The sequence below is a fragment of the Bos javanicus genome, chromosome 11 (assembly GCF_032452875.1).
Source record: "Bos javanicus breed banteng chromosome 11, ARS-OSU_banteng_1.0, whole genome shotgun sequence".
NCBI classification, from domain to species: domain Eukaryota; kingdom Metazoa; phylum Chordata; class Mammalia; order Artiodactyla; family Bovidae; genus Bos; species Bos javanicus.
Genome location: NC_083878.1, coordinates 29,021,377 through 29,165,555, shown reverse-complemented (window position 1 = coordinate 29,165,555; position 144,179 = coordinate 29,021,377). Strand labels below are relative to the sequence as shown.

General features: G+C 41.3%; 2 protein-coding genes and 1 long non-coding RNA gene across 7 annotated transcripts; all 3 read right to left on the bottom strand.

Annotated features, from left to right (window-relative positions):
• Nucleotides 1-569: 569 nt before the first annotated feature.
• Nucleotides 570-1,412, bottom strand: LOC133256975 (large ribosomal subunit protein eL39-like). Its single transcript, XM_061432271.1, has one exon. The coding sequence runs from the start codon at nt 1,339-1,341 to the stop codon at nt 1,186-1,188; it is 156 nt and encodes a 51-aa protein (XP_061288255.1). The 5' UTR covers nt 1,342-1,412; the 3' UTR covers nt 570-1,185.
• Nucleotides 1,413-29,718: 28,306 nt separating this feature from the next.
• On the bottom strand, nt 29,719-37,806 carry LOC133256974 (uncharacterized). The gene is made up of 2 exons (XR_009739356.1): nt 35,556-37,806; nt 29,719-31,623 (listed from the first exon to the last, which is right to left on the bottom strand). It is a non-coding gene; the product is annotated as an uncharacterized LOC133256974 (long non-coding RNA).
• Nucleotides 37,807-62,018: 24,212 nt separating this feature from the next.
• Nucleotides 62,019-127,961, bottom strand: SOCS5 (suppressor of cytokine signaling 5). 5 transcript variants are annotated; one of them, XM_061432266.1, is made up of 2 exons: nt 127,874-127,961; nt 62,019-66,185 (listed from the first exon to the last, which is right to left on the bottom strand). In XM_061432266.1, the coding sequence occupies exon 2, from the start codon at nt 66,171-66,173 to the stop codon at nt 64,563-64,565; it is 1,611 nt and encodes a 536-aa protein (XP_061288250.1). In that variant the 5' UTR covers nt 66,174-66,185; nt 127,874-127,961; the 3' UTR covers nt 62,019-64,562. The 5 variants fall into 5 exon arrangements, with proteins under 5 accessions (XP_061288250.1, XP_061288251.1, XP_061288254.1 ...); XM_061432267.1 differs by having other exon boundaries at nt 127,824-127,912; XM_061432270.1 differs by lacking the exon at nt 127,874-127,961 and adding an exon at nt 127,538-127,626.
• Between the last annotated feature and the right edge of the window lie 16,218 nt (nt 127,962-144,179).

The following is a 144,179-nucleotide window of genomic DNA, read 5'->3' as shown; positions in this document are numbered from 1 at the left end:
TTTTTAGTCCAATCCATCCCTGTCCTGTGGGCACCCTGGGCCTGGGCTTCACTTCACAGTGAAGGCATTCACACAGAATGGAGGCATTCATGAGGATGCAGCTTGGGTCTGGGTTCCAAAACATTGTGATCATCTTGCCATCCGGCAGCCAGGGATTGTTCCAAAGAGGCTCACCACAGCCTAGAGAGCCATAAGTGTAGTGACATCAGAAGCATGACTGGTTTTCTGGATGACAAAAGTAGCCATGATTAATGGAAAAGTTATGTCATGTTTTTAAAAAAGTTAAATGTGGCAAGGTATCAGGCCTGATGGAAGTATCGCCCATTGAGCTCATGTTGGTATATATGTGTGTGTGTGAGGGGGGAGGGTTGTTTCCATGTGTTTGAACTGGTAAAGCTCTTCTATAAAAAATTTTTTGGAGTAGTACAATGTTATATTAGTTTCAGTGTACAGCAAAGTGATTCAGTCCTATGTATACATATATTCATTCTTTTTCTTTTTTTTTTTTCCTGGTAGGTAAACTTGAATTTATTAAATGCCAAAACATTTGATTTTTTCAACCATTTAAAAATGCACAACTTTAGTTCACAGACCATACAAAAGCAGGCGGGAGACCAGTTTGCCAAACCCTGGTTCACATCATACAATAGCATATAAACATGCTTTTTATGGGACTTTCCTGGCAGCCAAGCGGGTTCAATCCCTGGTTGGGGAACTAAGATCCTACATGTCTTGTGACAAGCGTCCCTCCCCGCACGGTTTATTTTAAAAAGGTGCTGCCTTCAGGTACAAGGATGACACATACATGTACTTCCTATAACAGTAGGTATAAGAGCTGCTAGTTATAGGGAACAATAAGACAACAAAATTTTTAAAAGCCAGTTCCTAATTTACTAGCTGTACTTCTAAGTACTTGGTAGCTAGAGAACATTTCTATCATTGGACAGGCCCATGTCCTAACTGACAGGAGTATTTATTCAGTACGTCATCACAAACCATATAATACAATAACAGTTCCAACGTTTCATATTTATTACTGAGTCTCAGACTGATAGTGAGGAAATAACATCAGGAGCCAAGCATTACAGTAGTGATGTTCTCATTGTGATTTGGCTGCTTAAAAAAGTGGTCTTAACATGTGTGCCACACATGTTAAGACCACTTCTTATAGACCCAGCTTGCTTCTTATAGACCCAGCTTGGTTCTTCTCCAATGTCTTCTCTTGGAGTTGTACCTGATTGTATTGCCAGTTTTCATTTGAATCCATTGAGGAATGGGACGATTCTGCTTTTGTTTCTTGGCCAGGAATCGCTTGATCCTGAAAGTCTTATGAGAAGACATGGTGAGGAGAGAACTCAACCGCACATAGGATGGCGGAGAAGAGAAAAGAGCTCATTCTTTTTCTGATTCTTTACCCATCTAAATTATTATAGAATATTGAGTTCCCTATGCTATATAGTCGGAGAAGGCAATGGCACCCCACTCCAGTACTCTTGCCTGGAAAATCATGGATGGAGGAGCCTGGTAGGCTGCAGTCCATGGGGTCGCAAAGAGTCGGACATGACTGAGCGAGTTCACTTTGACTTTTTACTTTCATGCATTGGAGAAGGAAATGGCAACCCACTCCAGTGTTCTTGCCTGGAGAATCCCAGGGACGGGGGAGCCTGGTAGGCTGCCATCTCTGGGGTCACACAGAGTCGGACACGACTGAAGCGACTTAGCAGCAGCAGCAGCAGCAGCAGCATGCTATATAGTAGGTCCTTGTTTGTTATCTGTTTTATATATAGTAATGAGTATATGGTAATATCAAGCTCCTAATTTATCCCTCCCTGCTCCTGACATTTCCCCTTTGGCACCCAACCGATTTGTTTTTGAAATCTGTGAGTCTGTGGTAAAGCTCTTGTGGTATGTACCTGTTTGTATCTGTAATGACGATTGTAAGCCAGGGTTTTCATGGCAGACCCAACAATTAACTAGTTTTTCTCCCTGGTGACTATTTTAGATATGTTTAATAAAGCATTTTTTCCCCATTCCTCCTGGGTTGAGACCATTGTCAGAAGTTCTACTAGGAGTATTATGGCTTTTGACATTGTATTACTACATTTTTTCTTTCAGACCCAGCAAAGAAGATGTTTATCAGGGTGAGGGGATTCTGAAAAGTGGCAGAATAAGAGCATGATTGTCAGAAATGCCAGGTTGACTAGACCAAGCCACCTTGGCCACATGAAGTCACTTACTGGTTCTCTTGAATAGGTATCTGTCTTCCACGGGCTCACAGGAGTAAGGCTCCTCTGGTTGCTATTGGGACTTACACAGATTTTATTCTAGACAGACGTACCCAACTAGTGACTCTCATAGCTTGACAGCAGTTGGATTGCTTAGTTACGCTTGACACGGTCCCTTCCATCGTGGCTGTAGCTGGTCCTCAGGGGGCCCTTCCTTCCAAGTTTTTAGTAGGACAAAGTTCCCTGACTGGATGGAGACCTCGGCCTTTTTCTTTCGTAGGGGTGGGAGCAGCACTTTGTTTCTGTACTCTTGGAGGGCCCTTTGAGCTTGGCTTAAGCTGAACAGTATGGGCATCCAATTTGGGGGCTTCCTCATCAAACAAGAGATCTGAAGGAAAAAAGGGCCTCCCATCGGTCATGTCCAACAGGCTAAGTTTCAGAATTTCCTCTGGGGCCATCCTAGTCCTTAGAAGGACTACAGGGAGGAGGGAGACCCAGGTTTCTGAAGCCTTTTGATATAGTTTAGCGAGTGTTCTTTGTAGAACATGACTTGCTGTTTCAGCCTTGCCACCTCCAGGAAGAGTGGAGGCGGTAGTTAATACCCAGAACGGAGGCAGCTTGTTGGGTCACCTTGGCAGTGAAGGGATGTCCGTCATCACTCTGTAGACTTTTTGGTAACCTGAATTTCGAAATTATCTCTTTAAACAGAAATTTGGATACTTTTATTGCCTTTTCAGTTCTAGCAGGGAAAGCTTCTAACTATCCTATAAAGGTGTCTATGAATACCAATAGGTATTCCCATTTGGGAGTACCATTCTCGTTCCCATTTGAGGGCATTTGGGTCAAGTCTGTTCACCAGTCTTCCCTTGGATAGGTTCCTTGATGTTGTATGGGCTGAGTTAGGGGTGGAGGTATGGGGTGGCTTTCTGGGTTATTTTGGCACAAAGCTTGCAAGCCCATGACATTTTTAACAGTTTGGGACAGTCCCTTACCTAGGAACACAGTTCGAATAGGAAGTCCCACCCTAAGTGGGAGAATTCTTGGACGTCCTTATTTTCCATTGCTGGGGCCCCAGGAATGAGAAGCTTGTTATCTTTTGTCGGCCACCCTGAGGGGTTTCTTTCCAGTCCCCTATATTTAGCCCCCTCAGTTTCTTCAGGTGTATAAGATGGCATCACTGGGAAGGATGGATTGTCAGGTCTGAGAGCTGAAGTTTGTAGGACTGGGTGTTCTTGGCTGCAGCCTTAGAGGCCTTGTTGGCCAGGGCATTTCTCCTTCAAAGGAGGTGTGGCCCCTTTGGTGATGACGCCTGCCATGAATGACTGCAGCCTCCTCTGGAGGCAGACCTCTTTTAGGAGTTCTAGAATTTGTGCCTGGTGTTTAATAGAGACACAAATTCTTTGGCTGTCAGTAGTCCCCTTTCTTCCCATATGGCAGCAATGGGTGCGTAGCACTAGGAAACCATACTTGAAATCAGTATTTATATTGATTCTTAATCCTATTCCTAGTTGGAGTGCTCTGGTCAAGGTAATTGACTCAGCCGTTTGGGCAGAAATGTAAGAGGGTAGAGCTCAAAAATCGTCTGCAGGCTGACTATGACATACATAGCCAGCCTTTCTAAAAACTGCTTCCATCAGTAAACCATTCGGCATAGGGACTGGTCAGGGGCTCACTGTTGAGATCAGGCCTAGTGAGTAAACTTGTTCAATAGTCTCCATGCAGGAGTGAATAAGGACTTGGGGTGGGGCTCTGGCATTAGAGTTGCTGGGTTCCAGACTTGGCAAACCTTGAGTGTTTGATGCCTGTGGGACTAAGAGGGCTTGGTTTATATATTTATTTATGAAGCAAAGTTGTTTTACAATGTTGTGCTAGTTTCTGGTATATAGCAAAGTGATTTAGCTGTACATATATATTCTTTTTCATTTTCTTTTCCATTATGATTTATTATAAGATATTGAATATAGTTCCTTGTGCTATTCAGTAGAACCCTGTTGTTCTATTTTATATATCATAGTTTGTATCTGCTAATCCCAAACTTCTAGTTTATTCCCAACCCCCCACCCCCTGCCTTTCCCCTTTGGTAACTGTGAGTGAGTCTGTTGTGAGTCTGTTTCTGTTTTATAACTAAGTTTATTTGTATCATATTTTAGATTCCACATATAAACCATATTGTATGATGTTTGTCTTTCTCTGACTTACTTAATATGACAATTTCTAGGTCCATCCATGTTGTTGCAAATGGCATTATTTCATCCTTTTGTATGACCAAGTATTATTCCATCACACACACACACACACACACACACACACACACACACGTCTTCTTTATCTATTCATCTGTCAATGGACATTTAGGTTGCTTCCATGTCTTAACTATTATAAATAGTGCTGCTGTGAACATTGGGATGCATGTATGTTTTCAAAATTGAGTATTCCAGGAGTGGAACTGCTGGATCATATGGCAACACTATGCTTAGGTTTTAAAGGAACCATCATACTGTTTTCACAGTGACTGCACCAACTTACATTTCCACCAACAGTGGAGAAGAGTTCTTTTCTCTCCACACCCTCTCCAGCATTTATTACTGTAGACTTTTTAATGATTGTTATTCTGATTCATGTGAGGTGATAACCTCATTGTAGTTTTGATTTGCAGGAGGACTTGGTATTTAGCCCCTGTGTTGGGTTTCCCAAGCTTAGTAAAAAACCCTTTACCCTCTCTGTGAGAGACAGAAGTAGAGGATTCACTGGTGGCTCAGATGGTAAAGAGTCTGCCTGCAATGCGGGAGATCTGAGTTCAATCCCTGGGTTGGGAGGACCCCCTGGAGAAGGAAATGGCAACCCACTCCAGTATTCTTACCTTTAAAGAACCCATGAGTGAAAGAGTCTGGTGGGCCACAGTCCATAGAGTTGCAAAGAGCTGGACACAACTGAGTGACTTCACTTGGTATTTAAGCAGTCACCACCGGTGCCCTTTTGCTTCTAGGACTCCTTGTGCCTGGTGAGGGGTTAGGACTTCAGTGATTGTTCCAGGGAGAACTTACTTACTGGCTGCTTCTACTAGCAGAGCAGCGGCAGTCACTGCTCTAAGACACCCTAGCCATCCAGTGGCCATCTGATCAAGTTTTTTTTGAGAAATAAGCTACTGGTCTAGGGAGGTCCCCCAGTTTTTGAGTGAGGACACCAGGGCTACTCTTGTCTCTCATAGAGTAAGTTTGGGAAATCCAACACAGGGGCTAGGAATGCCTGTTGGCAGTTTTCATCCCAGTTGAGGGGTTTGTGGTCACCTTCTTTTAGAGCCTCATAGAGAGGCTTTGCTAGAAGCCCGAATCCAGGTATCCAGATCCTACAAAATCCTGCCATCCACACAAAGGCCTTCGGTTGCCTCTTTGTCTGGGTCCAGGCGTCGGGGAGAGTTGAGGGTTATAATGGCTTCCTTTTGGTCCTTGGTTACAGTCTCGTTTTCCCAGTGAAAAGTGAAAGTGTTAGTTGCTCAGATGTGTCTGACTTTTTGCGATCCTATGGACTGTAGCCCACCAGGCTCCTCTGTCCATGGGATTCTCCAGGCAAGAATACTTGAGTGGGTAGCCATTTCCTTCTCCAGGGAATTTTCCTGATACAGGGATTGATCCTGGGTCTCCTGTATTGCAGGCAGATTCTTTACTGTCTGAGCCACCAAGGAAGCCCAGAGTTGAGCACATATCTTGGGGACTTAACTTTTTGGGAGGAATCTGAGCCTTGTGAGGAGAGGCTCAATATTTTCGTTCCCCTAGGAAGCTAAGGATCTGAATGATGCTTTTATCTGTCTTCCTTAGTAGGATTAGAAATTAGGGAGTCACTACTGTAGGAGAGACCCATTTACCAGTTGTAATTCTCTTAATTTGTTTGCTAATATATTTCCAAACAGGAGGGAAACCCTGGGGCAGATGAAGTGTTATGAGGGTCTGCATCTGTCCACTCAAAAAGAGATACTGGGAGTCTGGCTGCAGGGGAATGCAAAAGAGGCATCCTTTAGGTCGAGCACTGTAAACTGGTTTGCATTTTCTGGAACTGGGGTGTATGGCATGTGAATTAGGGACTACGGAGTGACCCAGGACCACTGCCTCATTAACTGACCTCAGGTCTTGAACAAACAAACCCGTATTTTCCATTTGCTTTTTTATGGGCAGAACAGGGTATTACACAGAGATCAGCAGGGTCATAACAGCCCATATTTTTAAAACTTGGTTTATTAAAGGCTGGATACCTCATTGGCCCTTGGGCTCAAGGGGTACTGGTTATCCACCAGTGATCAGCATTGGTTTTAATGAAATCTGAGCTAAGGGCAGATTGCTGGGTTTGCCGGGAACCTCCATGTCCAGAGGGGTTTATTTGAGAAATGTAGGGTGGAGAGGAGATCTCCTCTGATTTGTGACTGAGGCACGCTCCCATGGCCACGAGCAATTGTTTCCCTGGTGAGTGCCTTCTCTGAGGGGGTCTCTGAATTGAACTACTGTCTATAATTTAGTGAGCAAATCCCTTCTCAGCAAGGGGGCGGGACACTCAGGCAGGAATAGTAACTGTGTGCAAAGGTAAAACTTCCTAGCAAGCAGCTGGGCGTCGGGGGTGAATTGCTTGGTTTTGGGCCATCCATCCGTCCATCCCCATTACTTTCAGGATGGGGAGGACAAGGGTCCGGGGAGATCAGTCAGCACAGAGTAGGTGGGCCCCATATCTAGTGGGAAAAAAAAAAAAGAAGTAGCTTTTCTACCTCCCACATCAAGGGTTACCTGAGGCTCCTTCAGGGAAATGACCTGGTGTCCTTTGGGTGCCAAGGGGGTCCTGGGCCCCCTAACTCTTCAGTCCTTTTGGTCATCATCGGCTTAGGCAGCCCCAAGCCTCACCCGGACTGGGGGCCCTCTTGCTCCTAGGAGTCCTCTAGTTTACATACCAGGCAGGATTTGGGTGGACATTTCCCATACAGAGGGCATTCGAGCTTCCAGTGGCCCTCCTGGCTGTGTTTAGAACAGGTTCCTTCTCAGTGGGAGAGTGGCTCTGATCCAGATTTTTCAGATCCTGCCCCTGCTGTTGGCTTTTACAAGGGGTTGGGTATAACCCTGGTGGTTCAGGGGCTAGGGCTGCCACCAATAACTGTGCCCTTTGTGGTTTCCCTGAGTGTTCTTCGCTTCCTCAACCCTCTCTCTATTGTTAAATGCTCCAGAGGCTAAGTCCATGAGCGGATTCATGGAGGTCTGGGGTCCCCTAGCTGCTTTCTGTAATTTTCTGCTAATGTCTGGGGCAAATTGATAAAATGAGTGTTAACTAGGACTTACCCTTTGTGGGTGTCAGGATTAATACTGGTATACTTTCTAAAGGCTGGCCCTGTAAGAGGGCTGGATCCTCATCTTTTCCATGTTACTTCCCTGATTTCATCATAATTAACAGGCTTAACAACACATCTTTCATCCCTTCTATGAGGCGAGTCGCCATGTGCTTCTTGGTGTAAGCCCTCTAGCTCTTTGCTGGTAGCCCCAGTGGAGGTCATGGTCAAGGGCTGCATTCTCTCTTGCAAGGTAGATTGTATGTCCTTGATGTGGGGCTGCCAGTTTACCGGCATGTGCCCAGGCTGAAGCAAGGATCCAGCTTTTCTCTTCAAAGGTGAAGCAAGTAGAAAGGAGGATCTGTCAGTCCCCCAGGTAAGTTCTCAAAACATTGTCAGCTTGGTGAATTCTTCCGCGAACCGACTGGGGTCCTCAGAAAGATGTCCAAATTTCTCTTCGCAAGTAGTTAGGTCAACCATAGGAAAAGGGATGTGGACTCATTGTTCCTCCATCACCCGTGGGCACTTTGCCTAAGGGACAGAATTTGGTAGGAGGAGGCTGGTAGGCAGCCTGGCTTCGTGTAGTATTGGCGCTGGTACCGGAGGATACAGGACGGGACTGGAGGGATAAGGCAGTGGGATTTCCAGCAGATCAGATGGGGCACTAGGGGTAGATGATCCGAAAGACGGTCCTCCCTCAGAATTAGGGGGGCATAGGAGTTCCAGTGGCCTCCATAGGAGCCAGTACTTCCCTGGTGGCTCAGACGGTAAAGCGTCTGCCTACAATGTGGGAGACCTGGGTTCGATCCCTGGGTTGGGAAGGTCCCCTGGAGAAGACATGGCACCCCACTCCAGTACTCTTGCCTGGAAAATCCCATGGACGGAGGATCCTGGTAGGCTACACTTCATGGGGTCTCAAAGAGTTGGACGGGACTGAGCGACTTCACTTTCAGGAGTTCCTAGTTGTGGACATGGAAGAGGCAGACCTATAAAGGACCATGGAAAACAGTGGGCTCCTGTTGGGGAAGAAGTCACTTTGGAGGGGTATGAGCCAGGCATACCCATCAGGAGTCTTTTAGATCTGGATCTTGAGGCAGGGTCATGAACATTTGAGCATACAGGACTCCCCTTATTCTCCTTCCTTTTTACAAAACACATCCAGCTGCAAGATGGCATTGTAGTTCAGTAATCCATTTTCTGGCCAGATCTCTTGATCCCCTATTTGGGGCCATGTCGTATTCAAAATAAGATTAATTTATTTTTTCTTAAGCCATCCTGTCTGAATCTGCCACAGTTAGCTAACATGTGTCCTAACAGAGACTCCTTCATAGTGCTTATAATCACTCCCATTTTGGGTTAGGATGTCATGACGAGACAGGGGTCTGAATTTCGGGGATTCTGTAGGAAATGGGCCACTGCCCACTCTTTGGCCTTTTATGGTCCATTTCAGAACCATCATGGCGTTAGGGGGAGTGACTTTTAATATGACCATAAAGGTATGGTGGGCTAAAGGTCAATGACTGAACTATTCTTGAAGCCAGCTTGGTTTCAGCTGGTTCCAGTCAGTCTTGATTATCTTCCAAACAGCCACGCCCCCTCTTCATTTACGTAGCCCTCGTGTCCTGCGCCTTCCCCTCCTGTCTCAGAATCTCTGCAATATAACTCTAGTTTGTGAGTCACCCATCCGGGGTGAGGGGTGCGTACGGGATTTGATTGTATTTCAAGTCCACCCCTCCTGCCCATCTCATTGCAGCTCCTTCCTTATGTCTTTAGCTGTAGATCTTTTCTGATAGGTACCGATCTTTTCCACTGATGACTGTTTTGCAGCTTAGTTGAGATTTTGCTGTGCTTGTGAGAGGATATGAGTGCAGTGTCTTTCTACTCCACCGTCTTGGCCCCAAAAGACTTCACTTCTGAGTTCTGTATCAGATGGGCTCTCTTAGGTTGCCTCCAGGTCTGATGATCAGTGAGTATAGTAATGCCAGAACTGGCCCATCATCAGAATCACTTCGTTACCACCCAGGCTTTGAGCATCAGAATCTAGGGTGTGGAGCTGGAAAGGTGCATTTTTAAGAACCCCTTTCAGGATCAGCATTTGGGAGGGGCTGTTTTGAAACCCTCTGGGCTGCCATGTAGCACTTACACAGCTCCTTCGAGGAACTCACAGAGTCGAGATGTCTCCTGTTAAATTGCACAAAACATTTTCTACCTTGTAGAACCAGTGGGCAAACATTACTGGTACTCAGGGTCTGGCATAGTTTATGTGCTCAAAAAATAGTAGCTGCTGTTCATCTAGTTCCCAGGGGAAACCTTTGCTCTATATCCAGACAGACAGACAGACACTCTTTCTATACTCACCCCTGGGAAGGGCTTGCTGCCTTGGGACCCAGTTCTCCACACATTTCTTTGCATAAATATAGAATTCATGCTCATCCTTTCAGGAACACGTCTATTGTATGGCAGACACTACACTTTAAAAAGTTAGAACACATTTCCAGGAGACAGAATATGTATAATCAGGACTGTCCCCAAAAACAGAGGCTATAGGACCATAGATGAGAACCATAGATAATGATTTCTAAACACATGGATTGTGCATGCATGCTAAGTCGCTTCAGTCGTGTCTGACTCTTTGCAACTCCATGGACTGTAGCCCACCAGACTCCTCTGTCAATGGGATTCTCCAGGCAAGAATACTGGAGGGGTATTGCCATGCCCTCTGAGGTGTTCTTAGAACCCTTTTGCCACCCAGTCAAGGAGGTGGTAAGTTTGTCACTGGTTGCTCTTAAGTCTAGAAACATAATAAACACAAATTTTTAGAGCCATTTGATAATGCCACAGTATTCAAATGTGTGATCATCTTTTTTTCTAGTATTTCAAGTTTGTTGTGTCTTACAAAAGCACTGGTCTGTGACTGATTAGTTTCAAAATTAGTCCTTTACAGAAAACTTCAGAAGCTATGGTCTAATGACTGATAGATGCCACCTTACTTAATCCTCACGGTCTTGGGGTCCTTTCTCTTTTCCTTGTCCCCCCTCCCAGGAACCCAGCACCCTCATGTTTGCCTGCTAAGGTTCAGCCAGAGGAGGGCAGCTCAATCCCTCAGTCTCCTCTCCCACCCCAACCGCGAGGCAGGGGCCAACATTCCTCAGGAAGACCCCAGGGAGAGTGTAGGGGCTCCTGATTTGCCCACAGTATGGGGGTGTGAGACCCTCAGGGCAGATTAACCTGGGGACTGCCATGTTCCTGAGGCCTCAAAGGAGGGAAATTCCCCAGACAACCTCTGCCCTTCATTTGGAATCACGGGTCCATGTCATAGAGTTTTCACTTGCACCCAATCCCAGGACTCTGTGCTGCAGCAATCAGCTAATTGTCACGTTGTATACTGCTAAACATTGAGCCTGTGTTAGCTGCTCTGGGGTGCACCAGATGAAGGTATTTTTGGTAAGCATGTACTCTGATTAACTCATTTAATTTTCACTATGACCTTATGAGATAGATCCTATTTTTACCTTCATTGCACAAGAGACTATCAAGGAGGTTAAGGGACAGGCTTAAAATCATGCAGCTAATAAGTGTGAGGCCTGGAGGCCTTCCCTGCACCCGCCCCCAAGCCGCTGCTCTGTGCCGGGTCCTGAGCTCTTAACACATGTGAGGCTGTGCACATGCCATTGAGGGGCTTGCAGCCTAGTTGGGTCTGAGAGACCCTTGAGAATCCTAGAAGGGTCACACAGACCTGACCTATGGAACCTGGAGGAGAGAGGGAGGCTGGGATGGCGGTGGGGGAGGAGGGTGGATGGGGAGAGGGGAAAACTTTCAGGGAGAGAGGCGGCTGGCTCCCCTGGGTGCTCGCTCACATCCTGTGTCCCTGCCCCTGCCTCCCCAGACATGATCTCACTCCTCAGCCTCATCCCTGGGGCTTCAGAGGAGAGGCTATCATTTCCTCCCACACACCAGAACTTGGGGCCTGAAAGACCCCTCTGCCCTGTCAGGGCAGCCTAGGCTCCCACAGTGACAAGGATGGCTGCCTGTCACTAGCCCATGCTCCCCAGCCCCTCACACAGCAATCCCCCCCTGCCCGGCCCCCCCGACACACACACTTCTCACATTATCTCAGCACTTTTTGTGCTTTTTCCTTCTTTGGGAAGGATACGCATTAGGAATCCCAGAGGGAAGAACCCTGCTGGAAATCTTCCCATCTTCCCACTCCCCTGGTTTCCCCTTTCCATCTCTGATGTTCTGTGCTCTGCAAGTGGGACACAGTACACCAGGCAACTGGCATCAGAAACTCCAAGTCGTATCTGGCTGCCTGAATCTCTCAGGGGCCAGTTATTTAAATTGGGCGTGATCATGAAGATTAAATGAGAAACAGCCATGGACGTTCTTCACCAGCTCTCAGCAGCTCTAACTAGCTTAGCTTCCTTGCCACGCTCGGCTTTTTCCAGTCTTGTCCAAGCTTCAAAACTGGGCTCAAGCCCACTTCCTCCCAGAAGACCTCCTTGACTACACCAGTCTGGACTGAGTCCTTAGCCCAAAGGGGTTATCATCTACACTAGGTGACTTGTCGTGTTTCTGCAGCCCCAGAGTGCCTTATGAACACCAAGTGTCACTCTTCTGACCACGTATTGGGATCACCATGCTGTCCTCGTAGCACCAGACCTAATGCAAGATCATGTTTGCCAAGAGGGTCAGATGGCAGGGATCTCTTAGCCACTCAGGGAGATGGCCTGGAAGAGATTTTTTAAATTCCCTTTATACTGATGAGGATGGTGATGCTGAGAAAGCCCATGAGACCTGGCCAAGGTCACAGGACTGGGTAGTCAATTGCCAAGTCTGGGTTCAAATCCAGGTTCCCACATTCTCATCACTCCCTGGGGGGCGGGGGGCACATTTGCTCAGGGCCCAAATAAAACCAACAAAGGACCAGAAGTGTGTACCCTTGGGGCTTCTATGACTCTTAAGTGGGCTCCTGCCTTTCTTTGCTACCCCTGCTCCCTCCCCCTGGCATCTCCAACCCCTCCCAGAAGCACCCCTAAGCCCTGGCAGACAGCCTGTCCAGGCCTGGGCTGGCAGAGATAGTCCCAACAGAAGGCTATGGGGCACATGGCCGCAGGGGCCCCGGTGGCTGGAACAGGCCCTAGACACTGCATGCGTCCAGATCTGGGTCTGGGTGCAGATCCAGAAGGAGACAGGCAGAGTTTGCTCTTGGCAGGACAGAGAGTCCCAGTTCTGAAGGTCCCCAGGGGCCCGGAGAGGGTTTTAAATAGCCAGGGACAGCCCAATTGTGAGGCCTGCTTTAAATTGATTGAATCATCTTTAATTGTTGGTTGGTGCTGAAATGAAGAATGAGGTATGGCTTTAAATAGGAACCATAAGTGTTTCAGTCACACCCTTAGTGGGAACTGCAAGCTCAGATCTGCTCTCCTATTCAGAGCCGGGAGGCAGTAGAGACGGTGGCCCGCAGCTCAGAAGGTGGGGTCTCACTGATTCAATCAACAAATCCGTCAACCCATCCCTCCATCCATCCTTTTGCCCGAGCTTACTTACTCACATCTGCTCCTTCGTGGCTGTGCCCAGACCCATCTTCCTAGAGTTGACAGACGAAAAGGAGCCCAGGGTCCTGCCTTCGGGGCTGTCTGGCCTTGGAAAGCCATCTGAGTTCTCTGGGACTCCATTGCCACATCTGTAAACCAAAATGAAGCTTGCCCTGCCTGCCTCCTTCAACGAGCTCTGAAAGCTATCATCTGGCCCATTATTGCTTGTGCATCAGCACCTCCCCTACCTGGCCCTGGGCTAAGCTGGGATGTGTGGGGAGCATGTGCCCTCTAGGGCCCAAGGGCTCTCCCCCAGCCACAGGTCACAGCCCACTCAGTGGTGCGTCCTCGGTGTTCTCTGGGCCTGGGCTGGAGTCCCCATCCATCCCTTTTACCTGGGGCCTGCCTGGCAGGCTCACTTGGTTGCACCTTTAACCTCCAGATTTCCCTAACTCCCACCCGGAGCCACGCGGAGCAGTCAGAGAGCCTGAGAAGGCCCACAGAGACAGGGTTCTGACGGTCAGTCTCCTTGGGAGGGTGCAGACACTACCCCCCCACCACCAGCCAGTCCTGGGACAGAATCAGGGACCATCTGGGGCCATTTCCCCATCTCTGAAGAACAGATATGGCCAAGGGCAGATTCCTGGATTTCCCTTTTTGCTTGATGTTAGATTTAGGACTTCGAGGGCCTGAGAGAGAAAGTGACAGGGAGGCAGATTTTAGCTCACCTGGACAACCTTTGAAATGAGGCTTTCTCAGGGAATACCAGAGGAGCTCAGACCAAGCCTGGATGAAGCTTCCACGGAGAGCATTGCAGAAGGCCGCCTCTCAGGCTGGGACAGACAGGGCTGGTATCAGTGCTGGAAGACCACATCCTGGTCCATCTCTGACCTACTGTCTCCGCAGTCTTGAGTCAGCTGCTGCATCTCCCTGAACCACGGGCTCCACTTTTGTGAAAATGCGGAAATAAGGCTTTTCTGAAAAAGAGCAGTATGAGGATTCTGAAATATGAACTAACATGCAAAAGTACTCTTGGCTTGGCCCAGGATCAGTAGTGGATAAATGCTGGTTGAGTGTGAATAGAAGCCAGGTGGGGGCTTGTACCAGGTGATCCCCTGAGGGTCCATGACTTTAATCAGCCTCGGTAGCCAAAGGCCCAGGTGAGGACACTGCCAGATCAAGTGCCCACAGAGTTTATAGGGGCTAGGATAAGAGTCGGAGAAGGCAATGGCACCCCACTCCAGTACTCTTGCCTGGAAAATCCCATGGATGGAGGAGCCTGGTAGGCTGCAGTCCATGGGGTCGCTAAGAGTCAGACACGACTGAGCGACTTCACTTTCACTTTTCACTTTCATGCATTGGAGAAGGAAATGGCAACCCACTCCAGTGTTCTTGCCTGGAGAATCCCAGGGATGGGGGAGCCTCATGGGCTGCCGTCTCTGGGGTCGCACAGAGTCGGACACGACTGATGCCACTTAGCAGCAGGATAAGAGTGGGTAGTTAAATGTTGCACCATGCCTTTAGCTTGACTTCTTTTTGGAGAGGGAGCCCAGAAGGGACTGACAAATCTTAGGATCTATATGAAGTTGAAAGAAAGCTCTTATCTCATTTCTTTCTCCAAGCTGCACGGGATGGCTACTTGCAGAGTAATGGGAACTGAGGGGGTCTGGGCCACATTCTCTGGGTCCTCTTCCCACATAGCCATCCAGAGTGGGAGAGCTGGGCTCTCTTTGTGGTGCCAAAATAAACTTGCATTGTTTCCAGCAACACAAGAGGCCTTGAGTGAAGCTGCTTTTGCCAAACCCTATAAGGAAGAGAGGTGGGGGGATTTGGGGGGAGAGGGGAGGGGAGCCTGGAATGAGAGATTCCCCTCCACCCCTCATCCCTCACCTCCAGCTTTCTCCTGACTTCCAGAGAAGTCTGTGTAGGCAAGCCCAAAAGCAGGTCCCAGAGGGCACTGTGGAAATCTGGGCTTTTAGGGGAAAAAAGAAGGGACAGGAATTCCCATTTGAGTGTCTCCTATGTGCTCAGTACTTTGCTTACAGTCATGCCAGTGGGCTGGGGGTGCACACAGACCTCGGGGCAAGCGCTGATCCTGTCACTTGCTAACTGTGGTCTGGGCAAGCATTACTACCTTCTCTGTGCTTCCGTTTCCTCATGTGAAAGTGAATATGAAGTCGCTCAGTCGTGTCCGACTCTTTGCGACCCCATAGACTGGAGCCCACCAGGCTCCCCTGTCCATGGGATTCTCCGGGCAAGGGCACTGGAGTGGGTTGCCATCTCCGTTTCCTCATAGGAGCTAACAACAATACACTTCAGAGGGTTGTATCAAAGGTTAACTCAGGTAATGTAAAATGCTCAGCCTAGCATAGAGCACAAAAATTACCCTCAATGCATATCAGTTGTCATTACTATCCAATAGTTGCTTTTTATAATAACTTTTATTATTATTATTTTCAGTTCAATACCCAGAGGTGGGTACTGTTACATACTTATTACAGGCATGGGAACTTCAGCTCTGGAGGGTTGAGGCACTTTTTCAGGGTCTGACAGTTAGTGTGTGGCAGGCTTAGGGTTCAGACTCAGGTCTGACCGGCTCCAAGGCTCACAATTTTACCTGCATCTGAGATGAGGCCCTGACTGGGTTTCTTGATGCAGAGGCCAAGCTGCTCTGAGGATGAGGATTTGCAAAGTGGTGAAGTCAGAGCCTCTCGGGCAACAATTTCATGGCCCCACTGTCCCCGAGACTTCATGGACTCAGTCACTGTCCAGCTGGGCCTGGCTGAACACTAAAGCCCACGGATCCCCTTGCCAGGACTCAGGGCCCCTTTATCTCTGGAGCATCCATCTGGAGTGAGTGGCTGCAGCTCAGGCCCTGCTCTGAGCAACATCTACACAATTAGACCCCAGGCCTCCCATTTCTACACGGAGAGCTTGTTGAAGCTGAGCCAAAGCCTCTTGAGATGTAAATTCTAGTTGTCGCTTCCTAGCTGGGTGACTTAGGGCTTGTTACTTGCTCTCTCTGAGCCTCACTTTTCTCCTAATACTGGAGTGATATTCCCTAGCTTTCTATGTCTCTATGAGTGTTACAAGAGATAATGAATCTGACAGTCAATGTTTGTGTTTTGAGACAAGTGGTCCGGGGGACCATGGGATGGTGGGGCTCCAGGCGGGGACCTACTTTTCATCTTTAGATATGGACTCTCTGCATGTCATCCTTAATGAAAAATGAATAACTCATGTGTTCATTTCATTAAATGCTACCCCCACAAAAAGTGTGGACTTATGCAATTCTCCAGACTGTCAACTGGAAGATATCTCAGAATTCCTCGTAAATCAAAAGGTTTCATTTTGCTGCCAAGAGAGTCAACTTTCTGTGCTTTGAGTCAGGCAGGGGAGCGGGGGTTGCTGCTGCTGGGCTGGGATTAGAGTCGGGAGACCCGCCTGCTAATCCAGACTCTGCGAATTATTGATGCGGGACAGGATGGAAGCAGACCGCTTCTGGTCCCCGAGGCCTCAGTTTCTTCCTCTGCAGAATGGGTGGTGTGTGTGTGTTGGGACCACCCTACTAGATGACCATCCTTCTCCTCCTCCAGTTTTAAAATTCTGGAATTTGATCTTTCTTTCTCTCTACTTCTCTGTACTCTCTCCAACCTCCTCCTCACCCTCCTCCTCCCCCTTATCCCATGATCTCTGTCTCTCCTGTCAATCAGGCCAAATCAGCCCAGGGCAGAGACTGTGGAGAAAAAACATCTCTGCGTTCCTGGCAGATGACAATTTTCTAATGCCCCTTATTGCAAAAGCAGCCCTTCTTTAGGGTGAAGAGAAGGGCAGCCAAAATCTGTGTTTCTATTATGGGGTCTAGAAAGGAGGAGCATTTGCTCACAGGGCTGAGGATGGAGACATTTAGAAGTAACAAATGGCCCTTTCTCTGGCTGTGGGTTGGGAAGGGGTCCCAGGCCAACCCAAGGGGGGCTTTGTGGTCACTTGGTGGAGCAGGTTCCAGGCCACCCAGAGGAGCCCAGGGACTGTGTGGGTGGATGGAAAGTGCTTGGGGTGAAGGACCCGGAGGGAATTCAGTCTCCTAAAAACCACAGGCAGAGCTGTCTCTTGGGGAGTGAAGGGAAGGATAGTTAAAATGTTTGGGTTTCTTTATATTGGGTCCAGCCGACTGATGGTGGGAGATATAAATAGGGGACTGGGAAGAGCGCAGGGGTGGGGAAGGAAAGGAGGAGTGAGAGAGAGGGACAAGGACGAGGATGGGGAGAGGCAGAGGGACAAGGAGAACCAAGGAAGGGAAAGCGGAGGGGAGAGAGAGAAGGACAGGAGGGGGGCGGGAGGGAGGCAAGCAGGCAGGAAGGAAGGGAAAAGGAAGGGGAGACGTGAGGAAGGAACCTGCCTCCCTGCACACTGTCCTCTTGAGTGCGGCCTCCAAGACTGAGGCGCACCAAGGAACCAGTCCACACATGGGGAACTTCCCAACAACCTCCTTCCTGGGTCGTCCCTGAGCCCCTTGCTCCATGGTCCTCCCGACAAAGGCGGGTTTCAAACCTTCTTATTGCACAACTCTGCTGCTGCTGCTGCTAAGTCGCTTCAGTCGTGTCCGACTCTTCGCGACCCCATAGACGGCAGCCCACCAGGCTTCCCTGTCCCTGGGATTGTCCAGGCAAGAACACTGGAGTGGGTTGCCATGTCCTTCTCCAATGCATGGAAGTGAAAAGTGAAAGTGAAGTCGCTCAGTCGTGTCCGACTCTTCGCGACCCCATGGACTGCAGCCCACCAGGCTCCTCCGTCCATGGGATTTCCCAGGCAAGAGTGCTGGAGCGGGGTGCCATCGCCTTCTCCGATTGCACAACTCAGGGAGTGCTGTTTACGTAAATATGAAGTGAGTAGTTGCCCTGCAGCTGTGCAAGGAAGTAGCGGGCCCTATGTGGCTGGCAAGTCCTAGCAGCATAAATAGACGGGACATCACTGAACATTCCCAGCACAGCGTGTGTTGTCCCAGTTACTAAATCATTAAGAATGGTTTATACCATACTCCGTTTATACTATACTGTACCAGCGCTTTTACATGTATAAAGCCACTCTATTCATCATGTTTGGCTGTAAAACTCTCTTCGCTAGTTCAAAATATAATCCCCTATTCAGGAAAGACCTGCAGCCAGTAAGCTCTCTGTCCATCCATCTGTCTGTCCAACCAGACATTCCTCTGGAGTGTATCCTTTCAATTATTCAAGGATTTACAGTCTGTTAGGCACTCGGCTTCACTGGGTCAACCATGGAAAATTCTCAGTCCTTGCCCTCAAGGGGCTTACCCTTCACTGGGAAAAGACACATAACTAATCTAGTATATCATTATAAGTGGGGTAATAAAAGTGTCACCAGTTGTTATCTGGGAGAAACAAGACAAACCAATGGTGCCAGGGCAACTGTTATAGGTAACCTGCAATGAGGGCCCCTGGCATCCAGCAGGAGGTGCCCTGCTCTCTGTGCCACTCAAGGGCAGAAGACTTGTTCGGCTAGGGTGCCCTGAGTTCATAACTGGCATCTACATTTTTCTTATTTCCTTTTTTAAAAATGTATAAAATTATTTATAGTTTAAAGAACTATAAAGCAAATACCTTTGTAACCACTCCCAAGGGCAAGAAATAGACTAGAACATCTCCAGTACCTGTGAATTCCCCCTTCCACCTCCTCCTCTTTCAATCAAATCTCCTTCCCTCCTCCCCAGAGGGGTAACACAATCCTGACCTTTCAGTTCATGATTACCTTGCTTACTTTTATGGTTTTACCATCTGTGTATGCACCCTAAAAACACTAGGGATTTCGATGGCCATGTTGGAGTGATCCATAAAGATCCCACAAAGGACTTACTCTCCCTCCTGACAACACATTTCCCCATAACTTTTTTCAGCATCACTTCTAATAGATCCTTCCCACTGCTTTACTCTATCTAGGGTAAACTGTAGGAAATTGCCATTTTGCCTCAGAAAAATGGTTAAATAACAGCAATTTCACATACAGTCATCCCTTGGTATTGACAGGGGATTGGTTCCAGGACCTCCACAGATACCAAAATCCTAAGATGCTCTCTTATATAAAATAGTGCAGTATTTGCAAATAACCTAGGCAATCCTTCTATATATTTTAAATCATCTCTAGATTATGCATAATACCTAATACAGTGTAAATGCTATGTCAATAGTTGTAAATGTAATGTAAGTACTATAAGTAGTTGCTGAAGGATGGCCAATTCAAGTTTTGCTTTTTAGAACTTTCTGGAATTTTTTCCCCTGAATAGTTTTAATACCCAGTCGGTTGAATCCACCGATGCACAGCAGGCAAGTGCATAAGGCCAACTGTAGTTTGAGCTGGTGGTTGAATCTATTTTTAGGCTGGGTAAATAAGTAACATACTGTATGCATTATTTTTTTTTAATTGAGGTATAAATGACCTTGTGCAGCCCGCCATGCCTCTCTCTTCTTGGACCCATGAGTATAATAAATCCTTTCATTTCGTATGCCTCTCTGAGTGTGATTTCTATGGCCATGTTGGAGTGATCCTTAAAGACCCCACAAAGGAATTAATCCCCGCTTAGAATACATTTCCCCATCACTCTTTTTTCAGCATCATTTTTTTTAATAGTTTGTTCTTTCCAGTGCTCTGTAATCCTACCTCTATCACATATCAAACATCCCTATATGTGTATCTGTTCGTGGGCTCTTTATTCGGCCTCACTGATCTACTGTCTATGTCTGTGCCAATGTCACACTGCCTTAGTCACTACGGCTTTGTAGTCACTCAATCCCTTCACCTTGTTTTTCTTCTCATTGTTGCACTTGTAGATGGTTTTACAATAAACTTGCCAGATTCTACGTGTAAATATGTATTGGGATTTTAATTGAGATGCATCGAATCTATGTATAAACTTGTGAAAATGACCTCTTCATAACACCAGCTCATCCATCTACGAATGTAGAATACCTCTGCATTTCTTAGCACGTCCTTTAAAATATCTCTTAATAAAGCTTAATTGAAGTCCAGCACAAACTCTCAAACTACTTCTGGCCCAAGTTTTGAATCACAATGAATCTTAAAAAAAAGCAACAACCTATCATTGTTTTCTTACATTGTCCCTCATCTCCTTCAAGGTGGGAGAGGAGGACAGTGACTTTCTCCCCCCGTCCAAATGTTGCTTTAAAAATCTAGGTGGACAGTGCCGTGCTATCTTCTCTGGGGTGTCTAACCTGCGTTCAGCTGTTAGGAACACCAGGTATAGCGTAACAACTCACCTGATGATCCCCTTTCATACAGAAACACCTAATATTCTAGTCTACTTTTGTTGAGGCATTGCTTAGTCACTCAGTTGTGTCCAACTCTTTGGGACTCTTTGGGACCCTTTGGACAGTAGCCCACTAGGCTCCTCTGCCCATGGGATTTTCCAGACAAGAATACTGGAGTGGGTTGCCATTTCCTCCTTTAGGGGATCTTCCCAACCCAGGGATCAAACCTGTGTCTCCTGCATTGCAGGCAGATTCTTTAGCCACTGAGCCATCAGGGAAGCCCATATAGCAAAAGGTATTGGGAGAAGTTTTGCAAAGTAAGCAGTGAAGTTCCCACTCCTGTCCTCTGTGGAGGAGAGAGGGCTAGATGTTGAATCAGTTGCTTATGACCAGTGATTTAATTGATCATGTCTATGTGATGAAGCCTCCATTAAAAACTCAGAAGGCCAGGGTTCAGAGAGCTTCTGGTGAGTGAGCACATGCAGATGGGGGAAGGGTGGTGCATCTGGAAAGGGCATGGAAGCTCTGTGTCCTTTCCCCAGACCTTACCCTGTGCATCTCTTCCACCCAGCTATTCCTGAGTTATATTCTTTTATAATAAACCTGTGATCCAGTAGGTTCAAGAAAGCATTGAAAATGGTGTTCATCATGTTGTTCAATATTCTTTGTAAAAGGACCCACAGAATACATTTTTGGGGGGATTTAATACACCATAGTTGGTTTCTCCTGTTGAACTAACATGTTTCTGCAACAGGGTTGACACTCTGAAATTACTTTTCGATGAATTTTCGCATCCTATAAATCTTGTTCTGGGGTTACTTGCCCACTGAAGCAATGTGTGGTGTAGAAGGTAAGAAGAAGACAGAATACTAGCTCAGTATATTCCAATTAGATTTTTGTCTGAGTCATAGCAAAATTCTTGGATGGAATGCAGTCATTGTTAAAAGAAAAGGTTTTCTGAATTCCTTCATCTCTCATTTAACATATCAAGAATTAGGCCTGCCTGACTAGTTTTTAGAAAATGAAGAGAGGAAATCTTGTTTCTTCTCTTTTGATAGATTGTGGAAAGGAGGATGGAGAGATAACAGTTCAGGCCCCAGGGTTTTTCTCTGCCACTTTGCTTATTGCCTCCTCCATTGTCCCTACAATATGTCAGGGTACAATCTGTTGGAGTTTTTAAGGCATCCAGAAAAGTATGAAGGAGACAGCGAGTGTCTGGGCTAGTATTCTATCAGCATCCAGGTGCATGGGGGCCATGACAGGTCCAGAAGTACCCACATGATGCTGTGAATGATGACAGGAGTGGTCAGTAGGGAAGCCTGAGGCAGCACACAAGGAGACACTGGGAGAGCCAGCAGGATGGCGGAGGACAGGCTTGGCCACAGGTCCGAGTGGTCGCTTCGGCAGCTGGTGGGGACCACAGGCTTCGCTGATGCATCCTGGCACAGCACCCTGTAAAGCAAGATGCAGCCCATCCCACCTCAGTGGTCCGTCAGCGCAGGTAGCAGGCTGGTCCATACCCTGGCAGCGGAGAGCAGTGAGGATCCAGGCATGCTCCAGGGACCTTCTCCCGGGATGCCACAGTGATCTCGTCAGAACCATCTGCCACACTGGATTCAGGAGGCAGACAAAACAGTCTCCCAAAGGCTGAGATTCAGTGGAGTCATCCATTACTTAAGACAATTTTAGTTACTAAATCAGATTGGAAATTTATCAAATTGGACAACATTTAGCCATCCCCCCAGCCAACTAGAGGTTGGCTCCCTGGTGGAACTGATAAGAAAGGGTTGACTAGTTACAAAGAAAATAAGAAAACTACAATCACATTGTAAAGTAAAGTACATGTGCCCCACCACACATCCTTTTTATGAAACTGAAAATTATTTATCTCATCATACTCTCTCTTTAGTTTCGGAGTTGACTTGCACATGATATTCAATAACAACAACATACTCCCACATACAAGTTTGGAGTTAGACAGGCTAGGTTTGGGGCTGCAGGATGACTTTTGGGGCACTTTTCTGTTTGTGAGTCCCCTCCTCCACTAAAAATAGTAAAAATTATATTTTACGATTGTATAGAAAGTATAGAGGTATAAAGAAGAATATATGAAGATTGTATATTAAAACATTTCCTTCAACCTAAATTTTTCTTCTTACTGTGATTTTAAAAGAATGTTTTAAACATTTTCACAGGCTCCTAAATATCCCAAGCCCATTGTGCTTGCACCTGCATTTGGTCTGGGCCTGCCTCTTTGCTCTTGCCTTTCTGATCTGTAAAATGGGGTTGTTGGATTAAACGATGATGACATTCAAGAACTTGACACATGGTGATCATCGATGCTGGTTTCTTTTCTTCATTTTCATGGATTTGATTTTCTATTTTACTGATCATGCTGCATGTGGTTTTCATTTTGAGTCACCTTCAAATTCTCTTGGGAAGTAGGTGGAGTATAATTTATAAATAAAAATTCCTTTTCACTGCCTCAGCACTTAGCACAATGCCTGGCTTTATAGTCTTGATCCTTATTTGTTGACTGTGCCGGTAAACAGCTCGCTCCCTTCCCAGCCTCCACCCACCACCCCGTCCCACCCCAGGCCTGAGAGATGCTAAAATCATCCTTCCTTCCTTCCCCCTCGAAATTCTTCTTTCCTTAGTAGTCTGTACTCGGTGGGCTGTTGAAGAGTGGGGAAGCCACCCACTAAACGGCTGACCTTTGAACGAGGTCATCTTTCCATGGCCCCTTAGGGTAGAGGGGCCTCACAACCCTCGCTCCAGCACTGAGGAAGCTCTGCCTCAGAGGACATGAGGAATCTGCTCAAAAAATAACGGGACAGGATGTGAACCCAAGCCTATCTGACCGTGACTTGGTGTGATGTGTTACGCCTTCATGATTTGCAGTTTCCAGACAACTACTTGGAAAAGTAACTAGAACGTCGTACCAGCGCTGAGGGAGAGGTTTTAGACGATTGGATGCTGCTCAAGTCACACCTGTAGGGAAGCACCTAAGCTGCTTTAGGTGTGCGCTCACTCTTGTCATTGTCACCTGGGCCATTCATCACGCTGACAGTTTGCACTGAAACCCCCTTCCTAAATATTAGAGAGGGGTGAGGCCAGAAGTAAGAGGGGATGGTCATGAGTCACCAAGACCGAGATGAGGGTTTTAAATGGTGTGTAGAGGGTACAGACTGAACACCGTTCCTTGCTAGCCAGACTTCGGAGTGCTTACTATCTGCTGGGCATGGGGACATTACGATGGTATCAGAGCATCAGCGAGTGAGTGTGTGAGGCCCTGAGAGCAAACAGCACCTGGCATAAACATCGGCTCTCACAGAACCCAGCACGTGGCACCTCCTGCCCTGCGTGCTGGGGAGATGGGCATGAATAAAACATCCTCCCACTAATTCCAGAGAAGACAAAGCAAAGATTGCCCTGTGATGGGATAAAATCTGCAAGTAAAAACCAAGAAGCATGTTCAAGTTTATTTATGTCCTATTACACAAGCTTCTCCATTCTCCACCCCCACCCCACCCCCTCAATCTGTCACAGTCAGGGATCTGGGGCTCCAAGCATTAAAATGAATTAAACAGATTCATTGGCAAGTTGGGAGTGGAAGGAGGAGAAAAGGAGAAGGTGGAAGAATGAGCTGGAGGGAGATGTTAAAAGGACAGTAGATATGGGAGGTCAGTACATGGACCCCGTGGGGAAAGGACTATAGGTCAGACAAGGACTTGGAAGTTTCCACTGGAACACTCATATTATCCACAATAGTGACAAGGCTCATATTTGTTGAGTGTGTCTGGTACCAGGCAGTGTTCTAAGCCTGTTACACATATTAGCACATTTTTCCTCCGATCACCCTGTGAGATGGCTTTTCTCCCAAACCCTATACTATTGTACTAATGAGAAATCGAGGGCTCAGGGAGAGGCGAGGACTTGACCAGGGGCACTAGCAGCTGAGCCTGCACAGTCCTGCAGCCTATGTACAGCCAGTGACTGAGGGACGGTGCAGTCGGGGAGGCTGTGCGGCACGGCTGTGGCTTCCCTGGGGTTTGGAGCACACACTGTGGGGCAGAGGTCCACGTGTCTGCATCCCACTTACTGTGACCGCGGACCAGTTCCGTGCCCTCTCTGCATCTCAGGTTCCTCTTCTATTAAATTCAGATGACAATGATGGGGGTGATGCTGGCACATCTCATAGGGTGTTGTAAGGATTTAAAGCAATTCTGCACATAAAGCTTTCAGCACAGTGGCCAGCCCAACAAGTACTTAATGATGGCAGGTGACCCCAAGATGAGATGAGGGCTTGCTTCCTAGGATAGCTCTCTGCCAGTCCCTCAAGGGACACCCTGTGGACCCAGTTCTGACTCAGCATCAGTATCCAACCTTCAGTGCTAACACACCCAGGGGCTGGAGGTAATGTGGGGAGGAGGCCTGCCCGTGACCCTCAGTGGCGGCGCAGAAAGGAGTCTGACCCCAAACTGATGGCTCTGCTGGGAAATGAAGGCGGCTGCTCCTGAGCCCCTTGGACACTAGGCCTGTGACTGGCCTTGGGAATACTGGAGGACAAGGGCTGGTCTCCACCTCCTACTGGGCCACAGTCTAGCTAGGGGCCCATGACTCTCCTCTGTGAACCAGTTAGAGGGCCAGGTGGGGTCTTTTAAAAGGGCCCCACAGTCCTGGCTGTCAGAGAGCAGGTGTGGGCAGAGCAGATGTGAAGAGGGCCGAGGACTGCAAGAGGCAGCACGTGTGTGTGAGTGAGTGTGAGTGTGTGTGAGTGAGACGCTGACTCAGACACCCCAAGGGCTAGCGTCAAGTCTTTCCTCCCCACCTCTGGTTGGATGGTGCCTTTGCCTAGACTTGCAGGATTTTCTCTCTCCTTGCCCCCCTTTTGGTGAGGGGTAACTCTGTGGCCACAGGTGAGGCCCAGCCAAGGCCAAGGTCCTCCCCAGAGCTGCTCTGGGCTGGGCTGAATGTGCAGGGCTCATTCTGTGGGACGCCAGTAAACACTCCACTGAGAGAGAAGACCTTTCGGGATGTGTTGGTGTAGATGATCTGTCCCACCTGTCAGAGACGGAGGCCCGGCAACCATCTGCTAGAGTCTTTATTCCCACCCCTCCTCTTTCATTTTTAACCATAGATTTTCACAGTTTGCATTACTTATTTAAATCTGTTATTTAAAAAGACACATGTGTTGCCAAGTAAGGCAATGGCAGCTTTTGCCCATTGAAGCCCGTTCTTTCCATTCTCTGTAGGTGGCCCAGGCCCTACGGGAGACCTTCCTGTGCCAGCTGGGTTTCCTTGACCAGGCTGGATTTAGGACTGTGTCCACCTTGGGCTTCGCACTCTGGCTGGATTTGGGATTCAGGATTTAGGACATGATGCTCGGGGAGTGAGGAGAGGCAGGTGCAGAGCCCAGATTTCAGCCTTGGGGCTTTGTGGTCAGTTCTCCTTGTCGCCTACCATAAAATTTAATGTGATACATATTTAAGACCAAGAAGGGGACCCCGATTTCTTGATTTATACTATGGGGGATGCTGATCCCCACCACAACCCATGGATGATACTGCAGGTTTAAGTGCAATACCCTTCAAGTCACGCTTTACAGCCAGGCCATTGACTCAGCTATTCAGCATCTACTGTGTGCCAGCAACAACTCGGGATAAGAGACAAAGTCCCCAGCCTCACAGAACTGACGTTAGAGGGGAGACACGGGAAAGACAAGGACCACTTGTGTTACGAGGTGTTAAAGGAACAATGGGGGCGCCATGGGCCAAGGAGGGCCCCGGGGTGGGGAGTGACATGGGAGCAGGGACTTGGAGGGTGAGGGCCATTAACAACAGTCCATGCAGAGGGAGAGCTGTGCAGAGGCACAGAGGTGAGAGTTTTACACGTTTTTGTAGCAGGCGAGTAATCTGACCTGGCTGCCCTTGGAGCTCTTAAGAGAAGGAAGGACCAGGTGAAGAAGGAAACAGACAAAACAGGCTCTATCTTGAAAGCAGGACTCCATCTTGAGCCGGACTGTGGACTTTGAGCTATATGCCCAGTACCTATGGAAACGACATACCAACTGGAAAACCAGGCCCCCGGAAGAAAGGGCCCCAGGGCTCATACCTAGACTCTCCCTCGCCTAAAAGAATACCCTAATTATCTGTGTAACAGAGTAGAATCACACATTCTATTATGCTTACTGGGGTATGACCACAGGCCTATTGATAATTGTCCACTGTTAACTACCTAGGCGTAAGGCACAGGAATCAGGAGTTAACTTTGACTGTATCTTTCTTTTCCTTTGTTCAGACTAGTTTCAGGGAATCTGGGGAGGTGGGTTTGGCGTACACTTAGGGTATATAAGGTTTTCACAAAATCTGGTCGGGGTCCTTGGCTCAGAGAAGACTCTGCTTTGGGCCTCCTGGTGTAATAAACTGCACTCTACTATCTGCATTGTCCTTCTGAGTGAGTCTGTTTCCTGGAACGCGTGGCTACAACACAGGCAGTATGCTTCTGCCCATCTGTGCTGAGCAACCTGGAGGGCCTGGCCTCCCTGCTCACCCAGTAACTCCAGGCCCTGCCTGAGGTTGCACCAGCTGGAGTCCCAGAAGTGTTCTGACACCTCCCCCTGCATTCCCACTCCACCCTGGCCTACCCCACCAGGGTGGCAGAGCTCCCCAGCTCAGCCACCTACCTTCCCAGCATCTGTGCTGAGCTCCCTGGCAGCCTCGTCACCCTGCTTTTCTCCACTGGAGCCACGAGGCACCATTCACAGCTCCTGTCCACGCCTTCAGCCTTCACTTCTGTGAGGCTCTTGCCTCTCCACTCTTCTTCCTGGAGACATCTGATGATTCCCAAAGGTCTCTTCAAATGCACTCCTGTCTGCCCCCCAGACATTTTCCTCCCCCATCCCTACAATCCCATTGCTAGTATTTGAGTCTCTCTCCCTAGCTTCCCAGGGGCAAGATCTGAGACACCTTTGTATTTGTATTCCTAGTATCTGAAGCGGAGTATATTATCACTAAGGAAGTTTTGAATGAATCCCTCATGAACCCCTGAGAATAATAATCTCCTTCATTTATTCAGCATTACCAAACCACTTTCAAAACTGCCCCATTTTCTGCCCTCAATACTTTATACAAGTGGGTGGTGACCCACAGAACAGGTAAGGACATGGAGAAATGTTCCATGACTTATTCTCCATCACACATAAATTGGTGGCAGGGCTGCGACATTTGCTTAATGCCGTTAGCCCTGGTCCTGCCATCCTCACCAGCCTCAGAGGACTCACAGCTGGAGCCCTAGAAAACCCAAGTTCCTCAGTAATAATCCTTAAGGTATAAGTTGGAGTGTATACACCTGTTATGACCCAAGCTTTTAATTTATTTTTTACTTTAAAAATTTTTGGCTGCACTGGGTCTTCATTGCTATGCGAGGGCTTTCTCTATTTGTGGCGAGTTGGGGCTTCTCTTCATTACAGCATGTAGGCTTCTCATCGCAGTGGCTTCTCTCGTTGCGGAGCCTGAGCTCTAGGTGCACGGGCTTCAGGAGTTGTGGCACACGGGCTTAATGGCCCTGCAGCACATGGGACCTTCCAAGACCAGGGATTAAACCCATGTCCTCTGTATTGGCAGGTGGATTCCTAACCATTAGACCTCCTAGAGAAGCCCTAGAATTGCATTTTAAGATCTGAAGTAATACAGCCTTTCAGTCATTCATTCAAGAAGCATTTACTGTATTCCAAGTTCTGTATTCTAGGAGACACCGAAGAATTATGTGTCTCGCCTCTACAGCAGTCAGTTATTCAGGGGAAAGGACCCAGAGAAAACAAATGGAGAATGGGGGTCAGGATATGGTAAAAGGCAGCCAGATAAGTGCGGAAGTCTGGAAGGCCCTTGAGGAAGAATGCATGAGGTCATTCCCTGAGGGGAAGAAGAGTGAGGGCAGGGGAAGAGTGGGAATGAGGAACAGGGAAGAGCGGGGGCCGTGGAAGTGGAGGCAGCCCAGGAGCTTTGAAGGGCACCTTCAGGAGACTCGCTTCTGGCGACTTGAGATGGTCTCCCTGGGTGTCTTGTCCATAAGTCAAGCATTTCTTTTCTTCTGTTGCCAGAGACAGTTTTAGGAAAACAAACTCAATCTCTGCCTAGAACGGATGCCTCAGCCCAAGGGATTCTAAAAGAGCAGGATCTGTCTTTCCAACTCCATGTAGCTCAGCTCAGCCCAGTACAACCTGCTCTTCACACTACCTACCTGTCCTAGGTCAGCCCTCCCCTATCTTCAGCTGACTGAGCAAGTGAAGTAGTTGAGAAACAAGCAGAAATTTTCTCTCTCTTCTCTGCACCACTCACAACTCACAACACCCCTTCCCCTTTACTTCACCTACCCCCATCCCAGACCCTCCCAACAGGAACCAAAGGCCCAGCTCCTTTAGTGAACTGGCCCTGGGGGTGGTTGGGGGTTCCCAACACTGGTGGGAGAGCCTCTGGAGGACATAGCTCAGCCTAGAATGTGACTCCTCTTCTTCCCTTACAAACAACCCACAGTGAAATGGGCAGGAGGACAGAAGGGGTCATTGTAGGTACATGCGCCCACCAGACCTGGCCATTGGGGCTGTGCTGGCATGCCAGCGAGGCTGTCAAGTGCCCTAGGTTGGCTTTAAAGGTGCCAGGAGGTTCTACAAAGACCCAGTGCATAAAAGTTTCATGAGAAAGCAGGTCTACCAGGCCCATTCTCTATTACCTCTTTCAGACTCAGGCCTCAGGGCTGGCTGGGTGCCAGGCAGGGATCTACTTCTTTAATTGTATCCCTGGGTAGCACTAATGCATCTCAGCAGCTCTGTAACTTCAAAGACCCGTGGGTCTCTGTGGAGCAGATCACACACAGAGCATCTCTGACTGAGCCCACGGGCCTCATCACAGTTTCCTTGAGCTATTCATGGCTCGTAGAGGCCATTAAGTAAAAGCTCATATGGACCCATAGGGGTCACCACAGGAGCCAGTCACTGATGAAAACATCTATATATTCCAACAGATTTCCTGCGGAAAGTTCCCCATCTCTTTTCATAACTTCTTTCTTTGTTCAGCTTGAACTCAAATCTAATCTACTACAACACAAGCCTGTTCTTTTGGCTTGATCTTTAGAGACAGCCCATTGAGTGAGAAAATCCATACACTGCAGCATTATACTGGGAGTGGGAGAGTGGGGAAAAAAGAGACAAGAGAGGAAATTCCTACAGCCATTCCAAAAAACCAACAAGCAGAATGGTGGTAGATAGAACAATAACCATGATCACTGTCATTTAGTGAGCAATCTCTCTGTATTAGGCACCCTTTATGGAGTTAACAAACCGCCTTTAACCATTTCTACCTTAAAAATAAGACAGCCAGTTATTTTTACTAGCAAAATTGGTTTATTTGGGAATAGCAGAAGAACTGCAATGCAGGACACGCAAGCTATGGCAAACCATGCGCAAGTCTGGAGAAGAAAGGAGAGGAGTGTAACTTTATAGAGATAAAGGAGGAAGTTGAGGGGGGCTTCTTTGAATGAAAGGCCATCCAAGGAAAGTGAGGGGTCAGGATGGTGACAGTTTCTCGTTGGCTGAGTTATCGGACTTTTTCATTGGCAGGGCTGTTATTGGTGAAGAGAAAATCTTACTTCCTTTCAATGGGGTGGTAAGGTAAGCTTCTTTCTGCCCAGAATTGTAAAATAAAATGCAACTGGTGGTTTGCATGTGAAAGATCCCCCTTCAGGACTTCTCAAGTCCATTTAAAATAAGGGTTTCCTATTTTAATTTTCACAGTCATCATGTGTAGACCTCATTATCTGTTCTACAAATGAGGAAACTGGAGCTCAGAGATGAAGTTGCTTGATGTCACAGTAATTGAGGGCAAAGTGCATATCTAGATAGAGGCTTACAATTTCAACCTTATAACATTCATCTGTTTAAAAAACATGTGTGAAGTATCTGCTACATGCCAAGCACTTAATTGGCATTGAGAACATGGACAGATACAAACACAGAGACAAATACCTCTGCCCTATTTCAGAGACATTCACAGAATCACAGCTGCAGTGGAGACATAAGTGATTACGCACAGATGGGTAGAAGAGACCCACAGACACTGAGAGACATGCTCTTGGTCACTCGGGAAATCTAGAGGCAGAACCAGGTGTCCTGTCTCTTGACTTCTCCTTGCTACCCCTCTCATCTTTGGAAGTAAACCTTTACTAGTCAAAAGAACTTCTTGTTCTCTGGATTCCTTGCCCTAGAAGTCCTCCTCCCTGCTTTGGAGGGGTTTTCCTAGCCGAAGACAACTAGATTGGAGAAGGATGTGGCAATCCACTCCAGTATTCTTGTCTGCAGAATCCAGAGGAGCCCAGTGGGCTACAGTCCATGTGGTCGCAGTCAGAGACGACTGAGTGACTAACAGCACCACCACCAGCAAGACCACTAGATTCAAGGCCCAGGGATGCTGGTGTGTCAGCCCCTGGTGTGCAGAGCTGCCCATGTGCCTGCCGCTTACAGAGGGCTGTGCTCCTTGTCCTAGACCTTCCTTTTTTGGAAGGATGTAAATGCATGGCATTAATTTTTCTAATGCATGGTATTTACGAGTTTTTCCCCCTTGGGGCTGCACCATGTTCAGAAATGTGAACATGGCAAGAAGGATGGATACATTTTTAGATCAGTAAGTGCAACCAGATGTGTGGATAGGACTAAAGAAACACAATGAGCTTTTGTGAGGGATGCAGAGCTCTTAGACACAGCCTGGGGAAATGAGTTCATGACACAGCCTGGGGAAATGAGTTCATAGCTGGCACAAAAATTCACAAGTCTAGGTGTTCTCTAAACGAGTACCAGCTTCATGTAGCCCCTGAAAGACTGGAACCCTGTGCTACATTCATTAATCCAGTTCTCATGACAGCAGATAATAGCCAGGGGCTTGACACAAGTCTCTGTTTTACTCCATCACATCCATGAGACTGATGAGGAAACTGGGACTCAGTCTGGCTAAGTAACCTGGCGACAGTTAAATAGAAGGAAGCAGGCAGGGCTGAGATTTCTACCAGGATGGTCGGCCTCCAGAGTCCTTTTTCCTTCAGAACACCACAGTGTCACTTGGGAGCAATTTCTTTCCCCAGGCAGCTGGCTGGCCAGGGGTAGGAGGTCTTTGGTGCTCCAGGATGCTTGGGAGGCTCTGTCCCAGGTGATTCACAATGAGAAACACCTCTTGGCACTGCTGGAGCAGGCAGTGATGATGTTGCAGGAGGAAAAAGTATTATAGTACTCATTCCTGAGGAATTCAAAATCAAAGGTGAGGCAAGACACAGAAGCATCCTTGCACTGTGAAAGACGCATATCAATACACAATAATGCTTAATTCTGGGGAGGCAAAAGATGAATGCTTAGACCTGAACTGTGGCCTAAAGTAACCTGGAAAATGTTCAGGGTGGAGGGATTCAAACTGTGCCTTGAAGGATGGGAGGATTTGGAGAGGCAGAGGGGTGTGAGAAGTGAAAAAGGCTGAAGTTTGTAAACTGGATAAAAAGAGTAGGAACACAGAGAGAAATTAAAGAGGTGAGGTTGGGGAGATGAAAAACAGTATTTATTAATCACCTATTGTGTGCCATGAATGGTGCTGGGTCTTGTATATATTCTCATTGATTTAAATCAACTATATTTGATTTTACTTTACATAATAGAAAATGCATACATTTTAAAAGTGCGTAGCACAGTTCCAATCACCTGTGCAATAATATCAAGCAGTCTGGTGTCCATGAAATTGGACTTCCAGAAAGATGGAAGAGAGGAGTAAACAGAAAAAGTATTTGAAGAAATTATCGCCAAAAATTTTCCCCAAATTTGTTGAGAACTATAAATCTACAGATAGAAATGTCTTACACCATAACAGAATATGATCAAGTTTCTGAAAAACAGTGACAAAAGAACATCTTTAAAGCATCCAGAGAAAAAGACACATTTTGTACAGAGGAACAAAGATAAAACTTGTCACAGATTTATTATAAGAAACAATGCAATCCAGAAGACAGTGGAATGCATCTTAAAGTGTTGAAAATAAAAAGTCAACCCAGAATTTTAAATCTAGCAAAGATGTAATTTAAAAATGAAGGTGAAATGATGACTTTTTCAGACAGACAAAAGATGCAAGCATTTGTTGCCAATAGGCCTGAACTTAAAAAATATTAAAGTTCTTCAGGCAGTAGGAAAATAATGCCAGATGGAAAGTTGGATCAACACAAAGGCCTGGAGAGATCGGGAAATGGTAAATAATGTGGGTAAAAATAAGAGACTTTTTTTACCCTTACTAAAAAAATTTAAAAGACTAATGACTTAAAGCAAAAGAATGTATTGTGGTGTTAATAGCATATACAGCAGTAAAACATATGACAACAGCAGCACAAAGTACAGGAGGGGAGCATAGGAGCATACTGTTGGAAAGTTTTATATGAAGTAGTATAATATTTGAAGATACCCTGTGATACATTAATTATGCATATTTTAAATCCCAGAGCAACTACTGAAAAAATAAGACAAGGTGATATAGTTAGCAAACCAATAGTGGAGGTAAAATGGAATACTAAAAAATGCAAAACTAATGCAAAACAAGACAAAAAGATTAAAAAGAGAACAGAATAAAGGGAGCAAGTAGAAAATGAGCAGCAAGATGGTAGATAGAAACCTGACTCTATCAATAATTACATTAAGTGTAAATGATCTAAACACTTTTTCTTCTTTCAGAAAGAGACCTCCCCACCCACCTTGAGCTGACTCAGGGAAGAGGGATTTAATGCAAGGATCTGTGAGGAAGGGAGGTGACCCCTAGAAAAGAAGCCTTGACCCAGCTGGCTCCCATGGGGCCGGAACTGAGATGGGACACTCCCCGTCCTTCCAGGAACCCACGGCCTCTAGTCGCTGCTGCTGTCTGCTCCATTCTCCCGTCTCTGCCCCTGGCTCCTTTATGCCCTCGTCCGGTGGGTGACCATCTTGGCGATCACCTCCTTCTCTCCCCTTTCTGCACCACAACCATCTGCTTTGGTTTCCATTTCCAGAATGTCAGCAGCCTCTCAGTTTCCCCTACTTACGGCCTGAAGAAGGAATCTTAGTGGATCATTATTTTTTTAACCAGGCCCCAAGTCAGTGGCCTTGGGAAAGGTAACCTGAGGTCAAAGGCCCCCCTGGTCTAGGCAGCTGTACCTGAGATGGGCTGAAAGGCAGGTTCTCATAGGTTTGGGGGTGAAGAGGGAAACAAGATTGGCCTCCCAGCTGATATCTTTTTCCTTAGTGGAAACATAGGAGACAAAAGCTATTCTTTTGAGCATTCAGGGTTGCCCTTCTCATAGTATTCTCCAAAGAGAAGAAAAATGTCATCTCTAAACTCCAGATTAATCCCATGGCAATTGGGATGTTAGAAAATTCACAGAGAAAAAATTTCTGTGTGTTAATATAATGAAAGCAATAATAATAAAGTATGGTCAATTAGCTAGACTCAGACCTTGAAGGTTTGAAAAGAAGCTGAGAGAACAAGACTGGGAGTTGACTGTGGCTCAGATTATGAACTCCTTATTGCCAAATTCAGACTTAAATTGAAGAAAGTAGGGGAAACCACTAGACCGTTCAGGTATGACCTAAATCAAATCCCTTACAATTATACAGTGGAAGTGACAAGTAGAATCAAGGGATTAGATCTGATAGAGTGCCTGAAGAACTATGGATGGAGGTTCGTGACATTGTACAGGAGGCAGTGATGAAGACCATCCCCAAGAAAAAGAAATGCAAAAAGGCAAAATGGTTGTCTGAGGAGGCCTTACAAATAGCTGAGAAAAGAAGGGAATCTAAAGGCAAAGGAGAAAAGGAAAGATATATCCATTTGAATACGGAGTTCCAAAGAATAGCAAGGAGAGATAAGAAAGCCTTCCTCAGTGATCAATGCAAAGAAATAGAGGCAAACAATAGTAAAGACTAGAGATCTCTTCAAGAAAATTAGAGATACCAAGGGAACATTTCATGTAAAGATGGGCTCAATAAAGGACAGAAATGGTATGGACCTAACAGAAGCAGAAGATATTAAAAGGTGGCAAGACTACACAGAAGACCTATACAAAAAAGATCTTCATAACTCAGATAACCATGATGGTGAGATCACTCACCTAGAGCCAGACATCCTGGAATGCAAAGTCATGTGGGCCTTAGGAAGCATCACAATGAACAAAGCTGGGGGAGGTGATGGAATTCCAGTTGAGCTATTTCAAATCTTAAAGGATGATGCTGTGAAAGTGCTGCACTCAATATGCCAGCAAATTTGGAAAACTCAGCAGTGGCCACAGGACTGGAAAACGTCAGTTTTCATTCCAATCCCAAAGAAGGGAAATGCCAAAGAATGTTCAAACTACTGCACAATTGTACTCATTTCACAGGCTAGCAAAGTAATGCTCAAAATTCTCTAAGCCAGGCTTCAACAGTACGTGAACTGTGAACTTCCAGATGATCAAGCTGGACTTAGAAAAGGCAGAGGAACCAGGAATCAAATTGCCAACATCTGCTGGATTATCGGAAAAGCAAGAGAGTTCCAGAAAAACATCTATTTCTGCTTTATTGACTATGCCAAAGCCTTTGACTGTGTGGATCACAAGAAACTGTGGAAAATTGTGAAAGAGATGGGAATACCAGAACACCTGACCTGCCTCCTGAGAAATCTGTATGCAGGTCAAGAAGCAACAGTTAGAACTAGACATGGAACAACAGACTGGTTCCAAATTGGGAAAGGAGTATGTCAAGGCTGTATATTGTCACCCTGCTTATTTAACTTATATGCAGAGTACATCATGAGAAACACTAGGCTGGAAGAAGCACAAACTGAAATCAAGATTGCCAGGAGAAATATCAACAACCTCAGATATGCAGATGACACCACGCTTATGGCAGAAAGCAAAAAAGAACTAGAGAGCCTCTTGATGAATGTGAAAGAGGAAAGTGAAAAGGTGGCTTAAAGCTCAACATTCAGAAAACTAAGGTCATGGCATCCACTGGTCCCATCACTTTATGACAAATAGATAGGGAAACAATGGAAACAGTGACAGATTTTATTTTCTTGCGCTCCAAAATCACTGCAGATGGTGACTGCAGCCATGAAATTAAAAGATGCTTGCTCCTTGGAAGAAAAGCTATGACCAACCGAGATAGCAAATTAAAAAGCGGAGACATTACCTTGTCAACAAAGGTCCATCTAGTCAAAGCTGTGGTTTTTCCAGTAGTGAGAGTCAAAGCTGTGGTTTTTCCAGATGTGAGAGTTGGACTATAAAGAAAGCTGAGTGCCGAAGAATTGATGCTTTTGAACTGTGGTGTTGGAGAAGACTCTTGAGAGTCCCTTGGACAGAGAGGAGATCCAACCAGTCCATCCTAAAGGAGATCAGGCCTGGGTGTTCATTGGAAGGACTGATGGTAAAGCTGAAACTCCAATACCTTGGCCATCTGATGCGAAGAACTGACTCATTGGAAAAGACCCTGATGTTGGGAAAGATTGAAGGTGGGAGGAGAAGGGGATGACAGAGGATGAGATGGTTGGTTGTCATCACTGACTCGATGGACATGAGTTTGAGCAAGCTCCAGTAGTTGGTGAAGGACAGGGAAACCTGGCATGCTGCAGTCCATGGGGTCACAAAGAGTCAGACACAACTGAGCGACTGAACTGAACTGAGAGAACATTAGTTCTCATGTCATCTGTGCCCTCATGGAAAATTAGGCTTAATGGTGTAACATCCATTATTGATTCTTTTATTAAAGATCTTCCTTTTTGTCTGATTCCAGCAGAGGAGTTTCATAGTTTCCTTTGTTAAATCCTCATTTTTCTAGGAAGAAATTGAGACAGTTATAGGAAAATATTGATCAAGACAGGTTGATTCCCTGAAGGTTTCAGCAGAAAGGATATTGATCAATTCCCACACCTGGCCCTCAGTCTGCAAAGCAGGAGAACTCAGGCCACCTCTGGGGTTCTTAGTTCTCCTATCCAGGAGGCAGGCCCCACGCCACGTGGCCAGACCTGGAAGGATTTGGAGTCAGCAGGGATGGGGCAGGGTTCCTGATTCTGGCTCCACCACCAGTCCTGCCAGGAAGGCTTGGAGCTGCTCCTTGACCTGGGACCACCCCTGGGAGGGGCACAGAATTCTGCCAGAGTTTTACATGGTCACAGTACAGCCTATCTCACTGAGGTCAGGAGGGCAGGAAGCCCAGCCCTGTTCTCAGAGCCTCTGAGAGACTGACCCTACTTTATTATTATTACTTTCATCATATTAACACAAAGAATAACAAGTGTTTTCAATATCCTAAGCACATACATGGAAGCTGCAATGTGCCAGAAAAATACAAAACCTACAAAGAGTTGGCTACTTGTCTGTGCTCTGGGAGGCTCAGATGGACTTGAGACTGGTCACCCTTGATCCTGAGCTGGCCCCCGAGTCACCAGGTTGCCCACCCTTGGCAAGGACTGATGGTGATCAAGTGCTAGTGTTCTAGACAAAGTTTGCCATCTGCAGAACCGCTGGCAAGAACTAGGACTCAGAAATCTTGGTAAAGAGCTTTCTGTTAGAAAGTCTAGCCAGTTGCAGTGGGAGCCTGAAAGGACAGGTGTTATATAAGCAGGGTGGCCAGCACTGTCCAGACCTCTGATGTCTGCATTCAGGCACTGGTTCTCCATCCCCAGGGGGACCGCCCTGCCCACGACTGTCATAGCGCTGACTGGGCCCAGTGGAGGGGCCACAGTCACGGGGTCCTGCTGAGCTCCCCGCTCCGTTTGCTGCAGGAGTGAAGCCAGGCTCTGGGAGCTCCCTCCCACTTTGGTAGGTGTTGCCACTTACAGCTGGGTCACACTGGGCACATTAGCCAGCATCTCAGAAATGGAAATTCTAGCCTCTGCCTTTCTGACCTCAAAGGGCTATTTTATCAGCGCAAAATGAAGGAGCTATGTAAATGGCCAGGCGCTGAAAAATGTGATGATGGCACTTGGTGAGATGACATTTAACTTAGAGGACATATTTTACTACCCACAAAAGTCTAGTCTCCTCTAAGGAGTAAGGACAATGGAAATTCCAGAGGAAAAAAATGTAAACCAAGAAATACTGGGCCAATAGCAAACCAGAAAATGGCATTTCCAATTCCAGCCCTTAAAACCCTTGACTGAGTCAAGGGTGACTGCAGCCTCCCTGGCGTCTGCTTGGAGGCCTGTGGGTTCAGTCCCCTTTGCTGGAAGAGTCAGGGTCTCATCCCGATTTCCTCCCTGCCACCCCTAGACTCCCATTGCCCACCCCCGCCCCCCACCACATTACATCCCACACACCCTCCAGAGTAGGCTCATGCCAGACCCCTTACCTGAAACGCCATCCTCTGACCTCATAGTCCCTCCCCATCCCTCCTCGAGCCACTTGAAGGGGTCTCCCAGCTCTTCTTGGCAGATGGTCCAGCACTTTGGGTGCCCCCCAAAGCAGATTCTAGACAAGGATTTAGGTACAAGTTGTTTATTTGGCCTGGAGAATTCCATGGACTGTATAGGCCATGGGGTCGCAAATAGTCTGACAGGACCAAGCGACTTCCACTTTCACTTTGTTTATTTGGAGATGATTCCCAGAAGCATGGAAAAGGCCAGAGGGAAAGAGACAGGGACGGGAGGAGACCACTCAGGGTTACGTCAGGGAGTTCTGGGCCTTGAGCTTGGGCAACTGAGAGGCAATCCTGCTGAGGATCTCCTGAAGTTCAGTGTACAACTCACCTTGAGTCACCCTATGGAGGGCGAGAAGGCTGGAGCAGAGAGGAAGCTAGCGTATCTCTGCCCACTCTGGTTCTTTGTATTTTGAGCCGGTGCCCCTAAAAAAGCATTTACTCCCTCAAACTTTCAGTCTGACCTGTTCACAGGCAAAGAGTGCTCAGCGTTCCAGACAAAACCCTTGGGCGGAGTCTCAGGTGTTTGAGGCAAGAAGTCATCTGCACATTCTGTTCTATGAGCCTGCAAGGAACTTCCCCGTGGTCTGGGGGTCACAGACAGTGCCACAGTGACCAAGGCTCAAAGGTGGGCTCTCGCTGCCTGTGCTGACATCGTCGCTGTTGACTTGAAAGCTGGCCCTGCCCCCAGAGCCAACCCTGAGCAGCTACCCCCACCTCTAAGCCTCACACTCCTCTCCAGTTGTAATGGAGGTACTTGTAGTCACCCTCAAGAATGTTGTAGAGTTTAGGAGGAAACGGATGGGGATACTGGAGGGGACTTTAGAAACATGAATGGTCATGGAGAATACGTAAGTCCCCAACACCTGAAATAAACAGCAAGGTGTCTGCCCATCTCCAGGCTGTCCTCTTCCCCATAGCTGTAAACTCCGCTGCCCAAACCAGACAAATATTTTGAAATGGCATTGTTGTGTGGTTTTGGAGATAAATGACACATGCTGAAATGTATATTGTTCATTTACCACAAGCTGCAGTTACTATTACACTCTTGATCAATCATTATGGAAGTTTTAGTAATAATAAGAACTGGCATGGCAATACTAGCATATTCCTGCTGATTATCCCACCAACATCTTGCCTGCCCGATTCCAAATGTTTTCCTGGCCTCCAGCTCATCTTGTTCCTTCTCTTTTCCCCCTTTCCTACCAGCACATCGTGTACCCTCCCAATAGGAGGCTTTCCTAAGATGTAGTTTCACCTTAACATTTGCTTGCTGGTCAATCAAGAGAGTTTTCTTCATTCTTCTTTTACTGTACTAGATACCAAATGAGCTGCCTTCCTGCCTACTTTGCAGAAACTGCCTCCCATCAACTCGTTTGATAAAAGCAATTGGTCCTGGTAGCTCTTTTATGCACGTATGCATGGTTATGGCTAATTGTTTCAAGGGTAGACAAATTGGGGGTGGCAGAAGATGAGATGGTTAGATGGACATGAGTTTGAGCAAACTCTGGGAGACGGTGAAGGATAGGGAAGCCTGGAGTGCTGTAGTCCAAGGGTTTGCAGAGTCAGACATGACTTCGCAACTGAATAGCTTAGAGTATGGACTTAGCAAGAGAGAAGTCAGACTGTTTCTAGGTGGCTGGGTGTATAACATAAACTCAAGAGCTGGAGAGGAGTCTGAGGCCCATATTTTCCATCCTGCTCCCTGTTCTAAATTGGGGTGCTAGGCCACCGAGGCAGAACTTGCAGAGGGGGTAGAACCAGCATATGTGCTCCACCAGCATAGTCTCCTCTTCTTTACTCTCTGCCCCCAGCAGTCTTGTAGGTTTCAGTTTTCCTTGAACATTTTTTGTTAGATTTATTCCTAAGTATTTGATGTTTCTCATCCTACTAAAAATGGTGTTTAGGTTTAACAGAGTGTTGTGGATTGTTTGGAAACCTGGCAGTCTTGTATCTCTGACTTTTGGGCTACTGGAGGGGTTTGGGCCAAAAAAGAGGAAGCAGGTTCTAATGCTGCCTAATCACCTCTTCTGCTTCATTCCTTTCTGACGATTCGAATTTCATGCCGGTATTATTTACCTTGTTCTGAAAAACTTCCATTAGCATTTCTATGTGCAGGTCTGCTGGTGTCAAATCCTCTTAGTTTTATCTGAAAATTTCCTTATTTGACCTTCATTCTCGGAGGATAGTTTTGCTAGATAGAGAATTCAGGGCTGATAGATTTCCTTTCCTTTCAGCACTTCAGGAAAATTGTTCTACTGTCTCTTGGACTTCATAATTTCTGATAAGAAGTCAGCCATTTATCGAACTGTTCTTTGAATGTAGTACGTTATTCTTTTCTTGCGACCTCAGCAATGTTTACTCTTTGTATTTGGCTTTCAATATTTTGACTATAAAATGTGCCTTAGCACAGCCTGCTTGATGTTCTTTGAATACTTTGAATCTATGGATTTAAGTTTTCAACAAATTCATGAAATTTCCAGTCATTATTTCTTCAAATATTTTTTCTGCCTTATTTTCTTTCTTTTCTCCTTCAACTACATATATTTTTGACTGATATTATCTAAAAGATGTCTGAGGCTTTTGTTTTTTTCAGTTGTTAAACATTATTCTTCATATTGCATTGTTTCTACTGATCTATCTTCAAGTTCACTTACTTTTTTATCTGTTATCTCCATTCTGTTAAATTTATCTAGTAGATTTTGTAAAACTTCAGCCATTATACAGTTTTTATATATTACATATAATTTTTAAGAATATCTTAAAATTTTTTATTTGCTGAAATTTTCTGTCTTCATTGTGAACATTTTCTTTTACTTCATGGAGGATAGTTATGATAGCTTTAAAATTGGTCTGCTAATTCCATATTTCATTCATCTCAGGCTTTTTCCTCAGTGGATATTCTTTCCTCTTGAAAATATGTTCCATTTTCTTGGATCTTTTTATGTTGAGTAATTTTGGACTGTATCCTGGGCATTATGAATTTTAATTTACGGAGACTCAGGATTATGTTATTTTACCCTGATAAACATTCTTTCTTTTCTTTAAAACTTGTTTTCTTTCTTCTTTCTCTTTTCTTTTTAAAGCAGGCAATCATCTTTGTTGAACTCAAACTGCAACGCATCCTTTTTTGGCCACTACCTCCAATCTCAAATCAGTCTGCCCTCAGCAGAGTGGTTTCAGGTTGTTCTGTGTATGTGTGATTCAAAGCCAATAGCAATGTGAACAGACAGAATTGGGGGATCTCTTCTCCAGCTCTCTCTCTTCTGGAGCCCCTTCCAGCAGCTGTGGCTCCCCCATATTTAGTCTTCTGGTTCCCCAGAAAGACAGCAGTTGTTCCATCAGCACTCCACTGTCCTGTGTGCCACAGTGACTGCCTGGCTCTAGTCTAAAATGGCAACTCACTCCGTACAACTCCCCTCCTCCAAGCATGGGCCCCTCACCAGAAGCTGCCTGCTTTTGTTCACTCTCCAGTGCCTTCAGATAGCTGTTTTACTTTAGTTATCACCTGCATTCTGTTGAGAGTTTATGGTTATTATAGAAGCTCATATCCTAGCTGAAACTCGCAGGACAGAGAGCAGCACAGGGTCTTAGGAAACACAGATACTGAGTACAGGGGAGGGAGGAGGCAGGGACCTACACCTGAGCACGTATGTTCCTGCAAGGGGTGCGTCAGGCTCTCTGTTCTGATTCAGCAGGCAATTTTACCATGATGTTTTAAGTAACAGTCTTGTGTGGTATAAATATAACAATTTCACAGTTTTGCAAGCAAATATGTTTGTGCTGGATGAGCTTCTCAGACACATTTTCCCACACCTCCTCTTTTCTTAGTCTAGTCAAAGGCCCCTCTTGGAACCTCCCTGTAGCCCTACTTGACAAGAGTCAAACATTAATCACACCCATGAACCATGTAGATGAGGGAGACCCTACCAACTTCAGCTTCACACAAGGATTCAACCCCAGTTCCCAGGGTTTGCTAACATATTTCATTTTAGTTTACTAAACTAAAGTTTCCATATTATGTCCTGGAAAAGAGTTGAATTATTTCCTTTTAAGCCTCCAGGAGCCATACTTAGCCAGGTGTATGAGCAGGTGGTCTCCTGCCTCAGTCCATTGAGGCTGTTTTAACAAGGTGCCAGAGACTGGATAGCTTATAAACAGCTGAAACGCATTGGTGGTTGTTCTGGTGGAGGCTGGAAGTCTGAGACCAGGGTGCCAGTGTAGTCAGGTAAGGGTCCTTTCTGGCTTGCAGACTTACAGTTGTATCCTCACTAGCACTCAACTCCAATTTCCAGGGTTCACTAACACATCTTACTTGAGTTAACTAAACTAATACTAATATCCTCAGAAGGTGCTAGGGCTCTCTCTGGTGTCTCTTTTATAAGGGCATGAATCCCATTCATGAGGATTCCTCTGTCATCACTTATGCACCACCCAAAGGCCCCACCTCCTAATACCATCATCTTGCAGGTTAGATCTCAACATAGGAACCTGAAGGGGACACACGCATTTAGACCACGGTAACCCCCATATGCCATGACTTGGGGCCATTGAGAGGCCTGCTTCTCCCTCCACCGTATCTCTTCCTGCTAGCCTGCAATTGAATTACCAATGAGTTAGAAAAGAGAGGCATAGTGTTGCCTATCAATGGGAGCCTCCAGTCATTAATTTAGTGACATTTCAGTACTTGTTTATTAGATGCTGGGCATTGTGGTTAGCATATGATTTGTCTGCAAGTCACTCTTTAGACTTCTCCCGTTTGTTGGAGATGCTTTGGCCAGAAGGAAAGAAAATAGGCAAATAACACAAGACCAAAACAATTCTTTCAACAGAGCTGGGTGGGGGATTCAGTGGCAGGAAGCCATTAATTCAACTTTCTATGTGAAACAGTGCCTGAGGCCCAGCGTGTATCAGGCTCTGTAATGGCACTGGTGATGCAAAGGTGAGCTGGATTCTGCTATTGCTCCTCAGGCATCACATTCAAGTGAGGTGTCTGGTGTGAAAAATAAACGGTTTCTAATGCAAAAAGCCTGGTTGTAATGAAGTTATAAACAGAGTAGATGGGTATCCAGGAATAATCAGAGGAAAAAACAGGGAGGCATGGGGCAGGGCTTTGCCAGGCAGATGGGGGTGGCAGGACAGAGGGCAGGGCCAAGTGAGGAGAAAGAGGAACGTGTGCAGAGAGGCAGAGCTGAGAGTGAGCAGTGTGTTCATGGACTGTGAGGATTCCAGAGCCACTAGAGACAGAATGCATGGGTAGGAGGGGGCTCCAGGGCAGTTAGAAAGGTGGCCACTGGTCAGACCACAGAGGGCATGTGTGCCAGCCTGTGGGATCTGGCTTGTATCTTATGGCCCTGGGGAGTCAGTGGAGCAGCGACTGTAGAAGTGATATTGGGGAGCTGTGGTGAGAGTAGCAGGCTGGCAGGAGTCACCAGGCAGGGCAGAGAAGAGACTGGGAAGAAAGATGCCTCTGCTGGGCTTCCAGTCCAGCCCAGGGCTGTCCTCCCACCTGGGCTTCATGAAAGAAACGCTTATTTCTCATGACAAATTTTAGGGCTGCCACAAATGCTTGTTGTTGCTTTATATAAAAAGTCTTGCCTAAAATAAAAATTTAAAACCATAGTTTAATCTGCTTCTCAGGACTCCAAATAACCTATGTGACAACACAGCACAGAACTTGGGACCTGGGATGTTAGGAAAAGAACCACCTTGGGGATCCTCTAGTCCATCACCTTCTTCGGTGAAAGGTTTTTCAGAAAGGGCATGACTTTGTCTGAGTTTCCTGCAAACAGATTGAGTGCAATCAGACCTTGGTCCTCTGCCCTGCACACGAGGCTGAAGGATCTCAGAGTGTGCTACTAAATAGAGGTGTCAGGACTAAGGCTTACACCCCACACTGCTCAGAAAGTGACCTTCAACCTTCCACATGTCATATTTTTGAAGTTACAACTGGAATATTTTTCCTTCTTACTAAGAATTACTCTCAGTTGTTGACTGTGCTCTCGCTCAGCCATGTCTGACTCTTTTGTGACCCCATGGACTGTAGCTCACCAGGCTCCTCTGTCCGTTGGATTTTCCAGGCAAGAATATTGGAGTGGGTTGCCATTTCCTTCTCCAGGGGATCTTCCCAACCCAGGGGTAAACAGATAAAATGCCCCACTGTTTTGAACAAATTATGTATATTTAGTATCTTAATATCTCCAAAATGGGCCAAAATTACACAGGGATTAGTGGGAAAATAAATAATTTTGCCATTATAAAAATTTTTTGGCAACAAACATTTTCATTAGAGGGAAATAATGGCTATATTTAGAATAAATAAACCAACAGGTTGAAAACACAAGTTGCTGATAATTTGTGGGTAGTATACCGTATGAATGGAGAAAGTAATTAAAAAATATATGTATACATAGACATATGTATATATACATAAACATGTACATGTGTAGGAGATGTGGGTTTGATCCCTGGGTCAGGAATATCCCCTGGAGGAGGAAATAGCAACCCACTCCAGTATTCTTGCTGGAAAATCCCATGGACAAAAGAGCCAGGCAGGTTACAGTCCATGAGGCCACAAAGTCAGACACGACTGAGCGACAGAGCACACACACATATGTATACATAAACATATGCATATATATTTATGTACTGATCAGCAAGAGAGAATGTCACAGGTTAGATTTTCCAGAATCAGGTACTGAGGCAGAATTTGGAGTGCAAGAATTCTCACAGGGGATCCCACCTGTGAGAAGGAGAAAGAAGGATGGATCAGAAGTTAAATTGCATTAAGGCCTCAGCCAATGTAGCAGGGAGCTTTGGAGTGAATACTGTCCACAGAGTTGTCTAGAATGGCTATGCTTTTACATCCCTGCCCCTGTCTGTTAATGGGTATAAACAGTCCTGAGAAGGGTATGACCTTGAGCATGGTAGCTTTTTTGCAGAGAAGTGGCTTTTTGCACCTGAAGCTGACCCTAAAGGAACTGACAGTTGGAAGTTGATTGCCAACACTTCCTGTAAATGGATAGCTGGTTCTTTCTAGGATGGAGATCTAAGCAGTGCATCTGGTCTACAACAGACAATGGTGCCCTGATAATCTGGGTCATTAAAAAAAATTTTGTTCTTAGTCTTTATTGAATTTGTTACAATAGTGTTTCCATTCTGTGTTTTGGCTTTTTGGCCCTGAGGTGTGTAGGACCTTAGCTTCCCAGCCAGGACTGAACCTGTACTGCCTGCATTGAAGTCTTAGTCACTGGACCACCAGGGAAGCCCCACTCTGTCATTCTGACAACCCCTTTTGGCTGTGACTCACTCTAGAGTTGCCTCCCCCAGTCCCTTGGTTTACTTAATATTCTCCTTGCTCAACTAAAGGCAATTGGAGGGTAGGAGGGTGAAGAAGAAAGAGCTATTCCAGCCCTTTCTCTTCACCTTTCCAGCTCTGGATGTGGCTGTGTACAAATATTTACAGTCCCGATTACCTCCAACCCCTCAGGACTGGCTCCAGTTTCCAGCTTCAGTGTGTGTGTGTGTGTGTGTGTGTGTGTGTGTGTGTGTGTGTGTTAGTCACTCAGTCATGTCCAACTCTTTGCAACACCATGGATTGTAGCCCACCAGGTTCTTCTGTCCAGGTATTGTCCAGGCAAGAATACTGGAGCAGGTTGCCATTCTTTTCTCCAGGGGATCTTCCTGACCTAGGGATTGAACCTGGGTCTTCTGCATTACAGGCAGATTCTTTACTGTCTGAGCCACCAGAGAAGCCCCAGCTTTAGTACCTTTGTCTGAACCATGGATTCCTTGGAGCAGCTCCTCTATCCATCAGCTTCTCTTTGAAATCCCTAAATCTCTATTTTTATTACTTTATGGCAACATTTAACCATACATCCTTTGTTTCATGCAGTAAGCCTTTGCAAAAATTAATAATTGAGGAGTAGGAATGTGCACTTGTTTTATTCCCTAAAGTGCCTAGTTAGAATTGAGTGCATGATAGGTACTCATGTATTTTGTATTGAATTGGAGGAAATTTAGAAGGAATGTTCAAAATGTAAAGTGATTACGTTTTAACTGTATACGAATGGTTTTAGCTGTTGCAGTTTCTTATTTGAAAGAAAATTAATGATTATGAAGGGATCTGGAGGAATAGCATGTGGGAATTTAAATTCATTAATTTATCAAATAGCAAAAAGTTATTTCTAGCTTCTTTACCAGAACTGACTAGGCTTCCAGAGTCATACTGCAAAGGTGGAAGGAGTTTCTGGATCCAAGTTTGAATCCATGGCTCTTGGACTGTTAACCTTGGGACCCACTGATTATTTCATTTGAGGCATCAGTAAATCCTCGACCTAATTTTAGGATTTTAAAGGTATTTTTCAAATCTCATGGTTTATTCTATACAACTGTGTCAAAATTTGCATTGATGGTGCAAAAGCCATGGTGGGCAAAAATGGTGCCCTTGCATGAATCAAGGCGTTGATACCAAACTGTACCAGGAATGATTGTGTTCTGTACTGCTATGCACCAGCAAAACAAAAAGAGCCAGCTCCACCTAAGAGAGTCCTTGATAAAGCAGTAGAAAGGATTTTTATTCAATTTCAACTCTTAAGTACACATCTTTTTAATATTATGTGTGCCAACAGAGGAAGTGAAAAAAACCATTCTGCTCCCTCTTGAAATAAATGGTTGTTTCCGTGAAAAGTGCTTGTGTGACTGAGTTTCAAGTTGAACTAGCAACTTCTAAATGAAACACCATTTTTATTTGGAAGAATGGCTGACACTGTGGTGACTCAGGTTTCTATCTGGCAGACATTTTCTTGAAAGTGTTACTTCAAGGTAAATAATTGAGACGATTTGTTGCTAATGACAAACTTTGAGTTTTCAATCAAAATTTTGAATATCAAATATTATGTTTCCTAGTTATTTATCAATGAGATTAGGGGTGCTGTTATCAAATGTGATTTTATAATATTGTATATTAAAACACATAAAATATTTGGAAGAACTGCATAATTCAGTGAACTAAGATTTTCCAAATGACCAATGCCTGATGCTGCAAAACTCATTCAAAGTGGAAGACAGACCATTAGTTCATCGATACAGTTGCAGACTCTGCTTTCTAACCAGCCTTTAAGAAACTATCATCTGCTGAGTTTTACTCTAGTATTATTGAGGACTATCCACAATTATGCTGTTAAAATACTCCTATTCCAACTACATATCTATGTAAGGCCAGAGTTTCTTCAAATTCTTTAATCAAAGCAACATATTGCCATAGATTGAGTGGAGATAAGAATATTCAGCTGCCTTCTATTAAGCCAGATATTTAGGAGACTTTCAAAATTAAAACAATTTGGCTCTTCTCACCAATTTCTCCAAAATATGTTATTTTTCAAAAAAATGTTATGTATTTAATGTATGATGAATTTTTAAAAAGAAACAAACCATCTTATGTTTTAATTTGTAAAATGGTAACTATTGATAGATAAATCAGTAAACAAAACTTTTGGGTGGGTCATCAATAATTTTATAGAGTGTAATAAAGTCTTGAGACCAAAAGTTTGGGAACTGCTGCCATAAACTGATGGGAATTTAGGATTTCAGGGAAATGGGCTCAAATGACATGAGGGAGCTGACTGTGGCTCAGACCATGAGCTCCTTATGGCCAAATTCAGACTTAAATTGAAGAAAGTAGGGAAAACCACGAGACCATTCAGGTATGACCTAAATCAAATCCCTTACAATTATGCAGTAGAAGTGAAAAATAGATTTAAGGGACTAGATCTGATAAACAGAGTGCCTGATGAACTATGGACGGAGGTTCGTGACATTGTACAGGAGACAGGGATCAAGACCATCCCCGTGGAAAAGAAATGCAAAAAGCAAAATGGCTGTCTGGGGAGGCCTTACAAATAGATGTGAAAAGAAGAGAAGCAAAAAGCAAAGGAGAAAAGGAAAGATAAAAGCATCTGAATGCAGAGTTCCAAAGAAAAGCAAGGAGAGATAAGAAAGCCTTCCTCAGCGATTATTGCAAAGAAATAGAGGAAAACAACAGAATGGGAAAGACTAGAGATCTCTTAAAAAAAAATTAGAGATACCAAGGGAACATTTAATGCAAAGATGGGCTCAATAAAGGACAGAAATGGTATGGACCTAACAGAAGCAGAAGATATTAAGAAGAGATGGCAAGAATACACAGAAGAACTGTACAAAAAAGATCTTCATGACCCAGATAATCACGATGGTGTGATCACTCACCTAGAGCCAGACATCCTGGAATGTGAAGTCAAGTGGGTCTTAGAAAGCATCACTACGAACAAAGCTAGTGGAGGTGATAGAATTCCAGTTGAGCTATTTCAAATCCTGGAAGATGGTGCTGTGAAAGTGCTGCACTCAATATGCCAGCAAATTTGGAAAACTCAGCAGTGGCCACAGGACTGGAAAAGGTCAGTTTTCATTCCAATCCCAAAGAAAGGCAATGCCAAAGAATGCTCAAACTGCCGCACAATTGCACTCATCTCACACGCTAGTAAAGTAATGCTCCAAATTCTCCAAGCCGGGCTTCAGCAATAAGTGAACCGTGAACTTCCAGATGTTCAAGCTGGTTTTAGAAAAGGCAGAAGAACTAGAGATCAAATTGCCAACATCCGCTGGATCATGGAAAAAGCAAGAGAGTTCCAGAAAAACATCTATTTCTGCTTTATTGACTATGTCAAAGCCTTTGACTATGTGGATCACAAGAAACTGTGGAAAATTGTGAAAGAGATGGAAATACCAGACCACCTGACCTGCCTCTTGAGAAACCTGTATGCAGGTCAGGAAGCAACAGTTAGAACTGGACATGGAACAACAGACTGGTTCCAAGTAGGAAAAGGAGTACATCAAGGCTGTATATTGTCACCCTGCTTATTTAACTTATATGCAGAGTACATCATGAGAAACGCTGGACTGGAAGAAGCACAAGCTGGAATCAAGATTGCCGGGAGAAATATCAATAACCTCAGATATACAGATGACACCACCCTTATGGCAGAAAGGGAAGAGGAACTAAAAAGCCTCTTGATGAAAGTGAAAGAGGAGAGTGAAAAAGTTGGCTTAAAGCTCAACATTCAGAAAACCAAGATCATGGCATCTGGTTCTGTCACTTCATGGGAAATAGATGGGGAAATAGTGGAAACAGTTTCAGACTTTATTTTTTTGGGCTCCAAAATCACTGCAGATGGTGACTGCAGCCATGAAATTAAAAGATGCTTACTCCTTGGAAGGAAAGTTATGACCAACCTAGACAGCATATTAAAAAGCAGAGACATTACTTTGCCAACAAAGGTCCGTCTAGCCAAGGCTATGGTTTTTCCAGTGGTCATGTATGGATGTGAGAGTTGAACTGTGAAGAAAGCTGAGCAATGAAGAATTGATGCTTTTGAACTGTTGTGTTGGAGAAGACTGTTGAGAGTCCCTTGGACTGCAAGGAGATCCAACCAGTCCATTCTAAAAGGAGATCAGCCCTGGGATTTCTTTGGAAGGAATGATGCTAAAGCTGAAACTCCAGTACTTTGGCCACCTCATGCGAAGAGTTGACTCATTGGAAAAGACTCTGATGCTGGGAGGGATTGGGGGCAGGAGGAGAAGGGGACGACAGAGGATGAGATGGCTAGATGGCATCACTGACTCAATGGACGTGAGTCTGAGTGAACTCCAGGAGTTGGTGATGGACAGGGAGGCCTGGTGTGCTGCGATTCGTGGGGTCTCAAAGAGTCGGACATGACTGAGCGACTGAACTGAACTGAATGCATCAGTTAGAAGAAGGAAGTGGTTCTGATTTCAGAAAGAGACAACAGGACACAGACACAAGTAAAAGTCCACACAGCTGCCACTCCCCAATGTCTGGTGGAGACTGGAGCTGAGCTTCTGTGAGGGTGGGGGCTGTATCATTTCTTGAAGGAGTCACTTATTGGACACAGAGACATCTGGTAAGCATGGAGATATTCTTTTTCCAAGATGTGAGGTTGAGAGATCCAGGCAGTTATTATTTTTAAACACTTAAATTTAACCGAAACTTACAAATTAAAATATATTTTGAATCATTCAGTGTATTCATTCATTCAGTAACAGAAGAAAAATAACCATAGGATCAAACAATATAAAGTTTTTAAACTGAAAGTACTAGAATTACTCAAAGAGATTGGAACTATTCTCTCCTGAAAAATGTTTCTGGTTTGATTATGTATTATTAGCTTTCCTGAACTCAACTGACTTAAGGTAGCATTTAGAATCAACTGACTTAAGGTAGAATTTAGCTTGAATTTAAGGATATGGTCAAAGTGGTTTGTTTCACCTGTCTTCACCTTGACTTTGCTTCCCAAGCTGACAGACATAGAGAAACAAATGCCTCTGCAGTGGAGCCTACGCCCAATGTCACAGCAGCCAGGACCCAAGGACAGGACACAGTAGAAGTCACAAACCATTAAAATCAAAGCAGTGCTTTCTTTGGCTTGGTCTGGATAATGGCTTTCAGACATTCCTTAAAGTGGCATAGAGTTTTCAGAATGTTCCATGAGAAACTGCTCCAGCGTAGGTCCCAAGATTCTAAACATTCTGCCTTAGAGAATGAAAGCGCCACCGTGATAGCCATGCAGTGTAAACAGACACATTCAGGAGGGCAGCTCTACGGCCGGTGTCTATGTCTCCCCACTCCTCTCTCTTTCAGGAAATACTTGATGTTAATTAGGTGGGAGCACTTTCTGCCCTTTACTGATGCATTGCAGGGCCTCTGAGCCTCACTTCTCAACAGATGGTAGGCACTGCAACCTCAAAGCAAAACTGGCTTCTAAACCTCCAGCAGTTCTAGAATCAAAAGATATGAGTTTACGGTTTCAGAGTTACCTCACCTGAGTTACTCTTTACGGTTTCAAAGAGTTACCTAAGCAGCAGAAAGATGCAATAAAGCCTAAAAAGGTGTCAATTTCAAAATTAAGAGACTTTTAACTAAAAGGCAGTAAACTAATTAAGTCATTAGGTTAGAATAAAGTACAATAGCTTATTAATGTTTTGACATAAGTTAAAACTAGCAGTTATACAATGCTAGCTTGCTTTTTAATTCCTTCATGTTTTATGCTTTATAAATGTATCCACAATAGATATTAAACTACTTAATTTTTGAGAATCCACTCTTTGAACAAAAATCTACTGAGCACCTGCCATGAGCCACGAGGAGAGCTGGGTTCTAGGGATCTAGCTAGGAACTTGATGGCATGGTCTCTATGTCCACAAACCCACAGGAACACACAGCAGTGACTCTGTGTGTAAGGGTTTCCCTGGTAGCTCAGCTGGTAAAGAATCCACCTGCAATGCAGAAGACCCCAGTTTGATTCCTGGGTTGGGAAGATCCCCTGGAGAAGGGGTAGGCTACCCACTCCAGTATTCCTGGGCCTCCCTGATGGCTCAGTGTGTAAAGAATCTACCTGCAATGCAGGAGACCTGGGTTCGATCCCTGGGCTGGCAAGATCCCCTGGAGAAGGGCGTGGCAACCCACTCCAGTATTCTTGCCTGGAGACTCCCCATGGACAGAGGAGCCTGGCGGGCTACAGTCCATGGGGTCGCAAAGAGTCGGACATGACTGAGCGTCTAAGCACAGCACCGTGTGTAAAGTGGGGAGGCAACAAACTAGGTGAAAAGGGACACACGGAGATTTCCCGGGAAGTCTCAGTCATGAAAGGAGCCACGTTGGTTTTCAAAGTCTCAGGCAACAATTGAAGCAGTATGGGCTTCTCACAGGATGCACTGTGATGATCTATAGTGGTGGCACAGGATGGCCACGACAGGTTTTAAGGCGTCCTGTAGCCATGCCTACGCTGTGTGTGTGTTTCCTAAGCCTAACAGTCATAGCCAGGTTAGAAAATAAAACGGTGCATTTGGAGAAAAATAATTCCTGAAACTTTTCTAAGTGTACTGCCACATTTCTAATGGGATATAAAAACATGAATCAGATGCATAATAACTATATATCTATCAATTCCAAAGATAAATTCTTTAGCTTTATGGAAAACTAAAACATCTTATGAGCACTGAAATAAAAATCTGAATAGAATTATGGTTCTCTTTATCCTATCTGCTCCCCAATAATTTTCTGAGATTTAGAAATCATGTTTCAACATTTTGATTATGTCCATCAGCAAAACTCCACATTAAGCCAACAGTATATAAAAGAACTACTGGTTGAATTTACATTTTAGTCAGGCCCTTAACAGAGAAAAAGAAAGACCGGTTTTAATCAGAGGCTCTAGATTCCAGTTCTGCACATCTGCTAATGTAATCAGTGATGGATGGAAGGATAAGAAAACAATATTTACTGAAAACTTACTATGTGCCTGGCACTGTGCTATGTGTTTCTCAAGGATTATTAAATGTATTTCCACACCACAATGGGGGTAGAGATGAGCCTGAAATGAAGAAACTGAGACTGAAAAGAAGCTTACCAGTTAGTAGGCAGCTGAACTGAAGCACAACCCAGGCAGTCTGACAACAGCCATACAGCTAAAATAAACTTGAGTTCTTCAAAAGAAAAACATTATATAAAGGACTTCTTTCTTAGTTTAATCATTTTAGGTAGATCTTTGTCTTTATATTAAGTCACATATTACAAATTTTTTTCAACTGCCAGAGTTCTGAAGATTAATGGTTAGTGCCTTTCCTATCATTTCTTATCTGAGATAATTTCCAAAATGTGATTCTGTGAAATGGACAGATAATTCCTTTACAATGAGAAGAAGCAAAAGCCAAGAGAAACTGTAATTTGACCAAGGTGACATGAGTGGTTATCTCTGAACCTGAACCCAAGTCTTCTAACTCCATCACATCCTACCTCTCTGGTTGGTGGTTTAGTCGTGTCCGATTCTTACGACCCCGTGGTCTGCAGCCTGCCGGGCTCCTCTATCCCTGGGCTTCTCCAGGCAAGAATACTGGAGTGGGTAGCCATTTCCTTTTCCAGGGGATCTTCCTGACCCAGGAATTGAACCCGGGTCTCCTGAATTGCAGGCAGATTCTTTACCGACTGAGCTGTGAGGAAAGCCCGATCGTGTCCGACCTCTGTAAGATCTCATAAACTGTCATACGGTTTTTCTTCAAGGACAGTTTTCTAGTTTTTAAAAAGATGACTTTCAATGCCATGAAACTCAGGATGTGTAGGTTCACAGATACAGTTCCCTCCAACTACGTGAAACAGCTGCCCTAGTTTCTCTAGCATTCACTTGTTCTCTGTATCACCTGTGGGATTTCCCATTCTCCACAGGAGGCTCATCATATTCGTTACCTCGTCTTTTTTTTTTTTTTGGTATTTTTTAAATTGAAAGTATTAGTTGATTTGCAATGTTTAAGGTGTATTTTAATAAAGTGTTTAGTTAAACATCTGTAACTATTCTTTTTCAGATTCTTTTCCATTATAGGTTATTACAAGACACTGAATATAGTTCCCTGTGGTATACAGTAGATCTTTCTTGTTTATTTTATATTTAGTAGTGTGTATCTGTTGATCCCAAGCTCCTAAATTATCCCTTCTCTTGCTTTTGGCAACCATAAATTTGTATTCTTTGTCTGAGTCTATCTCTGTTTTGTAAATAGGTTCATTTGTATCATTAAAAAAAAATTCTGCATATAAGTGGTATCATATAATATTTGTCTTTATCCATCTGACTTACTTAGTATGATAACCTCTAGGTCCATCCATGTGCTGCAAATGGCATTATTTCATTCTTTTTATGGCTGAGTAATATTCCATTACACACACACACACACACACACATATTCTTTGTCCATTCATCTGTTGATGGATATGATGCTTCCATGTCTTGGATATTATAAATAGCGCTGCTGTGAACAGTGGGATGCATCCATCTTTTCAATAAGAGCTTTTGTCTTTTCTGGATATATGCCAAGACTGGATCATATGGTAACTCTTAGTTTTTTTAAGGAACTTCTGTACTATTCTCCATAGTGGCTATATCAATTTACATTTCCACCAACAGAGTAAGCGGATTCCCTTTTCTCCACATTCTTTCTGGCATTTATTATTTGTAGATTTTTTGATGATAGCCAGTCTGATCAATATGAGGTGATACACTTCATTAGAGTTTTGATTTGCATTTCTCTAATAATTAGCAATGTTGAACATCTTTCCATGTGCTTTCTGGCCATTTTTATGTGTCTTTGGAGAAATGTGTATTTGATCTTCTGTGCATTTTTTTTTTTTTTTGATTGGGTTGTTTTGCTTTTTTTTGATATTGAGCTGCAAGTGCTGTTTATATATTTCAGAGATCAATCTCTTTTTGGTCTTATCATTTGCAAATATTTTCTCCCATTCTGTGAGCTGTCTTTTTGCTTTATTTATGGTTTCCTTTGCTGTGCAAAAGCTTTTAATTATATGCAATTTCTTTGTTATTTTCATTACTCTAGGAGGTGTATCCAAAAAGATCTTGCTGTGATCCATGTTAAAAAATGTGTTGCCTATGTTTTCCTCTATGAACTTTATAATATCCAGTCTTACATTTAGGTATTTAGCCTGTTTTATTTTTGGACATGGTGTTAGAGAACGCTCTAGTTTTATTCTTTTACATGCAGCTGTCCTGGTTCCCCAGCACCACTTACAGAGGCGTCTTTTCTTCACTGCTTCCTTTGTTGTAGACCGGGCGACTGTAAGTGTGAGCATCCTCTCTGGACTTGCTATCCTGTGCCATTGATCTGTATTTCTGCTTTGTGTGTGTGTGTGCCAATACCACACTGTTTTGATTACGGCATCTTTGTAGTTTAGTCTGAAGTCAGGGAGAATGATTCCTCCATCTGTTTTTCTTTCTCAAGATTGTTGTGGCTGTTCAGGGTCTTTTGTGTTTTCACACAAATTTAGAAGATTTTTGTTCTGGCTCTGTGAAAAATGTCATTGCTAATTCGGTAGATATTGCACTGAGTCGGTAGATTGCCCTGGGTAGTATAGTGACTTTGATAGTATTGATTCTTCCAATCCAGAACACAGTATATCTTTTGACCTGTTTGTGTTTTCTTTGATTCCTGTCATCAGCATCTTACAGTTTTCAGAGTACAGGTTCTTTGTTTCCTGTACCTTGTCTCCTATGGCTTTACCAGTGAGCTTTCCCATTCATAATTTTCCTGTTTCTAGTCGTGGCCTTTTCTTTTCCATCTAGAGGAGTTCCTTCAGCATTTGTTGTAAAGCTGGTTTGGTGGTGCTGAATTCTCTCTTTTGCTTGTCTATAAACATTTGATTTCTCCATCGAATCTGAACAAGAGACTTGCTGGGAAGAGTATTCTTGGTTGTAGGTTTTTCCCTTTCATCACTTTAAATACATGATGCCATTCCCTTCTGGCCTGCCGAGTTTCAGCTGAAGAATCAGCTGATAACCTCATGGGGATTCCCTTGTATCTTTTCTCTTGTTGCCTTTAATATGTGTCTCAGCATGTTCCTCCTTGGATTTATCCTGTATGGGACTTTCCACACTTCCTGGACTTGAGTGTTTCCTTTCCCATATTAGGGAAATTTTCAGCTATTATCTCTTCAAATATTTTCTTGGGTCCTTTTTCTCTCTTTTGCTTCTGAGAACCCTAGAATGCAAATATTGGTACATTTAATGTTTTCCCATAGGTCTTAGATTGTCCTCATTTCTTTCCATTTTTAAAAAAATTCTCTTCTGCAGCAGTGATTTCTACCAATCTGTCTTCCAGCTCACTCATTCTTCTGCTCTTGATTTCTTCTATTTTTCATTTCAGTTATTGTATTATTCAGCTCTGATGATGATGCTGACTTCATAAAGTTCATAAGTTTTCCTTCTTCTGCAATTTTTTGGAGTAGTTTCAGAAGGATAGCCACTAACTCTTCTGTAATGGTAGAATTCACCTGTGAAGCCATCTGGTCCTGGTCTTTTGTTTGTTGGGAGTTTTTAAATTATTGATTCAATTTCAGTAATGGTAACTGGTCTGTTCATATTTTCTATTTCTTCCTGGTTCAGTCTTAGGAGATTGTACCTTTCTAAGAATTTGTCTATGACTTCTGGGTTGTCCATTTTTACTGGTGTATAGTTATTTATAAGTAGTCTCTTATAATTCTTTGTATTTCTGTGACATCAGTTGTACTTTCTTTATTTTCACTTCTGATTTTACTGATTTGGGCCCTCTCATTTTTTTCTTGATGAATCTGGCTAAAGACTTATCAGTTTTGTTTATCTGTTCAATGAACTAGCTTTTGGTTTCACTGGGTTTTGTTTTCTGTCTCTGGGTGTGATCTCCTTTAAATGACATGATCAGGTCTCTCTGAGGAGGTGACATTTAAGCTTAAGAGATAAAGAATGAAAAGAACCTATATTGCTATGTGGAAGACTGTGAAGGTGAGAATTTCAGGAGGGAGCAACAAGTGCAAAAGTCCTCAGGTTGGAAAGATATTGGAGTGTTGAGGCCACTGTAAGAAGCCAGCATGACAGGAGAGAAGGGAGCAAGGGGGACAGCAGTGCTAGAAAAAGTAGGAGAAATGGAAGACTCCTTAGATAATGAACTGGAGTAGGAATTAAGGAATTCTAGGGGCCTACTGCCTGAAAAATCCCATGGATGGAGGAGCCTGGTAGGCCACAGTCCATGGGGTCACAAGGAGTTGGACACGACTGAGTGACTTCACTTTCACTTTTCACTTTCATGCACTGGAGAAGGAAATGGCAACCCACTCCAGTGTTCTTGCCTGGAGAATCCCAGGGACGGTGGAGCCTGGTGGGCTGCAGTCCATGGGGTCGCTAAGAGTCGGACACGACTGAGCGACTTTGCTTTCAGGGGCCTATTGCTTCAACACTTTTATGAGTGGTCTAGAATCTATTTTTATCAGTTGTTGAAAATCTATTGTCCCCTTGACATGAAAATAAGGGACAAAGTACTGGAAGAAATTTGGTTCACAAAATTAGGATCCAGAAAATTAAGGTATCACTGATAAGCACTTAGGTTCTGGCCTCAACTCATGTTTGACATCTAACTCCAACATTCACTGTCTCTGTGACTCTGGACATGTACTTAACCCCTCTAAGTCAAGTATCAAGACAAGCAGAGGATTAGACACAGCAGCTAAAGTAAATCTTATGTATTACACAATGATTCATCTGCTGCATCAGATTATATATGGTTTGTTTTTTGGGCCAGGAGGCTGTTCTGATGGCTTCCCCTCTAGGATTATTTTAGGTACATCACCCAGGCTCTGACAGAATTCATAGATTAAATGTAGACCCTTAACATTTATTTTGTTCATGTCACCGATATACTGCCTCTCAGATTACCTACTTGAAGGATGGAAATTTAGTACAGCCAAATTTTAGAAATTAATTTTAGTTTTCTAATCCTATTATTACTCAGAAACTGCTAAAAGATATTTTAAAATACAGTTTGCAAATTTTATCATTCAGTCTTGTAACTATTACTATATACTAAAATTTTTCTCTATTCCTATATAATGTCATTAAAATCCAACACTTCCTCTATTACACTCAAGGGCACCTTAAAATATTTATAAAATTAGATAAATTATTCCAGTTCAATTTAAAAAATATATTCAAGTGTTTACAAAAAACTATAAAGTAGTTCATCTTTAACAGAAGCCAATAAAAAGTACAATTAAGTGCATAATTGTATGCATTTTAAGACAGATGAGAACATATTAGACTGTTCAGTGTAATGCTAAGTTGTAGTGTTTAAAAAATACCCTAAACTCTCGGGGTTCTAGTTAAAAATAAGAAATACTTTCTTAGAGAAAGAAGTATCAGAAAATAAGTACTGCTGCTAAGTCACTTCAGTCGTGTCCGACTCTGTGTGACCCCATAGACAGCAGCCCACCAGGCTCCCCTGTCCCTGGGATTCTCCAGGCAAGAGCACTGGAGTGGGTTGCCATTTCCTTCTCCAGTGCATGAAAGTGAAAAGTGAAAGTGAAGTCGCTTAGTTCTGTCCGACTTCTAGCGACTCCATGGACTGCAGCCTTCCAGGCTCCTCCGTCCATGGATTTTCCAGGCAAGCGTACTGGAGTGGGGTGCCATATAAATATAACCCTGAGTACTAAAATAAGAACTTGATACAGTCTTCACTTACTAAAATTAAAAATGAGAAAAATCCCATCAATTAGAATAGCTTTTGAGGGGTTTAAATTCAGTAACTCCCTCTTAAATCTTATCTTGCCGCCTGTTCTCAGCATTTTTGTCAGGTTGAAAATTTTTGATGTTTAGATTTTACATAATTTTTCTATTCTCTATATAAAGCTAAGAGTGATGAACTTCCCCCTAAACATTACTTCTTTGCATTAAAAATGCCTTTCAAAAATACACTATCCATATTTTATTTAAAAAACAGGATACATACTCATATTAAATGTGCTCCTCAGCTTAATGCCAGTGGTATTAAGGGACCCAGGCAAATTTCACAGGGCATCCTTTCTCCAGTCTCTCTTGGTTATAATCCATTTTACGGCTGCTGGCATAATCTCTTAATCTTTAATTCTACCTTGCTATGAACCTAGATAGATTCAGACTCTTCAGTCTAGTACATTCAAAAGTTACATTCAACAGATTCTTCTACCTCACCCTGCCTTCATCAGTTGCTACTTACCACTACACTGTCACACCTAACTTCTCCACCATCTGGTAATCAATTTCTTAGACATTCTTGTGATGAAATAAACCTAAGACACCAAATCACCCTGCCTCCAAGTGGGTCACTTTTCTCTTTTTCCTTATCAAGCATGCAATGTTTCTGCTAAATTACTTTTTCATTAGTCTATTTTCATATATTTTCATCACTCCGTATTTATATACTTGCCTCTGTCCCCATTAGTTTAAAAGTTCTATGACATGAAGATTCTCATCTTCTACTGACATTTTATTTCAAGAAACCATCAGTGACCGGGGCTTAGCAGTGTCAGTTACTCTAACCATTGAATGACCTGTCTCAAAAATCTGAAGAAAGTTAGGTCCACACTGAATCAGGTACAGAGTAAAATCTGGACCATATCTGAGTATGTCCTAAAAGTGATTCAAGGTCCACAACTCTCTTCCTCTCTTGGTATGTTATCATCTATCTTTATCCATATTTCAAAAACTTTCATCTTTTGTTAGAAATGCATGGACAGTATTGGAAGAGAAAAATAATGTTAATAGCAGTTACCTCTACAAAATGGGAGTTGGGAGAGTCAAGGTCAGGGTTGATGATGGTAGAGGAAATGGTAATACGGATTTTTCTGTGGTCCTGATTGTTTTAAAAAGTTTTTAGACTACACTATGCAGCATGTGGGATCTTAGTTTCCCAACCAGGGATTAAACCTGTGCCCACCCTGCACTGGGAAATGGAGTCTTAACCACTGAACTGCCAAGGAAGTCCCATCTGAGGTACCAATTCTTTATAATCTTAGTATTTTCTAAATATTCCATAATGAACTTGCTTTTTCATATAAACACTTGTACTAAAAAAAAGACATTAACTTGACATGGAAAACATGACAACTAATTTGACATGGATGAAGTTTTAAAACTGGGTACAAGGCTTATGATTCCAGTATTTGAAAAATTGTTGAAGCGCAAGTCCTCTATTCAAATTAGATGGCTTAAAAAACAAAAGATAATGATACAGAACCTTGAATTGACAAATTAAGGTAAGTACTGCCATTAATTACTTCTCCCAAAGAAACACTTGCTTCCCTGGTGGGTCTGCCCTGGTGGCTCAGATGGTAAAGAATCAGCCTGTAATGCAGGAGACCCTGGTTTGATCCCTGGGTTGGGAAGATCCCCTGGAGAAGGGAAAGGCTACCCACTCCAGTATTCTTGCCTTGAGAATTCCATGGACAGATGAGCCTGGTGGGCTACAGTCCATAGGGTCTCAAAGAGTCAGGCATGACTGAGCAACTAACACTTTCACTTTTTCCCAAGAAATACTTAACCCCTGCAAAATGCCTAGCTCTTGCCATCCTGTCCTGTAGTTTTAAGTATTATTTATATAGCAATGCCCCATATTTTCTTTTCCTCCTTAACTCTACATTCAGACATCCCAATGTCTCCACTGAGATAATAGTAATTCATACATCCCAATGTCTCCACTAAGATAATTAATAGTAATTTCAAAATTCAACAAACCCAAGGTCAAGATTTGACTTATACTCTCCAATTTGCTCCTCCAATGTTATTCTAAAATCATAGCATCATCATCCTTTGCTCAAAATCAGTCATCTTTGATTTCTTCTTTCTTCACATCCAACCTATCACCAAATCCTGTTTTTTTCCAGCAAAAGACTCCTCCCTATGACAACCACTCCAATCTAGGCTCTCACCATCTCTCACCTAGATGACAATTTGGCCCCACTGCAGCTTGTTCTCCATCTATTAAAGGAATATAAGGCAGACCATGTCACCCCCTTATTACCATCAGACTCAGAATAAAATTTAGATTCCTTACTTTGGACCCATAGCCCTAAGCGGTCAGGCCCTTGTCAATCTCTACAACCTTATCACCTACCATTTCCCACCATACTCACGGGACTTGGCTTACTAGCATTCTTTTCCAGTATAAAAGCTCATTCCTGCTTTCAGATCTTTAGTTTTATTGACATACTTTTGATATTGGTGATTTCCTTCTCATCACTCAAGGTCACCATTCCCCAGTGACCCTGTAACTTTGTCTGATAACCCAGTGTGCGCCCATCACTAAAACGGTGATGGATGCACATGGCTCTTCAATGAGTATTTGTGAATGAATAGCTGAAATGAGTCTTAATATTTAATCAAGCTTCCTGGGTATGGAAAGTTGTTCCAACTGATCCTTACTTTTTAAGGACAATTCATTAACACCCCGCCCCCCTGCTCCAAACCACCAACCATCTCCCACAAAAACTCCATCCCAAACCTCCTTAGAAAGATACCACATTGTGAAAGTCTATGTTCTGTATTTGGCTGTTGCAAAAATATGAAACAAAACATGAGCCTAGATATGTAGTTTTCATGTACCATGGAGTATTGCTTCCTTTGGAATAATATTTCTCACCTTTAAGTCAGCCCTTAGTGTGCATGTTTATCTAATTTCATCTAGGTTACACTGTATGTGCTGTGGTGCAGAATATGAAGGAACGCATGTGATCTGCCCCATGTTAACACTTAACATACTCCCAGAGATGAACATAGGCTCTGCATCTTTCCAAGGAGAGTTCGGACTCACTCCAGACTCTGCCACTACCAAGAAGCAACTTTATAGCTTTCTTTGTTATAAAAATAAAGGATCTAAGACCAATCTCAATAAAACTTACCAAACTAATATTTAGTGATCTGGAGCAAGAGAAAACTTAGGATGAAAATGAACAGCAACAAGGTCAAAACGTCAAATTAAAATGTTCATAAACTTTGAATTTTGTCAATATGAATCTCAGAATTCAAGTATCAATTTTTATGGTTCAAGCCACTATAAATTTTATATAAATCTTCTCATGGACCATAAGAACACACATCAGTTTGTGAAGTGTGATTATTTGGGCTCAACTTTTGTATAAGAAATATAAATTTAATTACGACTCTTAATAACTTGGAGAAGGAAATGGCAACCCACTCCAGAACTCTTGCCTGGAAAATCCCATGGACGGAGGAGCCTGGTAGGCTATAGTCTATGGGGTCGCAAAGAGTCGGACACGACTGAGCGACTTCACTCACTCACTCACTTAATAACTATATTTAAATCAAGCTGTTTCTTCAAAGAATCTTTACTGTGTTTAGCCAGTAAAGAAAATACTAATGAATGCTTTCTCTTTACAAGTTACTACAAACAAGATTATAGTTATAAGTCTAAACTTCAGGTGCAGATAATCAAATCTGAATGGTACAAGGATAGAGTATATATATATATATATATATATATATATATGGCTTTTATATAAATATATATATATATAAAGGCCTTTAAATGATTTTGAATCAGATGTCAATATTAATGTTGAAAGTAATATTAACATCATAAACACATATGTATGTATGTATATACAGAATATGAATGAATGGATAATGAACTTAAGAATGAGAATGTATATGAACCAGAGCAATCTTTCTTTGGGTTAATTATAATTACTTCTATATGAAATCTCTAAACTTCTAAAGAATTTCCTAGTTTGTATTAAAATGCACTTCAAAAAACCCATGAAAACATAAATTTAGTTGACAGACTACAGTGGGATTCAGAAAAAGACACAGTGAATATAGACTTAGGTGCAGTTTCATGCTGGTGATTTTTCTTTTTTTAAAATGTAAGCCACTAATTTTTTTAAGAAAAAAATTTAAACCAAAAGTCGCATATGAATATTACACACAAACTGAAACATAAGTGACTTTTAGCACAGTGTATACATGCTTACATAAACTCAAATATTTACACATTTAAAACAATTTCCATTTAACATAAGAAAGTTCTGAAATACATAAAAGCATTAATACTTTCTGTAAAACTACAATTAAAACATCAATTTCCTACAAGCATATAAAACATCAAGTGCTTTCTTGGAGTTTCAAGTTACCTCTTTAAAACAAGATCTTGCTTGCATATATAGTCTTTCTCCAATAATCAGTATGAACTCTTTATTTCCCCAAGAGGTTTATTTTTCAGGTACATTATAAGTTCAAGAAAACGGACCCAACAATTATGCAATGTCATTATGTCATAACAACTTAATTGCACATAATGCTTTAAAGTAGGTTTGGATGACGTTCTCAAACACTTTGGTATTTGTTCTTCAGGGACTTCTACTAGAAATGACAGGAATTGTAAGTCCCTTCAATCCCCATTTTGCTTTAAAATGGACAAGTCTTTGGTTAAAGTTTCTACATTTTGGGCATTTATTATTAATTAAAATGGTCCCCAAACCAATAAATGGTGCTACTGTTATTAATTCACAAGACTTCATTAACTTGCTTCTGATGCAGGAGGCTACAGATATTCATTTACTATAACATGTCATTGATAGTTTCAATCTTTCACTTAAAAGCAGAGAAATCAATAGGTTTACTCAGTATTTCTCTGTTCATTTTCTGTTATAACCTAAACTATACAGTAATTTTCAGTAACTAGAGAGATACTGTTCCACAGTATATGTGATTATGATTGGAAAGATGTACAGAATTAAATTTAGAATTAGCTTACTTGGAATAAGTCAATATTAGACTGTTCAGTAATTCTGCATTAACTATAGGAGGTTGCCAGGTAATGCTTATTTAAAAACCCCAAACCATTCCATTTACAAGAGAAATTGTTGCAAATGTATAAAACAGCAGATATACAAGGAGAACACCAAACATACTTTATTAGCACAAAAAAGCAGCCATAACAAGGCACAGCAAGCAGAAACATACATTAGCAGTCAAAGGGTTAGTGTTGCATACAAATATAGCTTTTCTTTTTTGTGGCCTTGGCGACAGCCACTGGGATGTAAAATAACTTTCTGTAGCAGCAGGTAAGGAAACTAGGGAGCACTCACCAGTGGTACAGAGCACATTAACAGAAAGACACAAGAACAGATTTGACTACTTTAGTGCAAAATGTCTAAGACGGACTGTAAATTCGGTTCAATACTAAGAAGCAAACACTAGAACTTGGTATTACGTCCAAAATAGCTCACTCAAGTAGTATTGCATACTATTCTAAGTGACAAAAAGGTGCTAAGTAAAGTTATTTACAGATACAATGGTTGTACAGTACCTTTTAAATCAGCAATTTAGGTTTCAGATTTTCCATTAAAAATTAAGTGCACTGAAATTCTATAACTTGTACTTAAGCAATTCAGCTATGAGAGTTTACAACAAAGAGATAAATACTGCCATCCAAATTATGAGTTACAGTTTAACAATAATTTCAACGACCAGCAACCACTGGAGTTAGTATCCTCTGACTTGTCTGGGTATCTTCTCGTCTCACTTTCTTCATGGTTCACAAACTCATCATGGGCATAGAAAAAGATCCAACTTTAACGAACCAGCAACTCGACTGCACGTGTCAACTTAAAAAAAATCATACGCAGGCCTACCTTGCAGCAGCTATTTCCAATGCGCTTTAAGTTAAAGCACTCATTAAAAAATGAATACCTAAGGCCTTAAATAAAATTCTACTACCAACTTCTTCTAAGTCTGAAATTTTAAGAACTACTACTTAGAAAACCTGGTTTACTTAACAGTACCTTTTGCAGAAGAGAAAAGGAGGCTGACTATAAACTATATCCACACTTACGTGAACTGCACTATGCCCTTGTGGCCAGAAATTGCATTTGTGTTTTTTTTCTAAAAGGAAGGCAGTCTTTATGTTTTTGGACTTCCAAACTTGACTTACAGTAACTATAAACATCACTACTTTTGGAAGGTTATAGAAAAATTCTTAGAAAAAATAATAATTTCAAACATTAGTCATACTGTTGAAATACTCATTCAATATTAATAATTTGTTCTTCAGTAAGAAATAGAATTCTTCATAGCAAATGCCCCAGAGTTGCTTCACTCAGTTACTACAGCCATTAAAAACCAAACTGTCAGCTAAATCGGCAGAATGTTTCTGCAGCCTTACTGAATACCTGTAGCTCTATCCCCTGTTGTCTCAATAGGCACCACATTTACTGAGTAAAAGTAACAGCAGATCGCACCTGACAGATACTAACACTAAGCTTGCATACTGTACTGAAGAAACCTAACACTGATATGTGTGCTTGCTATAGGAACACTGCCTGATGCACAAAAAAGCAGATCTAGTTAATGCCCTTTGGGACAGGAGGGTTTACTTTGCTTTGACTGGTTCTCGTTCTAGCCAGCGAACTCTAACTTTCTGTTTATAATGATACTCTTTTAAAAAATCCTGTAACATCGATGGTAAAGGGAGCCCATCAATTCCATCATACGTCGTGCATCTGCAGATGACTGCACGGCAGATGTACTGCAGGCTAAAAGGGAAAGTCCTGTTTAGTGATATTGTAAGCAATGGTTCAAAAAACATGCAAGAGCTGGGGTCTTTGTAATGTTCCAAAAGTCCTGTTACAGTGGAGGAGTGAAACACACATGGGTCATGGGCATCGAAACTAAAGTTGTGATTCCACTGTTCAATTCGGGCATGCAGGGACCTGTTGTAGCGACGGAAGCTCACAGAGAAGAGGTAGTCCTCTTGTGCAGAGTCCCTGAGCAAAAATGTACCTTCAGGTTTCCCTTCCAGAAGGGCTTCTGCTTCGTAGCGGTCCATCACTCCCCAGTAACAGGGATTACCTGTGATCTGGAGCAAGTCCGGCACGAGGCAGTGTATGTAATCAATCTGCGTGTGGACTTTCCAGGCTCCCTGTCTGCTAACGTGGGCATGGCTGTCTCCAGACACCTGACGTTGCTTCTGCCTCCGTGACTGCAAACACAGCGTGGTTGTGTCCTCTTCTGAGTCACAATTAGCTTGTGGAACTGCAGAACTGTCCCCATTTACTTCAGTCATTCCAGGAGCTAACTTTGGTCCCAGTTTATATAACGGGTTAACCTGTGCAGTGGCTTCGAATGTATGTATTTGTGCATTGGGCGGGGGGTCTACCCCTTCTTCAATACTAAGCCGCCTTCTCTCTCGAAGCCGATCTTCTTCATCTTCTGTAGAAACCAAGGATGGATCAAATGTATCAAAAAATGTTGAATGTGGGCTCACAGGGGCTGTGTGCTGCTTAATCAAATGCCATTTTTGGGCCAAATCTGAGCCAGCAGGAAAAGGGCATTTCTCAAGCATTAATTCAGAAAGATGTATTTTTCTTTTATTAGAAAATAGGGGTTTTGACTGCTTGCTGTAAGTTCTCATGGGAAAACACAAGCCCACAGTATCCTGCAACCTCTGTCTCAGAGAGCGACTTCCTACAGTCCTGCTGGACACACTGTCCATGTCGTGCACGGAGCTGACGCCGTACCGCCGCTCTCTCCTTTGAAGTCCACTTCGAGTTCTACCAAACTTTTTATCCGTATCCAGTGAACTCTGTGTCTTTGTAGAACAGGAATGTTTCTTCTTCCCACCCCAAGGAGCATGTCGAGAGTAGGAATCTCTTCTTGCAAGTCTTGTTCCTGGGGTGACACATGAGTCATTATCCTTTTCAATGCTTATTTCAACAATCTGAGGAATTTCAGCGGCACAGTTTTGGTTTCTCCTTGAAGAATTCTTTGAAGGGCTTAACCCTAGTTGTAAGGCAACGTTTTCTCTTAAGGGACTGCTTTGCTGCTGAGGAGCTGAGTCTCCTAAACTGATGTTTTTCTCTTTGACAGACAAACATCTGTTGGAGTTCATATCCACATTTTCACTACGGCTTCCTCCCTCGTGACCAAAGAGATTCTGACACCTGTACTTGAAGTTATTCCACATTTTCCCCACTTTATCCATTGATTATAAGACCTAAAGACAAAAAATAGAAAAAGAAGAAAATAAGTTAATCAAAGGAGTGTGTGAAAACAAAAAAGGCAGTCAGTACCCATCCCTCTTTTTCTCATGGGAAACATCAGCGGTTTTGGTCAGAAATTTACATTACATCACCCCATTACTGTGATAAGGGTTATGAGACCCTACTGTGACACCATTATTCAAGCAAGTCCTCACTTTCTACTTCCCTTCAAATAGAATACAGAACTCAGAGGAAAGCAAAGAAACCCTTTTAATTAAACTCTGGTGGCTTTTTCACATGTGTTGTTGTTGGTAATCATTAAGTTGTGTCTGACACTTTGCAACCCCAAGGACTGTAGGCCACCAGGCTCCTCTGTCCATGGGATTTCCCGGGAAAGAATACTGGAGTGGGTTGCCATTTCCTTCTCCAGGGGATCTTCCCGATCCATGGGATCTCCAGGAATCAAACTTGTATCTCCTGCATTGCAGGTGAATTCTTTACCACGGGGTCATCAGGCCATTATGACATTGGTTTCTGTCTCCTTACTTTGAATAATTTAGGTACTGCCTCAAGTATTATAAAGGGAAAATATGTTTTACATTGTTGAAATGCATCTTCATTCAACTTCTTAAAAGTGATAATCAGGACCACATTTGTGTAATACATCAAAATTAATTAAAAAAAACCTTTAAGCAGTCATCTAATTTCACTTACCAACTAACTCTACTCCACTCATCTAGCAATCTAAGCCTTACAGGTCAATCACTTGTAAAAATTCCTAATCTACCCTCCTCACCCTATGACATAATTTTTTTCCGTGATTTTGAAGTAGTTTGAGTGTAACAGAAAACAGGAAAAAAGAAAGATAATACGTGTTTAAATAGAAGGTAAGCGTCTCGATTTTTAATCCTGGAAAAACTTGAAAATAACAGAGTAATAGAAAAAAAGTTATGATACTACAGTAATTAAAAAACAAAAACTATGCAGTTTGGGTTTTTTATTCTTGCTCCTTTAAAAAAAATCTAAAGCAGTTCATGGCACTTTACAAGTGTAAATTATTTTAAGACTATGACATTTATAGGCACGCTGTCTCATTTAGTAACCTAAAAATCAACATTAGATGAAATAGAAAAGCCTAAACTTAAACTTCAACCAGTTTTATCACAATATGACAGCAGAATCTTTTTCTTCTTCTATTTTGGCATTTAATATTTATGGCACTTTTCCCCCTGAATTTTTTGTTCATATTTATTTACTATCTCACTGTGTACTATTTTGCACAGTTCAGAATCAGTATTGGAAAACTGAGTTTTGTTTTAACAGTGATAAGAGTCATTAGAGCTGATCTTTCCATAACCGACTAAATCTCTTTGTCAGAAATACTTCCATTTTCAAGAAGCTGACTAGGAGCAAGAGAAATGAACTTTCTTAAGAAGAATTATGTATCTTCCCTTTAGTTTCCTCCAGAAAGGGTCTTGAACTAACAGTGCTCTTGGAATAGTGACAATGCCAACATAGATAATTTATGTCTCTGACATCATAAAATGTACGGTGAGAGTCCTCTTTATTAAAAGCATACTGTTAAGTACATAGAAATTTGCATGACAGGTGGTATATGTTCTAATAAAATGTTAGATGGGACTGTTAAATCTATTAAACTCTGTCAGAACATTTTGCTTCCTCCTCCTTGTAAAAAAATCTTTTGTAAGCATTTTTTGAGTCTTAAACCATTTGAACATGTTTTGTTTTTATCATTTATTCTTTATATATTAAGATTTCACTTATGGCCCTATTATTTTTAGGACTAATTCCTGCTCCATTTTTGTTGACTCTAGAATTTGTAGATGTACTCTTCCAACATCCTAGCCCCTTTTAGCCTGGATTCCTTCTCATTTCTTAAAGTTGCTTTTTATTTTTACCTAATTCATACATTTACAGTTTCAAAGGTCAAACACTATTACAAGGCTTATATCAAAAAGGAGTACTGCCTGATACACTCTCTCCATTCTTGATTCCCACTCCCAGGGGTCAAGGAAAGTTACTTTGAATTTTGTTAAGCTGTTTCTGCTGCTGTTTTCCTCACTGTTTCTAGATAATGTGTTCATATGAGTTGACAACATTCTAGGATGGAAATAATTCACCCTCAGAATTTTGAGGGCCTTATTCCACTATTCTAATGGCTTCAATTTGGCTATTGAAAAGTCTAATGTTATATCAGTTCCCAGTCTTCTGCATGTGACCTGTTTTTATTTCATGAAACACTGCAGCTTCTTTGTATAGTGTGGGACCTTTTTTACACTCATTGTGCCAGGCCCTTTCAATTTCTTTTTACTCCATCATCTTCCCTCCCTCCCTCCTTAAAGTTCATTAGACACTAGACACTAAAATCTAGTGTCTAAAGTTCACTAGACACTAGATCCATCTTCTGATTATCATATGTCTCCTTTTTAAGACTGTCTTTCTTTTCATTTTCTACTGGTAGATTTCTTTGACATCACTATCCAACAGTTCTAGTGCGATTACAGTTCTTTGTATCACAGTTTTAATTTTCAAGACAAATTTTCTTGTTCTCTGAATGTTCTTTTTAATAGCATCCTATTCCAGCTTCCTGGATATAATACCTCATTTCTCTAAGGATACAAAATTTTAAAACGTTTTCCTTTTTTCTTCTTTTAACATTTTAAATATTTTTATCTGTTTCTTCTAAGTATATTGTTTTTTCTCCTTAAGTCTTTAGGTCTTTGTTTTTGACTTCAGAGGCTTTCTGTAGTGTCTGATGATGCATCAGCACTGACATGTAGATCAGAAGCTTTGTTCGCTGGGGGGTGGGGAGGAGGGGGCGGATGGGGGGCACGGGGGTGGTGCTTGCTGACTGGTTGGCTTTATTACAAGATGATGAGACAATGAGTTGGTTTTTCATTAGGGGATCCTCAAAAGTTACTATCTGTAAGCTTTGTCTCCTGGCTGTTCATCCCAGAAAGAAAGGCTCCAATCTCCTATGTGGGGCATACACTCCTGACTGCCGTGTTCTGAGTACAGGGAAGGCAGGTTGCGAGGTCTTAACTTCAGTATTCCTACTTTCACTTAGTCTCTGTGTTTCAAAAGTGGTGCTTATTTCTGAAAGATATCCCAACTTTAGTTATGACTAAATTTCTTAAACTCCTCCCAGCTCTGACCTCTAGTTTTATTCAAGGTAAAGGAACAGTCATTTCCAGGCTGCTCAGGGTGAAAGACACATGGGAGACTGATGCATGGGCTGCCCACTGTGCTGTTTTCAGCTCCATACTCTACCCTTGCCACCCGAGGTAACTGGTTCCTCACACTTTTGAGCCAGCAGCATAAACTGCTTGCAGAAGCACTGAAGGGGCCTCTTAAATTATCTGTAGTGAAAGCAGTTTCTTTTTAATTTCATAGACTGATTCTTTTGTAAAATATCATAAAATTGCTTTAAAAGTGAAATGTAAAAAAGACATGAAATATAAGTGCCAAGTTTCTTACTAGTTGAACAGATATAAAGTAACTGTTAAATTACTATAAAATATTTTAAATGCTTGTTTTTAATTTCTATACTTAACCTGTCAAAAACTGGTAACAAACTGTAGGCTGACACCGGTTCATGGTCCATACTTTGAATAGCTCTGGTGTGGAACTGTGCTGTCTGCTACATGTAGTTACTGAGTCCTTGAAATGTGGTTAGTGCCACATATTGAAATAACAAGTTTGGATATAACTGGTAAAATATTGTAGTAGAATTCATTTCATCTGCTTCTTTTTATTTTTTAAATGTGGCCACTAGAAAATTTTAAATTACATACATGGTTCAAATTATATTTCTACTGGACAGCGCTGATCTAGAGCAGGGGTCAGCAGGCTATAGCCCAGGGAGGAAATCTGGCCTGTGGCCTGCTTCTGTATAGACTCAAGCTAAGAATGGTTTTTACATTTTTAAAAGGATTAAAAAAAACAAAAACAAAAAGCCCAGAAAGAACATTCAACAGAGATCACATGTAGCCTACAAAGTTGAAAGTATTTTATATCTGGCTCATTACAGACAAAGTTTGTTGACCTTGGTCTACTGTATGTAAGATGATAAGCCATACCACCGCAGAAACTAGACGAGTAATATTCAAAAAGTACAGAAATCTCTCATCTCCATGTTTATAAGATACATTTTGTAGCTATCTAAAGATACTTCTTTGACAAGCAAATTATACCTAAAAAAATAACCATTGATTTTAGAAAGCGACCAAACTTAAAACCACGTATTCTCATATACAGCTCTTTGTAAGCTGTATGAACAAGCTGCATGACAGGCCAGGTGACAGCAGGCAGTTTCTAACACTAAACCTCTGGTTCAGTTTCATAGAGCATGAAATTTAGCGATCTCTCTCTTCCTAGTGTGGAAGGCTGCTGCTAGATTGCATTGTGACAAAATATCCTAACTGAAATGACTAGTATGCTTCCAATACTTCCTGGGGACAGAAAATGGATTTTTTTCTTGATGTGGGGAATGCTATGTGGGTGGCTGTAATAGTGGGAAGAAAATCCCAATAGTGATTCACAGAAGAGTCCATATAAGAATCAGGAAGACATATCAACTTTCTTAATATTTACAATGTCAGTTTTGAGGTTCTTTGGTTTTTCTGGTTAAATTTTTGGAAATACAGCTGAAACCGTTTGAGCTATTACAACTCTATTACTTTATGGTTTCATATAAGGTTACACAGGGCTTTTTATGAAAAAGTGTTAAATTTCGATTGTATTGATTCTAGATTGAGATCATCCATTAACAATCTTTCACATTTCTATGCTTGCGGAGTTATCTTTAAACCTATCCAAAGCAAATTTCTAAAAAGTCATTCCTTTCCTGAAGGACAATCATAATTTAAATTGGTTTTATAATACTGTAGTAAGTTAAACAGCTTTTGTTGAAAAGTGATAATTAACAGGATAAGCTATAAATCAGAATTATGAAAAATGAGAGGTCAAATTCCATTACTAAAAAATTTATATATATTAACAAAGTAAAGACTGTAGTCAATGGCCCTCTTAATGCCAAGTAGTATCTATTACAAAATTTCCACAAAACAAAGTCATTGAAATAGTTTCCAGGAGTTCATTCCAGTGGAACTGAATCCATACTTTATCAGAAATAAATTAAATTCAACAAATTTTAAGACTACATGGCATGCCATAGTGGGCAGAGAGGAAACATGTGACCCAACTAAACCGCTCCTCTACTGTTTAATCTATCTAGACTACTAATCATAATACCTTTTCAATAGAAAGCTCTTCAGTTTCAGTATAAAAACTGGGACACAGGACTGACTAAAGTATTTCTGTGCCAAAGTCAAGTACAAGATGCAGTTTAGGAGATGCCATTTTTGATTGATATTTTGGTGACATTTCAATAACTTAAAAAAAAAATACAGTGTTTAATATTAAAGACTGATCCAGAAATCCAGGGATGCATGGCTGTCATAGCTCTAGTCCCTTAAAATAATCTGAGAACCACTGGGGTTTTTTAGAAAATTATTTTTAAATATTTTTAACATACTTTATAGTCTGTGACATGATCTACATTATCCAACTGTATGCCTACATATCTTTTACACTGTTATTTAATATTATATTCAACCATATAAAACCGCTGTTTTGTGGGTAATAAATGATCATGTAATTCAGTTACAGTATTATACTATACACAGTATATTAATATAGTAGAGCATGTACATGTGGAATCCTCTGACCTAATATACTCAGACTTCTTCCCATCAGCTGAGTTTTACTGAGTTCTAGATCTGTTCATGTCATTTATACTTATTATTATAATTAGGTGATTTAACTGTTAATTAACCTAACAAAATATGGGGGAATGTGAACACTGAGTTGAATAACTTTTGATATACTCAATAGAAGTGAGATACTTCTGTTGCTATATCAGGTATAGGCAAGAAAACAGTTTCAAAGATTAGAAAAAATACTACAAAAATATATAAGGATTCTAAGATCAGAATGCATCAGAAAAGTCTAAACTCTTACGCTACTTAAAAAACCCAAACTATAAATCTTAAATGATATATTAATGAGTATAGTTTCTAAAAGATAAACAATATGGAACTGGCAACTAAACTAATGGACCTATTCTCAAAGAAAAGGCCTTTGTCTCTTAATAAAAAGCCTGACAAATGAACATAGAGTCATGTTCTGAGAGTAGAATACTTAAGGCATGCACCCCTTTTAATGATTTCTTGCTTTAATGGACTTTGTGGACTACTGGTACTGACTGAATCAAAGGAAAGGTCTTCGTTAATAACCAGTTAATCAATTTTATAGCCATGCCAGGTGGGAGTGGTACAAAGTCCTAATGATAACAGGGAGTCATGAGCTAGATTCAGGGATGGTAAGGAAGACTTCTCTCTGAGGAGGTGATACTTCAAAATTCTGTCAGGAAGGATGAGTGAGAATGAACAGTGTCCAACACTGTTGTAGAATACGAGGACAGTGTTCTACAGGCAGAGGAAGCAGCATTTGCAAAGGTCGTGAAGCAGGAAGGAGCATGGCAATGAACAATGGCTGAAGTTAACAGAGACTAGCAAGTGAAGGGAATGAGGGCCAAGATGAAGCAGAAGAGGCAGGGCTGTAATCCACAGAGAGAACAGGAAAGGATACTGATGCTGCACAAAGACCACCTCAAAGGTCCAGGTAAGGACCCCACTAGGCTGGTAACAGTGGAGACACAGATTTGAAATGATTAGAAGGCAAATCTACAGGATTAATGATTGCCTTGACATGGTGAAAGAGGAAGAGAAAGGTGTCAAAAAAAGTTTCTGGTTCGGGTGGAAAGAAATGCTATTTCAGAGATAGAAAACACAGTCGATAGAGCAGTTTTGGCAGGTGGGAGGTTGAAGAGAGTTAAGAAACTCAGTTTAGCAAACACTGAAGTTGAGGCTGTCACTGGGACATCCTAGTGAAACCTCATCAGTCCATGAGTGTATATCCAATGATGGATTACTAGACAAGCAGGCGTGATAACCCACTTGCATCTATACTATGAAACTCAAAGACAATGCTTAGAGAAAGATATGATACAGAAGATATGTATATTATGAATCAATTTATCTGTTTAAGTCCAAAATATGTTGTTGAGATAGGCATACATATCTAGTAAGAATATAAAAAGCAGGTAAATGGTTACGTTTGTGGCAAGGGATACAGAGTTAGTGAGAAGCACTTAGGGCGTTTCTAAAGCACTATTAATTTTGTATTTCTTTGGTTGGGTAATGGCTACAATGGTTTTTATTTATTAAATATTTTTTAGACTTCACTTACAATTTTACACAGTCTTTCCTGTACACAATACACTGCACAATAAAAGTTTTAAAATTATACAGCCACATTTCGACCACAATGGGAATTAATAAACACTATTTATTTAAAAAGCCACTATGAAAATAAAAGGCTCTCATAACTCTTCAGTAGATGAATTCAAAACTGAAAATTACAGATGATTTAGACAATAGCATATTAACATTTGGGAGATTTTTTCCTATATGCAATTTGGTGATTTATCAAAATGTTCCATTAAAGGATGGAACTGATATTAAAATGTGACAAAGCTAGCACTCAGAAGAAAACCACTAGCTTGTTCCATTTTAAGTGCAATGTGTGAAACAACACTGACCAAAAGAACCCAGAGCAAAAGGCGTATTCACAGGCCTACTGTGAATGCTTGGTGTCTCTAGTCTATGCCTACCTACTATGAAGGTCATGACTCTCTCTGTAGGCTTGTATACCACTCAGAAGTGTTCTGATGTTATTATAACTAATGGATCTATCAACATATGACTAAACTTCACTTCTTTTCTAGAATACTACTTTCAAATATAAGATCAATTAAGAATATGTTTGGATATACATTACCATATGTAAAATAGATGACCAGTGCAAGGTTGACGCATGAAGCAGGGCACCCAAAGCCGGTGCTCTGGGACAACCTAGAGGGATGGGGTGGGGAAGGAGGCGGCGGGGGGGTTGAGGATGGGGGCGGGACGGACACATGTGTATCTATGGCCAACTCATGCTGATGTATGGCAAAAACCATCACAATATTCTAAAGTAATTGTCCTCCAATTGAAATAAATAAATTAAAAAAATATATATTTGGAACCACATGCTTAATTTCAAGAGATGAAGCTTAGTAATTTCTTGTATTTCTTTCTGCATATTAAAGTAAATACAATAGCACATTTTAAAAAAGAAGAAAAAATGGACATTAAATCAAATTAAGAGTCACAGTGTTCTATAGACTGCCTTAATAAACCCCCCAAAAGACAATTTAAGAGCTATTTCTTTTTCTGATTTAAAAAAAAAAGTATCTAAAATTTGCATGTTCCTTAAATTTTACTCACACAATTCTAATTTCCAGTGTCATACAGGAGAGTGCTCCAACCCATCAAAACCCCAGATTCTTAAACACAGAGTACTTGTAGTGATTCTGCCTGCACTGCGCTTAGGACAACATAGTGAAAAGGGCACAGGCGTGAGACAGTCAGCTGAGGGGGTGAGTGGGGGAGGAGGCTGAACAAGTACAGTCCTTCACATTTCTGAACCTAAATGTCCCGCTTGGTAAAATGAGGATAATATCTCCCTCATGGGTTGGAATGTGAGGATTAGAATCCATATCTATAAAGCCTTTGGTTCATGGGAGACACTCAAAAGACAGTGGCTGTTACCAGTACTATCTAGCATGAACCTTTAGCTTTCCTTTCTTCTTAAAAATAATTCTCTCTTTCAGTTCTTCTAGGTCATGCCACAAATGTCAGTATTTTCCTATGTACAAAATCTACCAGACTGAAAGTTTTATCATTCATCATTTAAGATTCTCTATTATTTCCTAAGAAATATTACAGGGATTTCAGTATTCCTTAGCAGTTGAAGCCACAGCTCATCTACAGTCTAAACTAAGCATAGCTAATCTGTAGAGTACTAGGCAAGGCCCAGGAACATAGTCCTCATTCATTTTTTTTTAGTGACTCAATATTTCTTTTTAGTTTTTAACACTGCCATCATTTAAATTCTACCATATATATACCGCACGTTAGGGAGGCATAAAATCCTAGTAAGTTATGCTACATTTTCTATGGAGAAAGTATCTTATGTAATATACTAACAAACATACTATTCATTGAAATGTTTCTTATCTGGCCAGCATTATTGGCAGACTGTGGTAGAACACAAAGAACATGTGCTTTCGCTTCAGAAAGCCTTAAAAGCAAATTCAAGCACTCACCAGCTGTGAAATCTGTCTCAGCCTTTCCATCTAAAAATAGAAATAACTACCCCTCTCTTACAAGGGTTTTTAAGAGGATAACATGACATAAAGGTAAGTATAGCTGAGTATATATAACAAGGGCTCAGAAAAGGTAGCTTCTGTTATACTATCTACAGGGCAGCAGAAGTACCACGTACTTCTGGTGGTAGCAGCAAAAAGCAAACTGTTGTTACTAAGCATCAAGGCAGCGGTGTGACTAGGTGCTGTTGAGTTGCTCAGTCATGTCCAACTCTTTTGCTACCTCATGGACTGTAGCCCGCCAGGCTCCTTCTGTCCATGGGATTTCCCAGGTAAGGATATTGGAGTGGGTTGTCATTTCCTTCTCCAGGGCATCTTCCCGACCCAGGGATCGAACCCGAGTCTCCTGCATTGGCAGGCAGGTATTTACCACTAAGCCACCACGGAAGTCCAATGTGATTAGTACCTTCTCAGAAATGCCTGTAACATTTCCTAGAGCACAGGGCCAACCCCCTACCCCCAACACACATACACAAGTCTCCCTTAATACCAAAAAGTAAACTAGAAACAAATATCTACCAAGGGAAACAGCTCTAGGTTGAGGAACTTAGTGGATCAAGCTACTACACTGGTTAGCCTTCACTGCTGATTGGGGCCTGTTTAACAATGAGCTCACTGCGGTCCTGCTAATAATTTACAAAGAATATTTAGTTACCAATGGTAAGTGAGCAATTGTAATCTGGAGCATTCCTTCTCTAGGAAGGATATCCATTTTGTAACTCCAGTAGTTTAGTGTCACAAGAAATACAAAGATTCCAAGGACTAAAATAAAATGATTTTTTAAAATAACACTTTCCTTCTATTATCACTATAATACAAACTAAAGGATACTACTTCCTTCTATGCCAAATTATAGGCCTGAAGATAATCCATGGTCTTCAAATAATTTGACAGCTTGTAATGAATGAGTAAAAGAAAGGAAGAAGCCCCATAATCAGGACAACTCTGGTTTTTTATCTAGATCCTTAAATCGGCCTAAGTAAAAGAAATTTTAAACATCTTGAAATGAGTTTATTCTTCAGAAAGATATTTGGGAGCAATACTGGGAGAAGTAAAGACAAACAGGATACCTTTTAACCATTTAAGAAAACTAATTTCAAGAGAAGCACTCTGACTAAAATTATAGACTAGAAACTCCAAGTAATATACCTCACTTTTATGTATTACCATGTTACATACAATTTTATTTTTTTAAAACAGGACAATCAAAAAACCTTTAGTTTGCTAACAACTGAAATAAAACCTCACCTATCAAAAGATTAAAAACAAGTAATCTGAAAAGACGATAAAAATATATATTCATTTTAACGTTTACTGATACTACATGCAAAAGTGCACAGCAATTTGGAAACTGCAAATGAAAAAAGGGTGGCAGGGGCAGAGAGGTTTAAAGAGAAGTGCTTTGAGGAAGTGAGCTGACCAGAGCAAGAGACTAAAGAACCTTAGAAAGCATAATAGCCTGGGGCCAGAAACTACATGCATACACACTGTAAGACATTTAAAAGAAACAAACAGATGTAAAACATGAGAAATTTTAAGCCAATAAATTAAAAAGGGTTTTAGAAAGGCTAGATTTTTAGAAAAACATAAAATTTCAAACTAACTCAAGAAAAAATAAAAAACACCAAGCCCATAACTCTAAAAGATTTTGAATCTGTAATGAAAAATCTTTGCATAAGGAAAGCACCAACCCAGGCAAGTGTTCCAGGCAGAAGTCAATCTAACAACTATGATTTCTAAATCACTGGTGGCCAGAGCAAGAGATTAGGGTTAAAAGAGAAGTGAAAGCCACCACAATAAAGCAAGAAAAAGAAATGTTGATTGATTGGGCAGGAAGAAATAAAACTGCCCATTTTCAGATGACATGATTCTCCACATAGAAAAACCTAACGAATCCTGCAGCCATGAAATTAAAAGACGCTTACTCCTTGGAAGGAAAGTTATGACCAACCTAGATAGCATATTGAAAAGCAGAGATATTACTTTGCCAACAAAGGTCTGTCTAGTCAAGGCTATGGTTTTTCCAGTGGTCATGTATGGATGTGAGAGTTGGACTGTGAAGAAGGCTGAGCGCCGAAGAATTGATGCTTTTAAACTGTGGTGTTGGAGAAGACTCTTGAGAGTCCCTTGGACTGCAAGGAGATCCAATCAGTCCATCCTAAAGGAGATCAGTCCTGGGTGTTCATTGGAAGGACTGATCCTGAGGCTGAAACTCCAATACTTTGGCCACCTCATGCGAAGAGTTGATTCATTGGAAAAGACCCTGATGCTGGAGGGATTGGGGGCAGGAGGAAAAGGGGACGACAGAGGATGAGATGGCTGGATGGCATTACCGACTCGATGGACATGAGTCTGAGTGAACTCCGGGAGTTGGTGATGGACAGGGAAGTCCAGCGTGCTGTGATTCATGGGGTCGCTAAGAGTTGGACATGACTGAGAGACTGAACTGAACTGAACAAATCCTAAAAAAAAAAGGAAAAGAAAACCCAGCAGGGTTGCAGGATACAAGATCTATATGCTAAAAACAAACACGTGGAAACTGAAGAGATGCAACAATGAACATGACCGTAACCCACTCCAGTACTCTTGCCTGGAAAATCCCATGGACGGAGGAGCCTGGTAGGCTGCAGTCCATGGGGTCACTAAGAGTCAGACATGACTGAGCAACTTCCCTTTCACTTTTCACTTTCATGCATTGGAGAAGGAAATGGCAACCCACTCCAGTGTTCTTGCCTGGAGAATCCCAGGGACGGCGGAGCCTGGTGGGCTGCCGTCTGTGGGGTCGCACAGAGTTGGACACGACTGAAATGACTTAGTAGTAGGTCATTTCTTCACTCTTTGGGCAAAGCCCTAACTTTTGTATGCTTTGGAAGTATGAGATTCAAACTGCAAGGGGAGAAATACAGACATCCTAGTTACCACTGCCTTTACACTTCCGCTAGGGAAGGGTGAACTGGAAAATGTGGTCTGCAGTCCACCCGAGAGCCCCGTCAGGTCCATGCCTCCCCGCTGTTTTCCACTGCCATCTCCCAGGTTCAGTCTTCATCATCATTTGCATATACTACTTGAAACAGCTGCTTAAGTAAGGCATCTTCCTTCACTCTCACTCCCCTCTAGAACATCTGCCTTAAGATTGATCCCAGGATTTCAAGCAGCGAAGAAAAGTCAAGGGACTCTATGTCTGGCTCTTCCTCTACACTTTAAGATCTCAGCACAAAAGGAGCAACAAATAAACAGTTATCAGTATTATAACTGAGGAATAGAAAGATACAGCTGAAACCATATCACCTGGAGAAATAAGGTAACCAGATGGTTGTTGTAGGGATATAAAGAGTCTTTCTCCAGGAAGAATTCTGAGTGGTCACTTTTTAATCCTTAGGAAGACAAAAACAAAGAAACTCTTAGAAAAAAATTAGTATTTCAACTAGTTAAAAATGTAAATAAACAACCAGAAGTAGGTTGTAAGGAGTCTTTCATGGGAGATGTTAAAGAGGATAAGCAACCCTCTGTCTCCAGCCAGCCCAGGGAGTCCTCTCTCTACAAGCAACTACATTAACTAACCTCAACGATCTGTGATTTTTTAAAATATCAGAACTTAAAAGTATAGCATTCCACAAATAGAGTCATGTTATTTAAGATCTACCAGCAGCAAGCACATCAGATGCAATTCTGAGTCCTAATCATACTACGGTGCGATTAAGGTATAATCCCCTAATGTCCAACATAGTGAGCTATTCTCACGGTCTTGTACTCTATGTAACTAGTCAGCTTTCAGTCAGGTGCTGATTTAATGTTCAATTTAAACACTAAAGGTTCAGGGTCAGCTGAAAAGCAACAACAAAAACCCTCATAATAGCAATACTATTTTGTCACAAACTTTCTCCTTCCTGTCTTCCCTTACAAAAACCTTCTCAGCACAGTTTAAGAGATATTTACTTGCCCTACATACAGCTTAAAAATGAGGGTTATTTTTACAGATAAAGTAAGTTTAAATTGTGTCAAAGATACACTGAGCAATTTGAACTACAGTTAATTTTCAATATTCTTTGATAATAAAGAAAGCAGTACTTTATTAAAAAAATTAGATATTATGTCAGATCTGAAATGAATTAAGATTTAGTATTTACTTAAACTGTTCACATTTTAACTGTCTGAAGTAAAAATAGCAAGTAAAAATAGTTTGTTATTGCTTGCAGGTAATTCTGGAAACCTACTTATATGAGATAATTCTTGACCTTGTCAAATAATTAACTGGCTAATTTTCACAATGAAATGTCACACTTTCCAGTTAAACACTTGGATCTAATGTGTATGAACCATTCCACAATTGCTATTTCTAACTGGAATCACAAATACACACAAATCAAAATCTAATTTTTAAAAATCTCAATTATTATGCTGAAAGAGTCAGAGACATATCTAACCAACCACAGACATTTTCTAAACTCTCCCTCTTATCAAATAACTTAACCAGAAAGACACCTATGTGGTTTGTATTATTTTGACTCCTGCAGATATACTATTTTACCAGAATTAAAACTTAATATTATGCCCTTAACTTTTATTAAGAGTTTATAAAATAAATGGCCTTCTATTATTCCATGTCCTATAAAAATGGTATCAAAGACATCATTCCTCATATAAAGATACACACAAAAAATTCCTCTGACTTTACTGCCAAGATTTCTCTCTCAAGAACACTGATCTGCTTCCTTTAAGCAGACAATGAGAAACATGTAACTCACTGTTCCTCCTCTTTTCTGCTATTACTAACAGGAAACCTGAATGGAAGGCCTACAGACTTGGAAATTACCCCTCCCACTCCCTTGCCTCAGTATAAGTCAATTATCACCATACTAAATGTCCAAGTGTAGATTTATTGTTAAATCATTTTTTTCTCTTAAGGAGATGGGAGTAAAAATAAAGCTAACAGATTTTCTTAAACTAGAAAACTCTATAATTCTGAATCTAAAATTTTGTAATCTTTCCAATGTAAAAGGAATGGATGAGCATTTCAATGGACTGTAAAAACAGACTAACCATAAATAAAAAAATAAACATAAGAGACTGTCTAACCTATCAAAGAAGAGATGGGAAAGTCTATTTAAACAAAATGCTGAAGAAAGAAATCAAAAGGAAATTATCAAAATACTTAATAGTTGAATATTTTAAACTTTTACATGTCAAAAAATGCCATAAACAAAATTAAAGGACAAATGGTATGCTACATAAAAAACTTTCAACATATGACGAAGTATTAATATATTTATAAGAAAAAGATAAAGCACAACACCACAAATAGAAAACAGCAAAGGGTATGTCCAGAGAAAAAAAAAATCACAAAATCAGATAAAACACTTGACCAATAAATGTATGAAAAAAGGTCATTCTTAGAATTTACTAGACATCCAAAGTGTAATATAAGATTTTTTACTTACCAACTTGGCAAAGCTTGTTTCCCTTATTTTACATTTTAATGGTACTATCTAAACGTGGTATTGAGAAGCTTGTATTCTTACAAACCTGAGGACACAAATCCGCATGGCGTTTCAAGAAGGAAATTTTATGTTATCAAAACTTTAAAATAGATGTGTATACTTTTTGACAAGACTTCACAATTAGAAATATATTCCAAGAAAATAATTAGATAAAGACACAAAGGTTTATATACAAAGAGATATTCATCATAGCCTAAGTAATATTAGCAAAAATTGGGGAAAAACTGTATTGTTAACAGAGGACTAGTTAAATAAATTGTGGTGCTTTCATTGACTGGAATAATAGACATTAAAACCATGTTTCTGGAGCATTTAGTGTTTTGGAAATGTTCATTATATAAAATAAATATGGTAATAAAATGTATTTAATAAATTTATTTATTTAAATTTAAATTTATTTAATAAAATTTATTTTTATTTAATAAAAACATATTTATTAACAAATATGGTAATAAAATAAAATTAGTATGTAAACTAACCTCAACACATAAATACAAACATTTTAATAAAAAGATTATGGATAGCAAATACCACTATAGTTATTTTGGGAGGTGTTCAATTATATTAATTGATCATTTTTTTCTTTCTTTTCTGTATTCCTGTTTTCTTTTCTGTCTTTTCCAAGATATTACTTTCAAATGTAATATATTAATTACCTAGTTGGAAAAATGCTATTTCAAAAGGAAGTAGATCTTGAAAAACACCAATCTGATTTCATCTTATAAAACCCATAATATGTGTAAAATGCAGAATAAATGAAGTATTTTTAAAAGCTTTTTAAAGAAAAGGTGGGGGAAGAGTGAGTTAGAAAAGATACAAAGAAATGGGGGTTGAAGGGGCTGATAAACACAATCAGTAGAGAAAAGAATAACAAATACAGAGCTCTCCATTAAAGCCAACCTGATTCTCAAACAGTATTTGGGATCAGCAGTAAATAACACCTGACTGGGAAGCAGGAAGTACTCTTTGCCAAAGAGCACCGATAGTAAGTAATATGCATTCTTTTGTGTATGGTAATACTATTTATAGAATAACCAACAGAAATAGATTATGTGATGCAATACAACTGTAACACTTCTAGTACAGCTGAGCTTAGAAGATGAGTTTCCAACATGTAATAAAAAGAAGATAAAAAGCAGTGGTAGGAATGGTGGGAATTCTATTGTTATAAAAATGTTAATCAAAAAAAGGAGCACTCTGATGTGAATTCAACCCTATCACCTTAGTATCTTCAGTGAAACTCCAGTCATCTCTATACTAATAGACTATTTCTCCAATTATATTACCTTTATCACTACTGTGACATATTGTATCTTAAGGCAATTTCTAATTATAAGAGAAACACTTTATTACCAAGGTTTTTTTCTACTTAACTCCATATGGTTATAACTGTTTTGCTATATACACAAAGAGCCATTCTGAGACAGAAAGCCTATAAACATTTGGCATAGCAGCTTCAACTAAACGTTCCACTAAAGGAAAACATGAAACATTCTATTATATACTAGTAGATTACTTCAAATGTTATAAATCAAACAAACTAGTTAATTCAGTAGCTTATAAAATTTAAGAATACAATGCTCCTTGGCAAGACATTATTGTGCCACAATATTTATTCTAAGATGTTTTTCTTTGTGAAAGAATCTAAGTTCTTGTCCCTATTCTTCATCCTTCTATGTAAGGCATAGATTCTGCTTTCTTATTTAATAGTATGGGAGAAGAAATCCAGTGTCCTGGATGTGATTTATGATTTATTTAACTAGTCTCATCAGTTGAAATGAAGCTAACTGGGGGGGGGGGGAACCTTATTTAAGGGGTGGGAGGTGGGAGGGAGGTTCAAGAGGGAGGGGACATATGTATACTATGGTTGGTTCATGTTGATATAAGGCAGAAACCATCACAATATTGTAAAGCAATTATCCTCCAATTAATAATAAATAAACTTAAAACACTTATTTAAGAGTTTCTCGGGTATGTAGAAGTTAGGAGAAAATGTGCTCTAGCTGTTACTGTTATAATCAGTGATCCTACTTTCCAGGACCAGTTCTCACCTCGAGTACAGCTGGATTTGTACCACACATTCCACCCACTTTTCAGTCCACTACGAGCCTAAAAAAAATCTGTCTCATTTTGGCTTCTCCTTCGCAACTCAAATACACTATATCTAAAGTTAATTCAAGAACTTTCCCCAAAATGGGATATCAGTCACATTTCTATGGAATTTCTCAGAAAAATTTTCATTTTGCTCTTCTTCCACTTGACACAATTATACTTACTGTTATTTAGTTCAATAGACTTCCCCCCCAGAATGGCTCTCAAATTTACCTTTTTTTCTGCACTTTCACTGCCAGAAACCCCGTCCAAATTTCCATTGCCACTTTCCTAGATTTCTGCAACACCTTTGTCTCTCTTCTGTTCCTGCCAGACTCATTTCCCTTCCAGAACATCCAGCAGTCACACACACCTTCTGGTACCTCACTGTCACTCACTGCCATCCATAGTCGTGCCCCATTTTAGTCGAACTTATTTCTTACTCTAAAACACCGCCACTATTTTGTCCTTTACTATTCACTTCGATTTTTCATGTTTATATCAATTTCTGATTCCCCTAAAAGAATTCAGAGCTAACACCACAATGTGTTGTTCTCTTCTCCTCAGATCCTTTCAGGCGTGTCAGTTATATCTCTTAACTGTACTAAAAGATTTAAGTGACAAGGAAGTCTGAGACTGCCTCTTGTAACTCAAAACACCTAGGGGCCGGATGGAAACTTACATTCAGACTTTCAGGGAAAAGACAAAATGTTAAAACAGAGCCAGGGTTCTCTATTCTATTCTGGTGCTTTGGTCTTGGTTCACATAACTGAGTAAATCAACAGCTGGTCTGTGGTTGGCCAGGTAAGTATGACTCACCATTCTGCCAAACTGACCAATCAGCTGCAGTGGGAAGGTATCTATGAGATTCTGTTTAAACCACTGGACATGCACTTTGTATTTATGTAACTTCGAAAATTTAATCAGAATTTTAGTAAAACAATTTAATCGCTAATTTGGACTTTGTATCTAGTGGGACAGAGGTCAATATCCAGAATTTTCTAGGCTCAGACATGCTGTGGTTCTGGTGAGGGATGGGTGGCGATGACTCCAACAATGTGTGTGTACTTACTGCCACGGAACAGTATTCTTAAAAATGGTTAAAACGGTAACTCTTAGGTAAATTTTACTACAATTGTTTAAAATGGCATAATACAGAGAATATACAACCTTTTATTTTTCATTGTTCCTGACACTAGTCATTTTTATTTATTTTCTTTGTCAGAAACATAGGAATTCTATTACTCATGGCACATCAAGAAGCATATTATATATGGAATGGACAAAGTTCTACTGTATAGCAGAGAAATATATTCAGTATCCTGATAAACCATAACAGGAAAGAATATATATAAAAATGTATATATATCTATGTGTAACTGAGTCATTTTGCTATTCAGCAGAAATGAACACAACATTGTAAACTAACTATATACTTGAGTAAAATTTTCTTAAATGAAGCATGATTCTTATTTATATACAACATTTTAAATAACTCTGTGTTCTGTGTGGTCAATTTTGAGGCATTACTGAAAAGAAGCCATGCCCGCTACTATTGGCAGTGTCCACTTCCCTCTACAAAATGGCGAAAAAAGAAAAAAAAAAACTTAGGTCTAAGAAATCAGTGTCTATATAAACAGCTTCCCTTGTTCACATGGATATTTAAATATCATTGCCTGCTTTTGTCTCTGATAATTTTGCCATAATTTTCCTGAATGCCTTTAGAAGTCCACAATCTGGTGGAGAAGATACATGAATTCTAATACAACCTAAATGCTAATTTGAGTGCTGTCCAGAACACAAAGCACAATGCAACCATCTCTAGCTGGGCAACTGTGGCATACTGCTAGCTGTATTCCATACATGTTCTCCCTTTCTTCCATAATAATACGATTAGCTGGTACAGAGCCACCCAGAATAAAGACTCTATTTCCAGATCTTCCCTGGGGCCAGTGAGATGTAAGCAGATACGTAATTTGGCAGCTTTAGGGAAATTTTATGAGACAGCTCAGGAATATCCTTAGTCCCTTTTTGTGTTCCCTTCCTTTATACATGGTAGTACATAAAATAGACTACCTCCATTTTGGATGGTGAGGACAAGGGTTAAATCTGAGAGATTCTGCCACCCTGAGGGAGACATCACTTCTCGAATGACATCATGAAGCAGAGCTGTCATTTCAGCCCTATGCTGCATATTCCACTGTTGCAGAAGAGGAATAAATCCTCTCTTTAGACCGTTGTTATTTTGTAGGTTCTGTTGCTTGCCATTGTACCTAATCCTAACTAACACAGAGGGTCAAGGAAGACTTCACAGAAAAGGTGATATTGAGCTGGGTTTTGAAAAATGAACAGCTGACTGCTGAGTGAGTGGAGAAAGGTATTTAAGGCAGAGACAGAGGACAGGATCTGGCCTCCCAAAGGAGAGGTGTGTTCAGGTGGCTGAAGGACAGGGTAGGTGGCGTGAAATAAAAAGAAAACGCAACTTGAAAAGCTGGAAATAAAGACTCTAAACATGATATGCTTAAAAAGGGGTGCTTCTCTTCCTGTACTTGGTTGTACTGAATGACTATGACTTCCCTGAAGATTCTCTGCATATTCTAGAAGAGCCAAATGGCTCAGTGAGAAAACAAAGCATTATTTCTATTAGAAAAGGACACACTGTTATTTCTGTAAATCCTGAGGACTAGAAGAAGTAATATTTGGCACCAAGATTACGAGTTCTGAGAGTGTGAAGGGAGAAAACATGGACAGTGCAAAAAAAGGAGCATACATACAATATGGCAACGTCTGGATGAGGCAAAGATTAGAATCTGCCTTTTAAAGCAAACGGAGGTCTGTGAATTACAGTATAAATGTGGCCATCTGATTGTAACACACTTTATTTTTATTGTATACCTATACCCATGGGTTCTTTTCAAAGTGGCTATCAGAGACTATCATATAAGTAATAACTGAACAGCATCTAGTCCACAGTAAGAACTTGGTATTTGATGGTCAAACTCCTTTCACCATCAAAGAAGAGTTATAAAAATGAGGAGGGAGCAAAAACAAACAAACAAAATAGCATTAAGGTTATTAAGAGTTTTAACTTTTATTCATGCAAGTAGTAGTATTTTCTGCAATAATCATATATTATTTTTGAAAAATTTTAGTTTTATAATTAAGGAAACAAGCAACCACCAATGCCCCATCAAAAAAATAAAAAAGCAGCAGCAACTATTTAAAGTATTACAGACAAAACACTGAGAGAGTATATGGCCTCCATAAATCCATAATCTAATAATTATATTCTCCAAAGTTTCAAAGATCCAAAAATTCTTTTAAGAAGTCTCTCAATGTTTCCATTATTTTTGTCTCTAGTTCTCCCTAAACTTAAATATAGCATTTTACCCTTCTAAAAATGTTTATTACTTGCTGACCAGACCCTAAATACTGTATGGAATACTGGAATTTATTAACTGGAAGACTGCAGGACATGATTGTTTTTTTTTAAATATATATTTTATCCTGATATTCTTGTTTTCAATTAGTTTTAAAGTATCTTTGGTATCTTCAACGAGATTGAGAGGTTTATCAGTACTGTCCTCTGGTAACTGGCATCAAAATATGCTATGGAATCCTGTGAGGAAAGATACACTTTTTTAAGGGGTGGGCTAGATGGCTTTCTTTATTTAGACTTGTAATTAAAATCGTTTGTATCTAACTTTTGCTGGGAAGACTCTAGACATATCTAGCTATATCTTAACCCCTGAATTTCATCTGATTATTAGTTATCCCTTACAATAGTTATCCTTTATTATAAAACAATTTGGGCAAAAATAGGAATTCCAATGGGCAAAGAGACTTTTTGGCCCATGTAATTATTTCTCAATGAATGCACGACAATACAACTTCTGCAGTAGTGATTAGCCACATCATTTTTAAACATTATATAAATAAAGCTAACAGTGAAACTAGCTACTGTGGAAGCTGGTTATATTAATAAATTCACTGGACTCCTCACCATACAGAAGACTAACTTTCAAGGTCCTAGCCCTTAAAACCAAGAAACAGGGTTTCAGTAGTAATGCCTTCTAGGAACACAGAAAGGACACAGTTGCTAGTAAGCATCTACAGCTTTGATAATATTCTCGAAAGGGTCAAGGCTATCAAAGAGCCACACTGCTGCTGCTACTGCTAAGTCGCTTCAGTTGTGTCTGACTCTGTGCGACCCCATAGACGGCAGCCCACCAGGCTCTGCCATCCCTGGGATTCTCTAGGCAAGAACACTGGAGTGGGTTGCCATTTCCTTCTCCATTGCGTGAAAGTGAAAGTGAAGTTGCTCAGTCGCAACCGACTCACGGCGACCCCATGGAATGCAGCCTACCAGGCTCCTCCATCCATGGGATTTTCTAGGCAAGAGTACTGGAGTGGCTTGCCATTGCCTTCTCCGATCAAAGAGCCACACTAGTTCCTCCCTATCCCACGAGATTCCCAGATTCCAGCTGAGTCTCCTTCAGTCTACCTGCCATTCTGTCACAGTGAGTGACAGAAACAGTCACTCACTGTAGCACAGTGAGTGCTACAGAAACCAGTGATAGAAAATATAATTCACAGTTGAAAATTTTCAGTGTTCTCTACCCGCTAAGGGATAAAACGTAAATTCTTTAAAGTGGTATTCAGGGCCATTGAGAATTTGGCCCCTGCCTAACTATTATGTTTTATTAACTATGTTTCCTTTCTTTGCTTCTCTCCTTCCTTCCAAGTTATAACCTTCTTTAACGCTGAACTACGTAAGAGTTTCTCAAACATACCAGGCTTACATCTGCCTGTTTTTTCAGGTGCTGCTGTTCACCCTGCCTGGAATGCCCTCCTTCTACCTATGTCATTCCTGGCAAAACACTATTTATTTGCCAAGTCTCAGTTCAACTGTCTTCTCTGTCAAGTCTTCCAAGACTCCTCCAGGTTGACCAAAGAGCTCCACTTCCAGAGGTGTGCTGGTTAAACCAGGTCTCAGAAGGGGAAAAAAGCCCTGTTACACTCAGTTCTGCTCTAACATTTGTTTAGAAAACTTAAATCTGTTTCACTGCCCTTGTTTCACTACGGAACAACAAGAGCACCACAGGAACGCCACTGGCTTATGCGCTTTTAACACTGGATGAATGCAGAAAACTGCACCCAGCAGCACTGAGCCCTGCGCCCAGGAATACACAGAACATACACATGCCTCCAGCACCTTCCAGCTACTTCAGCCCACCTCCCGTCGGGAGCCTCACCCATCCACATCAGGTGTTAACTCTGCCTCAGGTATCAGACGCTTTCCCTCCACCATTCCACAACTCACAAGAGGCAATCTCCCCCACACCCACTTCACAAGCAAACAGGGTGCTTTCAAGTTAAAGCACCCTATTTATAATAATGTTTATTTTTTTCTTAACCATTTCCATTTTAATATGCAAAACTGTTTTACTGTTTTAATTAGGTTTCTCCTTTTTTTTTTTTAAACAAAGAAATGTGTGGCTGAGGAAGTTTCAGTAGTGTGTCCCAATCCCATTTTTCCCTACACTTAATGATTTTTAGGAATGCACTTGTCCTGTTACAGAGGAACTGACTATATACATAACATTTCTGATTTGTGTGGTGTACATACCACCACAGTTCAGTTCACTTCAGTTCAGTCGCTCAATCGTGTCCGACTCTTAGCGACCCCATGAACTGCAGCACGCCAGGCCTCCCTGTCCATCACCAACTCCCGGAGTTCACTCAAACACATATCCATCGAGTCGGTGATGCCATCCAGCCATCTCATCCTCTGTTGTCCCCTTCTCCTCCTGCCCCCAATCCCTCCCAGCATCAGAGTCTTTTCCAATGAGTCAACTCTTCCCATCAGGTGGCCAAAGTACTGGAGTTTCAGCTTTAGCATCATTCCTTCCAAAGAAATCCCAGGGCTGATCTCCTTTAGAATGGACTGGTTGGATCTCCTTGCAGTCCAAGGGACTCTCAAGAGTCTTCTCCAACACCACAGTTCAAAAGCGTCAATTCTTCAGCATTCAGCTTTCTTCACAGTCCAACTCTCACATCCATACATGACCACCGGAAAAACCACAGCCTTGACTAGATGTACCTTTGTTGGCAAAGTAATGTCTCTGCTTTTGAATATGCTATCTAGGTTGGTCATAACTTTCCTTCCAAGGAGTAAGCGTCTTTTAATTTCATGGTTGCAATCACCATCTGCAGTGATTTTGGAGCCCCCAAAAATAAAGTCTGACACTGTTTCCCCATCTATTTCCCATGGGGGAAATGGGATGGGACCAGATGCCATGATCGTTTCCTGAATGTTGAGCTTTAAGCCAACTTTTTCACTCTTCTCTTTCACTTTCATCAAGAGGCTTTTGAGTTCCTCTTCACTTTCTGCCATAAGGGTGGTGTCATCTGCATATCTGAGGTTATTGATATTTCTCCCGGCAATCTTGATTCCAGCTTGTGTTTCTTCCAGTCCAGCGTTTCTCATGATGTACTCTGCATATAAGTTAAATAAACAGGGTGACAATATACAGCCTTGACATACTTCTTTTCCTCTTTGGAACCAGTCTGTTGTTCCATGTCCAGTTCTAACTGTTGCTTCCTGACCTGAATACAGGTTTCTCAAGAGGCAGGTCAGGTGGTCTGGTATTCCCATCTCTTTCACAATTTTCCACAGTTTCTTGTGATCCACACAGTCAAAGGCTTTGGCATAGTCAATAAAGCAGAAATAGATGTTTTTCTGGAACTCTCTTGCTTTTCCCACGATCCAGTGGATGTTGGCAATTTGATCTCTGGTTCCTCTGCCTTTTCTAAAACCAGCTTGAACATCTGGAAGTTCATGGTTCACGTATTGCTGAAGCCTGGCTTGGAGAATTTTGAGCATTACTTTACTAGCATGTGAGATGAGTGCAATTGTGCAGTAGTTTGAGCATTCTTTGGCATTGCCTTTCTTTGGGATTGGAATGAAAACTGACCTTTTCCAGTCCTGTGGCCACTGTTGAGTTTTCCAAATTTGCTGGCATATTGAGTGCAGCACTTTCACAGCATCATCTCTCAACATTTGAAATAGCTCAACTGGAATTCTATCACCTCCACTAGCTTTGTTTGTAGTGATGCTTCCTAAGGCCACATGACTTCACATTCCAGGATGTCTGGCTCTAGGTGAGTGATCATACCATGGTGATTATCTGGGTCGTGAAGCTCTTTTTTGTACAGTTCTTCTGTGTATTCTTGCCACCTCTTCTTAATATCTTCTGCTTCTGTTAGGTCCATACCATTTCTGTCCTTTATTGAGCCCATCTTTGCATGAAATACTAACAGCTCAGTTCACAGGTCCAGCCTATCTCCAACACACCACACGCACAGTACTCTACATATCTTTTTCAGAGTAACTATTTTTTTGGAATAGCAACTGTTTCTCTGTAAGCTTCTTGAGGGCAGGGCTTTTTTACCTTACAAGAGTACTCAGTGATTATTATGTGTCTTGCTTATGCAGATACCATGGGGTAAGAGACTTAAAAATCTAATATAAATAGTAACTATAAGACCTACTTCTACAATAGAGAATTTATATCTACTCTACCCCAATCCCCAGCTATTCTGCCAGTAAGAGAGATTATCAAAAAAGAAAATGTTCCATAACTAATCTACTAATCTAATCAACTAATCCACATACCTCAAAAGCATAGATGGATTGTAGGCTAATTTTAAAAATTCTGAAAATGTGGTCTAATAAGATTTTTTTCTGATTGGTAACTTTATATAAAATGTTTCCTCATATTGATGGCAATGGGTTCGCAGAGTCAGACACGACTGAACAACACAGACAGCCAATAGGCATATAAAAAGATGCTCAACACTGCTAATTATTCATTTCAGTTCAGTTCGGTCACTCAGTCATGTCCGACTCTTTGCAACCCCATGAATTGCAGCACCCAGGTCTCCCTGTCCATCACCAACTCCCGGAGTTAACCCAAACCCATGTCCATCGAGTCGGTGATGCCATCCAGCCATCTCATCCTCTGTCGTCCCCTTCTCCTCCTGCCCCCAATCCCTCCCAGCATCAGAGTCTTTTCCAATGAGTCAACTCTTCGCAAGAGGTGTCCAAAGTACTGGAGTTTCAGCTTTAGCATCATTCCTACCAAAGAACACCCAGGGCTGATGTCCTTCAGAATGGACTGGCTGGATCTCCTTGCATCCATGGAGAAATGCAAATCAAAACTACTACAAGTTATCACCTCACACTGGTCAGAAAGGCCATCGTTAAAAAGTCTGCAAATAATAAATGCTGGAGAAGATGTGGAGAAAAAGGAACCCTCTTACACTTGTTATTGTTTAGATCACTGAGTTGTGTCTGACTCTTTGCATCCCCTTGGACTGCAGCACACCAGGCTTCCCTGTCCTTCATTATCGCCCTAAGTTTGCTTAAACTCATGTCCATTGAGTCAGTGACACTATCCAACAATTCCACCCTCTGTTGCCCCCTTCTCCTCCTGTCCTCAATCTCTTCCAGCACCAGGGTCTTTTCCAATGAGTCAGCCCTTCCCATCACATGGCCGAAGTACTAGAGCTTCAGCATCAGCATCAGTCCTTCCAATGAATATTCAGGGTTGATTTCCTTTAGGATTGACTGGTTTGATCTCTGTGCAGTCCACGGGACTCTCAAGAGTCTCCTCCAGCACCACAATTCAAAAGCATCAATTCTTTGGTGCTAAGTCTTTATGGTCCAACTCTCACATCTGTACATGAAAAACTATAGCTTTGACTATACAAACCTTTGTCAGCAAAGTGATGTCTCTGCTTTTGAATATGCTATCTAGGTTTGTTATAGCTTTTCTTCCAAGGAGCAAGCATCTTTTAATTTCATGGCTACACTCACCATCCACAGTGATTTTGCAGCCCAAGAAAATAAAATCTGTCACTGTTTCCCCTTTTATTTGCCATGAAGTGATGGGAATGGATGCCATGATCTTAGTTTTTTGAATGCTGAAGTTTTAAGCCAGTTTTTCACTAACCTCTTTCAACTTCATTAAGAGGCTTTTTAGTTCTCTTTGCTTTCTGCCATTAGGGTGGTATCCTCTGCTTATCTCAGGTTGTTGATACTTCTCCCTGCAATTTTGATTCCGGCTTGTGATATATCCAGCCCAGCATTTCACATGATGTACTCTGCAGGTAAGTTAAATAAGCAGAGTGACAATATATAGCCTTGACGTACTCCTTTCCCAATTTGGAACCAGTCTGTTGTTTCATATAAGATTCTAACTGTTGCGGCTTGACTCTCAGGAGACAGACAAGATGGTCTGGTACTCTCATCTCTTTAAGAGTTTTCCACAGTTTGTTGTGATACACAGTCAAAGGCTTCAGTGTAGTCAATGAAGCAGAAGTTTTTCTGGAATTCTCTTGCTTTCTCTATGATCCAAGGAATGCTGGCAATTTGATCTCTGTTCCTCTGCCTTTCTAAACTCAGCTTCTACATCTGGAAGTTCTTGGTTCACCTGGCTTGAAGAATTTTGAGTATTCCCTTGTGGCTCAGTTGGTAAAGAATCCACCTGTAATGTGGGAGACCTGGGTTCGATCCCTGGGTTGGGAAGATCCCCTGGAGAAGGGAAAGGCTACCCACCCCAGTATTCTGGTCTGGAGAATTCCATGGACTACAGTCCATGAGGTCTCAAAGAGCTGGACAGGAATAAGCGCCCTTCACTTTCACTCACTTTGGTAGCATGTGAAATGAGCACAGTTGTATGGTAGTTTGAACATTCTTTGGTATTGCCCTTCTTTGGGACTAGAATGAAAAGGGACATTTTCCAGTCCTGTGGCCACTGCTGAGTTTTCCAAATTTGTTGACATATAGAGTGCAACATTTTAACAGCATGATCTTTTAGGATTTTAAATAGCTCAGCTGGAATTCCATCAACTTTCACTAGCTTTGTTTCTAGTAATGCTTCCTAAAGCCCTCTTGACTTCACACTCCAAGATGTCTGGCTCTAGGTGAGGGACCAACCACACGTGGTTATCCCAGTCATTAACATCTTTTTCTGTATTCTTGACACTTCTTAATTTTCTGCTTCTGTTAGATCCTTACCATTTCTGTGCTTTATCGTGCCCATCCTTGAATGAAATGTCCCCTTGCTATCTCTAATTTTCTTGAAGAGATCTCTAGTCTTTCCCATTTTGTTTTTCTCTGTTTTTTTTTTTTTTTTGCATTGTTCACTTAGAAGGCATTGTTATCTCTCCTTGTTATTCTCTGGAACTCTACATTTAGTTGGGTGTATCTTTCCCTTTCTCCCTTGCTTTTCGCTCTTTTCTTTTCTCAGCTATTTGAAAAGCTTCCTCAGACAACCACTTCCCCTTCTCACATTTCTTTTTCTTTGGGATGGTTTTGGTCAGCACCTCCTATACAATGTTACGAATCTCTGTCCATAGTTCTCCAGGCACTTGGTCTGCCAGATCTAATTCCTCCACTGTATAATCAGAAGGGATTTGATTGAGGTCATACCTAAATGGTCTAGTGGTTTTCCCTACTTTCTCCAGTTTAAGTCTGAATTTTGCAATAAGGAGCTCATGATCTGAGCCATAGTTAACTCCAGGTCTTGTTTTTTGCTGACTGTATAGAGCTTCTCCATCTGTGGCTGCAAAGAATATATAATCAATCTGATTTTGGTACAGACCATCTGGTGATGTTCTTGGGTTGTTGGGAGAGGGTGTTTGCTATGACCAGTGTGTTCTCTGGACAAGACTCTGTTAGCCTTTGCTCTGCTTCATTTTGTACTCCAAGGCCAAACTTGCCTGTTACTCCAGATATCCCCTGACTTCCTACTTTTGCATTCCAGTCCCCTATGATGAAAAGGACGTCTTTTTTGGTGTTAGTTCTACAACAAGGTCTTGTAGGTCTTCATAGAACCATTCAACTTTAGCTTCTTCGGCATTAGTGCCTGGAGCACAGACTTGAATTACTATGATACTGAATGGTTTGCCATGGAAATGATTCTCACTACTTACACTAGTTGGTGAGAATGTAAATTGGTGCAGTCACTATGGAAAACAGTATAGAGGTTCCTTAAAAAACTAAAAACAGAGATGCTATATGATCCAGCAGGAGGGGCATATGTCAGAGAAAACTACAACTGGAAAAGATAAATGCACCCCTATGTTCATTGCAGCACTATGCAGAGTAGCCAAGAGATAGAAGCATCCTAAATGTCCATCAACAGATGACTGGATGAAGAAGGTGTGGCATATATACACAATGGAATATTAATCATAAAAAAGAATGAAACAATGCCATTTGCAGCAACATGGATGGACCCAGAAATTATCATACTACGTGAAGTAAGTCAGGTAAAGAAAGACAAATATCCTACGATACTACTTATACGTGGAATCTAAATCATGATATGACGGAACTTATTTACAAAACAGAGACAAACTTACATACATGGAAAAGAACTTACGGTTACCAAAGGGAGGAATAAATTAGGAGTTTGGGATTAGCAGATACAAACTACTACATAGAAAATAGATAAACAACAAGGTCCTACTGTAAGCACAGGGAACTATATACATTCAATATCTTGTAATAAACCATAATAGAAAAGAACTGAAAAATAATAATGTGTGTGTGCATATGTATGTATGTATAAAAAACTGATCACTTTGCTGTATACCAGAAACTAACACAACATTTTAAATCAACTACATACTTCAATTAAAAAAGATAAAATGTCTTATAAGGACATGCAAATTAAACTTAGGTGTACATTTAATCTTCTATGAGAAAAATAAAATTACACAAAATAGGACAATCTGCAAATTTGGGCCATTTTATCTAACCCAATCTTAGTCTAAACCTGTATAACAAGTTACCCTGAAATCTAGGGAAATTAAGTATTAATATCCTAAACTTTAAAATACAGATCATGGACTTCCCTGGTGGCTCAGATGGTAAACAATCTGCCTGCAAAGTGGAAGACCCAAGTTTGATCCCTGGGTTGGGAAGATCCCCTGGAGAAGGGAATGGCAACCCACTCCAGTATTCTTGCCTGGAGAATTCCATGGACAGAGGAGCCTGAGGGGCTACAGTCCATGGGGTCACAAAGAGTTGGATACGATTGAGAGACTAACCCTTTCACTTTCTCATATAATATAGTAACTACCAGAGACTAAGTGACTTATTGGCCAAAAATTCACCTCTAAACTGATATCTTTGCATACACACACATTTAAATTTTTTAATTCATAGTATTAATATTTTAACTACTGTAAACTTGAATAATAAAGTGTAATTTTAAAGCTGTATGTTATTTACATCAGTAAGAAAATTAGTTCGCATTCAGCATACTACCATATGTCTCAAACAATGGTGAAAAGCTACTTCTGTTTCTTATATTAGAGTTCAGAAAAGAAATTAAAACGTACTTAGTATTGTGAAGTCCTATAGCATAGAGAAATGGTCCTCAACTTTAGCATCCATCAGGTTAACACAGGCTCATCAAAACCAATTACTGGGCCCTGTTCCTACAATTCGGATTTAGTTGACCTGAGGTAAGGCTAGATCGTTTCTATCAAGTTGTCAAGTGGGTCTGATGATGCTGGTACTGGGAACACCCCTAGGCTCCTCTGTCAATCCCCAGCCTGTCAGTTACTATCTTTGGACCTAGTTTAAGAGTTCACTCCTCAATTTCCTCATGTCCAAAGACAGACAGTTGTCAGAGAATTAAACATAATATATGTAAACTGCCAAGCACATGGTCCTCACTCAAATGATAAGGACATATATGGGTTGAATAAATAATAACCTACTTAAAAGTACACAATACAGGGTTCCAGTGGCAATTAAGATAAAGTAAAAACACACCTCCCTGTCCCTTCTACTGAATAAACCTATCAAATCTAAACAAAATGTCTGGAACAGTTATTTAAAGACTCTAAAAATTGAATGGTAGCAGGTAGCTTGGGCAAGACCAGAATACAAAGTGCCATGGAACCAGAGGCGGGTTTCTTTTTTTCCCTCTTGTATTCTACCACTCACCTAGACTGGGAGAAACCCGGAAGTGGGCAGTAACGCAGACTGTTTCACATGGCACCCTTTAGTTCAAGGCTTGGGCAGGAAAAGGGAGGCAGTAATGGTAGGGGGCCCACAGGTACTTTAAAGCATGAGCAAGAGAAATCTTCCTCTCTTAATCCCAGAAGCTATGGTTTCAACAGGGTGGGGCAAACCCCTCTCCTAACCCATCCCCCCCCTGCAACTTGGTCCCGGCATGTGGGCACAATCACAGGAAGAAAGCATAGTAGACAGCCTTCAGGGAGATTCCAGGGAAGCAGAAAGGGTAGGGGAAATAGACTGAGTGGGAGGAATTCAGAAAAGCAACTCCATGAGGCTGATTATGAACACCTGGGGTCACTCCAGAGCTGAACAGAGCATTGAATTTATCCTAAATAACAAACCAAAAAGGTTGAGAATCGAACAAAGACACAAAGTCACCTATCTCAAACTGGCCAATGGGAGGGTACACACAGGACAGAGCCAAACAGCAGAGCACCACAGGCTTTGAAAACCAAACTGATACTGAAATCTCATCCCACAGAAAGCTAGCTGCAACTCGCAGCCTAAAGCAACAGGGTCCACTGCCTGCTAAAACACAAAAATGAACATTCTCCACTGAATTTAAGCAAGATCTAGAGTCTCATACGGAGAAGGCAATGGCACCCCACTCCAGTACTCTTGCCTGGAAAATCCCATGGACGGAGGAGCCTGGTAGGCTGCAGTCCATGGGGTCGCTAACAGTCGAACGTGACTGAGTGACTTCACTTTCACTTTTCACTTTCATGCACTGGAGAAGGAAATGGCAAACCATTCCAGTGTTCTTGCTTGGAGAATCCCAGGGACGGGGGAGCCTGGTGGGCTGCCAGCTATGGGGTCACACAGAGTTGGACACTGAAGCGACATAGCAGCAGCAGCAGCAGAGTCTCATAATATTTCAGGATACAACTCAAAATTACTTGGCATATAAAGAACCAGGAAAATCTCAACTTGCTTGGTACAATAAAGAGCCATCAACACTGAAACAACATAGTTGCTGGAATTATCTGACAAACTTTAAAGTAGCTGTTATAAAAATGCTCCAAGAAGGGCAAACACTGTTGAAATAAACAGGTCTCTAAATATTTCCAGGAGTTTCTTGTTCTTTGACAGAAGAAACACAAAGGATTTATTCCTGAGTTTAAATTCCATAGTTATATAAGTGTAAATTTATCACCAAGTCCTTGGAACATCAATTTACAAATTATGAAAAAAATTTAACATATTCATAATACTTAACATACTAATTCTAGTTCTGCAAAGCCATTTCACTGAATAGTTGGGTTTTGCTTTTTTTTTTTTTTAGAATTTATACTGCTGCTGCTAAGTCGCTTCAGTTGTATCCGACTCTGTGCGACCCCATAGACGGCAGTTCACCAGGCTCCCCCGTCCCTGGGATTCTCCAGGCAAGAACACTGGAGTGGGTTGCCATTTCCTTCTCCAATGCGTGAAAGTGAAAAGTGAAAGTGAAGTCGCTCAGTCGTGTCCGACTCCTAGCGACCCCATGGACTGCAGCCTACCAGGCTCCTCCGTCCATGGGATTTTCCACTGGAGTGGGTTGCCATTGCCTTCTCCGAGAATTTATACTAGTGTAAAACAAAAAATAATCTTCACACTACTCCTCAATAGGGAAATATGTGAACTATTTTGTGGGTATTAAAAATAATGCCTACCTAGAATTCTACTTCTAAAAATTTACAGATATACAAGTGAGTATGTGTGTGCATGAATATACATATACAAACATGCACGTTGGTTTGCACAGAAAAAAAAGTAAAAATAATTTATATGACCATTAATAGTAACATCCATACAATGAAATTTTAAAATTTCATATACTTCCACATGTATCTATTTTACAACAAGCATGTACTGTTACATAAATTAACTAACATAAACTAAGTTATATGAAACTAACACTTTAAAAGACTAAAAGAAAACATCTCAGCAAAGAAACCAAACCAAATGTAAATTTTAGATTTAAAAAATAAAACAACTGAAATAATTCACTGGATGGGCTCAATAAGCAAACTGGAAGTGACAAAAGAAAGTCAGTGAACTTGCAGACAGACTGATACAAATTATCAGGTCTGAACAACAAGGAGGAAAAAAAAACCATGAACAAAGCCTCAAGGACCTCTGGGACACTAAAAGGTCTAACTTTGGTGTCACTGGCATTGTAAAAAGAGCATGAAAGAGTTCACTTCAGGAAAGCACTTGAGAAAGTAATGGCTGAAAACTTTCCAAACTTGGTAACAGACACAACGTACACACAGATTTTGAGACGCACAGAACCCAAACACAATAAACCCCTAAGAAATGTGTGCCCAGACACCTAACAGTACAACTGATGAAACTCAAAACAAAGAAAAAAGTCTGAAAGTAGACAGAACAAAAGTGATTAATTGCTTACGGGGAAGAACAGTTTGAATGGATGTGAATTTCTCAACAGGAACCATTAAGTTCTGAAAGAAAAGGCATATTTTTAAAAGACTGAAAGGAAAAAACTGTCAATGCAGAATTTCTGTATCCAGTGAAAATATCCTTCAGGTGAAGGGACAAACCAAAAAAATTCACTACCAGCAAATCAGCTTTGAAAGAATTACTGAATGGCACAAGGGATATTATGCCAAGGGAAAACTGGAACATTAGTAATAAAAAAGAATTAATAACCATATGGGTAAATACAATAAACTATTTTTTCTCTTCTTCAATTCTTTAAAATGTTTAGTGGTTAAAAGTATAAGCTGTAGCATTCTTTGATGGAGTTTTCTAGGTATGTAGACACAATATATGACAATACAACAAAAAAAGAGGCAACATGTATAGACAGTAATAAGGCTTCTACACCCCCACTTAAGTGGGAAAACATTTATCCTAAGTAGACTATAAGAATTTAGATTTATTATAATCCATAGAGCAAACACACATACCCACACCAAGACTAGAATGAGATATAATAAAAAAAAATAATAAACTTAAATGAAACACTAAAAGCTGTTTTAGCTTCTGTCAAGAAGAAGGCAGAAAGGGGTAAAAAAAAAACAGCAAGCAAAAAATAAAATGGTACACTAAATCCAAATATATAATTATATTAATTGCAAAGCACCTAAACACACCAATTAAAAGACAAAGACTATAAAATGGATTTTAAAAACAGGACCCACTTATATGCTACCTACAAGAAATTTATTTCAAAAACTTACAAGTAGGTTGTAAGTAAAAGGATGGGGAAAGATGTATTACAGAAATATTCATCATGAGAAGGCTGGAATGGTTGTATTAATCTCAAATAAACTTCAAAGCAAACTACAAGGCATAAAAAATGGCATTATAAAATGATAAAAGGGTCAATTCACCAAGAAGATTGTAACACTCCTACATGCTGCTGCTGCTACTAAGTCGCTTCAGTCATGTCCGACTCTGTGCAGCCCACCAGGCTCCCCCATCCCTGGGATTCTCCAGGCAAGAATACTGGAGTGGGTTGCCATTTCCTTCTCCAACGCATGAGAGTGAAAAGAGTGTGCACATAATAGAGCTTTAAATTACAAAGTGAAATCTGAAAAAACTGGAAGAAAAAATACAGTAGTTGGAGATCTTAACACTCTTACATCAGTGATCTATATGATTAGTAGACAAAAAATCAACAAGGATATAGAATACCCTCAACCAACTGCATCTAACTGTCACTTATAGAACACTCCACCCAAAAGGAGCAGGGTACTTTCAAGTACACACAGAATATTCATCAAGGCAGACTTTATCCTTGGTCAGAAGATAAATCTTAACAAATTTAAAACAACTGAAGTAACACAACATATGTTCTCTGATCATAATGAACTTAAGCTGGAAATCAATAACAGAAAGATAACAGGAAAATCTCTAAAAACTGGAAAATTAAATGCTGCACTTACAAATAATCCATAGGTCAGAGACAAAATCTCAAGGAAAGCCAGAAAATATTTTTACTTCAAAGAAAATTAAAACACATCAGCATTTGTACAATGCAGTTAACAAAGCTCAGGGGACAATTTATAGCATTAAATGCTAATATTAGCAAAGAAGAAAATTCTCAAATCAATAATCTTAAGAGTCTACCTTGGGGGAAAAAAGAGCAAAATAAATCCAAATCAAGCAGAAGGAAGGACACGCTTACAGCTAACATCATACTTAACAATGAAAGTATGTTGAATATACATCCTATTTGCAGACAACTTGATTGTCTACATAGAAATCTCAGAGAATCTACAGAAAACCTCCTGGAACTAATAAGTAAAATTATAAAAATCATAAAATATAAGGAAAACACACAAAAAAATCAATCACATATATATCAGCAATGAACAAGTGGAAACCAAAATTTTTAAATGCCACTACAATAGCTCCCCAAAATTTTAAATATGGAGGTATAAATCTAATAGAACAGGTACAAGATCTGTATGCCAAAAACTACACCACTATTAAAAAAAAATCAAAGATCTAAGTGGAAATTCATATTACATTCATGAATTGAAAGTGCAACATAGTATAGGTGTCAATTTTTCTCATTTAATCTGTAGATTAAACACAGTTCTGATCAAACTACCACCCTCCAGGATATTTTTTGTATATATAGACACAAACTAACTCTAAAAACAGTAGCAAAGGAGCTAAAAAAGCCAAACAATTCTTAGCTACAGTAGTAAAGAGGGTATGGCACTGGGTTAAAGAACAGACACAAATCAATGGACTAGAGCTGAGAAGCGGATCCACATGAATACAGCTCATATGATTTTGGACAAAGGTGTTTGCAAAGGCAATTTCTTCTTCTTTTTTTAAAATTTATTTATTTTTTAATTGAAGGATAATTGCTTTACAGAATTTTGCTGTTTTCTGTAAAACATCAACATGAATCAGCCACAGGCGTCTCCTCACTCTTGAACCTTCCTCCCATCTCCCTCCCCATTCCACCCCTCTAGGTTGATACCGAGTCCCTGTTTGAGTTCCCTGAGACATACAGCAAAACATCTATTTTACACATGGTAATGTAAGTTTCCATGTTAGTCTCTCCATACATCTCACCCTCTCCTCCCCTCTGCCCCCGTCCACAAGTCTGTTCTCTATGTCTGTTTCTCCAAGCTGCCTTGCAAATACATTCATCAGTACCATCTTCCTATATTCCATGTATATGCGTTAGTATATGATATTAATCTTTCTCTTTCTGACTTATTTCACTCTGTAATAATAGGCTTGGGTCATCTACCTCATTAGAACTGACTCAAATGTATTCCTTTTTATGGCTGAGATGCGAGGTGCTGGAGCAGCTAGAGGCTGAGAGGGGATACTCTTTGTCCAAGGTCAGCAGTGGAGGCTGCACGGCGCTGGAGCGGAGAGCGGCCCAGAAGAGATACCCTACGTCCAAGGTCAGTAGCGGCAGCCTTGAGGAGATACCCCACATCCAAGGTAAGGAGCAGTGGCTGCGCTGTGCTGGAGCAGCTGTGAAGAGATACCCCACGTTCAAGATAAGAGAAACCCCAGTAAGACGGTAAGCGCTAAGAGAGGGCATCAGAGACTGGGATGCTAGCTATTTGCATGGATGCAAAATTCCCGAGATGATGCCAGGAATTAGGGTGAACAGGAAATCAGTGGGTCTCGATGATCAACTCCTCAATCTCAGTTCAGTTCAGTTCCATCGTTCAGTCGTGTCCGACTCTTTGCGACCCCATGAATTGCAGCATGCCAGGCCTCCCTGTCCATCACCAACTCCCAGAGTTTACTCAAACTCATGTCCGTTGAGTCATTGATGCCATCCAGCCATCTCATCCTCTGTCGTCCCCTTCTCCTCCTGCCCCCAATCCCTCCAGCATCAGAGTCTTTTCCATGAGTCAACTCTTCCCATCAGGTTCCCATCAGGCCAAAGTATTGGAGCTTCACCATCAGTCCTTCCAAAGAACACCCAGGGCTGATCTCCTTTAGAATGGACTGGTTGGATCTCCTTGCAGTCCAAGGGACTCTCAAGAGTCTTCTCCAACACCACAGTTCAAAAGCATCAATTCTTCGGCGCTCAGCTTTCTTCACAGTCCAACTCTCACATCCATACATAACCACTGGAAAAACCATAGCCTTGACTAGACGGACCTTTGTTGGCAAAGTAATGTCTCTGCTTTTGAATATGCTATCTAGGTTCGTCATAACTTTCCTTCCAAGGAGTAAGCGTCTTTTAATTTCATGGCTGTAGTCACCATCTGCAGTGATTTTGGAGCCCCCCAAAATAAAGTCTGACACTGTTTCCACCGTTTCCCCATCTATTTCCCATGAAGTGATGGGACCAGATGCCGTGATCTTCGTTTTCTGAATGTTGAGCTTTAAGCCAATTTTTTCACTCTTCTCTTTCACTTTCATCCAGAGGCTTTTTACTTTCTCTCCCCTTTCTGCCTTAAGGGTGGTGTCATCTGCATATCTGAGGTGATTGATATTTCTCCCAGCAATCTTGATTCCAGCTCGTATTTCTTCCAGTCCAGCGTTTCTCATGATGTACTCTGCATAGAAGTTAAATAAACAGGGTGACAATATACAGCCTTGACGTATTCCTTTTCCTATTTGGAACCAGTCTGTTGTTTCATGTCCAGTTCTAACTGTTGCTTCCTGATCCGAATATAGGTTTCTCAAGAGGCAGGTCAGGTGGTCTGGTATTCCCATCTCTTTCACAATTTTCCACAGTTTCTTGTGATCCACACAGTCAAAGGCTTTGGCATAGTCAATAAAGCAGAATTACATGTTTTTCTGGAACTCTCTTGCTTTTTCGATAATCCAGCGGATGTTGGCAATTTGATCTCTGGTTCCTCTGCCTTTTCTAAAACCAGCTTGAACATCTGGAAGTTCATGGTTCACGTATTGCTGAAGCCTGGCTTGGAGAATTTTGAGCATTACTTTACTAGCATGTGAGATGAGTGCAATTGTGCGGTAGTTTGAGCATTCTTTGGCACTGCCTTTCTTTGGGATTGGAATGAAAACTGACCTTTTCCAGTCCTGTGGCCACTGTTGAGTTTTCCAAATTTGCTGGCATATTGAGTGTGGCACTTTCACAGCATCGTCTTTCAGGATTTGGAATAGCTCAACTGGAATTCCATCACCTCCACTAGCTTTGTTCGTAGTGATGCTTTCTAAGGCCCACTTGACTTCACATTCCAGGATGTCTGGCTCTAGGTCAGTGATCACACCATCGTGATTATCTGGGTCGTGAAGATCTTTTTTGTACAGTACTTCTGTGTATTCTTGCCATCTCTTCTTAATATATTCTGCTTCTGTTAGGTCCATACCATTTGTGTCCTTTATTGAGCCCATCTTTGCATTAAATGTTCCTTTGCTATCTCTGATTTTCTTGAAGAGATCTCTAGTCTTTCCCATTCTGTTGTTTTCCTCTATTTCTTTGCATTGATCGCTGAAGAAGGCTTTCTTATCTCTTCTTACTATTCTTTGGAACTCTGCATTCAGATGTTTATATCTTTCCTTTTCTCCTTTGCTTTTCGCTTCTCTTCTTTTCACAGCTATTTGTAAGGCCTCCCCAGACAGCCATTTTGCTTTTTTGCATTTCTTTTCCATGGGGATGGTCTTGATCCCTGTCTCCTATACAATGTCACGAACCTCATTCCATAGTTCATCAGGCACTCTATCAGATCTAGGCCCTTAAATCTATTTCTCACTTCCACTGTATAATCATAAGGGATTTGATTTAGGTCATACCTGAATGGTCTAGTGGTTTTCCCTACTTTCTTCAATTTCAGTCTGAATTTGGCAATAAGGAGTTCATGGTCTAAGCCACAGTCAGCTCCTGGTCTTGTTTTTGGTGACTGTATAGAGCTTCTCCATCTTTGGCTGCAAAGAATATAATCAATCTGATTTCGGTGTTGACCATCTGGTGATGTCCATGTATAGAGTCTTCTCTTGTGTTGTTGGAAGTGGGTGTTTGTTATGACCAGTGCATTTTCTTGGCAAAACTCTTATCAGTCTTTGCCCTGCTTCATTCCGTATTCCAAGGCTAAATTTGCCTGTTACTCCAGGTGTTTCTTGACTTCCTACTTTTGCATTCCAGTCACCTATAATGAAAAGGACATCTTTTTTGGGTGTTAGTTCTAAAAGGTCTTGTAGGTCTTCATAGAACCGTTCAACTTCAGCTTCTTCAGCGTTACTAACTATAGAGGCTGTTAATACATAGTAATAACTAAAGACAAATATTTAACATCACCATGTAAAAAAGATAATTTGAGATGAAACAAATAGAGCGTATATTAAGTCAAAAGAAAGATTCCACATTCGTACTAGATATTCATTTGGTCCTTGAAATAAAAATGACATTGTTTATTATTAGTATGGTATGTCCCTTGTTTTTCCTAGTAGCAATTACAGATTTACAGTGGTTTATCCAAATTTTTCTCAACTGATTCTGCTTCATATATATAAAAAAAAAATTTTTTTAAGAATGCTGATATGATGAATAAAGAAAAGGTGACATACATAAAAACAGAAAGCAGAATGGTGTTTGCCAGCAACTTATCAGCAGCAGCAGAGGGGTGGGGAGGGGGCGGGCAGGTAGGAGAAACAGGGATATGTTGGCAAAAGGGTACAGGCTTTCATTTATAAGATGAATAATTTCTGTATGGCATGGTGACTATGGTTATTATTACTGTATTCTATATTTGAAATCTGCAAAAAGGGTAGATCTTGAATGTTTTCGTTTCCCCCTGCAAAAGAGGATAACTATGTGAGGCAATGGAAATGTAAATTAGCTTGATTGCAATAAGCATTTCACAATGTATATGTGTATCAAATTACCATGCTGTATTCTTTAAATATATAGCCACTCCAGTATTCATGGGCTTCTCTGGTGGCTCAGATGGTAAAGAATCCGCCTGCAATGTGGGAGACCTGGGTTCGATCCCTGAGTTGGAAAGATCCCCTGGAGGAGGGCATGGCAACCCACTCCAGTGTTCTTGCCTGGAGAATCCCAATGGACAAAAGGAGCCTGGTGGACTACAGTCCATGGGATGCAAAGACTCGGACACAACTGAGCTACTAAGTGCACATGCACACACATACACGTTTAACTATATACAAATTTTACTCATCAATTATACCACAATGAAGCTGGGAGGGGAAAAAAAAAAGACTGCTGACTGAGACCACATAGTAAGACGGTCATAACTACCACTCATCCTAAGGAGCCTGAAATAATTTTTTTTTTCTTCTCAAGAAATAAACCCAGAGCAAATCAATCTACTAAAACACAGAGGATTGTAATTCAAGACAGCTATTCTCTGTAAGGATATATACGTGATGGGTGCCATAAAATTAGACCTTAGGTTATGACTGTAAAAAGCAAAAACACAAACAGATGACCACAAGTCATTTACTCAAGTAAGTGACCAACCTCCCCATCCGCAACTTTCCCTAGTTCCTAAAGCATTACAGTTATCTGTGACAGCACTCAATTTCTTCCAAATGATAAGAGCACTTTTGTAACTCTTTTCAATCTTAACTCTTCAAGGATACAAGCTTTAAGTAGCAAATACAGATCTTTCTTGAGTTGAAAGTATGTTAAAATGTAAATTTTGGTGTAATTAAAAAATTGATAACATATTTACCCATTGATCAACAATTTACTGAATGCTTAAAATATTCTAAGCCCTAAGGGTCACAGAAAAGAGATCAACGCCAGTCAGAATGGCTGCTATCCAAAAGTCTACAAGCAATAAATGCTGGAGAGGGTGTGGAGAAAAAGGAAGCCTCTTACACTGTTGGTGGGAATGCAAACTAGTACAGCCATTATGGAGAACAGTGTGGAGATTCCTTAAAAAACTGGAAATAGAACTGCCTTATGACCCAGCAATCCCACTGCTGGGCATACACACCGAGGAAACCAGAATTGAAAGAGACACGTGTACCCCAATGTTCATCACAGCACTGTTTACAACAGCCAGGACATGGAAGCAACCTAGATGTCCATCAGCAGATGAATGGATAAGAAAGCTGTGGTACATATACACAATGGAGTATTACTCAGCCATTAAAAAGAATACATTTGAATCAGTTCTAATGAGGTGGATGAAACTGGAGTCTATTATACAGGGTGAAGTAAGCCAGAAAGAAAAACACCAATACAGTATAATAACGCATATATATGGAATTTAGAAAGATGGTAACGATAACCCTGTGAGATAGCAAAAGAGACACAGATGTATAGAACAGTCTTTTGGACTCTGGGAGAGGGTGAGGGTGGGATGATTTGGGAGAATGGCATTCAAACATGTATATTATCATATGTGTAACGAATCGCCAGTCCAGGTTCGATGCAGGATACAGGATGCTCGGGGCCGGTGCACTGGGATGACCCTGAGGGATGGGATAGGGAGGAAGGTGGGAAGGGGGTTCAGGATGGGGAACACGTGTACACCAGTGGCGGATTCATGTCAGTGTATGGCAAAACCAATACAATATTGTAAAGTAATTAGCCTCCAATTAAAATAAATAAATTTATATTACAAAAATAAAAAGAGATATCAGAATGGCACAGATCCTCAAGGATTTAGCTGAGGATCCAATACACACCTGTGAGATGATAAAACACCAGGATTTTAAGTAAGAAAGTAAAATGTAGAACAATTAAAGAATAACATCTAAACAGACATCAAAACACTCTTTAACAAGTCTTCTATGTAAGTCAAATGGTAATTCAGAAGAGAAGAAAAAATTCATCTGATGTAGGGAGGATGGGGGTATGGCAAAAAGAAGAGTGTGCTGGAGTCCAGAGGCTTGTCTTAGCCCTGCCATTAAAACTCCAGGGTTAAGTCCCAGCTGTTCCACAGTGCCCAGGCAGTAGACACAGTACCTGACACAAAAAGCACATTTGTTCATTCACAGTGATTTGGATTTGGCTAAGCAAGAAGGAGGGGCAAGCAGGCACTCCTTTTAGAAGGGACCTGCTTAGGATGTCTGCTACTCAGGCAGACACCACAAGCTCCCTGCTTGCATTCAATAACACCTTCTCACAACCATGTGAAAGAAAGGATGCTGACACCTAAAGGGAGGAGCCAGCTGCTGTCCTTGTCTCCTCCAGAGTACAAACTCATCAAGGGCTGCACCAGCACCTCACAGTCCCAGAGACCCATATGATACATCAGCTTAGTCTGACTTAGTTTCAGGTTGGTTCCTGGGGTCTCAGTGAGCTCATCTGAAGGAAAGGAAATGGGATCAAGTCCAGCATTATAATCTATGAATGTAATAAATTAGAAATATTAACTACAGAGTATGACTCTTACTACATTGTCAGCAACAAGTAAAAACAGTTTATTAAATCCGTTACCTGGACTTGTTTGTTTTACAAGAAATACCAAGCTGTTTAGAAATGTCAAATTGAGAAGAAAACACTATTGAAGTCTTTAAAAGAATGATTCTTACCTTAGTCTCAAAATATTAAAATGGGGGCTTCCCTGATGGCTCAGTGGTAAAGAATCCACCTGCTAAGGCAGAAGACATGGGTTCAATCTCTGATCCAGGAAAATCCCACATGCTATGGAGCAACTAAGCCCTTGCGTCACAACTATAGAGCCTGTGTTCTAAGGCCCAGGAGCCACAACTATTGAGCCCATTTGCCCTAGAGCCTGTGCTCCACAAGAGAAGCCGCTGCAATCAGAAGTCCGCATACACAACCGGAGAGCAGCCCCTGCTCTCTGCAACTAGAGAAAGCCCATGCAGCAACAGAGACTCAGCATAGCCAAAAATAAATAAAGAAAATAAAAGTTTTTAAAAATATGAAAATGGTTAGATCTCACAGGAGAACATAACTTATGCAGATTCATCACAGTTCATCAATAAGTTGAATTAACTTTATCACTCAGAACAATATTCTTAGAAATCAAATAGTGTTAGTACCTCAACACCACCTGGCCTAGAGTTGCTATCAGTGCCTGAAAAGAAAGAGTGCAAGAATGCAAGAAAAGATAAGAGTGCCTGTCTTAACTCCCAGACCTCCAATCTAGAAGTCAAAGACAACAAATCATCTGAACAATTACTAAATGGCAACTCTCTAGCAGGCACTGCAGTACATGGATTACCTTATTTAGTTCTCACAACAAGTCTGGGAAGTAGCTAGTTATTATCACAATTTTAATGATAAGACAATGGAGACTGCAGAGATTAAAAGATTTGCGCACAGCTATAGAGTCTTTCACAAAGTCTAAAAATAAGGTAATCGAAGAAGAATGTACTACCTTGAGCCTTCAGGAAAACAGTCTGATTAGCTGGACCCTAATTATTCACATCCCATTTGCAGAGGCAGCCCTACAGTGAAGATGTGAGCTATCAAACTATTATGGCTTGATACTATTAAGAAATAATTTGCTTGTTTCCCATAGGAGTCTTCAGTAACTTTGCGTAGAATGAAATCAGTTCCCCTGACCAAAATAAGTTTCTGGATCTGCAACTGCTAAGGAATAGACACCAGACTGTCCAAGTTAAGGTCATTCTCTGAGGTCTGATATAAATGGTACTTCCCTGGAAGACATGTCTAGTTCTTTATTCATTAACCACAACATTCCTTTGTCTCTTCTTTGGTATATTAACTTTCTCCATTGGATTTCTAGCATGTTCTATATATAGCAAAAAATGTGAAGCTGAGTCACTAGAGTGAGTTCCTAAAGAGCACCAGGTCCATACACTTTAAGATGCCAGGGACTGAGACAGCAAATGTAGTATTTTATTGAGAAAAGTAAAGTCTATGACTTCTTTTTTATACCATAAGGGTATCCACATCTACAAGGAGGTGCACAGTAACAGGTGGCTGAGAAAGCAACACAAAAACTTTAAAAAAAAAAAAAGGGAGGGAGAAAGAAAGCAATATTAATCTCTTCAAGTGTACAAAGCAGTGCTTGATAGAAATTCCACAATTTTAAACTATGAAACATGGGAGACTGCCTTAAAATAGAAAAAATTAGGATATATATCATACATATAATGTAAGAATAAATAAATGTTTCACTAAATCTATACTGTAAAGCTCAAGTTAAAGTATCTGCAAAAGTGGAGAACAGGCATGATTAAGATGAGAAAAACTACAATCACTTAAATCCTTCTGCCCTTATCCTCCATTCATTTTATCAGAATTTTAAAAATTGGAGAAGACTGTTGAGAGTCCCTTGGACTACAAGGAGATCCAACCAGTCCGTTCTAAAGGAGATCAGCCCTGGGTGTTCTTTGGAAGGAATGATGCTAAAGCTGAAACTCCAGTACTTTGGCCACCTCATGTGAAGAGCTGACTCATTGGAAAAGACTCTGATGCTGGGAGGGATTGGGGGCAGGAGGAGAAGGGGACGACAGAGGATGAGATGGCTGGATGGCATCACTGGCTCGATGGACCTGAGTCTGAGTGAACTCTGGGAGTTGGTGATGGACAGGGAGGCCTGGCGTGCTGCGATTCATGGGGTCACAAAGAGTCAGACATGACTGAGCGACTGAACTGAACTGAACTGAGCCATTCTTCCACTGTTGATTCTGCTTAATAAATTTACCCTTGTTAATTAAAGTGCTTTTAATTAAAAATAGTATGAATTGCATAAATCTACCTTAAAAAATTATTTTTCCATGTGCATATTTGCAATAAGAGATCTGAAATGATTAAAGGTAACCATGGAAACCTCATTTTCAGATATTAAGCTTTCTTCCTTTCTTTTGAACTTTCTTCTTTATAGCTTTCGGTATGGCTTGAAAATTAAAATATGATGATATGCTGTACCAAAAGTTACAAAGGTTTTTAGGGAATTCCCTGGTAGTCCAGTGGTGAGAACTGTGCACTTTCACTGCTGACGGCCTGAGTTTGATCTCTGGTCAGAGTACTAAGATTCCACAAGCCACACAACAAAAAAAGTTTTTAAAAAGAAGAAAAATTAAAATGAAATTTTACATTTCCATTTCCAGTTATGATGGAGTAACTGATACAGGGCTAGACCTCCTGCTGTGAAAAACCATCAATCTGGGCAATACATATTAAATATTATTTTCAGATGTTGCACAACAGGCAGCATCAGACTGCGATTATTCAGAGGAGGGAAATAAAGACTCATGAACACCCTGGTTTTCTGCATGTACCTGGGAAGGGAAATCTCCAAAGAACAGAGATCTCACTGAGTTGAAAAAATAGAACTTCATGTTTGAGGCCACTGAAGTCATTAGAATTTAAAGAAAATACAAGAAAGAAAGGAGTTATGTTGAGAAAATGTTTCAAAAACCTGTAGAGAGATCTCCTAATTCTTTGCCAAGACTAAGCTGAATATGCACAAGGCAAGACTCCATGAGGCCAAACAAAAAACTCTGGGGAAAGAACAGCTATGGAGCATGTGCTGAACAACTATCTGGAAGACATTCAAATTCCTGGCAGCTGGAGAGAGGGGACCTCAATGATGACTATTACATGCATTTGGTAGAGATCTCAGAAAGGCCATGCCTTGGTATTCAGATCAGATTAGATCAGTCGCTTAGTTGTGTCGGACTCTTTGCGACCCCATGAATCGCAGCACACCAGGCCTCCCTGTCCATCACCAACTCGTGGAGTTCACTCAGACTCATGTCCACCCAAGTCAGTGATGCCATCCAGCCATCTCATCCTCTGTCGTCCCCTTTTCCTCCTACCCCCAATCCCTCCCAGCATCAGAGTCTTTTCCAATGAGTCAACTCTTCCCATCAGGTGGCCAAAGTATTGGAGCTTCACCATCAGTCCTTCCAAAGAACACCCAGGACTGATCTCCTTTAGAATGGACTGGTTGGATCTCCTTGCAGTCCAAGGGACTCTCAAGAGTCTTCTCCAACACCACAGTTCAAAAGCATCAATTCTTCAGCGCTCAGCCTTCTTCACAGTCCAACTCTCACATCCATACATGACCACAGGAAAAACCATAGCCTTGACTAGATGAACCTTTGTTGATAAAGTAATGTCTCTGCTTTTGAATATGCTATCTAGGTTGGTCATAACTTTCCTTCCAAGGAGTAAGCGTCTTTTAATTTCATGGCTGCAATCACCATCTGCAGTGATTTTGGAGCTCAGAAAAATAAAGTCTGACACTGTTTCCCCTGTTTCCCCATCTATTTCCCATGAAGTGATGGGACCATATGCCATGATCTTCATTTTCTGAATGTTGAGCTTAAAGCCAACTTTTTCACTCTCCACTTTCACCTTCATCAAAAGGTTTTTTAAGTTCCTCTTCACTTTCTGCCATAAGGGTGGTGTCATCTGCTTATCTGAGGTTATTGATATTTCTCCCGGCAATCTTGATTCCAGTTTGTGTTTCTTCCAGTCCAGCGTTTCTCATGATGTACTCTGCATAGAAGTTAAATAAACAGGGTGACAATATACAGCCTTGATGTACTCCTTTTCCTATTTGGAACCAGTCTGTTGTTCCATGTCCAGTTCTAACTGTTGCTTCTTGACTTGCATACAAATTTCTCAAGAGGCAGATCAGGTGGTCTGGTATTCCCATCTCTTTCAGAATTTTCCACAGTTTCTTGTGATCCACACAGTCAAAGGCTTTGGCATAGTCAATAAAACAGAAATAGATGTTTTTCTGGAACTCTCTTGCTTTTTCCATGATCCAGCGGATGTTGGCAATTTGATCTCTGGTTCCTCTGCCTTTTCTAAAACCAGCTTGAACATCAGGAAGTTCACGGTTCACATATTGCTGGAGCCTGGCTTGGAGAATTTTGAGCATTACTTTACTAGCGTGTGAGATCTTAGCTAGTCCTAGAGTAAATAAAATTGCTGAAAACCAAAGATAAAGAGAAAATCTTTAAGGCAGCCAGAGGAGGGGGAAAAAGACATATTACATCAAATGAACAATAGTAAGAATGACCACTAACTTATCAGAAACAACTTAAGAGAGTAATGAAATGATGATTTTAAAATGCTACAAGAAAAAAAAAAAAAAGCTGCCAACTTAAAATTCTACATCCAGCATAAATATCCTTCAAAAATGAAGGCAAAAGAGAGCAACAAAGTCCAGAATTGTCCTCCTGACACAAACAAGTAGACAAGTAGACAAAACATAAATCAATTATTTTCAGACACTAGGTAACAGGCAGTATGGAAATATGACCTCTGAAAGAAGGGAAACAAATGAGGTCAACCCAAAGACTGCCCTAGTTTTCTGTTTGGAACAACAACAAAAGGAGGGGGAACCCAAACAGAGTCAACAGTCTCACCGAGTTCAGGTCACAGAGCTCAGAATTTATGGAGTCTGAGATGGGTAGGATTTGCAGGGCATATGATTATAAAGCTAGAAACTAAACGGAAACCCTCAACAATGTACAGAAGAGGCCTCTGAGTTTCTGGCTAAACACCAATCTGCATATGTGTGTTATGTAAACCTATGAGACTCTCAGAGGAAAACTTCTAAGAAAAAAACAAATATTAAGGAGCTCCAACAACTCCCAGAGTTTACACAGGGCCAGGATCATTCCGTTTCCACCAGCCAGGATGAATAAACCGTGATGAACACGTAAGGCAATCAAATGAGACACAAGAAGGAACATGCCTCAGTAATGGGCCCAAACTAGCCCTAAACTAAAAGCTATTCTAGAACCGCCCAAAACCAAAACCCCAAAAACCCCGAAAACAAAAGTCAAAAGATCAAGCTGATCCACAAAGTAACTGCCTGCCAGAATTAAACTTAATACTCAAAAAAGGAAAAAAGAAAAAAAACAAATATTCAATACCATAATCCCATAAGAAATTACCAAATGTATGAAAAAATAAGAAATGGTCATCTATAATCAGGATCCAGGAGTGGCAGGGATAAAGAGAATTTTAATAAAAGGACTTCAAAATAGCTATTAGAAAAGAGTTCAAAGGCTTAACGGAAAACACAGACATAATAAAAAGAAAAACCCTAACAGAAAAGTGGAAATTAAGTATATCTGACAGAAGAATTTAACTGGATGGGTATAACAGTTTGTTAGACAAAGGAGAATTTTTAAAAATCTGTGTTCTTGAAGACTGGTTAACATAAACCTTTTACAATGAAAAAAAGAAAAAAAGATTGGAAGAAAAATGAAAAGAGCTTCAGTGATCCTGTGAATTAATATTAAGTGGCTAAATGACCATACGTAGGACTGCAGTCTTAGGAAAAAAGAAATACTTGGGAACTTAAAAATCTGAAGTTAGATGGCTAAAAATTTTGCAAATATGGTGAAACAATATACCCACAGATCTAAAAGTTCAATAAAATGCAAGAATAAACATAAAACCACACCAAGGAACATCATAATAAAGTTGCTGAAAACCAGCGATAAAGAGAAAACCAGCCAAATGGAAAACACACACTACATATAGGGAAACAAACATAAAAATCACCACAGAATTCCTATCAGAAATTATGCAAATGAGAGGATAGGAAAATAACATCTTTAAGGTACTAAAAGAGGGGAAAATCCTAAAAGCCTAGAATTCTGTAACTATTAACAATAACTTCCCAAACTGAAGGCAAAATGAGAGAAAGTAAGAGGAGAGACGGAAAGAGAGAATGTTGCACTAAAGGAAATGTTAACAGTTTTTCAAACAAAAGGAATATGATACTACATACAAACCTGAATCCACATGAAGAAATGATTAAAATGAGAGAAATATGAAAGACATTTTTCTCACCTATAATGGTCTAAAAGGTACAACTGCCTAAAAAAGTAAAAAAACCAGCAACAGGGTTAAAGCACACATATCAAAATGTATGACAAAAATGCACAAGAGATGGGAAGGAGAAGCTGGAAGAGTAATATTATGTATGATTCTTACTTATGAAGTGGCATGATAGTATTTGATGGCAGCCCTTAAGTATAAGGGCTACCACTAAAAAATTTTAAGAAAAATGTTATAAACCAATAGAAAAAATAAAATGGAACCATAAAAAATAACCCATCCAAACAAAGACAAGGACATTAAGGAAAAAAAGAATAATAAACAGTAACATGATACATTTTAATCCAACCTTATCAATAATTACATTCAGTGTAAATGGTCTAAGGTAGTTGTTGGCAATCTTTCTCTATGAAGAACCAGAAAATATTTTATGCTTTGGTCTCTGTCCCAACTACTTAACCTCACCACCTGCAGCACAATAGCAACTACAAGCAATGGGTAAACGAATGAGCATGATCATGCTCCAACAAAACCTTACATACATAAACAGGTGGTAGAGTTTCATCTGACAGCCAAACGTTACCAACTCCTGGTCTAAACACACCAAATTAAGAGAGACATTATCAGACTGGATTTAAAAAGTTAGATACAACTACACACTGTTTACAAGAAACCTACTTTGACTATAATGATAGACAGGTTAAAAGCTTTTAAAAGGATGGAAGAAAATATACCATGCAACAACGGTAAATATACCATTAATCAAAAGAACACAGAAACTTCAGAACAAGGGAAATTACCAGGAATAAGAAAGGACAGTTCATGGAGGCCAATTCATTAACAAGGCTTACAAAGTGAAAAGTGAAGTCGCTCAGTTGTGTCCGACTCTTTGCGACCCGTGGACTGTAGCCCACCAAGCTCCTCCATCCATGGGATTCTCCAGGCAGGAGTACTGGAGTGGGTTGCCATTTCCTTCTCCAGGGGATCTTCCCGACCTAGGGATTGAACCCAGGTCTCCCACACTGCAGGCAGACACTTTAACCTCTGCGCCACCAGGGAAAGCCCTTGATTGTTAACAAGGCTTAACAATCCTAAATACGTATGCACCTAAGGGTGCTGTAACAATGCTTGAAACATGGAACAAAATCTGATAGAACTCAAAAGAGAAGCAGAGAAATCCAAAATTGTAGGTGAAAACCTCAGCTGTGCTCTCAGCAACTGATAGAACAGGCAAAAAAACTGGTAAAAATATAAGAAGATTACAAAGGCCAATCTAACCTAATTGACATTTAGAGAACATTCCACACAGCAACAGGAGAATACACATTCTTCTCAAATATACACTGAACATTCACCACGATATACCATCTGTTGGGCCATAAAATAATAAAAAAGCCTAAGTTGCCTGGAATTATTAGGTTTGTTCTATAATCACAATGGCATTAAATGAAAACACAGTAACAAAATAGCTGAAAAATTCCAAATAGGTTAATTATTTGACAAAACTCTTTGAAACAACCTATGGGCCAAAGAAAAGTTATAAGAGAAATTAGGAACTATTTTGAATGTAATGGTAATGAAAATTTATGGCTTTAAATGTTGATCATTTTTCAAAAAATTAAAAATCAATGATTTAAGTTTTCACTTTAAAAACTACAAAATGTCAAGCAAATTAAAACCAAAGTATAGAGGAAGTAAGGAATTAGTAAAAGATAAAAAAACTTAAATCATGAAATAGAAAACAGATAAATCCCAGAGCAAATCAACAAAACCAAAAGTCAATTTTTGGAAAGGACTGATAACCCCTAGCTAGAGTAATCAGGAGGGAAAAGAAAATAAATCCAACAACCAGGAATCAAAGAGGGAACACCAGTACATATCTTACATTAAAAGAAAATACGGTTTCATAAAATGTGTAATTTATTTTTCAAGATGATAAATTCGACAAGTTAGATGAAGCAAATTCCTCAAAAGACACAAATTACCAAAACAGACACCAAAAGAAATAGAAAATCTGAAGAGTCTTAGACCTATCCCTTTAAAAATCAAATCCTTGATTAAGAACCTTTCTACAAAGAAAACTCCCAGGTCCAGATGACTTCACTGGTGAGGTCTATCGAACACTTAAGGAAGAACATCAATTGTACCCAAACTCTTCCCTTAAAAAAAGGAAGAGGGAACACTGCTGGTAGGAGTATAAATTGGGAAACCCGCCTTGGAAATCGTTCTGTTAGTTTCTCATGTTAAACACACCTATCCCATACACCTAGCAATTGCACTTCTAGGCATTCACCCAAACATACGTGTCACAGAAAGCCTGTATGGGTATGTTCAAAGCAGCTTTCCTCATAACAGCTGAAAACTGCAACAATGCTTACTTTTATAGTAATAAACCACAGTATATCTATACAATGAAACACTAGTCAGCTAACTGAAAGGAATTAAACACTATTACATGATCACTCTGTTACATGTATCAGGATGAATTTATATTTCAAACAAGAGCTTTATATAATTTTTATGCCCAGGAAAGTTTGAGAACTACCGGTATAGAAGTACATAATACAAAAACAAAAGAAAATATAAGGAATTTGGATGGTATATAAATTAATCACTGCCACATACATCATAATTACATCATAACCTATACGTAACAGTTGTCATCTTCCATAATTGCTTAATTGCTATTTAAATCATGTTATGATACGCCTCTGTTCACATTCAACTTTCTACTTATTTACTTTGCTGCTGCTGCTGCTAAGTCACTTCAGTTGTGTCCGACTCTGTGCGACCCCATAGACAGCAGCCCACCAGGCTCCCCCATCCCTGGGATTCTCCAGGCAAGAACACTGGAGTGGGTTGCCATGTCCTTCCCCAATGCATGAAAGTGAAAAGTGAAAGTGAAGTCCCTCAGTCGTGTCTGACTCTTAGCGACCCCATGGACTGCAGCCCACCAGGCTCCTCCGTCCATGGGATTTTCCAGGCAAGTGTACTGGAGTAGGGGTGCCATTGCCTTCTCCGACTTATGTACTTTAAGGAGTACTAACTCCAAATTTTAGTTTTCAGTCATTTAACACTAATTTATCATGAACCACATCCCAAACTGTGCATTTTAGATAAAGAATCCTGTTCACCAGTTCCTTTGCTTTTCTTAAAGTTCTACCTTCTTGGTACATACTGTTTTGCCTAGTTCTTTAATAGTGTTATTCTTACTTTTTGCCGCACAGCCTTGTCTTGCTACCTCCTTTAAAACTGAACCAAAAACTCATCTTTTCCACTAAGTACTAAACCACCTCAGATTCTTTCCAAATTCCCTCGGCACTTGAAGACCTAGCTCCTAATAGATGTATTTATTTTACTGAATTTGGACATCTCTTCTTAATGACTCACCAACTCCATCCCCTGGATTAAAAGAGTAGAACCTTGGGGGAGAACTGAAAAGATTACAGACTTCTTCAAGGCTCTTTCTCTTGTGCCGTTTTTACTTTTCCCTCATAAGAGTAGCCATTCTATTGCCAGAGACTTGAGCTCCATAGGGCTGGAAAGGTAGGAAAGAGAGGTAAAGAGATGGTTAATTAGAGCTGCTCTGGCCGAGATTTTAAAGGTAAAAAAAGCCTTTGGGCTTCAGTATCTGTTCAGACAACCCCGCCAGCTCAAGAAAGCAAACAGGATTCCAAAAAGAGACTAAAGTGAAGAATAAGGAAGTGCATTTGTCTACGAATTCCCTGTTATGCTGGATGGCATAACAGGATGTGGTACACTATTTCAAGGACACTAAAATATTTCTGGCTTGCTGGCAGTAAATATTTCTATGTATTCTTTGTAAGGCTATGTGGTAGGTGTTTGACTAGAGGTGGGCAAAATTTCAAACAAATATTTTAAAATGTCTACATTCTTGAGCTTAGTGTTAACACTGGCAGTTACTTTTTGTTCCGCATGCATTATTATTTAGGAATTATGGTCATTACTTGTCTAATTTCAAAACTTTCAACTACAAACTTTATACCTTCCAAATCATATCGATAAAGCTGACCATGCTCCTGAGCTAGACCCATTATTTCCAACTGATCACTTATTACCTATCCAAAAAGCAAACTACTTATCTGAAAGCAAACTCTGTGTTTCCCTTCTCTCACTTGCACATATTATTCTACCACCAAGTCAGGAACCTTAGACTCATCTTCAACTTCCTTAAACTCCAAACACAAACCAAGTCTGGAGGAGTTAAAACTCCTATGTATCACTGAAATCAGTGCTCTTGTTTCTATCCCTATTACAAATTCAGACCATCATAATCTCATTCTTGAATGACAATTATACAGCCTTATATGGCATCTTTGACTGTGATTTGCCTACCAGAGGCCAGAGGAAATACCTCATTCACTCACTCTACTGTATGTATTGTTGTTGGTTGTTCGGTGGCTAAGTCGTGTCTGACTCTTGTGACCCCATAGACTGTATAGCCTGCCAGGCTCAGGAGTGGGTTGACATTTCCTTCTTCAGGGGATCTTCCCAACTCAGGATCAGGTTTGATCCTGCACTGCAGGTGGATTCTTTACCACTGAGCCACCAGGGCAGCACTGCTGGTGAATAAATGTCTCCATTACCTGCTCCTCTAGGCTGCTCTCTTTATTACACCTATAACTGTTTTTAAAAGACCAAACTATTTTTTATCACTTCCTCATCTATAAAAGAAAATAAAAACCCTAGCTTGTACTATTGCATTTTGTTCCCATTCTACCTTGGTTCTAGTCTGACTCCCTAATTTTCTTTTGTACTTATTCTGACAGATCAAACTTCACCCTTTTCCTTAAACACACTATGCCTTTTATTTTTAAGAATCTAGAATAAACAATAACTCAGTACAGCTTATTTTATTTTTATGAGCACCCTTATACAATTTAAAGCCATTCAGTTCAGTTCAGTTCAGTCGCTCAGTCGTGTCCGACTCTTTGCAACCCCATGAATCGCAGCACACCAGGCCTCCCTGTCCATCACCAACTCCCGGAGTTCACTCAGACTCACGTCCATCGAGTCAGTGATGCCATCCAGCCATCTCATCCTCTGTCGTCCCCTTCTCCTGCCCCCAATCCCTCCCAGCATCAGAGTCCTTTCCAATGAGTCAACTCTTCGCATGAGGTGGCCAAAGTACTGGAGTTTCAGCTTTAGCATCATTCCTTCCAAAGAACACCCAGGGCTGATCTCCTTTAAAATGGACTGGTTGGATCTCCTTGCAGTCCAAGGGACTCTCAAGAATCTTCTCCAACACCACATTTCAAAAGCATCAATTCTTCGGCTCTCAGCCTTCTTCACAGTCCGACTCTCACATCCATACATGACCACCGGAAAAACCATAGCCTTGACTAGATGGACTTCTGTTGGCAAAGTAATGTCTCTGCTTTTGAATATGCTATCTAGGTTGGTCATAATTTTCCTTCCAAGGAGAAGCATCTTTTAATTTCATGGCTGCAATCACCATCTGCAGTGATTTTGGAGCTCAGAAAAATAAAGTCTGACACTGCTTCCCCTGTTTCCCCATCTATTTCCCTTGAAGTGATGGGACCAGATGCCATGATCTTCGTTTTCTGAACGTTGAGCTATGTTCTGAATGTTAAAGCCATTAGCTAAACCTATATAGAAGTGGAGAAACAGACAACACAGTCAACTCTCAGTTAGCCTATTTTCATAGCCTTATTAACATGGTCTATGTAGACTACCTGCTGAGCTACTTCCTTATTGTAAGTTACGGTTAAAAAGTCCTCAGTTACTGATGTATTACTCTCCTTTTGATCAACTGGCACAAAGAGAACTACAGCTCAATCTTCTTCACATTCATTCATTCACTTCCTTTCTTTCATCTTGAACATCTTCCTTCACCACTTCTGCTGTTTCTCTCTTGTACTTCTCTCTTCCTACTTAAAGTTTTCACAGCATCTTCTTTGTCCATCCTTCTCAAGAGAATCGGTATTTCTCTATCACTCTTACTGATAGAACACTTAAAAATTTACAAAGTACTTTCACATTTACCTACTCACTTGGTTCTTGGAACCTCATTTTTTGAGGGTGCCAAAATCAATAAATACAAAATACGTGTAACAGTTTATACACGATAGATGTCATCCTTATAAGTGAAATATAAAATATTTTCTTACATTTTAACTCACATTTAAAGAAACTACAATTTCTCTCTTCACCTTCTCATCTCTTAAAACAGTTCAAGCCTTCTCCTACTTTCATAGCAAGAACATTAATGCCTGTTTCAATGTTATCCAAATGTTTTCACACCCCTCTTTCAGACCACTAGGAGAGCCCAGGTCTCTGGACTCCTACTCTGGTGTCTTTTCCACCCAAAAACTGTTTTTTGTTAATGTTTCCCTTAGTAATGCCCATTAATAATCCAGCATTTTATAAAGTCAACAGGAGAAACATTTTATGGGCAGCCAGCACTAACAGTAAGACTATACAATACACTAAAACATTTTTATTGTTGTTTAGTTGCTAAGTCATGCCCAACTCTTTGCAACTTCATGGACTGTATCCTGCCAGGCTCCTCTGTCCATGGGATTTCCCAGGCAAGAATACTGGAGTGGGTTGCCATTTCCTTCTCCAGGGGACCTTTCCGACCCAGGGATTGAACCCCTGTCTCCTGCTTGGCAGGCAGATTCTTTACTATTGAACAGCCTAGGAAACCCAAAACATCCCTAGTTTTCCTTAAAAATCAATAATTTAAGGAACGTCTTTAAGTCCTCTCAGAATACCTAGACACTGTCTCTTCTGGTAATGACATCCAAAGCTGCCACAGCAAAGGAGTACAACCGCATTCCATAAACCCTAAATGATGACAAGTTTGAAGAGCTGCCCCCTAATATATCCGGAAATGTTTAGGGTTAACAATAAAAAAAAAAAAACCAGGGCCTCAGTCCCAATTCTACCACATACTGGCCAACTTGGGAAAGTTACTTAACTTTTCTGAATCAAACTTCCTCTTTGATAAAACTGAATGCCACCTACATTTCGAAACTGTTAAAACAGAATTAAATCAAAGCACGATGGCAAATCTCTTGGCCTGGAACATAATAGTAAAAATGGTAACCCCTTGTGTAATTATTTTCATGTACAACAACATTCTTGTTTTCAGAACCTGGCCCCACAACACTCAACATGTTCCTCCTTGGACTTTGTGGCCAAGCAGTAACTATAATGAATGCCTTCAAGGAAGTTATCGCCATGACTTCTGGATCCCCTTCCTGGGTCACAGCTCAGGCTATAAATATAATTTGGACTATCTTCTCCTAAATGCATTATCTTGTTCTCTGCCACACAAAAACTCATCGAAGGATGTTCCGGTAGCTTCTTCTTGTTGGCTTGGCTTTTAACTGCTTGGAACGACACACGGAGTCAGCTGCAGTCAGCTGCAAATCTGGCAACTTTCAATGCCAGTATGTCTTTAAACCATTTATAAAAATGTTAAATAAAATTAGTCCCAGCACCAATCATCTGAAGAGTAATAAGGATGGCCTACTTCTCATGTTAATAACCAAGGTCAAAGACTAAATAAATAATTAGATAAATTAGCTCCCCTTTGACTACATGCATATTTTAACTCTTACAGTACCTGGACTTCTCCCAACAGGTTATATTTAATGTTTACTAAGTTTATCCTTCAGCAGTTTTCCTGATACAAAGACACACCTAGTACATAGAACCTAGGACCAATGCTAGGGCTAAAACTCCTACCAAAGCCCAGTTGCCTTCAACATTCTCTCTCCAACCTCTAATTCTTAACTTTCTTCCTCTGACTACCTGCCGCATATGCAGGCCTGAAGTTCAGTTCCCAAATCATTTTCATTCCATCATTTTATCTTTCATGTTCCATTTTAAGCCTGTGTATTTATATGTATAATTTAAATAAGCTTCTATCCTTTTCAATTGCTTGAAATACCACATATGAATTCTTGATTACCACCTCTAACTGAAGACTCTGGCTCAGATTAGAAAGACTGGATATTATTCCTGTATGCAGGCATGCATGCTTAGTCGCTCAGTCATGTTGAGCTCTTTGTGACTCCATGGACTGTAGCTCCACCAGGCTCCTCTGTCCAAGGAATTCTCCAGGCTAGAATACTAGAATGGGCAGCCATTCCCTTCTCCAGGGGATCTTCCCGACCCAGAGATCAAACTCTACCTCCCCAGTCTCCTGCATTGCAGAAAGATTCTTTACCATCTGAGCCACAAGGGAAGCTCTGTAGTTTTCCAATAAAATAAGGAAGTTATTATTTGAAGACAATCCCAGAGCAGATAAACTCATTTCAAAAATAACTGTTTCAAAATTATTTTCACCACTGCTTTTCTTATTAGTTTTGATAAAGATACAGTAACTGAATGACATCTCACCAAAGGGAAGGTAAATTTAATTTTGATGTGAACCAGCATGTAAGTAAAATGCTTATATACTATTAGTGAACTTGCAGACATATATTCTCCCTATATGTATTTAGCAATCATGTCACTATGGTTTCCCTCAGGGCATTCCTCAGAATTTGTCACCTGCATGGAGAATTGCTGTTGTTTAGCCTCTAAGTCATGTCCAACTCTTTGCGACCCCATGGACTGCAAACCACCAGGCTCCTCTGTCCATGGGATTTTTCAGGCAAGAATACTGGATTGGGTTGCCATTTCTCCTGACCCAGAAATCAAACCCACGTTTCCTGCACTGCAGGCAGATTCTTTACCACTGAGCCACCAGGGAAGACCAGGTGGAGAGTAAAGACAGGTAACTTTCAGTTAAACTATTCAGATGCAAACTTACCCAACACCAACAGTCCAACTCAGCCAATTACCCTTCAAGATTACTTCTGCTCTAACCAGATACAAAAGCCCTTTCCCCTCTTTAAAAGTAGGATAGCTGGATAACTCAGATGAAAAATTCATGATTAAGTGGAGCAAGGCAAATGATTTACATTTTCCCTGTCACTCTCTAACATCTACACTGAGGCTAAGAAAAGTAGTCTGCATGGTCTGTATCTACTCAGTCCATATACCCATGAACTTTCAATATGACTAACAGGCAATTCACAACACCATAATTATTTTTAAATACATGAAGAAAACCAACTTAATGAAAAATTGAGTAATGGTTTGTTGTTTTTTTTTTATTATAGCATGGTATTTACCATATCTTTTGAAACCATATTTAACTAAATATTTTATTCACATAATTAGATTAGATGTGAAGAAAAGATCTGTATGTCTGCTGCTGCTGCTGCTGCGTCGCTTCAGTTGTGTCCGACTCTGTGCGACCCCATAGACAGCAGCCCACTAGGCTCCTCTGTCCCTGGGATTCTCCAGGCAAGAACACTGGAGTGGGTTGCCATTTCCTTCTCCAATGCATGAAAGTGAAAAGTGAAAGGAAAGTCGCTCAGTCGTGCCCAACTCTTAGCGACCCCATGGACTGCAGCCTACCAGGCTCCTCCATCCATGGGATTTTCCAGGCAAGAGTACTGGAGTGGGGTGCCATTGCCTTCTCCAGATCTGTATGTCTAAGTTGTACAAAATTCCTAAAAGTATGTCATGAGGCCAAAAATGAACAGCAAATTGTAGTAATTTCATAATCTTTATTATAACAATTTATCAAAAGAGGACTAAGGGTTGGTCCCTCTCAAACAGTAAAATTCTGTACTAATGAAAGAAAAAGAAAATGACTCTGGAAACTTTTGGTGACTCCATGTAACTCTTAGCCCTGCTGGTCAGCGTTACTTCAGAGTAAAGGGATGACCCATGTGTTTATCATCTGAAGTACCACCAAAAGAATGCCTACCTGAGATCTAAAACAAAATAGCTGAAATCAAGTACTGGCATAATAAAAATGCTTTTGAGCTACAACTTATTTCTTATTTTAATCTCAAACGTGTAAAATAGGCTCAATTCAATGAAATTCTAAAAATAAGGGCAATTTTTAAATATTATGTGATATAACTTAAAAAATAATTGAAATTAATGTAAAAAAAAAAGGTATTAAGAAAAAGTAAGCTCCTGTGTGACTGCTTCCCTGGTGGCTCAGTGGTAAAGAACCGCTGCCAATGCAGGAGATGCAGATTCGATCCCTGGGTGGGGAAGATCCCTTGGAAAAGGAAATGACAACCCACCCAAGTATTCTTGCCTGGGAAATCCCATGGACAGAGGAGCCTGGCAGACTACTGTCCACAGGGTCTCAACGAGTCAGACACGACTTAGCGACTAAGCAACAACAACAAATAGAAGACAAGCTGCTATAACATCAACTGAAGAACCTGATGAGGACGAACTCCAAAATGTCCAGGAGAAAACATCTGCCACTGTCACCATAAAACACATTTGCTAAACCACATGTTCTTGAGACTAGTGAGATCTGGGCTATAGCAAATCAAAAAGAATTAAATGCTATAAAATTGGAGCTAAACAAATGTTATCACTAAAACCTAATAGTTGAATGAATGAAGTCATCAAAATATCCACTCAATAGAAAACAATGTTCAATGGTTTTCTCATGGTTCCATTGGGAGAAGGGGGTTGCAAATAGTAAAAGACCTTACAGAGACCTGGTTTCCTCATCTAAGTTTAACAAGGAGGCCTGCAGAACTCACTGTATTTTCAACAGAATATCTGCAAATCAACTGTTAACATTTTAATTCTAGAATAATGAAACTTCTACAACGGTCTCCCAGTGACATTCAGAACAGCCACACTCACTATAACTTGACAGATATATCTAACTCAAGTTCCAAGGTGAGCAGACTAATGACTAAAAATAAATAAATAAAGGAGGGCATCATTGCTCTAAGTGTCCCTTAAAGCAGACTGTTATTTGATCATGCATTTATCTAGGAAATTTGTGTAGCCACAAAGTGACTTCATTAATAGCAAGTAAACAATTGGACACATAAGTGCTCGTATATACCTAATGAACATTACAAATGATATCTAATATTTGTTGTACCCTTACTCTGTACTTTTAATCCTCACCAATACCCCATGAGGGGGTATATTTACTAACCTCACTTTACATGTGAGGAAACTTAGGTACACAATGGTTAACATAATTTGCCAGGGATCATGATGTTATTATACAAATCCAGTCTTTACTACAACTATGATCAAAATCATGTTTTTATAATTATGCAATTCTACTACTGTTCTTTTTAAAGGTACTAAAATCCATTTTAACAAAATCTCCACACATATTTAAAATAATAATTTTTGTATAACTTATTTTTAAAATATCTGAGCCTACCGAACTGAAAAATTTTTAAGCAATTAAGTTTTAGCATAAAAATTACAGAACACTAGCCTACTCTAAGAAGTTCACCTACTATTTCAATCTAGATGACAATGAGAGGGAAACATCAGCACTTGCACTAACAATGCTGCATACTGTTTTAAAATGTTCAATAAAAGCTCATCTTATTGTATATCATTTCATGTATAATAGTAGTCAACCCAAGTTTCCCCATCCTTAGAAGGGAACATCACCCATAATCCTAAAACCACTTATAGTGGGCACCAGAATGCTTTAGAAATAAACAATGTGAACATGATAACGTAGAAAAGCCCTGCACTAGAGTCCAGAGACCTGCCACCAATCGTGGCTCATCACTAGCTAGCATTTTAGACCCTTCCACTGGTCTGGGTCTCAGTCTCCTGATCTGCAAAATAATCATATCCAAATTCTACTCTTCCAGCTCTAAAAGAAATGTGACTCATACACATAAATCTTTCTTCCAAGCTTCCTATTCTCACTCTTTTAGTTATTACCATTACTTTGCAGGCATTATGCATTATTTTTCCTTATTTTGACAATGGGCGAATAGCCCGTTCTAAACAAAGCTAAGAGGAGAAAGCCTTTCTGACCACTGGTTTGCCATAAATGAGTCTGAAGGTGAATAATGTAGAAGCTATTATAATGTTAAAAGGTGTTAGGTTTCAATATTTCAGGCTACTGTTTTGTGTGCCAGTACATTCTCCCTAAGGACAAATAGTAAAATTCAAGGACAATAGGGAGAAAAAAATTTAATTTTCTATTATTTATTCAATAACTAAGAAGGTGCCAAGTGAATATAACTAACAACCTTTTGCAGAAATGTTTTCTCTGACAGATGAATTACATTTTACATCAAAGTGAAAATATGATCTACAAAATTTTCTCTTATGCTTAAATACTCCCTTAAAAAAAAAAACTTTTATTTTATAAATTGTGATGAATCAGTAAGATATATGATTGTGAAAAAATTAAAAATCTAGCTGTGAAATTCTTAGCTTCCTCTTCTAAGAGACATGAAGAACCTCCGTGGGCTGCCACAGAGGTAGATTCTGTGGACTAACCCTGGTATGAATTTTCTATGCTCTTAACTCATTTTCAAGAGTGTTATGCAAATACAAGATTATTAAACTTAAACTAAGCTTCAGACAATAAAATTCCCAACTGTTAGAAAAATCAAGCTGATTTTTGTATTGCTTTCTAGAGCTGCTAGCCTACCAAATATCTTCCCAGTTCAACAAAGTTAAAATATTTTAAACTTCTATAAAATTTGTGGTTCAATTTTATATGACCTTGTAAAGAAACAATTAAAAACAAGGGAAAGAAAGCCCGTGAATTACTTATTAATCTTATAGAATAAAAGTCATTAGCAACCTGTAATAATAGTACACATCAGTCTAAACGTTAAACTGGAAGGAAGTAAACCACTGCTATGGATGGAGAGACCTGAAGGAGGGATCTTCAGCAGATGGAGAAGCTGCTACAAGAGGTGCAGTTTGTGAATTTCAAGGTGCAGTTTGAGCAAAAATAATAACCGGGAAAACACCATCGAACGCATACATACATTTTAGAAGGTAGCTGCCAAGGTCCACCTTTTGGTTGGAATGCCGAAAGAAAATGTCAAAAATCACCTCGTGACTCCAATCCTCCAGCCTTTCAAAGTTCAGAACCAAGCCAAGATGAGCGCTTAAACTGTTTCTGAGCATCCTTCTTTAAATACAACGCCCTCTCCAGAAAGTCACTTCGCCTCAGCTACTTGAATTCCCAAATCCCAGTACCAAAGAATCTTAGGAGCCTAAGTAGTTGAGGAGGGTCTTCCAGCCCCAGCCTGAGCATCCCTTTCCACCTCAAGTTAAACTCCGGAGGTGCTCCAGACACTTCCCCCAGCCAAGTTTCCCAGTTCCCTCTCATCTCCCGGTGGACCTTCTCGTTGACCTTGAGGACCCCCGGACTGGAGCCTCAGAGCCCAGTATCTTGACGGGTGCCCTCTTCCATGCAGCGCGGGCAAATGCCCCACAGTCTCTGGTGACCCCCGAGACTGGCCATGACCCTGATCATGAACGCCCTCCGACTAGCCTGGAGCGATCCCTCTCCCCTTAGGCGCCCCACATTCCTCCAACCAGAAAAATTATTCAACGAAATGCATTGAAAGCCTACCAAGCGCAAGCTCCCACTATGCGCCTCACGGTCTGCACCGAGCTCGAGGCCCGGGTCCGCCGTCCCCCGCCCGTCGTCCTCTTCCCGGCCAGAGGGCCGGAGCTGCCTCCGCCCGGGATGTGGAAGCGCCGGCCAGAGACGGACTGCGCTCGGCGCGAGCACCTGGGGCCGGAGAGGCGGCAGCTAACGGCGGCGCGGGGGCCGGGGAGCGCTCACCAACCAGGTCGGCCGCGGGGACACTCACCGGTCGGGGCGCGCGGGGCGGCCTCATCCAGGGGCACCTGCGGCCAGGCAGGACGGGCCCGGACGGCGCAGTCACCGAGAGCGAGTCTGCCGGCCAGCCCGCCGGTCCCGTCCGGCTCCCAGTGACTGCCCGAGTGAGCGCAGTCTCGCTTCCTCCGGACGGAGCCCGGGGACCCCAGCTCTGCCGGATGCCCCCTCCAGGCCCCCACCCCTTTCCCGGGCCGCCTCCCCCTCTTCACCCTTTACCCCTCCCCCCACCCCCCAACCCCCACCGGAATGGAAAATACCTCCCGGGGCGGGGGGCGGTGGCGGCACGCCTCTCTGAAGGGCAGCCTACCGTGACCAATAGCAGACGGGGCTCTGGAGGGGCGGGATTCCTAGCGGCCAATCCGAAGGCGTGTAGGTGAAGGCCGAAGGAGGGAGGCTGGGAGCGAGAGTTGGGCGGCCCGGGAGTCAGGGAGGTCCGGCCGCTCGGGTACGCTCTGTGCGCGGCTGCCATTTTGGAGTCGGGCCGCTGCGACGGCGGCCGGGTCCGGCCCGGGGGAAAGGGAGGAGCCAGTCAGATGGGAGATATGAGGTCACGTGGGCTTGAGGGGCGGAGTAAAGCGGGCCCAAGGGGAGGGGTCGGCGGCGGCGAGTCTCTGGATCTGAGCAGGGTCACGTGGTCCGAGAAGGGGCAGTGGTGGGCTTGAGGGCGGAAGGTCAGCCTTGAAGTGGTGGGAGGAGGAACGCTTTGTCCCTGGTTTCAACTCTGTTAGGGAAAAGGAAAGGAAAAATGTTGAATGGAGGCCTGAGTTTCTTGTCGGAAAAGTGAATGAGTCTCCCTAGTTCCCTCCAGCAAGGAGCCTATTACTAAATTCCAAGATCCACGGGAACCTAGGCACTTCGTTTAATTCAAGTAATCCCATCCCTATTGCCAGCTGTCACGAACATGACTCAGATCGGATGGAGGGGTGTCTCCCACTTTTTGCTTGCAGTTTGGCTGGAAGGGCCCCCCGCCCTAGAAATGGCTAAAAGGATAAAAGCATAGTTGAGGTAGTCCAACTCCACCAGGACAGGCCATCTGGACTTATAGAAGCCTTGTCATTCACAAACTTACCGACCTCTTTTGTGTTAGACATACCCATGGTCGTATTACAACACCTCCAAACAAAACAAACTATGAGACCCTGTCTGGCTCTCAGCCGTATTTCAATTCTTGCTTCCAGTACAGACTAAATTATGTTCCTTACTAATCCACTGAAAGTGCCCCTCTCAAGGCCACCAGTGACATCCATATGATCGAGTTCAAGGGTCGCTTGTATAAAGTGATCTCTTGCAGTAGTTTCTAAGGTCTCCCCTCACTCCAGTTTCCCTAAAACCATAAACTCTCAGATTGTATTTCTTTTCAGTTAACCTTTCTAACTCAATTGTGTTGGCTTTTTAAGAGAGTCCCAGGATCTAATCCTTAGTCCTCTGCTTGGTAGGTACAGAGTCATTCTGCTGCACACTAAGGTGGTCTAACCATTCTGATGACTGAGTGTACCTTTAATGAGGTTCCAATCTGCCTGTCTTAGTGCTTTTGGATATCTCCACCTAAATCTAATCTTGACACATCCAAATCGGAACTGAAATACCATAAGAAGTCCACAAAACTTGCTCCTCCCCGTCTGTTATCTTCTTTGATAACATCACCATTCATTCACTTAACCAAACCAGAACCTGGGAGCAATCCTCCAGGCTACTGCCTCCTTGCTGTAACACTTCTGTACCCCTTTGAGCTTTGTCCCGTTGATTATCTTTTCTAATTGCCCTTTCTCTCAATTTCAACAGCCATTGCCTCACCTGGGCCATTTATTCATTAGCCAGTATTTACTAAGCATTTTACAATGTGCCAGGCACTGTTTGAGGTGCTTAGGATATAGTGGTGAACAAAACTGACAAAGTTCCTGAATAGGGTGAAATAAAGCATATATGAGTAAAGTAGCAAATTAATAATTCAGGGGGTGATATACACTATAAAGATCTCCCACCAAAAAACAGAGAAACATTCAAGAATCTCCTGAAGTTTTTGCCCAGCTCTTCACCTCAGTCTCCCCCTCCATCCTCCTCCCCCAGCCTCCCCACCCTGCTTAGTATCCTCTCATCCTTCCTTCTTGTTCTCAAAGAAAAGATGGCCCTGATTGTTTCATCTGGAGCGATTTTACTTCCTTTCATCTGTGAGGACTTCCCTCTACCTTTTTGTTAGGGCTGCCTCAATACCAATCCCCCAGCTATGAGATAAGCTACTTTGAGGGCAGGGGTCAGACCTTACACATCTTTGGGCCTCCACAGTGTCTTGGCTCAGAATAGGTACTTACAAAATGCATATTGAAATGAACTGGGGAAATCTCCTGACCCCTGAAGCAGGCTGCCACTAAAGCATCTTGAGCCCAGTCAGAATGGAAGGTCAATAAGCTCATCTATTAGAGTGTAGAGGCTGTGATGCCTCCTGGCAGGGGGCAGGGTAATAAGTGGATGAGATTACCTTTGTTGGTTCCTTCCAGGTCTGGGATTCCATGATGCTGTGTCCCATGTGGGGCAGGAGTTGCATCATAAACACGACTTTACTTGACAGTGCCAAGTACACGTGGGCAATTTAAAAGTACTCTTTGTTTCTGATGAGCTTCAAACCCAGAGCACTCTGGGTAAATTGCCAGGAGAGGCTCTGCAGGAGAAGGGTTGCAGTTGCCACTTGACTCTATTTCCAGGCCCTTAGGTGTTGCACCCCAACAGGGAGTGAGATGTTGCCAGTTCCGTCATAGTCATTGTAATTAAACCCAAGTTCTGGCAAAGGGCAGTGCGTAATTATGAAGTACTATTATGGTTTTTATCATTATTAGGCACCCAGCTGCCCAGCCCAGAAAACCACAGTAGTAAAACATGGAGAAGCCAAGCTCCTCTCCCAGCTGGCATGAATCAATACCAGGTGTATTGGCACACAGTCCTGTAGCTCTGCTCATCAAGATGAAACCTTCTGTCCCCTCTTCTTGGCAAGATAAAATGTTAAATGAATGAAAAGAGGAAATGTAAAGAAAGACCTTTGCCACCTCCTCTAAATGGAGTTCCATTTTTTCCGTGTCCCCAGAATGATCTCTTCTCATCTACATATTTATTGTGTAAATCTTTTTCAACTTTATCCTTGACCTGCCAGCTTTCTAAGCGTCATTCACCCATGTCTCTGGAGGATGTATTAGCTAGGGTGGGAGTGCAGAGTGCAGAAAAGAGTGCTTTTACTTTCAAGAAACTTTTAATACAGACCCAATAATTCAGAAAGTATAGTCAGGCCTGACAAGGCATCTGCCTTTTATTGAGCGCCTACTTAATGCCATACTTGGCATTTTCACATATGCTGCTGCTGCTGCTAAGTCACTTCAGTCGTGTCCGACTCTGTGCGACCCCATAGACGGCAGCCCAACAGGCTCCCCCGTCCCCGGGATTCTCCAGGCAAGACTACTGGAGTGGGTTGCCATTTCCTTCTCCAATGCATTAAAGTGAAAAGTGAAAGAAGTCTCTCAGTTGTGTCTGACTCTTAGCGACCCCATGGACTGCAGCCTACCAGGCTCCTCCATCCATGGGATTTTCCAGGCAAGAGTACTGGAGTGGGGTGCCATTGCCTTCTCCGTCACATATGCTAACTGACTTGATCCACGCCACCCTGCAAGGTGCCTCTTATAAACCTTATTTTCTTCAAGATCTGAAAGACTTAGTGACTGAACTGAGAATCCAACATAAATGTACAAATTTGGTGACTGTATATTCATGGTAGATGTGTTCACACTGGGTGGTGAATACAGGTATCAGATTCCTCCTCCTCCTGTCATATTACACATGGTTTTTTGAACAAAGTAGATTTTAAGCTGAATATTGAAAGAACAATTCAGAAGTGGTGCTGAGGGAATGGTGCCAAACAAGGAGGCCAAATTGGCCATAAGCCTGAAATCAATCAATATGGGAAGATTTCTTGTTCAGCGGTGAGTCATATTGTATTCTTCAAGTACCTTTATTATCTCAGCTCTTCCAAATGGGGAAGTCAACCCAGGTGGTACAAGGGTGGGCTGAGGATGAAAGAGGGTGGTTTGGGGAGGGAATAAGTTTTTGAATGGAAGACTCCCAAATGGCCCATAAACTGGCACCTCAGGCACTGGCTTCTGGAACCAATGACACCATGGCAGCTTTCCTTGCTGCCTATCAGTTGTTTTTAACTGATGTGTGTAGAACAGTTTCTCATTCTCTTCTTTCTTATAAAACAACAGTTTTTAAAAACAATTTAGCAGTATGTTATACAAGGCAGTTCACTTTTATTTTTAGCAGTTTTTTTTTTAAGGAATTCAAGATTATATAAAATGAATCCATTTAAAGTGCACCATTTGATCTGTTTTGAAACATGTATACCCTTGTAATCACTATCATAATCATGAAATAGAACATTGACATCACCCCCAAAAGTTCCCTTGTGCCCCTTTCGCAGCAGAAATATTAATACAATTTACATTTTGATTACTCCAAATCTAGTCTGTAACTTCAACCTTGCTTTCAAATTTTAGACCCATATTTATAGCCATCTACTTGGCATATCTGGGCTTCCAAGGTGACACTAGCGGTAAAAGAAACTGCCTGCCAACACAGGAGCCAGAAGAGTGGATTCAATCCCTGGATTGGAAAATACCCTAGAGGAGGGCATGGCAACCCACGCCAATTATTCTTTCCTGGAGAATCCCATAGACAGAGGAGGCCGGCAGGCTCCTCAAATCAAATAGGACTAAAAGCTTTATCTTAGCTACAAGAAAACCCCCATCTCCTCCAATTCCCTTTTCAAATCATTTTTCTGCATTCTTCAATTCTGCTGAAGTCGTCATCCACCGAGTCATATAAGCAAGAAAATTTTTAAAATAATCTTCACTCTTCCCTCTTTTCAACCTCCCAAAAAAGTGATTCTATTTCACACAAACATTTTGTAATCAGTCCTTTCCATTTCTAATATCATCGTTCAGATACATCTTGCTCACACAATCACTCTTAAAAAAAAAAAAAAAAAAAAAAACCTCCTAACTAGTTTCTTCATGATCCAGTTCATCCCCCAATCTGCCACTCTAATTCTCTTGAAAACCCAGAGCTGACTGTTTCAAACCTCTGCATTCAGAGACTACCCAACGGCATACAAAGTAGCACTGAAAATCTTTCACAGCATGGCCCCAACCTCCCCTCCTGGATTCCTCTGCTCCCTGCTATATAAAACATGCTATACATTTTCATCTTTCTGTGCTTTGTATATGATCTCTATCTGAAGTGTGCCTTTTCCTGCACCTGGAAACTCCTCCACCTTTCATAGCCCCATTTATATGACTTTCCTCAATAAAGCCTTCCCAGACCTCTCCAGATAAAAATAGTCATTCCGTCTGTTACACTTGACCTCCCATAGCATGCTGCACGTATATTTATCACACTGAACAGACATAGTGATGAAGTAGAACAGGAGATAACTGTGGACGGTGACTGCAGCCATGAAATTGAAAGATGCTTGCTTCTTCAAAGGAAAGCTCTGACAAACCTAGACATATTAAAAAGCAGAGACATCACTTTGCCAACAAAGGTCCATGCAGTCAAAGCTGTGGTTTTTCCTATATTTGTATACGGATGTGAGAGTTGGACCATAAAGAAAGCTGAGTGCCAAAGAATTAATGCTTTTGAATTGTAGTGCTGGAGAAGACTCTTGAGAGTCTCTTGGACTGCAGGGAGATCAAACCAGTCAATCCTAAAGGAAATCAACCCTCAATATTCATTGGAAGGACTGATGTTGAAGCTGAGCTCCAATATTTTGGCCACCTGATGTGAAGAGTTGATTCATTGGAAAAGACTCTGATGCTAGGAGAGATTGAAGGTAAAAGGAGAAGGGGGCAGCAGAGGGTGAGATAGTTGGATGGCATCACCCACTCAGTGAACATGAATTTATTTGAGCAAACTCTGGGAGATAGTGGAGGACAGAGGAGTCTGGCATGCTGCAGTCCATGGGGTCACAAAGAGCTGGACATGACTTAGCAACTGAACACTGAACAATAACAACAGAAGAACAGGAGAGCTGAGTCAGGAGATCTGGGTCTAACTTAAAAATCTCATTCCCCACTTGCTGTGCCATCTAAGGCAAGTCACATAACCTCTCTGAACTTTGGTTATTTAACTATAAAACTGAGATAACACTTTTGATAATACCCCCTCATAAGACTGTTCTGGTGATTAAATGAACTAAGTATAATTATAAATGTGAATATATTTTGTACTATACAGATATTAGAGATTATAATAACAAAGCTATATCTTCTGCTGAGCTTCACTGGTGGCTCAGATAGTAAAGAATCCACCTGCAATGTGGGAGACCTGGGTTCAGTCCCTGGGTCGGGAAGATCCCCTGGAGGAGGGCATGGCAACCCACTCCAGTATTCTTGCCTGGAGAATCCCCATGGACAGAGGAGCCTGGCGGACTACAGTCCATGGGGTAGCAAAGAGGTGGACACTACTGAGCAACTAAGCAACTAAGATATTTAAAATGTCTTCTGCTAGATTTTGAGCCATCTTTAGAGTCCTTCTACTTAACATAGTGCTCAAGCTGCCTGTTGCCTAGATTGGTTTATGACATAAGTTACTATTTCTTATATTAATAGAACCATATTCTTTTCATTTATTCTCTTAGCCTACTTTGTACAAGATAAAAGCAAATCATGACACTTTATTTCTTTTTTGTCGTGTCCACCTCTTTGGGACCCCATGGGCTGTAGCCTGCCAGGTTCCTCGGTCCATGGAATTTTCCAGACAAGAATACTGGAGTGGGTGGCCACTTCCTACTCCAGAGGGTCTTCCTGACCCAGGAATCGAACCCATGTCACCTGCATTGATAGGCAGATTCTTTACCACCAGCAACAACTGGGAAGCCCTTTATAATTGTTTATTGCCTTTGTAATTAAATAGTTTCATCAAAAGGTCTCTGAGGAAATAAGCTATATAGTCTATCCCTGATTAATTTTAAAAGTCTTTATTTTTATTCAACAAAAACTTTTTAGAGCCACTGAATGCTGAAAATTCTCCAAGCCAGGCTTCAGCAATACGTGAACCGTGAACTTCCTGATGTTCAAGCTGGTTTTAGAAAAGGCAGAGGAACCAGAGATCAAATTGCCAACATCCACTAGATCATCGAAAAAGCAACAGAGTTCCAGAAACACATCTATTTCTGCTTTATTGAATATGCCAAAGCCTTTGACTGTGTGGATCACAAGAAACTGTGGAAAATTCTGAAAGAGATGGGAATACCAGACCACCTGACCTGCCTCTTGAGAAACCTATATGCAGGTCAGGAAGCAACAGTTAGAACTGGACATGGAACAACAGACTGGTTCCAAATAGGGAAAGGAGTACATCAAGGCTGAATATTGTCACCCTGCTTATTTAACTTCTATGCAGAGTACATCATGAGAAACCCTGGACTGGAAGAAACACAAGCTGGAATCAAGACTGCCGGGAGAAATATCAATCACCTCAGATATGCAGATGACAGCACCCTTATGGCAGAAAGTGAAGAGGAACTCAAAAGCCTCTTGATGAAAGTGAAAGTGGAAAGTGAAAAAGTTGGCTTAATGCTCAACATTCAGAAGACAAAGATCATGGCATCTGGTCCCATCACTTCATGGGAAATAGATGGGGAAACAGGGGAAACAGTGTCAGACTTTATTTTTCTGAGCTCCAAAATCACTACAGATGGTGACTGCAGCCATGAAATTAAAAGACACTTACTCCTTAGAAGGAAAGTTATGACCAACCTAGATAGCATATTCAAAAGCAGAGACATTACTTTGCCAACAAAGTTCATCTAGTCAAGGCTATGGTTTTTCCAGTGGTCATGTATGGATGTGAGAGTTGGACTGTGAAGAAGGCTGAGCGCTGAAGAATTGATGCTTTTGAACTGTGGTGTTGGAGAAGACTCTTGAGAGTCCCTTAGACTGCAAGGAGACCCAACCAGTCCATTCTGAAGGAGATCAGCCTTGGGATTTCTTTGGAAGGAATGATACTAAAGCTGAAACTCCAGTACTTTGGCTACCTCATGTGAAGAGTTGACTCATTGGAAAAGACTCTGATGCTGGGAGGGATTGGGGGCAGGAGGAGAAGGGGACGACAGAGGATGAGATGGCTGGATGGCATCTCTGACTTGATGGATGTGAGTCTGAGTGAACTCCGGGAGTTGGTGATGGACAGGGAGGCCTGGCATGCTGTGATTCATGGGGTTGCAAAGAGTCAGACACGACTGAGCGACTGATCTGATCTGAACCTTCATGAAATTACTGTATGACTCCTGAACGACTTCTCTCAAGCTTTTTTCTTTCTGGTATTTATTTAATTTTTAATATTTGACCAGTTGATACATTCACACGTTTCAGAAATCAAAACAGGACTTCCCTGGTGGACCAGTGCTTGAGAATCCGCCTGCCGATGCAGGGTACATAGATTTGATCCCTGTCAAGGAAGATTCCCACATGCCATGGAGCAACTAAGCCCTTGCACCACAACTACTGAGCCCACACTCTGGAGCCTGTGCTCTGCAACAAGAGAAGCCACAGCACTGAGAAGCCTGGGTACCGCAACTAGAGAGTAGCCCCTAGAAGGTCTGTCTTTACAGCAACAAAGACCCAGTGCGGACAAAAATAAATACATAAATAAATTTTAAAAAAAGGTTTCCACCAGAAATTTTTAAAAAGATCAAAACAAAATAAAAAGGTATATGGTGAAAATTCTCCCTCCCACCCTGCTTCTTCCATCCCTTCTTCACGCCCACCCACCCTCATAGGTAGAGATAGTTACTTATATTGCTTTTCCCATGTGTCCTGACAGTGATTCTTCATGCACATGTAAGCAGTTCTTCTTTCTTTCCTTCTTCCCTGCTTACACAAAAGGTGGCATATTATATCTCCTGATCTGCATATTGCTTTTCCCGTTGACAATGTCTCTTCGAGCTCTGTCATATCAGTACTGAGAGAGCTTCCTCATTCTTTTAAACAGCTACATAACATTACACTACAGTTTATTTAACCATTCCCCTATTGATGAACACTTGAGCTGTTTACAATCTTTGCTATTTATTACAAACAATGCTGTGATGAATAACCTGGCACATATGTCTGCAGGTATATCTTTAGGATAAATCCCCAGAAGTCTCCTAAACACTTTAATGAAATCTTCCAAAGGAATATTCTAGGGTGGCATGACTAGGTTTCCAAATTAGAACGTCAACTTTCAAAGGATTAGCTCTCACATTCCATTAAAAATAATTCTTCATTCTTTGGTCTGAAAATTATAGCTTTTATCATTTCCTAATAAAGATTCTTAATTTCTGCAGTGAGTGTTTATTGGTATTTTATCATGTTTATCCTGTTTAACTATTTTTTAAAATTATCTATTTACTTATTTATTTTTGACTGTGCTGTGTCTTTGTTGCTGCAAGCCTGCTTTCTCCAGTTGCAGTGTGCAGGCTTCTCTTATTGCCCAGCACGGGCTCCAGGGCACTTGGGCTTCAGTAGTTATGGTACATGGGCTCAGTTGCCCTGTGGCATGTGGAATCTTCCTGGACCAGAGATCGAACCCATGTCCCCTCTATTGGCAGGAAGATTCTCAACCACTAGACCACCAGGGAAGTCCAGAAAATTTTAAAATATTTAATCTGCTTCTCCTGTAACCAGTAATGGCTGGCATATTTTTATTTTTATTTTTTTTATTTTTTTTAAAAGGCTTAAAATGTATTTTAATAAGTTCATGTTGCATTATTCATTTCTCAGAAAAACTTCAAAGGTATTAGGGACAAATCAAACATGGTACACCAATAAAAAATGCACAGCATAACTACCTAAGATAGGCAAAGCTAAGAGCTACCGTCTGACACTCAGCATACAGCAACCCTGTTCTCAAGATTGTACTAGGCCTATCAAGAAAGCTGTGAATGGCAACATCACAGACACAAAAGGGCCATTTCTGGGTTGTCCTTACCCAAGAAAAAGATGGAGGCAAGTTTAACACAAGATTTTTTTAAAGATACACTAAATGAAAATCTCTAAGAGAAAATGTCTTCCTTGGGACATGAAAGGGTAATATATGGGACATAACAGAACCGTATGTATGTTGTCTGTGACCTCTGTGGACATGTGCCTGAATTCCCACCTGGGAGTGATTGGAACAGTGGGGCCAAGGTCACTGGGGGATGTTTGGTTTTTGTGGTATATGTGGCAGGATCTCTGGGGTGAGACAGTGCACTAAGTCGTGTCCGACTCTTGCGACCCCATGGACTGTAGCCTGCCAGGCTCCTCTGTCTATGGGATTCTCCAGGCAAGAATACTGGAGTGGGTTGCCATTTCCTTGTCCATGGCATATTTTTAAAAAGAAGAAAGAATAATATTCAACTTGATTATGTGCCAGTTAATAAATTGCAAGCTCTAGAAAATACTTGAGTCTTCTTAACTCAACATCTAGAAGCATCTTTTGAATGAAGTATATGATGGGATTAATGGGTTTGGAGTTGAGAACTTGTAAGGTGTAGACTGCCCCAAACAGCTCTAGTGCTACCCTAGCCTCAGGTTCAAATATCCTTCATTCATTTTCTTTTTTTAAATTAGCCTCTCTTTGCATTTGTCTTTGTAATTCTTCAGTTTCCCATGGTTGCTTTTGGAGAATAGGTTTACGGGCCTGGGAAGATGGATAGACTTTGGTAAATGTGCTTTATAACTGAGCCGTGTAAAGTGAGCATCCTGTCTTTACATTAGGCACCTCCCTCCATACTTTTTTTATTTATTAGATTCCAGATACATGAGACCAGGATGGAAGAATCCTAGGGTACTTAATTTACATGAAATATTTAGAACTATTTAGGGCATCATCAACTCAATGGACATGAGTTTGAGCAAACTCCAGGAGATAGTGAAGGACAGGGAAGCCTGGCGTGCTGTAGTCCATGTGGTTGCAAAGAGTCGGACACGACTTAGTGACTGAACAACAAAATTTAGGAGAACATACAGATGTAGAAATATGTACAAGTAACATGGCAGTGAAAGCTTCCATTTGAGAAATATATGTAAATATCGTAAGAAGCTAGCCTAGCCATATTACTATTGCTATTAGAAAATAAAATTATCTTTCCACATAGGACTTCTATTTGGTTCCATTTCATGTATGGGGAGGTTTGTTTGTTTCAATTATAGAATGAAAGTATTTAAAAACAAATCATGAGTTGACAAGTTTCAACAAATAGCCACCTATAAAGTTTTCCTTGGCTCTAAAGCTCTCTTCCTTAGAAACTGCAAAATCTACAAATCATGAAGCTAGAACTGCCCAGTATCTTTGAAGAGTATCTACTCGCAACTCTAATTGAAACTACCTTCAATTTTTAAAATGTCTCACATGAGGATTCTATAGTCTCTCTTTTGGCCATTGTCTTTTTCTTTTTTAAAATGGAATCCACTTCTTTTTTGGTTTTAAATTAATTAAATTTAAATGCCTTCTCATATATTTTGGTTTCTGTATTTGCAATATTTATCCTTCAAGCTTTCATTAAGCACTAACTCTTCTATGTAAACATTAGGAAATGTCAGTTATACGTTCTCCTTTTTTTCTCTTCAGCTGGTAAGACTTGGATTCTAGAAGATATCCAGAATTCCTTCTTAAATGAGGGATAATATTCAATAAATTTATTTGTGCGTCTGGTTCCTGAGTGTTTGTAGAGAGCATCAGTTCTACTCACCACACTCTTAATTTTGTTCTGCGGACTCTGGTCCTCCCTACTCTCAGGGCTTGGTGAGAATAGTGATGTCTCCACCCCCATGCTGTGGGGTGACACATGTGACTTGGGTCTAGGTCTTCTAGTATATCCTACTCCCCTGGTCACAGTGACCCATTCTAGATCTGCTAGAAAAGTTGGTCCTGGATTTGAACCTAGGGGTAAGTATCAGCTTGCATCCATATCGGGTACAGAAGGTGAGAGCTTGTCCAAGAATGGAGCCCATATGGAAGATGCTGAGCTGAGAAATGGAGAGAGAGAAAGCAAGTCCTTGGTCATATTGTTTGAGGCCTGGATCAAGCTTCACCTGCACCAGATACTCTAAATTATCCAGTTACATGGGTCAATAAATTTACCTTTTGATTCAGCTACTTTGGGTTATGTTTTTTCAACTTTGGCGAGCAAAGGATTTTTGATTGATGTAACATCTTCAAACAAAATTTGGCAAATTAAACACATGTTGTGTCCATGGTTTGCCAAATTTTGTGATTTCCCCAGCTAATTCCCAGACTCCTTTCTTCTCACATCTAGAGTGACTTTAGCCTTGCAGCAAACCCATCTAAACACCAAACCAGAGTCTTATTTCCCTCCCCTGAAAGACTCCTCCAGTTCTATGCTTAAACCCAGTTCACTGGGGAAGTTAAAGAAGGAAGGGAACAGATGGCAACCTGATTCATATTCCTCTTGTAGGAATTAAGCCAATTTCTTTTAGGGGTCAGTTCCAGTTCAGTTTCAGCAGTGAATGAGGGTTGTTTGAATCTATTTCTTGTTTAGGCCTGTAATCATCTGCAGTAATCCAAAGTGCTTCGCTGGGGAAAATATTTGAGGGAGTTAAAATCTTGTTCCAGTTTGAGGGAACCATGTAATGTAGAATCAAGTTGCACCTGTCTTATTAGGCCTTTTGTGCTAACAGGGGCAATATATGGGCAGGATAGGGAGGCGATTACTAGTATACTTAATACAAAAATGATCAGCCTACTGCATCCATAATAAGCTGTGTCATAAAATCTACTCTTCGAGTTTGCTTTTAATAATTGTAATCCACGTGAGAGTAGACTTTGAAATATCAGACTGTATCCACCAAATGACTAAAAGATACGTTAAGACAAACTTTAAAATTTTTGCCTCTTTTAGAGGAGCAGGTGCCTCATAGGTGAAATACTTAGGGCCTCTGTTTGAAAATTATTTCTAATTAAAGTGATAGACTTAGTGAATAATTTGGGGACATGATTATCCTCTAAAAAGTAAAAATCTAGGTTCAGAATATCAACTGGACCTTTGTAGATATATATAATATAAGCAATATTATACTAATAATATATAAGATAAAAATGTTATATTTAATATAAATAATTACAAGGCACTTACAGAATGTTCAGCTTGTTCCAGGATATTTTTTGTTAGTGGCTGGTGTACAAACAAGAGATAGAATGACAGATGCCATCTGTATGTTTTACAGAAACACCTCTTGCTTGCGCATGTGTAAACAGAGTCAGGTTTGACAAAATGCAAAGAGATGTCTTACAGATGGCGCCTGTGAGGAAGACAGGTCTCCTCAAGCTGATGAGGCTGTAAAAGCAGTTGTCATGAGTATGTGCAAGTCTGCCACACCTGTTCTTCAAGGAAATTCCCACTGGTAAATATGAATCTTCAGAATCAGAGACCAAGGCTAGCTGAGCTTAGTTCAGTTTTCCATTAGTTCAAGAGAGACTATGACCACCAAAATGGCTTTTTGTGAGTCTTTCTGAGACTTTTCTATTTCTCCTGGCTCTGTGTTATTTGTGGTTAAAGTTGAAGATTAAAATCCTCTTACTTGGTCCTTGAAGAAATAACCATGATTAATCTTATAGCATTAAATTCATTGGTGATGTGTTTTGAAGGGAATAAACTCCTGCAAAAATAAACTGCAAAAAGGCTTGGATATACAGAATTTCGATGCTTCAAATGATGTAATTTTCTATAATATTTAGCCTGCCATTTTTAGTTTGGTATTTGTATAATAGGAGATTTCGAAGAAAAAGCTAAAGAGAGGCTAATTTGCTTGGTACTGCTTCTGTTCTTTTGTTCTTTTAGAATCTAAAATTAACCAACATCTGCAGTGTCAACAGGGACTCCATATGGCATTCAAGTTTGTACTTTTCCTAAATAATGCATTTGAAGCAATGTAATCTGAGAGGAATTCTGAGGTGATAATGAATAGACTGCCTAATATTGTATAGCACTTGATAGTTTCAAAATGATTTAACAACTAGGACTTTATTTGATCTTCATAACAATGTTAAGAGGAAACAAGATCAGGTATTTCTTATTCTTGTCAAACAGATGAGAAGATAGAAGTCCAAAATATGGAAGAGAGATGACCACAGTCAAATCTGGTGAGTAGCAGAGTGAGAATGAGACCCTGGCCATACTCTAATCTCATGCCCTTTCACCAAATTACTAAGATCAAGTTATTGACTCAAGTTAAAATAGCATGTTTTCAAAATATTAGATCCCTCAAACAACTCTGTAGGGAAATGGAAAGGACTCAATGCCAGAAATAAATAATAAACACGCACCTTTAGTTTCCTGGAGTTTAATGGATTTCTTTGCTCAGTTAAGTTCACAGAGGACTTCTACTAAAGTTCATCTAGTTACTCTTGTGAGTTCCTATTTTACGTACCAAAAAAAAGTTTTTACCAAAATGTTTTTTCTTCTGTGAAATTGCACCTCATAAATCTTTATGTCAAATCTAGAAAATTCAAAAGCTTTCCAGTTAGAGATGTTGCAACTAAGAGTGTTTTCCTCCCAGTAATAAATTATAATTTACCTCTACCTGAGTTTTGAAATATTTTTTCTCAAGCCAAATTTCTGTAAATGTCCACAGCATAACAGGATTTCTAGGACAAGAAAGAAAATAGTTTAAAGTCAAAAAATGTATTATCTTGTGACTGATACACAGGCATAAATTTTGAAGAACTCAGGTTTTGAAAGCATAAGTAATGTTATTGCCAATCCACTTTACAGAAATTTCTAGCTATGTAATACTACTATTTCTACTTTTAAATGAAGAGAAAGTCAGTTGCTTCCATTTCTTTAAAGTTGGAGGCTTAAAAATTATGAATGCTGGCGTTCTTGAAGCGGAACACTGTGAGTTTGTTGTATCAAAAAAGGTATTGGCGTTCACGAGCACTGACAGGCAGATGGATTTCCCACAAGTGGAAACACAGAGCTACACTGGCAAAAGGAGCAGCCAGCAAGCATTTCAATCGTGATTTGGCTCATCTCTGCTGGTTCTGACTCCACAGAAGTTCATCTTTAGGAAGCACCTTCTACCAAATGGAAAGCTGGCAAGAAGTAATGCTTGAGACTGCTGACACTGAAACAACCAGAGCTTACTTAAAATCGAAAAAACATTTCCCCCTATTATTTGTTTGGATATGTCTCAAAGAACCCCAAACAGAAAAGCAATATTTAAATTTGATTTTGTCCAAAACATTCTTGCAATTCTAATACCCTACCTACTCTGTGTCCAGGATTAGTGGACATTTTTGAAAAGATTATCTGACCCAAGTAGAGGATTGTTATCTTTCTATGAATGAGAAAATTTAGATATGGGAGTGATGAAAAAGAGAGACTCAGAGAAAGAGACAAAGGGAATGACGGGGAGTGTCCTTCACTAGAAAAAAGTATTGGGAGGAATTGGGTGGAGTTGGAGAATTTGGGTAGAAAAGCTTTCAGAGAGGGGAGGTTTAAATCATTTGACTGGGCAATAACTCCATCTGGCTAATAATGGGCATCTGTAAAGAAAGAGCCATGGGTGATAGAAAGGAATGACTATGGTGGTACCACTGGGTGGTAATCTGACTGCTTAGTGACAGCGAATGCAGAGATGGGAACAAGGTAACCAAAGAAAGGGAGGTGCCCAAGATGCCATAAGAAGCCAGGCTGCAGGGGTTTCTTTCTTCTTCAGTCAAATCTAGTTTTTCTCTTCCCTTTCCACCATCTCTACACCTCTGCCCCACACTGCAAGAAAAATCCATGTTCACAGGCCCAAGTTTGTTTAGCTTAGTCCTCATTCACCACTGAATGATTTGTGGAGACTGCGACTGGTAACCACTCTTTAGCAAGGACTTCAGCATTAATCAATCAGAATTGGAATGATATAACTTTGTTCCCAGTCGACCCAATTACAACCTGAGCTACAGCACAGTAATGTGGTGTCCTGGCGGTTCTGCTGCCGATTAATGGACTGGACAGAGAAGTGTTGGAAAGGCCAGGGCAACTCCTGCAATAGTCCACTGCTTTTCTGCCAGATCGGCTTCAAAAAAAAAAGCTGATCATACCAAACCATGTTAGCCAATTACCTGTATTGCTTGCCTGAACTATAAAGTACAACAGTACATCTTGTTCTTTTGCAATCCATTATTAGAAGAAAGAATATAAAGAAGAATTAGACCATGCCTATAATATTCAAGATAGCTAGACAAACGTGCATACTCCTACACTCCCCATTGGAACATGTCGTTTGCACACTGATATGGTAATGATTATTCTCAAAGTTAGATGCAGTATCACTCCCTCTTCCTCTCCCTGCCAAGATTCAGTGTCTCTCAGAGGCAGTGGGACAAGGACACGGTCTTGCCAGCTGCTGCTGCTGCTGCTGCTGCTGCTAAGTCGCTTCAGTCATGTCCGACTCTGCGACCCCATAGACGGCAGCCCACCGGGCTCCCCGTCCCTGGGATTCTCAAGGCAAGAGCACTGGAGTGGGTTACCATTTCCTTCTTCAACAGCTGATGCTAAGGAGGAACAAAGATTCAAGGACCAGCTGTACATATAGCTC

Excerpts from the sequence above, each read along its gene's own strand:
- SOCS5 (XM_061432266.1), bottom strand. The coding sequence starts at position 66,173 with ATGGATAAAGTGGGGAAAATGTGGAATAACTTCAAGTACAGGTGTCAG.
- LOC133256975 (XM_061432271.1), bottom strand. The coding sequence starts at position 1,341 with ATGTCTTCTCATAAGACTTTCAGGATCAAGCGATTCCTGGCCAAGAAA.